The sequence below is a fragment of the Emys orbicularis genome, chromosome 10 (assembly GCF_028017835.1).
Source record: "Emys orbicularis isolate rEmyOrb1 chromosome 10, rEmyOrb1.hap1, whole genome shotgun sequence".
NCBI lineage: Eukaryota > Metazoa > Chordata > Testudines > Emydidae > Emys > Emys orbicularis.
Genome location: NC_088692.1, coordinates 47356383 through 47497529, shown reverse-complemented (window position 1 = coordinate 47497529; position 141147 = coordinate 47356383). Strand labels below are relative to the sequence as shown.

At 51.3% G+C, this 141147-nt stretch overlaps 4 protein-coding genes and 2 non-coding genes across 11 annotated transcripts in view; 1 reads left to right on the top strand and 5 right to left on the bottom strand.

Moving 5' to 3' along the window:
• LOC135884837 (trichohyalin-like) overlaps positions 1 to 2928 on the top strand; it is a 10207-nt gene extending 7279 nt beyond the window's left edge. For both annotated transcript variants that reach the window (XM_065412391.1, XM_065412392.1), the window contains exons 3-4: positions 912 to 1301; positions 2553 to 2928. In XM_065412391.1, coding sequence (XP_065268463.1) covers positions 912 to 1301; positions 2553 to 2717 — 555 coding nt within the window. In that variant the 3' untranslated portion in view covers positions 2718 to 2928. The remainder of the gene's footprint in view (positions 1 to 911; positions 1302 to 2552) is intronic.
• A 23897-nt stretch (positions 2929 to 26825) lies between these two features.
• On the bottom strand, positions 26826 to 35906 carry RPS17 (ribosomal protein S17). Its single transcript, XM_065411809.1, has 5 exons — positions 35818 to 35906; positions 34723 to 34874; positions 32449 to 32554; positions 28288 to 28353; positions 26826 to 26963 (listed from the first exon to the last, which is right to left on the bottom strand). The coding sequence occupies exons 1-5, from the start codon at positions 35818 to 35820 to the stop codon at positions 26883 to 26885; spliced, it is 408 nt and encodes a 135-aa protein (XP_065267881.1). The 5' UTR covers positions 35821 to 35906; the 3' UTR covers positions 26826 to 26882.
• LOC135885214 (small nucleolar RNA SNORA71) lies at positions 31666 to 31800 on the bottom strand. Its single transcript, XR_010561730.1, has one exon. It is a non-coding gene; the product is annotated as a small nucleolar RNA SNORA71 (small nucleolar RNA).
• On the bottom strand, positions 32850 to 32983 carry LOC135885216 (small nucleolar RNA SNORA71). The gene has a single exon (XR_010561731.1). It is a non-coding gene; the product is annotated as a small nucleolar RNA SNORA71 (small nucleolar RNA).
• A 22539-nt stretch (positions 35907 to 58445) lies between the features above and the next one.
• Positions 58446 to 64015, bottom strand: LOC135885060 (sperm axonemal maintenance protein CFAP97D1-like). Its single transcript, XM_065412695.1, has 5 exons — positions 63923 to 64015; positions 61792 to 61872; positions 60770 to 60888; positions 59075 to 59258; positions 58446 to 58508 (listed from the first exon to the last, which is right to left on the bottom strand). The coding sequence occupies exons 1-5, from the start codon at positions 64013 to 64015 to the stop codon at positions 58446 to 58448; spliced, it is 540 nt and encodes a 179-aa protein (XP_065268767.1).
• A 9895-nt stretch (positions 64016 to 73910) lies between these two features.
• CPEB1 (cytoplasmic polyadenylation element binding protein 1) lies at positions 73911 to 137540 on the bottom strand. 5 transcript variants are annotated; one of them, XM_065412012.1, is made up of 12 exons: positions 137369 to 137540; positions 116456 to 116644; positions 97093 to 97111; positions 92787 to 93006; positions 88121 to 88370; positions 87575 to 87688; positions 86795 to 86884; positions 85681 to 85817; positions 83522 to 83720; positions 78922 to 79016; positions 76379 to 76459; positions 73911 to 74021 (listed from the first exon to the last, which is right to left on the bottom strand). In XM_065412012.1, exons 1-12 carry the CDS (start codon positions 137442 to 137444, stop codon positions 73911 to 73913), a joined length of 1581 nt encoding a protein of 526 aa, XP_065268084.1. In that variant the 5' UTR covers positions 137445 to 137540. The 5 variants fall into 5 exon arrangements, with proteins under 5 accessions (XP_065268084.1, XP_065268083.1, XP_065268085.1 ...); XM_065412011.1 differs by lacking the exon at positions 97093 to 97111 and having other exon boundaries at positions 86780 to 86884; positions 92787 to 93013; XM_065412013.1 differs by lacking the exon at positions 97093 to 97111 and having other exon boundaries at positions 92787 to 93013.
• Between the last annotated feature and the right edge of the window lie 3607 nt (positions 137541 to 141147).

Below are 141147 nucleotides of genomic sequence, written 5' to 3'. Positions count from 1 at the left end.
TGTGATCCACTATAACTCCCAGATCCTTTCCAGCAGTACTGCTGCCTAGCCAGTTATTTCCAATTTTGTAGTTGTCAATTTGATTTTTCCTTCCTAAGTGTAGTACTTTCAACTTGTCTTTATTGGATTTCGTCTCGTTGATTTCAGATCAATGCTCCAATTTGTCCAGGTCCTTTTGAATTCTACCCTTTTTCTCCAAAGTGCTTCCGTCCCATGCTACTATGGTGCCTTCCCATAAATTTCATAAGCATAATCTCCACTTTGTTATATTGACTAGTACTGGACCCAGGACAGATTCACCTGAGCGACCCCACTAGACACATCCTCCGCTTTGACAGCGAACCATTGATAACTACGCTTTGAGGGAAGTTTGTCAATCAGTTGTGCACCCACTTTACAGTAATTTCATCTAGACCACATTGCCCCACTTAGAGTACTCAGGGCATAAATAGGTTTTGCCACACGGATGGTTCCTTGCTCATTTGCAGGGTAGGTGTTAGCCAGGCAGGAGCCAGGCTGAAAGGTGGCCAGCCTTTCATGGCATCATACAGGCACCAAATAGCTCTAAGGTAGCAGCATCTACAGGAGTCACAAGGACAAACATTTACAGAGCCCAAGAAACACTCCCTGAACAAAACAAACCACACCCTGGTGTAAATCAATGTCACTCCACTGTGCTGTGCAGATTTCCACCAAAATGTGGGCCCGATTCGCCCAGCCTAGAACCTTGCACAGTCACTTGTGCAAGGTGCATGTGAAGCACAACTATTCTGAGCGGATAGTGTTTTACACCCATTTTGCACAAGTGTACGTGATGATACAAGGTACAGGGCAGTGAGGCACCAGGCCCTGGATATCTGATACATGAGCGAGTTGAAGGAAAGTATAACCCAGGTGGTTTATACATAAAGGTGGAGCTGAAAAAGCTGGAGAACGAGGAGGCAGAGAAGAAGAGACAGCACGAGAAGGAAGAGAAACAAAAACAGCGCGAGGAGGAAGAGAAGAAGAGACAGCACGAGAAGGAAGAGAAACAAAAACAGCGCGAGGAGGAAGAGAAGAAGAGACAGCATGAGATGGAAGAGAGGCAGCGAGAACGCGAGGAGGAAGAGAAGAAGAGAGAGCATGAGGACCGGGAAAGAGAACGACAGCACAAGGAACGCATGCACCAGAGAGAGCTTGAAGACAAGGCCAAAGAAAGAGAGGCCCGGCGCCAGATGCAAGAGAGAGAGTATGAGGAGCAAGAGAAGAAGAGGAAGTACAAGGAGATCATCACACAGCTGCAGAACAAAAACCTGGAATTGGTGAGTAGCAGCCCCAACAGAATTCCATCGTCATCCCTCGTAGCAAATGGGGCTACACAGATTCCTATCTGAGTTTGCCCCCAGGTGTGGGGTCTGGAGACCCTTATAGACTGAGGGGAGTGAAGGGGGCAATATATGTGAGTTAGGTTCACAGGCACGCTCCAATGACACAAAGCAGCCATAACTCTGCTCAGCTGGCCAGCTAAACTGTGTTTAGAGGCACTTTGCGACACCAGAGTGGTATAGCCCAGCTGGGGTGTGTCTGATGGACACGCTATGAAATTACAGCCAAAGAGAGCATGCCAAGTGGAAGGACATCCATTTAAAGAGTGGCCTTTGCAGTTTGGTACCACTGCACAGGCACATTTACCAGCCTGGCTTGGATAACCATTCGGTACCAGCTCCCGCCCTGGATCTGCAGGGCCCCCATGATAAAATATCAGTGGGATGGGCCCTGGGCCAACGCCTCATGGGATAAGGAGAAAAGTGGGAGGGTCTGAGAAGGAGGAATAAGGTGCATCCAGAACCCATGCAAAAATGGCCAAACCATTGTAGACATTTCCTTCCATGTCCTGGACAAAGAGATTAAATAACATTGAACCAAGACCAGATCCCAGCAGGAACCCCACTGGAAACACCTCCTAGGATGATGATTCCTGAGTGACAAGTACTTTCTGAGGTTCCGTTAGCCAGTTTTTAAGCCATTTATTGGGTGCTACAATGTTTTTGTGTAATGCTGATTTTTTAATGAGAATGTCATGCAGTGCTAAGTCAAATGTCCAAAGTCCATGTATACGACTTTGCCTGGGAGCAATGTCAGGCCAGCTGGGCTATAGTTACCCGCATCATCCCATTTACTCGATTAAAATATTGGCAGAACATTAGCTTTTTTCCAGCCCTCCAGATCTTCCTGTGTTCCAAGGTCCAGGTGCTGCTCTAGACTAGGATGGCCACTCTTGGCCAGACTTCCTGGTGATGGGCACAGTAAGAGCCTAGATACGCAGAGGCACAGTAGTGGGGGTGGGGATGAGAGGGAATGATACTTCACAGTATGATGTGCCTCCTCCAAAGTCCTCATTGCACCTTCCAACTCTAGAGGGTGCAAGTGGCCAAACTTACATCCCCTGCTCCCTCTTTGCAGCAAGCACAACCCACCCATAGCCCCAACTCAAATGGCTGCTGCCCTAGCCCTAGTGTCCATCTCAGATCCCCCAGACCAGTCAATGATCTCTCTCTCTCTCTTCCCCACAGCGCATTCTCCGCCTAACTGGTCTCTCATCCAGTAAGAATTCCCCACAGCGCATTCTTTTCCAAGATGCTCTCTCATCCATCACATGCCCCACTATGCCTGATGCTGTTGAGAATGGTGATGACAGCAGTGGCGATGATGACGATGATGACATGGGTTTTCCATAGTGAACTATACACTGTTCTTAACCCTTCTGAATGGAGGGATTCCCAGCTGTGATGCCCAGTGTATTGTCATCTAACCTGCCCAGCACCAAAGACGTAGTCCATTTCTCCTCTCACCTTCCCTTCCCCTTTGCACTAATGGAATGCTTTTCCCACCCAGGGGTTTATTTCTGACTTTTCTGAGTCCTATTTATTGGCAGTGCTAATAAAGACATAAACAACAGAATGTTGTGAGTGCTTCTTATGGGCCCAATCCTGCTCCCCGGACGTCAATGGCACAACTCCAATGTTGGGAGCAGGAACTGGCCTGTTGTGCATATTCTGGCCAGACGTTAGCCCCTCCACACTCAAGACTCATAGCGTTTAAGGCCAGAAGGCCCCGTTAGGGTAACCGAGTCTGGCCTCCCTCATAAGCCAGGCAGAGAATCTCACCCAGTGATTCCTGCATTGAGACGATAGTGTCTGGTTGAGCCCAAGTAGATCTTTTAGAAACACACCTGGTCTTCATTTAGAGCCTGCCAGGATGTCCCTGGTAAGGGGTTCTAATGGCTAACTGCCCTTGTGTTTAAACGTTCGCACCTCACTGCCAGTCTGAATTTGTCTAGCTTCAGATTCCAGACATTGGCTCGTGTTCTGCCTTTGCTAGATCAATGAGCCTTCTCTGAGCAGAAATCTTCTTCTCTAGGTACCTGTAAGGCCATGATCAAGTCACCTCTTTATCGCCTCTTGGAAAATTAAGTAGATTGAGCATATGAAGTCAAAGGCAGCGTTTGCAACTATTGACTCATTCTTTCAAGTCTTTGCTGACCCCTTTCCAATTTTTCTAACCACCTTTTTGAGGTTTGGACACCAGAGTTGACACCAGAGTTGGACACCAGTCTTGGTCTCTCCAATGCTGCATGCAGAGGTCATGCTAACTCCCCACTCCTGGAAGCCATCCATCCTAAGCCCAGTTCTGCCATCTCCTAACCTACAACTTCGCCAAAACTTAACTAATCCAGCTGAGTGTCCACATGCATAAGTGCCCTGCGTCAAGGGAATCAGCGCCTTCCCAAAATTGGGGGGCCGGGAGCCCTCACCCCACTCCTCCTCTTCCCCTGGAGGCCCCACTCCTGGCCAAGCTGGAAGCCAGAGGAGAGCCGAGGAGTCCATCCCACGCCCCCCCCCCCCCCGGGGTGGGCCGAAAGGAGCCCCCTGTCTGTGTCCCTGCTCCCCAGGCTTCCACCCAGGGCAGGTGGAGGGACCCAGGCTCCACACAGCTGCCTGGCTGTGTGGTTATCCCTGATGCTGGCCTGGCTGGGGTGTGGGGGCCTTAGGGGGAGTGGGGTCCGACCGTCCACTTTAAAAAGTGGGAGAGCTATGGACCCCCTAGCCCCCCAGTTCCAGCACCACTTTCCTGCGTCACAGTAATAGGGCTAGCTGTGCCTCTGTCCCCTTCTAGCTTCACTGAGTGCACCCCTCTGGTGCCAGACCTCTGTCACTATCTATGCAGGGAGAGAATCAACTGAGTCTTCCATTCTTAGATCAGCCCCTGGGCTACAGCACCCGGCAGATCACTGTGCTTACCCAGCAGGTCTGCCTGAGTCCAGCCCCTGCGGTTCTTCCCTTCGGGTGTCGCTGAGCAGCGGCGCAGTGAGCAGCCAGCCTGGTGAACCAAAGGCGGGTTTATTTGGACGGTAGGAACAAAGCATGCTGAGAACAAGGCTTGTAAAACAGCCCTCTAAGTCCATGGCTCACCACCCCCAGGGTAGCTGCGGCACGCCTAGCTTCTTCAGACATGCTCAGTGGGTGCCTGTGTCTCTGCTTAGTCTCCTCAAACAACCCCCACCCCCGGAACGAGTACCTTTTAAACCCTACTCCAGGTCTTTGGATCTCGTGTGTCCCGGGGCCTTTTCGGGCCCTGGCCTTGTCGCTCAGCACCATCAAGCCCTGAGCAGTGGCTGTGCTGGAGCCATTCTTTCTGCTTGTTTTTGCCAACAGCCCCTGAGAGCTTTTATCCCCAAAGTAACCCAATTAGCCAGACAGGAACCCCCAGTATCCAGGTCAGGCTGCAGTGTTCTGAACAGCTCCAGCTTGGTCCATACACTACCCCGCAGGCAGGGCCGGATTAACTTTTTGTGGGCCCGGCACCAAACATATTTGTGGGCCCCCCCGGGGAATAATTGTAAAAGGGGCCGGGGGCAAAAGCACAGTGGGGCAGGAGCTAGGGTTGGTCCCTAGAGCAAGAGAGGGGCCAGGGGTAAACTGCAAGCGCAGCAGGGCTGAGAAGGGAGTAAACAGAACTCCCTCCCCCCCCACCCACATAGAGCGGGTACCTACCTGGTTCTAGCCCATTCTCTTCACCTCTCTGCACTGAGCTGCCCTCCTCCCGCAGCAGCAGGACAGGTTCTCTTCCAGCCCTCTGGGGTGGGTGTTGGGAGTGGGAGGAGCGGAGGCTAATGTGGTTACTCCTAAAACCGGACATTTAGTTTCCAGTCAGCACTGCTAACCGGACACTCAGGTCCTGTTTTCTACTGGAGTTTCCAGTCTAAAACTGGATACCTGGCAACAGGGCTGCCAGAAATGCCTGGGGGGGGGGGGGGGGGAGGGGAGGGGTAAGCAAGCATGTTTAAGGGGGGGGGGAGCAAGTGGTGGGTGGGCTAGGGAGTGGAGAGGAGCTAGTGGGCAGGGCCATGTCTGCTGTACTGCCCAGGTAGGTTGGAGACTGGGGATCAGTCGAGACAGTATCCCCAGCCCAAGTGACGTGCCAGCCAGTGGTGGATTTAGAGTTAGTGGGCCCCCCCCGACCCTGTGCTCAGCTTCATTTTTGGGGCTCCTCCTTGGGACCCAGCCAAGGAAAAGAACATTCTCTCTTATCTCCCCCTGCCCCCGTTTTTCATTCTTTTTTTTTCATCCTCCTCCTATAAGTAATAGCAAGTAAATGAAAATAAAGTGAGGTACCTTGATTGTTCTTGAGTCTAACTTATTTTTCCACAGACCACTTGAAAATTGTGGAGGGTCTCAACGGACCACTTAATGATCTGTCCAAATATTGTTTGTACCATTAGCTAACGTAAAGCGCTTTGGATAAGAGCGTTTTATAAAAAAAATGTAAAAAAACGTTGGGGTGCGGGGTCTGACTAGGAGCTAGGGTGAGGGAGGGGGCTCAGGGTTGGGGCAGGAGAGTGGGGTGTGGAGCGCTTACCTGGGGCAGCTCCTGTTTGGTACGAGGGGTGCAGGTGGAAATGTGGGGGGGGGGCAGGAGTCAGGGCAGGGGGCTGTGCGTGTGTGAGGGGGGTGCGGGAGTCAGGGCAGGGGGCTGGGGAGGTGCAGGGGGCTTGGGGCTGTGATGGGGTGCAGGGGTCAGGGCAAGGGGCTGGGTGTGTGTGAGGGGGGCAGGGCAGGGGGCTGGGGTGTGTGAAGGAGTGCAGGGGACAGGGCTGGGATGTGTGGGGGGGTGCAGGGGTCAGGTCAGGGCAGGGGGCTGTGTGTGTGTGTGTGTGTATGTGTGTGTGTGTGTGGTGCAAGGGGCTGGATATGTGGGGGGGCAGGGGGTGTGGGCTGGGGTCACGGGGGTGCTCATGCAGGGGGCCATTCTGGATTGTGATTGGCTGGGATCCTTCCACAGCCAGTTGATTTCCAATAGATGGTTTCTCCAGCTGTGTCCTGGAGTCTGGAATGAGCCCACGGGATCGCGAACTGATCTGGAGCCACAGCTGGGTGCTCACGGCCTCTCCGAGAGGCTGGGGCCTATCAGGGCCACGCCGCGTCGGACGGGAAGGAAACTCCTCAGCGAGGCTGCGAAGGGCCTGGCTCTGGGACTGGCTGGGCCTGGGCCAGGCTGGCTCCTCCTGCTGCAAGGCATGGGGAGAACAGGACGAGCGTTGAGAGCAGCACAAGGCCCTGGAGCTGGGGGCATGGACGCCAGGGTCCCAGCTCACGGGATATGCAGGGACCCAGCCTGGGCCAAGCAGGACACTGCCCAGTTTTAGCTGTGGCCTGCGTGTTAGTGATGCACTCCGGTCACTCAGTGCTCGTGGGACAGGGCAGGGGGCTCTGCTTGCACCCCAGAAGAAGCCAGAACCTCCAGCAACGCCCACTGGGGCATCGAGCCAAACCTGTGACAGGACGAGCAGCCCAGCCCCTGGGGGCGGGTTGGCATCCAGAGCAAGCTGGCCATTGGCCTGAGTCACCTGCAGAGGCCCCCCCGGCTACCTGGGGGCACATTTCAAACTCAGCTCTGGGGGTGCAGTCAGGGCAATGTGCTCGGCTCTTGGCAGTGGTAAGAGGGCCCTGCAGAGTGGTGAGAGGGCACAGTAGGGGGGAGGGACAGCCCCAGGCTCCTCAGGGGGTGGGGGAGAGACAGCATGGTAGCCTGAGACCCCTGAGGCAGGGGACATTGCAGGGGAGGAATGGTGGCTCTGGGCCCCTTGAGGGGTGCCTGGGGGTGCGGTTCTTTCTTTTGCCTACCTCACCTGGCGCTCCTGCAGCAGGTAGCCATTGAGGTCCATCTCCAGTAGCCGCGGGGTGATCACCAGTGGGCTTGGCCGCGCCAAGTCCCGCTCTGGCCAAGCCCCGCTGCCCCCCATTGGTGGGAAGCTCCACAGCTTAGGGGGCCCTGCCTCCCTTGGGGTGTGCAGCCGGAGACCCCGCGTGGCCAGGGGGCTGCTCACTTCCTGCAGTCAGACACAGGCACCTCATTGCTGCTCCAGGGCAGAGAGCTTCCCGCCTCTCCCTTCGCCCCCTGGAGGGGCTGTGGCAGGGGGACCCAGTGAGGAATGACTGGGGCAGAGAAGGCCGGAGGGCAGACAGGGGAGCTGTAGCCTCTTGAGGCTGCCAGTTCCATCCTGTGTGGGCAACAGTGTCCCTCTGGGCTCTGTGTCTCTGCCCCATGCCCGAGACCAAGCCTGGATCTGGGGGAGCAACACTGAACTCCTGCACTTACCCCAGGGACGAATGTCGCCCAGACAGGTCAGTGACAATGCAGGCAGCACCCTCCCCCCAGGGGCAGAGGGACCCCAAACCCTCAATGTGCCCAGGCTGCGCTGGGCCCCCCAGGGTGAGGAGCCTCTCTGGGGTAGCCCACCTGGTAGTCCTAGGCCCTCCAGTCATCACCCAACCTAGTCCTGGGGGGATCGTAGCTGGCCAGGACCCTACCTGTCCCATCAGCGCTGGCACCAGCATCTTGGGAGTGGGTTGGGGCCGAACGTCGCTCCTTCCAGGAGGGGTTAGTGCGGTCGGCCTGGAGCAGAGGGGATAAAGCCCCGAGAAGGCTGTCAGGAGGGGAGGGGGCTGGGGGCTGATCCAGGTGCCCAGACCCACCCACCTCCTAGGGGGCTGCAGTGGGGGGAGGGATCTCAAGGGAGGCTGGAACAAGAGAGGCCCCGGGGGGTTGGTTTGGAAGTGGGAGCTGCCCAGAGGAGGACGGTGGGCGGGACGAGGGCCCACAGCTGCCCCGCTCCCTGCTGCCAGAGCCAACAATGCCAATGGACAGGGGGATCCCTTGGGACAGTCCCTGCCCTGCCCCCCCACCTGGGTGTGAGCGGGCCTTACCGGCCAGGCCACGACAGCACAGGCTGGATCAGGAACAGCCCCGAACGCTCCTCCACGCGCCCCAGCGTCTCGCTGAGCAGCTCTGCCAGCTGCAGCCGCCTCGCCCAGCTGCAGTGCCGCTCGCCCTGCCAGCGCTGGAGCCTCTGCCAGGGACACGGAGGAAACTGAAGTGGGGTCAGTGCAGAGAGCACGGAGTGCCAGTGCCCCAGCCACCCAGCATGCCCCCAGCACATACAGACACACACTGCCAGCACCCCCATGCTCCAAAGGGCCCCCCAGCTCATCCATGCCCTGCTAGCTGCCTCTGGCCACAGACCCACTGATCCACCCACTCAGAGCAAAGTGCCTCTGGGCTCCAGCCAGGGAGCGAAGGGAACGGAGCTGCAGAGCCGTCCCAGCCAGCCCTACCTGCTGCTTCAGCGCTTGGAGTCGCCCCAGCACACTGTGCGCCTTCACGCAGCCACAACTGCCCTGAAGTTGCTCCAAGGTTTCTTCTGCCTCCTTCATGCAGACATGGGCCAGGTAACCCCTCACCAGGCCCTCGAACCTCTGACGGCGAAGCCATCGGAAGCCCCCCATCAGCAGGCTGGCGTCCTGCCGGGAAAGATGACCCCTGAGCAGAGCACCACTGCAGCCAGGCATGGTCCTGTTCTTTCTACACTGGGGCTCCCTGGGACGCCATTACACCCTCCATATTGTCTGCAGTAGACCCCAGTAGTCAGCTCAGAAGCTGGTCTAGGCAGCCCACCCAGGAATCATGGCAGAGCCCGCATGGGCTAACTGTAGCTTGGCCTTCTCCGGATCCGGGTGAGGCACAGGGCTCTCTTATCTCATTTCCTGCTTGAAGGCAGCATGGTTCTAGTGGTCAGAGCACAGGGCAGGGAGTGGAAACTGCCATGGACTCCTGGGGTGGCCTCGCTGTATCTCAGTTTCCCCATCTGTAAAACGTGAATCCTGGGACTCATCTGTCTCCCTGGAGGCATGAGGATTTGGAAGGTATTTGGAGACGCTCTGATGAAAGGGCAAGACACATTCTAGACTGGCCTCTCTGAGCTGATGGGCCCCACTCACTCATCTGCCATTTGGTGCAATGCCATTGACCCAGGGCAGGGAGCTGGGGGGGGAGAGGGGGGGGGAGAGCTGCCTGGAGAGATTATCACGCCCAGATCTGAGCGTGAGCAGTTTGACATTTCTCCTTCCCACCATTTAAATGGTGGGCGTCTCTGCCCACCCCATCTCCCAGATGAAGGGAAAATGCCCCTCCCATTGCCAATGGCTAGAGGCCGTGAGTGAGAGCAGCTCAGTGCCAGTGCAGGAAGCAGAGGAACACCAGGGGAGGTGCCCACTGGTAGCTTCCATTGCCAGCAGGTGATTCCAGCCGTTCCTCCAGGCTTGGCTGGTGTCTCAGAGCAGGCTCACCTACCTGGTACAGGCCCCACGGCACCAGGCCTCTGCATACGCCTTGGTTCAGCACCTGTCTGTTGTGCTGCTCGTCCTGCTGAGTAAACAGGACCCTGGGGGCTCTCCTCTTGGCCCCGGCGCTGCTAGGCTCGGACTTGGGACTCAGCCCCCCTCCTGCGCTCATCAGCTGGCCTTCGGTTAGCTGGACAAGAACGGCAGGAGATGGTTAGCAGTAGCAACCCCCCAGGCCTAGTTCCCCCAGCAGGGTGTGCAGAGCTCCACTGCAGCCAATGGTGAATCACCACACGGGGGCGCGCTTCCCTCCACCAGTGCTGAGCCATGCCCCAGGACATGCACTGGAGTGCCCATCCTGAGCACAAGAGCTGGCCAGTGAGTGACCAACAGGCACTGGGTGTGAGATCAGGGTGCCAGCCATCGCTAGCTGTCTGGCTGCCTCTGTGGCTGGGCACTCAGAGACCTGGGGGTGGATGCTGGCTGTTCATACCCGCACTGCTCACCGCAGCTTGAGAGGCGTCACGCCACCTCGGCTCCCTGCATTGACTCGTGCCAAGGACAGCTCAGCCAGTCCAGGGCCTGTACTGCCCACCCCGGCCTCCCAAGCTCCCTTACCGGGACAGCATGGGAGCTGTGCCCTCCTCCTACAGGGCGCTGGTCCAGAGCCAACGGGCTGAAACGAAGGGGAGAAAGAGCTGGGTAAGCAGCGAGGCACCTGGTCCCACGGAGCACTGGGGAGCTGAACTGTGTGCCTGGCAGCAGGGAGCTCAGGAACTGGGACGATGCCCCCCAACCACTTACCCTGCTCCACCCAGGGCAACACCTTTTCCCAGGGCTGGCGCCGCAGCTCCCCCTTGATCTGATGTCATGTCCTGCGGCTGGAGCAGCATCTTGTCATTATCGCTTATACCTTCAAGCAAGCTGTAAAAAACTGAAAGCCGTGGAAGCTGATCTTGTCTGTTGCTCTCCCTCCGTCCCCAGCACCCCCGACAGAAAAACCCCTTCTGATGCTGGCGCACTGTGCTAGCACTGGTCGCCATGGCAATAACACAGTACAAAGCACATTGTGCTAGGTGCTGTACGGAGTCGGCTGTGTTTCTACAGCCCCAGCGCAATGGGGCCCTAGGTATCACCATACCAGGATCATTAACAACACTAAGTCCCCAGTGTCTAGCTGCTGTGCCATGCCTTGGCAGGCAGTAGAGTTGAGGTCGGGTAGGTCACCCAGGGGAGTGAATCCTAAAGCAAGATGCTTGCATGAGAGAGCCCAGGGCTGAATGTGCAACATCCAAATGCAGGCAGCAGGAGCACCAGGGCAGGGCACCAGGCAGGAGGGATCTCACACCAGTCGGGGCTTTACTGATCAGATGATCATTGCACCCAGCAGGGACCAGACACCCAAGCACCCACGCTGGGAGCTGATGTCAGCCCAGCAGCTCGTGAAGGGGACAGCTCAGGTCTGCAGTGGCTGGAGGTTCCACGGGCACTGGCTGGGGTGCCAATGCGGGCAGTAAAGCTGGAACACCAGCCGGACGTCCCACTTTCCGGGAGTCATAGGACCGAGATACCCCACAATATCGTAGGGCGTCTCTGGATCACTGGCCGTGTATTCGCTGCTTTCACAACCTGGACCTGGCACAACTGCCCAGCTGCTGTACAAATGGGCCCCTCCCACAGGCCTGGGCAGGAGCACCAGGGGGCTGCAGGGAGCAATGCCAGGAGGGTGCCAGCTATTTCAAACCCAGAGGGCTGCTTGGGAGAGCTGGGAGCAATCAGGGCAGCAACGTGACCCAGGAAAGGAACAGAAGTGGCTCAGCTTCACAGTCAGTTGCTCTGGAGACCGCACCCAGCGCTGTAGAGCCCTGGGGCAGCCTTGCCATGCCGGGCTGGGCGTCTCAGGCCCGGTGAGTCCCATACCTAGGGTAGCGTTCCCAAGCAGCGTGTGGATTTCAGCTCCTGCCGCGTCCTCAGGGGCCGCTGGGAGCTCTGTCGTCAGCCCGCCACACGGGCCGTCCAGGAGCCGAGCCAGCACATGGAGCTCTGCAATCCAAGCACTAACGGGTCAGCTGCTCAAGAACGATCATTGCACCTTCCAGCCGAGGGCACCAGCACATGGGTCAGCAGCAGGGACTGAGCCCAGACCCGCTGGATCCAAAACCACAGCCCCTGCTGCCTGAGCTGAAGGGCAGGGCCAGCAGCACCAAGGCCCAGCTGACCCAAATAGTCCGGCCACCAGAGGCAGAGACAGCGAGCTACAGGCGACGGGAGCACCCAAAGTGCGTCCTGTATATGCACCAGCTCAGCCTCGTCACTCCTGGGCCACAGAGTGGGGCAGTGACTTGGCTGGGGTCTACAGGCAGCACATGGCCCAGCCAGGGCTGGAACCCAGGAGTTCCGATTCCTGTTGCCCTGCAGTAACCATGACTCTGCTCTCCCCATTACCACCAATGGATTTACCAATAGCTCGCCCGCTACACTGTCTAGGTAGCCTATAGCTGGCCAGGGCCCTGCCCAGGGCCGGCTCCAGACACCAGCGAAGGAAGCAGGTGCCTGGGGCGGCCCAGAGAAAGGGGCGGCACTCCGTCCGGTATTGGGGCGGTACATCCGGGTCTTCGGCGGCAATTCGGCAGCAGGTTCTTCACTCCGTCTCTTCCTCTTTGGCTGCACTTTGGTGGCAGCTCAATCAGGTTTTTCTTTTTATTCTTTGCCGCTTGGGGCGGCAAAAAAGCTGGAGCTGGCCCTGGCCCTGCCCCAGGCTGGGAGGGTAAATACATCGAATGGGGATGGGGCCAGATAAGGACCAGCTAGTCCCAGGCAGGACTAGCCTGGTGGGGTGGCAGGGCCCCAGGAACAGGCTGCTCCCACTAACTCTAGGGCCTCTGCCCGTGGGATAAGGAGCGCGCTGCCTGCCTGTGCACCCTGGCTTGCTACGGACACGCCGGGGGCTGCTGCTGCCCTTCCCCCCATTCCCGCTGGCTTTACCTTTAGCCATAAGCCCTGCCCGCAAGGTCTCTATGAAGGCCACCACGTGGCTGTCGGCTCCACGGCGTCCTGCTGCAGGCGCTGCGATCGCCCCGCACTGGGACTGGGACAGGGCATCCGGGGAAGCACCTGGGTCAGGTGGAGACAGGGTCACTCCTGGCCATGGAAGGGCAGGGACTGGGGGGGCACCGTTCCGGGCACCAGCGCACAGCGAGGCTCCTCTCTGGGCATACCCACATGAGTGCCTGTGCGGGAGGGGCGAGGGACCCCCAGTGGGCTGGGCACATCCCCTGCCCCCCACGACTGCGTGGCTCTTCACGGTGTCAAGCAGAGGCTGTGATGGCGGGGGCATTGCCTGGGCATGGCAGAGCAAATCCTTGTGCTGTAGACAACACCCCCCACCCTGCCCTGTAAATGCCACCCAGGCACTTGGGGAGCAGGGCCTAGAACCCCCACCCGTCTGCTCCCCAAAGTCAGGCCTCTGCTGTCTGCTGCCTGATCTCAAGGAGGTCGGCTCCCTTCGCTGCTGGCAGTAGCAATCCCTTCACCCCCCCCAGGGGCCTCGCTGCTACAAGACAACATGCCCAGAGACACACAGCATGGGACGCCAAGGGGGCACCACCCACCCTACAATACACGGGCAGAGCTGGCTTCCCAAGGCAAGCCATGGGCAAGATGGGCCCGATCCTGCAGTGTCAGGCAGACCCCCCAGCAACATCAGCTGAGGGCATTGCCCCCCAGCATGCCTGTGCCAGCCTGTCCTTGTCCCTCTCTAGCATCACCCTGCACAGAGCAGGCACATGCTGGTGAAGGCTGTCTGCAATATGTCCCACCCACCTGCTCTGGGGGCGCCCCCCTGCCTGGTGGGCCCTGGGGAAGGAGCGGCTCCTCCAGCAGGGGTGGGAGGCAGAGTCGGCTCTGGGAAACCTCTGCCCTCCAAAGTCAACTGCGATCCAGCTGCAGACATCTGGAAATCAGACCAAGAATCCTCAAAGTCACCGTGGCAGCAGCAGCGCCCACCCCGGGACACCAGAAAGGGCAGTGTTGGCACCAGGCTCCCGCCCACCCCCTCGCCCCATTCAAAATGCTGCTGAAATCCCCTTCCCAGCCTATTGCTCTGTCCCTGTCCCGTCCCCACCCACGCCTCAGCCTGTCAGCCCCATGCTGCTCCTCTGCTCAGCTCGCACCAAGTCACTGCCCTGCCACCTCCACTCCGCCAGACACAGCTGCTGCGCCACTCCCCACCGTGCCTGCGACGTCACCTCACCTGGGGGGCTGGCTCCACTCGCTCAGCCAGCTGCACCTGCTGCACCATCTCCAACGGCTGCACCAGTTGCACCACCACCCCCTGCTGCATTGGCAGGTTCTGCAGCACTGTCTCCACCTGCTGAGCTGTCTCCCATTGCTGCGCTGGCTGCACCATGGCCACCTGCTTCATTGGCTGCCCCCGTTGGGATGTCTCCAGGTGCTGCGCCGTCTCTGCTGGACGCGCCGTCTCCTGTGGCTGCCGTGGCTGCTGCAATAATCTCTGCCTCTCCTAGAGCACAGAACAGACGACCCCACCCCAGCACTCGTGCAAGTCCCAGGCCAGCCCAGCCTGACCTTCCGCACACAGGGCAGGTGCTGATTTTGGCCACGCAGCCCCCCTGGTGAGGGACAAACCTGGCAATGTGTGCCCGCGGGAGCACGCCCGGCTGGGAGGGCTTCCCCAGGCCATGCCCAGCCCTGTCACACACCAGGCATCCAAGCAATGAGCCCCCCCGGACCCATAGCTCCTGAAGAGCCCCATGGAGCTTGGACACTCCCTGATGTTACAGGCAGCAACTCGGGAGCATCTGAAATCTCACCTCTTCCCCGAGGAGATCTTGTGCCCCCTGAACCAGCCCCCATCCCCCACCATGCAAACACCCACCTCCTCCCACTCGGCTGCCATGGTCCTGCAGCACCTCTCCCAGTGCTCGGCGTCCTCACGGCTTTGCAGGTGGGCTGCAGCTAACTCTGCCTCCAGGGCAGCCAGGCGCCGGGCCAGGAGCTGGAAGACACAAGCCTGCACTCAGACTGAGACCCAGCTGCCCAATCCTCAGGAAATCAGGAGCAAGAAGGGAAAGAAAGAGCCATCCTGAGTGGTCCCCGAAGGCCGACCTCCTCTCCCCTCCCCCCGACAGCAGGGCACCCACCTCACATGTAGCCGAGGCCTCTGGAGTCTGCACCGCTCGATTCCCGACTGCAGCGCCCCAGCTGGGGCTCCTCTCACCCCCTGCAGAGACAGGCATGAAATAAAAGTATTTAGGTGCCTAACTCCCATTGGTTTCAATACCTTTGAGTCACCTGGCCTGGGCAGCTGATGCACAGAGGGCATCTCCCTGCAGTGCCAGCACCTCCCAGCCGGGAGCAGCTGTGAAATCACCCGTTTTCCTTCCCCACCATGCGCTCGCCCCGCTGACCCCAGAAGGGGGCACCAGTCCACAGGCTGGGCCAACACAGGCCTGGCGTGCTGGGCTCCCTGGGGACTCTGCCAGCAGGAATGGCACAGGGCAGCAGGAAGGGGAGCCAGGGCATCTCCTGGAGCCCTGTCCCCTCTGCCCTGGGGACATGACCTTGGACTCCTCCAGCCAGAAGAGAGGCTGCCCATCCTGGCCCTGACAAAGCCCAGGGCACGCAGGGCAGGGCTGGGTACACACACACACACCCAGTGAGTCTCTGGTCCTGATCCCTGCACTGATCTCACCACTTCTCTGGTACCATCCCCCAGGCCTTCGCGCATCCTCCCCCGGTCCAGACCGGCTCCCAGATCCTGCCACGCAGCTCGGCAGCCAGGCCCCTGGGGAATGGGGTCCGGGGCAGAAGGCAGCTGCTGTTGGGGTCCCCTGGCATTTCCGGCCCCTCATTCAGGGATCCAGCCCAGAGCTGCCCTTCCAGGGAGTGGGACTCCAGGGGCTGCAACCCCCACCTACCTCCCCTCCCAACAAGGTGAGCTGGGGCTGGGCTGAGCAGCCCTGGGCAGCAGGTACCTGCAGGGTGTGTGGCTGGCTCCCCTTCAGAATCTTCCTCTTCCTTCCCAGTTTCCCTGTGCCCTCCGGCCGGCCCAGCCAGCGCCCCCGGCCCCAGGACAGCTGAGTGTGCTAAGGGGCCACCAACGGGCTGCGGCTGCTCTGAGTGCTGCCCCGGGGTGTCCTGAGCAGGCAGAGAAGGGGGTGGGGAGAGAAGTGGGGAGGGAGGGAGTGAGAGGGAGACAGGCAGGGGGACCAGAGACCTGGATCTGCTTGAACATGGGGGTAAGTAATCACACGGGGGCGGGAGGGGGGGCTGGGAGCAGGGGGTAATACACATGCGGAGGCTGGGAGTGGGGGGAGTAACGCACTGGGGGTGCCGAGCTGATGGGGGGAGGACACTAGAAGCCACGGCCCAAACTCGCGATCCCCTCTACAGCCCACACCGGGGCAGCTCAGCCACCGCACCCAGGGTGGATCCTCAGTTCTGGGGAGAGTCTGCAGTGCGGCCAGGCCGAGGGCATCGAGCATTGCTGGGGGGGGACTCACCTCTGGGTTCGAGAACCCCCCTTCAGGTCGCACCATGGACACTGCCAGCCCTTCCCCGAGCTCCCTTCCTGCTGGTGGCCCCTCCTTGGCAGACCCCGCGCTGGAGGGGAGCAGCCCTCCTGGGCATGCAGCAGGGCTGGACGGGGCGCGGTCGCTGCACTGGGACAGGAGGAGCGGGGTTAGTCCTGGCACTGAGTCCCTCCCCCCCATCCACCAGGCCAGCGTGCAGTGCCGGGGAGTCGCCCTGCTAGCACAGCCGGGCACAGAGCCTATGGGGCCAGCTCCTCTCCTGGGCCAGCTGGGCCCTCACCTGGGTGGCCGCGTCCCTCCGCAGCCACTCCTTCTCCTGCAGGAACCCGTCCAGCTCCGCGATGCACGAGTCCCGGCTCCTCAGCTCGGCTTCCAGGTGGGCCAGCTGAGCCCCACTCTCCTGCTCCAGGCCTTGCAGGCGTCTCTGCACAGGCAGGGAGGGCAGGGCTGGTTAGCAGGGTGCCCAGGCCCAGGGGATGGTGGGGCAGCAGCAGCACCAGGGAGAAGAAGGTCCCTCTCCCCACCCCGGACTTTGGGAGCTGCTACGGGTGGTGGGCCGTGGCAGTGCCAGAAGCCGTCTCTCCATCCCTTCCCCCTGCAGGGCCTAGGCCCAGCTGGGCCGGGCACCCCTCCCTCCTGCCCACCTGGGTGCTCTCCAGCTGGGCTCGGAAGAGCCGGCTCTCCTTCGCCTTCATCTCGCTCAGCTGCTGCAGGTCCTTCAGCTGTCGTTCCTTGGTCTCCACGTCTGGAAGAGACCGACAGCCGCCAGGCGTGAGAGGGTACGTCCGCCAGGCCCTCGGGTGGCAGTGCAGGGCAGTGTCCCCAGGGGACCCCAAGCAGGGACCGCCTGCTGCCAGCAAAGACCCCTGGCTGGGAGTCACCCGGAGCCCCACTGCAGAGGCTGGTGAGCGGGAGGACCAGGACAGCTGCGCGCTGGGACTCACAGAGCATCCTGGGCTCCGATGCTGGCATCACCCGCGTAGTGGCTGGCCTGGCGAATGCTGCTCATGCGCCTGTCAGAGGCCTTGCTGCAGGGCCTGCGTGTGGCCAGGCTGAGGGCCATGGTGCGTGGTGGAGAGCTGCAGCCACAGGATGCAATGCTGGGGAGCCCAGCGCAGGCCAGGCCCTTATACCCATGTCACAGGGGGTGGGACACAACCCCTCACCTGCCTGAGCCTGCAGGAGCCTGTGTTTGATCTGGACCACCTCTTCCTTAGCCTTGTCTACAGCCTTCTCCACTTGCTTCCTGTGGCTCCTGAAGGACAAACCCCGTCTCGCCCGATCATTGCCAGCGCCCCAGGCCAGCCCCCGCCCAGCCCCACCCTGCCCAGCTGCAGTCGGGGGAACCTCCAGGGTAGAGTAACTAGGAACACGCGTGCAGGGCAGAGAGCCTGTTTCAAGGGGGCTCAGCACAGAGCCCAGCTCTTCGGCCTGGCTGTCCTGCCCTGTGCCCAGCCCCGCCTTGGCAGAGGTGTGTCACGTACGCAGCCTGTCTCTGGGACCAGCTGGTTGTTGTGGACAGCACAAATCCTGCACTGTCCCCAGCCCTGCGGCTACAGCCGCTGCTCCTTTTGGGGTCAAACGTAGCCTGCTCCGAAGGGGAGCTGCTCTGTTGTATGGACCCCACTCAGCATGGAGCTGGTCTCCCGTGAGTTGTCTGGGCTAGTTGTTCAGGAGCCTGCTGGCCTCAGCTAACAGGCCTGGGGGTTTAGCTGTTAGATCCAGGAGGCCCAGACTCTGTCCCCCCGACCCGGGACACAGCGTGACATAGGGCGATCTGACCTTTCTACTGTCTCCGATTAGTTTCTCTCTCCCTAGGAAATACAGTTCTGTCAGCCAGACACGGTTGCTGTGTGGGTGGGAGACCCGAGCATGGTGGACTGGCCCCTTTGCCCATCACCCATTTCTGCGGCTGGCCTCAGGGAAATGACCCCAGGACTCTGACAAAAGATCGACAGGGTCCTACTGGTCGTGTTAGGGGTTAAATGGGGCTGGACCCCCAGCTAGACTGATCCCGCATTACGCTGCGTGCATGTGGCCATCACCTAGCCAAGTTGCACAGCGACCATCCCGCTCAGCTGCCGAGGGAAGGTCATCAGTGTAATGAGCCTGGAGGTCTCAGGTCTGCTGCAGTCTGTCTCCTCAACCCACCCCAGGAGCACGGCTGATAGCAGGTGCCAGGAGCAGCACGTGCTAAGGGAGCTCTGCCCGCGCGGGGTCTGGAAGGACATAGCAGCAGGCAGGGATGCTGCAGCAGACACAGCTGCCTGCCCGGCGGGTACCTTTTGGGGCTGTGTGTGGCCAGGGCGCTGGTCACGTAGCTGACAATGTCCTTGTTCAGATCCGCCAGGCGGGACATGGCTGCCTCGGCTGAGCTCAGAGCCGCTGTCACCTGGCGGTAGAGATGGGGAGCCTCTGGCAGGGGCGGAGATGGGAGAGGGGCCTGGGGACAGTGCCCACAAGTGACTGCGGGCTGCCAAGTGCCCTAGGTGAAATGGGCTGGGGGGGGCACAGCCTAGTGCCCACATCCAATGGTCTGCCCCCAGCTGGCACTAACCGGCGGCACGAGGGGAAAAGCCCCTGGAGCCTCCCTCCCCCTTTGACTCGGCTCCTCCTGGTCGGGTCCTGCTTGGTTAATCTCTCCCAGCGCCCCAGGGGCATCCCCATCCCAGAGCAACTGGCCCACAGGAGTCTGGGCTCGTGGGCAGGTCCTAAGCAAACCGGTAGAGTGACACTTCCAACAGCCAATAAAAAGCAGCAGGAATGTGAGTGGGGAGGCAGCTCGCACTGTCAGCAGCCAGCGCGTTACTCATTGACGTGGGGTAGTCTAGCTGGTGGGTGGCTATGTGGGGCTGGACAGGGCGCCCCGTGGGCTCTGGGGTCATGGCACTGCTGTGCCAGTCACTCAGCCCCAGAGATGGCAAAGCAGTTCCAGCCTGCCAGGCATTACCATGCCAGCCACGTCGTCCATGTGCACAGGGAAGTCATCGGGCAGGCTGTGGCTCTCCTCCCCCAGCCCCAGCTCCACGGAGCAGCTGAAGAACTGCAAGGGAGAGAAGCGCGAGTGTGACTTTATTGACATGAACGGTGACTGTATAGATCATTGTTGCAACCAAAGTCCTGTAGTTGCACCAAATCTTGTACAAAGGAGGTCAAGTAAGGTGTCTATGAAAAGGTTATGATTTGCTGGCTATGATTATGCTATCTGTATGCAGGATCATTTTTTTATTTAAAGTTATAAGTATTGGCTCTATGCTGTATTTCAAACTTGTGCTATGCCTCTGGGTGACACCCCAGACAGTTTGGCATCAGCACTGCCTAGCCTGCTTGATGGCCCATTAAGGATCATCAGCTATACAACTGACCCATTCAGAGAAGGCAGATACACCTTATGACTCAGCAAGGCATGCAGGGAGAGAACTCTGAAGCTTTCAAGCCATGTGCTGGGCAGCTTGTGTTTGAAACCAAGGAAGCACAGGCTGCATGGCAAGAGACTATAAAAGGCAGCTGCATCCCCTCCATCTGGTCTTCAATCCTGCTGCTTACCTCTGGAGAAACTTTGCTACAAACTGAAGCTCTGAACCACAGGCGCCAACTTTCCTTGGCGCCGGTGGGTGCTTGCTCCCAGCCCCGCCCCCGCCCCCTCCCTGCCCCTATTGGACCCCTCTCCAAATCCCCGTCCTGGCCCCACCTTTTCCCCGAGCGCGCTGCGTTCCTCCTCCTCCCCCTCCCTCCCACTGTTTGCCGCGCAAAACAGCTGTTTTGCGGCGCAAGTGCTGGGAGGGAGGGAGGGTGGAGAAGCAGGACTCGGCGGTGCTCTTAGGGGAGGAGGAGGAGGCGGAGTGGGGGCGGAGGTGAGCTGGGGCGGGGCGGGGAGCTGCCTGTGGGTGCAAAGCACCCACCAATTTTTCCCCGTGAGTGCTCCAGCCCCGGAGCACCCACGGAGTCGGAGCCTATGCTCTAAACAAAGGACTGAATGACCCATCCCAGCTGTGGATGTACTCCAGAGACTTGATTTGAACCTGCAGTTTATTCCATCATTGCTACAAGCCTGAACCAAGAACTTTGCCATTACTGTATGTAATTGATCCCATTTAACCAATTTTGGCTCTCATCTATATTTCTTTCTTTTTATGAATAAACCTTTAGATTTTAGATTCTAAAGGATTGGCAACAGCATGATTTGTGGGTAAGATCTGACTTGTATATTGACCTGGGTCTGGGCTTGGTCCTTTGGGATCAGGAGAACCTTTTTTCTTTTACTGGGGTATAGGTTTTCATAACCATTCATCCCCATAAGGAGCGGTGCTGGTGGCGATACTGGGAAACTGGAGTGTCTAAGGGAATTGCTTGTATGACTTCTGGTTAGCCAGTGGGGTAAAACCAAAGTCCTCTCTGTTTGGTTGGTTTGGTGTGCAAAGGACCCCCAGCCTTGGGCTGTGACTGTCCTGCTCTAAGCAATTTGTCCTGAATTGATACTCTCAGTAGTGTCCCGCCAAAGGCCACTTTGTTACAGCGTGTCAGAGTCCAGCCTGCATCCCGGGCCAGAGGGGACATCTGCTCGCCAAGGCCCAACGGGGTGAGGTCCCAGCTGTGCCCATTTCAACCTGGAGCCTGCATCTCTGCACAGAAGCATTGCCACGGGTATGGTGTTTGCCTCTGGGTCCCCCAGATTCTCCCCGAACCGCCCCACGCCAAGGACCCCTCTGACCTCCTGCAGCTGGCTCAGGAGGCTGTTGCGCTGCCCACAGGACTCCTGGTACCCCACGATGAAAACAGTCACTTGCTGCTGGTATCTCCTCTTCTTCACAGGGTCCCCCAAGACGGCTGCCAGCTGCTCCTGGGCATCCGGGAGAGAAACTCTGGGCTCACAGAGACCGGAACAGCGTGCCCCTTCCCATGCTCGGGGTGTATGACGAATACAGACCCATGGCTCTCCCCCAAGGCTGTTTGGACCCAGCTGGGCCGGTTCTGCCTCACTCAGCCTTCCAGAACTCGCCCAGCAGGGGCGTTTGCATGTTGGGAGATGCCTCTCCCCACCCTGGCCTGCAGGAGCTGTTTGGAAACGGTGGACAGTTGCATGTGGCCCAGATTCCTCCTTCTGCCCTCTCCCCAGGCTAGACCAGGGTGTGAGCCTTTGGCTTCCCTTGCTTGCCAATGCAAGCCATTAGCAAATGGCTAAGTTCCGTGTAGTGTCCGGCATCGCTGCCGTATGGCATCAGGGCTGCTCAAGCGTGGGAGTGTCACAGACATAACAATCCCTGGTTCTTACAGCACCTCCCATCAGCTGGGCTCAAAGCCCTTTACAGAGGAAGTTGGTGTCATTATGTCCCTTGTACATATGGGGAAACTGAGGCACGGTAAGGAGTTATGACTTGCCCAATGTCACCCAGCAGGCTAGGGCAGAGCCAGGCCTAGAACCCAGGTCTCCTGAGACCCACTGCAGTGCTTTTTCCACTAGGTCACACTGCCTCCCACAGCAACGCTGGGCAAAGAGCTGAAAACCCACCCAAACCAGTGGCTCGGATTCCCCACAATTCACAGGTGTCTCGTTATTCACTAACCCAGGATCCAGCCCAATTCGCACCTCACCAGGGCCTAGCGCTCACAAAACTCCTGCCGGGGCGGGGATTTTCCCAGTTAAACACTTTCACTTGGCTAATCAGGATGCAAAAACAACCCCATGTGACAGAGTCTGCTGCAAATCCCCCCCTGCCCCCAAGGAGTCAGCGAGGTGCCCGAAGAGGGGCTCCGCTGCCAGCACTCAGGGTGCAAGCCAAGGGCCACACAGCCTGGCTCTGCTTCTGTACAGTTGGCACCAGCCACCCTGGCACCCTCTAGCCAGAGCTCCCAGCCCTGGGGTTGCATCACCACCAGCTCTGAGCTGTGCGGTGGGGCCGGGGGGGAGAGGGAGTTTGCTGGGTAGGGTGGAGGGGGGGGACGGGGGACACTGGAGCCCTGTGTGCATGGAGCTGGGCGGGGGTGTGTGTGCACTGGAGCTCTTGTGTGCGTGGAGCTGGGGGCTGGGAGGAGGAGGGGCAGGATTGCGTTCATTCCAGCAGGAGGGCTCCTTAGGGCTGCAATCGGCTTCCAAGCGGATTGGCTACTGCGCTGCCCTTAGGCCCCCCCCACCCTAAAGCCCTTCCCCCCCCATTTCAGCCCTGCCTCCCCTCCCCTGACAGAAACTACCCCACGCAGGGGCAGGGACCTCTCCAGGCAGCAGATCAGCCCCGGCGGCTGTTTCACCCTCTCCCTGTGCGGCGGGAGGGCTGTGGAACAGGCCTGGGGAGAGGCACTGCACCCTGTTGAACATACCACATCCTCCACAATCTCTGTGGCTGCTTGCTGGGCAGACGAGACCTGCTCACTGTGCTCATAGACCTGGATCATCTGATAGGAAGTGAAAGGGTTAATCAGCAAAGGCACTGCCGGGTATGACGCACATGCCACCCCCCACCAGACACGGCCAAGGCCCATTGCTAGAGTTGGGGAGTGTGTCCCAGCTTGATCAGGCAGGGAAACATGCCAGGAAGGTGGCTGCCTGCCCCTCACTTACAGAGACGAGCATAGCCGGTAAGGAGAGCAGGAGCATCTCTGCTGAACTGGGGGGGGGGGGGGGGGGGGGCAGGAGAAGAAAGCAGCAGAGGAGAGGGAAGGGAGCAGAGGGTGATGTGTAGGGAGCAAGGCCTGCATGCCCTTTTTGTCTGCTGTAGAGATGGTGAGGCAGCTTGGCCCTCTCTGAGCTATTGGTTCAGGCTCTCTGCAGACTCAGGCAGACATTCCTGCAGCAGCTTCCTTTCACAACCATGTGGGCAACGAAGTTCTCCCTTTAGAGGCAGTGCCCCCTCCACCCCTGCTATGGCTGGAAGCTGTGCCATGCTCAGGTCAGAGCTCCAGCAGGGAACAGCATGGGATCCCCGTTCGGAGGCAGTTTGCAGCTAGACAGGGATGGATGGATGGATGGAAATGCTGTTTGCTCACATGGTCAATCCGCGCCTGGATCTTTTCCAGCTCTTCCCTGGTTTCCTCCGCCTGCCGCGCTGCTTTGGAGTACATGGTGGCTTGGATCACAGCCGGGGCAGGCCCGGCCCAGCTGTGGAGGCTGCTGTCCCAGCTGGTCTCCATGGCAGCCAGCCTGGGCAGGAGACAGAGGTGATGCAGTGGGAGTCTCTGCCCCCAGCTTACATAATTTGTTTTCTTGGCTTTGGGGTTTCTCTCAGCCCAGCTCCCAGATAATCCACAGATTTTCCTCTTCTCCCCCCTTCCACACGTGGCCCCTTCTATACACACGGCTCAGTCCAGGAGACTGGTTACAGGGCTGGGTCCCTCATTGACCCACCACTAGCAGCTCCTAAGCCTGGGGGTGAGGTGGGGAGTGCTGCGCCGTGTGGCATGCAGAGCACTGGATTTGCTATTTACACCACTCAGAGTCACCCCCTCTCTCGCCCTTCTTGTTAACACAGCATCAAGGGGCAGAGACTGATGTGCTCACAGCCCGGCAGTTCACAACCACTGTAGCTCTGGCCCGTGCTCAGGGGCTGGGAACAGACACACCCTGATCTCGCTTCGGCAGGTTACTGGGGCTGCGGGAGCAACTCGCTCCCACTCCTCACACACCATGGCAGTCACACCACCTCTGGGCGTTTCGTTGCCTCGTCCGGCTGAGAGTGGGAGGAAGGGAGAGTGGCTGGGCCATTCCAGTGACAGACCCCCCAGGATACAGCCTGGGGACTCCCCAGAATACAGCCGGGCTCTGCACAGGTGTTAAGGTATCATTGTGATGATCTAATCTAGCCTCCTGCACAGCACAGGCCAGGGAATCTCACCCAGGGATTCCTGCAGCGAGGCCGTAGCTCCTAGAGAAGCCCATAGTTACTGTGCATTAGATAGCTATGGCCTGTCAGCATAGCCAGTGCCAGAGCATTACAGAACCTCAGACATGCAGTAGCTGGAGAGAAAACATAAGAGGCAACACACTGAGTGAAAAAGTCCTATGCTTGGAAGTCACTCACCTGCCTGGAGCTCCAGCATCGGCTGCTATTGATTGAGTGAGTCGCACCATGGGGATATTTTCCAGCCTGATGCTCACAATGGTTACTATAAACAGGTGTTTAGTAACTGAGTCCCCAGGGGAGAGCGCACACACCCCACAGCTTCTACAGGAGGAAATGAAAAATCACCCACACCCAGGCCTTAGCCTCTGCTACTTACCTGGCCCCATCACCAATGATCAGGTTGGCAGGGATGGAGGTTTTCACCTTGGAATCTAAACCTTCTTTAACTGGAATTTACTTGGCAATACCCTAAACTGACAGCAAAACTCAGCTACCACCAGGCAGCTCTGCGAAGGGGCATGGTTCAGGTTTGGGTAACTGGCCAACAGTTGGGACACTGCTCACTCTATAACTCAGTCTAGCAGAGAATGGTCTGACACCACCCCGTTGGTGGAAGCCGAAGCTAGACAAATTCAGACCGGAAATAAGTGTAAATGTTTAATACTGAGTGGAATTAACCATCGGAACAAATTTACCAGCTGTCACGGTGGATTCTCCATCACTGGCAATTTTTAGATGGAGTGGATTTTTTTTTTTTTAAGTTATGCTCTAGTGCAACCGGCAATTAATTCTGCAAAGGCTTGTGGCCTGTCTTATACAGGTCAGACTAGATGGTGGTAACAGTCCCTTCCAGCTTTGGATCCCATGAATTAGCCAGGTTACTAGTTATGCCTGAGATTACTAGAGACATTACAGATACTGTGTCCTTCGTGCTATTGATCCGTTTTTCCCCCCCTCTGCACGTCCCTTGGACAATGGATCTAGTCCGTTTCCCTTGTCAGATCTCGGGCACTCCTATTTTGCATTTTTAGCATGTCCCCTACCTGAGGAGCTAAGAGCTTTACAGTCACAGTGCTCAGAGCACACCCCTCTGAGGACACCATCTTCATACGCCCACCTCAGGCAGGGGAGGCCCACATTTCAGAAGTGACCCCTGATTGAAGACTTCCATTTTTACTTCTTGACTGTCCAGAGGCAACAGAAGATCCTTCTACAGAGCAGAACATACGACCAGCCAGAGAACCCAGGGCAGCTCATTTCCCCTACTCCTCCCCAGCCCTGAGGACCCCTCTGTGGCCCTGCCACCATGGACACAGTCCTTCTAGCTGGGGCTATTGGAAGGGGACAGATCCTGCAGTGACTGCCCAGGGAAGGTGGTTTACTTGGAATGGAAAGCAGTGCTCACATACTGGTACTCACCAGTTTATTTCAGAGAAATTGACAGCACACACAAAGGGCTGAATCTGGGACTTTTCAAACCCCATACAGCCATGGGCGTGCTGGTACAGCCCAGGCCAGGCAACATCTCGTTAAGAGGGCATCAGGGACAGAAACTCCCAGCAGAATCTCTCCAAGTCACAATAACCCCAGTGATCGCACTTCTGCAGTCTGAAAGCAAGGGTGTAACTGAATAAATTATCACAGAAAGCGCTGTGTTCAGGTAGTGCCACCCTTCCCCTGGGCTCCCCCCTGCCTCGCTGCAAGCTCTTCTGAGACTCACAGAAGGTAGAGACCCCATGCTGCAGGGCTCAGAGCACACACTACCCAGTGTCCCTACCATTTGCTGATCTGCCTTGGTTAACTGGAACTGGGGACGGAGTACTACTCAATGCATGCAGGGTGATACCTCTACACCTGCCCGAGTCTGGGAAAGGTGTGGGTAGAGCTCCCCCTCCACCATGGTGGGTAGGTCAATCAAAGTCCTAAGCATGCCAGCACCAGCACAAGGCACGTCTGGACCTCCCGTGAACACATGGTGGTGCCTCCCACCCGGTAATGCATCAAACAGCATGTGCCTCAGCATGGATGGCACTGCATGACGCGGTACTTGCAGCTCATGTGCTGGGGAGACCGCTGACCTAGAGGAGACAAAGCCCATGGAACCAGAAAGCAACACCAGGACCTAAGGAGCCAGTGTGATGTTGGGGGTCTGCTGGGCTGAGACTCTCACCTCCACCCTGGTGATACAGTAAGGGAGAGCGGGCAAGCTCACAGCCTAACCAGCTGGGCAGGAATTAGGGCTTGTCCACACTGGACAGTTTTACCAGTTACTGGTATGATTAAACCAGTGTATTTATCCGACCTAGATATCCCAGGGTAACTCTCCGGTGCTGGAATATGTGAGTGTTGGGGTAGAACTAGCACAGTTTAAATACACTGTCACTTACACCAATAGACCTCCCCTGTGTAGACAGTCTTCAGGCTACTACTCAGCACGTTCATCCTAGTGACTAACAGTGTTCAGGACCAATTGCTGAGCTTCAGAGGGGGACAGGGCACAGCTACCGTCCTCCCAGGAGCCCAGAACTACTCTGCTAGGCTTGGAGGACAATTCACTGTGTTTATCACCCTCTGGTGGCTAGGTACTGCATCCACAAACACAGCAACTATGGGTGCCCAGCAGAGGAAGATCACTCCCCATACACCAAAAAAGCAATGAAAGCCCCCACCCCTAGCCCACATCACTTTACATGGGCCTCCTGCTCCTGTGACACTCCCTCCCGCAGTAAGGGCCAGTCAAGTGCTCCCCCCAAGAAGACACCCCAGCACTAGCGGAAGAGGGGACAGGTTTGGTTTCCCACATTTATTGGAAAAGTGACAGCGCAGCAATGGATTCAGATAGCTCCTCTTGGTGTTTTGAAGTTCATTCCCACAGTGGGCTGCGTGACCTGCAGGTTGGACAGACTGCCAAAGTCCTGGAAGACATATGGAACAGACCAGGTTACACTCAGCATGCCAGCCTACTCCTTCCTCTCTGCTGGCAGGGATCCCAGATCAAAGCACAGCAGGCTCTGCCCTACCTCTCCCTCCCAACACACAAACGCATCTACCCCGAATCCCAGCGAGAACAGAGGGTGAGTCCTCCAGCCGGTCCATAGACAGGAGGCCGTGCTGCAGAGACAGGGAGGGGGAGTCTGTCACACAACACAGCAGTGAGCCCCAACAGGCTTGCAAGTGCGACACACAGGAGGGTGGGGACTTAGGGACCAGCCTGGCTGAGCATTCACTGGACTGGGGCAGGAGATGCACCCAGTCGTGAAAGTTACACAGTTAACATGCCAGCAGCTGGGCTGGAATCTGGACTTCACAGGCTCACCCATGGTTCAGTTGCTTCTGTAGTGGTTGTGTTCTAATCAGGGGCAGGAGGCCTTGGGCACAGCTCTGGTATCAGAGCACATGTCCCAGTGGTGAAGGGGAGACCCAAAACAAAAACAGGCTTCTAGGCCCTTGTGCAGCTAAGAGCAACTCCGAGTGGGAAGGAGCACTGCATGCAGGAGAGCTCGGGGAAAACCATACCAGACACTGAGTCCTAGAGGCTGGTACAAAAGAGACTGGGGGTGGGCAGGGAAGGAAGAGAATGCGTGTGTCCGTCACCACTAGTGAGTCCATGGCAAAGTCCTCTCCAGGTAGCCTGCCCCTCCCCCTTTCATGCTGCTGGAGCTGGGATTTCTAGCAGGGTTGTGGCCCTTGATCGTGCTCAGGAGCGCTGGCTATTTCATATTTCAATTCAGAAGCCCCAGCCCCACCCTGGTATAACTAATATATCACCCCCACCGGCCCCAGAGCTCTGGACAGAAGTGGGTGAGCACTGTTACCCGCTTTACAGACAGGGACACACAGAGGCTCTCAGGTGCTGACGGGGGGTTTCTGGCTCCCTGAGATGTAGGCGAAGAACTGCCTAGCTGTATCGCAGTTGAAAGCCATGCTAGCAGGGTCAGAATAGTGTTGCTGGCAGGCTTCTAGAAAAGCTTTTCCAGCCACTGTTGGGGGGGGGGGGGATTTTTTTCTGGACAATTCATAATAATTGCACTACAGAGGCCAGTCAGTCCATGGCCCAGGTCTAACAGAGTAACTGTGCTCGAAACCTGCTCATAACAAAGTCCTCCAAACAGCTTGCTAGGAGGCTCTCCCTGGTGCCTGAACAAGGCCTTCAGTCTGCACTGAGCTATGATGGCTAAGAGCTTCCACCTCCAGAAGAGCGAAGGCACAAGCCAATCTCTCTGAAGAGACCACACTCACCAGCAGCTTCAGCATTTCCTTAGTATCTGGGTCAACTTCAATGATCTCCTGGTCAAGGGCAGAGACCTGCAGAGGGAAAAAGAACATGGATGCACTTTGTTAAACATCACACACATACACAGCACTCTGGGAGTCTAGCATTACTCAGACCCCACTCAGAGATGGTCACAAGCTGGAGTGGGTCCCCACAGACAAAGCCTGCGACTCCCCAACCAGTCCAGGGAGTTGGCTGCTCACATGGCGCCGACTCCTTGAGGCCAGTTGCTAAACTCACATCATCGAACAGGAATGAAGGGTTTGAGAAGCCCTGAGCTAAGACAAATGCTTCTCATTCACAAATAGCCACCTCTGCAGGGACAAGCCTCCACCACAGCTCACTGCCCTCACATTCCACTGCTTGGGAAACTCCACTTGCCCCATAAATACTGTGGGGAGAGCTGCAAAGTGCACTAAGAATCCAGCCATACAACACTGTCAGGGAGCAGAGCAGGAGCTCTCAGCATGGACAGTCTCTTCTGCCTTCAGCCATCTTCCCTAAAGCATATGGGACCTTCACAACTCCAGCTGTGTCTAGGATACTGCCCTCAATTCCCATGTGGCAGCAAACCAGCCTCCTGCAGAGAGCCGAGACTGAATTCATCTCTTTATAGCCAATCCACACTGTTCCTTCCCCAGGCCAGTGTAGGCAGCAGGCAGTTACTGCATGACAGGAGGGTGTTTGCCTGCGACACACAACGGAGTCTGGGGCCCTCACACTTGGCTGCACCTACTGACATAACTCTGGACTTCACCTGCCTTGCTTCTATCACCACGCCCTGCCATGGCTCCTGGCAGCCAGCAGTCACCAGAATCACACCACTCAGTTCAGAACCAGTAAATAGCAGAGTAACCAGCCGCAGGCAAAAAGAAAGCTTGAAAATGTATGAAAGGCAGAAGTTAACCTTTTGGTGTCCAGATTTCAAGAATGAGGCCTTTAACACTCTTGCACCCTCAGGATTAATGGCACCCCTACAGGGTGGCTACAGATCTTTTTACCCCCATTCTTAACACTGGTTACATTTAGTGTTTTAGTTCAGAAAGATGCACCCGCTTCAGTCACATTTCTCAAGTGTTACCAGAATCTCATGAGACTGCTGAGCAGTCTCATTTAGAGTACTCCTCTGAGCTGAGAGAAACAAGTGCCACGCTTCATTACCACCGTTGTGACAGCACCACAAACTCAGACTCAACGATAAGCCCAGGCTATATTTGAACCACCTCCACCAGCTATGCTCCTCCCTTCACGGTTTGCCATTTGAAGTCAATGGGACTGATGTGCCTAAGTCACTTGTGGGTGTGATTTTTTCCAAAAGCCCCACGTTCCTAGACATGAATGAGCTCAGTAGCCAATCTTTTGGCCTGCGTGCATAACAGGTATTGGGAAGCTTTTCAGTGTATCAACAGTCCAAATAACTTTTCACTATTAACACTGGAGTGAGTCTGTTTTGAAGTGACAAAGGGGTGGATCACTAACTGCCCTGTTCGGTACACTCCCCCTGAAGCTCCGATACTGGCCGCTGCTGGATACCGGTCCAATGGATACTGGCAGTTATGTTCTTGCATAAGAGAAACATTAAATAAAAATACAATTTCAGCCCCTGATGCTGCAGACACTTATGTACATGTTTGACCTTCCATGAATGGTCCCATTGAGGTCAGTGGGATCATTAGTGAGAGTTAAATTACAAACCAAGGCCTTCATTTTCAATATTTTGTTTTTTGCCTATGGCAGTTTTGTGAAATCCCAATAAGTTACCCCATCAGAAGTGTCACTTCAAAAGAACACCACAGCATGGACGCTTTATAACTAATCACAGTTTAAATTCAATTGGTAATAAATAGTAGAAATTTCCAAGTTAGTTTGACAATTCTGAACCTGATTTAAATCTCTCCCCTCCAGAGCTCACCCACCTTGGATCCGTTGCAAATATCTGCTTACGCTACAAGCTTTACATGTCCTGTTGTAACTGTTTGATCTTGCCCTTGCAGCAGAATCACAGCATATATGAACCTTGGCTATCTCCAAGTTCTAACAGTACCCCTACGGCCTAAGGAAGCAGGAGACGTAGTACAGTGGGCCAAGAAGACTCTCTCTTGCTCCAGAGTTCAAGCATTTATCACTGACTATCCAAAACCCCTAATGCAGGAGTTGGCAGGAATCAGCCAATGATTTGCCATGAGTTCCTGTACATGCTTCTTATTTAAGGGCTCTGAGTAAATAGTTATTTTTCATCTGCCACAAAATGACACTTGCGGGCATTTGTCTGATAAAGGGAGCAAGAGATCTGCCTAGTTTTACTGTAGCTTCTGCAAGAGGTTCTGCCAAAAGGCTATTTTAGAGTTTCTTACAGCAACAGTGACTCACAACCAAACTCCCTTGCCTGCCACAGGAGTACAAAGGAGTTATCTCTCCGCTCAGTGACACTATGGGAAGACAGCTACATCAGGGCTCTCCTCTTTCAGCTGATAACAGCAAGTCCTGCCCTTGAAGCGCAGATAGTAACAGGTCACTAGCTGCATTATTCTAGCAGTCAGACATTTTGTGCAGAGAATCAAAGGAAGGTGGGGGCATGATCTCTCCCCCATCTGCCTACTGCAGGGTACGTACACCTTCCTTTGGGGCTGGCCATTGCCAGAGGCAGGGCACTGGGAGAGATGGGGCTGGGATTCAGTATGGCTATTCCTATGTTCCTAGCGTGCCAAGTTCTCAGAGCTGGCTAGAACTTTTGTGAGAGGGCAGACACCTCCCAGGTAGACCTGAGAGGGATGGGATTGCCAGTGACAGCTGGGGACTGGACTCAATGACCCAGAGGCCACTTCCAGTCCTATGACTGGGACACATGGGTGGTAGCTGTGAGGGAGCCAGCCTAACACACACTATCAGGAGGGAGGCAAGAGCAGGCACAGTCCTCCTGCATTTACATCACGTGTTACCCATGATGTGCTGCCAGCACATCATGGACTGGAGCAGATCAGCAGGGACTCCCCACTTCCAGGGAAAGTGGAGATCTGCAAGCCAGGTATCAAGGAGGGAACAGCCCCAACCCACCCAGTGACATCAAAGCTCCCATTACACTCACTGGCATCACACCTGTTTTTCATAAGACTTCTAGTGACAACTGAACTCTACACTCAGAATCTGCCACAGAACCAAACCTGTGGTCACAAAGGAGTGCCAGCCTTTGGGTGAAGTGCACATTGAAGACAAGTCCTGAAGCTGGCTTGTTGCTGTTTGTCACTTCGTAGTCCATGATGCTGCAAAAATAATTTTGTTGGAAGCCAATTTGAGGTCACCTACCGCACCCACCCCATTGGACTGGAGGTGAGGGCAGGAGGTAGTGTCTGAAAGTTACAGGGTTTGGTAGGGATAGGAATGAGCCCCCCAAACACGGGAAAAAGCTTTCACAAGCTCCTCTCCCTGCACTATCAATGACCAGGTCACAGGCAAGACCAGAGTCACTTTCGAATGCAGGTTCAGGATGAGAGCCCTTTAAACCCCGCTGAGGAGTGGAAGAGGGGGTGGAAGGGGAGAGATGCTAGTTAGGGCATAAGATTTCTGGATGAACCGAACTGAAGCAATGACAAGTGAGCGCCAACTTGCTCTCCCACTGCCTGTCCAAGTGAGAGTTCAGGAAAGCCCTGTCCCATTCTGGACCCTCTACAGATAAGCGCAGGAGTTGTAGGACACTTGAATTTCAATGCGATTCACAACAACATACATCGCAGCTGTCACACTTTACACCAAGGGAGTTATTTCTCCACATTTTACAGATCCGAAAATGGAGGCAGGGATTATTTGCTCCACAACACAAGTCAGCAGTACAGCTGAGATTAGAAAATCAGGAGTTCCTGGCTCCCTATGTCCCTGGGGATTTTTCAGGACAAGTCATCAGTCTGTCAGCCTGGATCCTTCTCAAAGCCCAGCCCTGTGCAGCTAACTCAGGCTATCCGGTCGTGGTCACATTTCTCAGGAAAGGAGAGATCTCATGGTTGCTGGTGTGATAAGCAGAATGGAAGCCCCTTTGTTAGCTGTGCAGAAGCTGGATACCAGCATGTCAGGATAAGCCACTCTGCCTGGCAGAAGAGGCCTGAGATGCACCCAAGTATGGTCAGAAATCTTACCTCAGGGACATAGTTATCCCTCCTCTCTCTCTCCTCTTCCTGCAGTTTAATGGAGATACCTCTGACAGGCCCCCTCTGAATACGCTTCATCAGATGGGTGACATACCTGCAGGGAGAATCCGAAAACTGGTCAATTGGCACCCCATTTTCTTACATATCTCACATTGACAACAGCTTTAACCCACCCATCGGAAGCTCTAGCTTTACATCTCTGCTCTCCGTAATACTGGAAGAGGTGGGTCACTAGAGACCTTGTATCTGTCTCATATTTAAACCCCTACAGCCGCTCATATCTACTCTGCCATTTCACAGCCAGAGACCACATTAACTTGGCAGCAGAAGTTCCCTTCCTCCACCACTCTCAGGAGGTAGGACAGGAAGGCCAAGGAGACCAGCAGCAATGTCTGAAAGTTACAGGGTTTGGTAGGAATGAGGATGAGTCCTCCAAACACGGGAAAAGCTTTCACAAGTTCCTCTCCCTGCACTATCAATGACCAGGTCACAGACAAGACCAGAGTCACTTTCGAATGCAGGTTTCAAAGCAAGTAAGCCGAGCACACAGTCTCTCCTAGTTCAGTGACTGAAGCCTTGGGAGGCTGGTTATAAACAACCCAACTTAGACACCAGAGTATTTCCTTCAAGCTCCAATTCAATGCAGCTGCAAATGCACACACGAGGCTGGCAGAGGCAAGTCAAACAGCAACAGGCCTCCAGGACCCACCTGAATTCAGTATACCTCTCTCCCAGGGGTACGCAAGAGGATAACTGGACACTTCTGACTTTGCCTGCTGGAGAACTGCAGCTCTGTTAATATGCAAGCCTCTCTCTACCTCCCCCCCTAAAGACAGGTGGCACAGGGATCCTGAGCCTTCAGCAATGCAAATGGCCAACACTAATTTCAGCACAAAGTAAAAACTCACCCACTCCCATACTGGATTTGCCCCAAGGAAAACGAATACAGCAAGCTCTGACCAGAAAGGCAGTGAAATAGACGTCATAAGAGATTAAAATGTCAAAGTACATTTTAGCACTTCCAGAACACCAAGTAATTCAAGCTCAGATTCCTCTGAGGTATTTAGGTGGATAACTTCTGTTTAAAATCAATGAGAGAGGCACCTAAATACCTCTGAGGATCTAGGCCTCAGTGTCTAGGGAAGTCTGACCAGCTAACCTGACAGCTGCCTGCTAGAGGAGCCCAGAACAATGGACAAGGGGAGAAAAAGATTTCCATGCAACTCTGTGTATTTGTTAGTTGAGATACACAGAGCCTGAGCCAAGACTCGTTAAAATCTGTTAAAGCAAAACAGTAATGAAACAGCTACACTAAAAAGGACTGACACTCCAAAGTGCTACTAGGGTAGAGAAATAAAGAGATTTTAGTCTATCAGAAACCGAGTTCAAACATAAGGAAGATTCTATCAGCACACTTACATTAAGCAGAGATTGAGTTGTAATTAGTAAGTATAGGTAAGCGTCAATTGCTCCTGCCACGGACAAGTTATCCAGAAGTTAAATGTTTTTAAGATGCTGGGTAAGGACTAAAGAGCATGTGTTACTTAATCTACCAAATAAGGCAGTACTCAATGATGCTTAAACATTCTATAGAAATTGTATTTCTAAAGATATGATTAATCTAGTGATATTACAAACAATTTTCAGATTCCTGCCAGTGTAAAACTTTAAGTTGGCTTAGCCAGGTGGAAACTACCCTTCAAAATTCACAAAAATCTACAAAAACAACGAGGAGTCCGGTGGCACCCCTTAGACTAACGGATTTATTTGGGCATAAGCTTTCATGGGTTAAAAAAACCGAAAACCCCACTTCTTCAGATGCATGGAGTAAAAATTACAGGTGCATATATATATCACATGATATTTATGCCTGTAATTTTCACTCCATGCGCATGAAAGCTTATGCCCAAATAAATCTGTTAGTCTGTAAGGGGTGCCACCAGACTCCTCGTTGTTTTTGTGGATACAGACTAACATGGCTACCCCTCTGATATATAAAAATCTACGCCATCCTAGCTCACTAGGGATTTTTCAGCACTCCAAAAGCCTTAATCCATGGCTCCAGTGTCAGAGGAAGGACTGGGACATTCAGATTCCAGATGCATTTACTGAGATTATCAAAACATACTTAGATTAATACCTTTGCAACAGAATGAGAGTTTCTTCTCACCCCTCAGACTGAGAGCAAAATTCACCACCCCAGAGCTAGGATGTGTCAAGCTAAATCATACAAGAGCACAGCAAGTCCCAGGGCTGCCTTACCCAGCTATCTTATTGCGCAGTTTCTTGCTAGGGATGATGGCAATCTCTTCACACACCCGTTTGTTCGTGTGGAAGTCATTCCCTAGCCGGGTGTAGTACTTTTCAATGATGACCCGGGCAGCCTTTTTCACGGTCTTTGTTCGCACACGCCCCTAGAAGATTTGAAGAAGAACAAATCACCACAGTGTGAAATAGCAAAATCTCCCCATCTGTTTCTGCTTGCAGCTCGAAGTGCTCCTGCTGAGCTCCTAAAGAGCCACTAAGGTGGCATTAACCCCTTACCCTGTAACAGAGGGCAACTTTCCTTCAGGAAACTGAACTCATGAGCCTGACATATGCAGTTCATTACATCCAAGCCTGTAGACAGGAGGCTAACATGACCCTAGCATGCATGGTAAGCCTGGCCTAATAGACACAGATAGCTTCAGATTTCTGTGTAAGTACCTAGAAGACCGACGAACCCCAGGAGCTCTGGCTTCTCTATTCACCCTCAAGCCCCCAAACTTCTTACGCAGGCAGCGATGGTGAGGGGTATTTTTGGAGGCCCTGCCCCCATACCCACACTCTGTACGGGTAAAACTCTCATTTCGGGGAGCCAATACTTCTCCGTAAACTACTGCTCGCAGGGCCCCAGCCCGCGGTGAGACCCAGGGAGACAGACAGGCCTACACCAGGGATCCTCACACCGCAGCGGGCCCGCTCCTAAGTCACTAGGCGCCAACCCCGCGCAGCGCCCCGAGATACCACGGCTCGCTCCTTCCCCCAACCCCTCCGACGGGATCCCAGCAGGGCCCGGGCCCAACATGGGCGAGCGCGGATCCCGCACCCCTGCAGCCGGGCTGGGTGAACCCAAAGCCCCGGGGCCTCCGAGCCGCCCCAGGGAACTGGCCTCCCCAGGATCGCCGAGCACAGGCACCGCCTGTCCCCCGCGTAGCTCCCCAAGCCCGGCCCGCCCGAGGCGCCCCGCCCCACAGGCCTCGTCCCGCTCCCCGGCGGCGGCAGCAGCCCCCCAGCGCGGCCCAGGCCCCGGCAGCCCCGGCCCGGGACGGATGGCGGCGGATTGAGGAGCGGGAACGAGCCGGGCCCGGTACCCACCATATTGGCAGTGGCCTGTGAAGAGGGCAAAGGATGCCGGGAAAAGAGCTATAACGCGGGCGCGGCTAGAAGGGCGCTGTGAGTCCGGGGAGAGCGCGGGCCAGCCGTCCACAGCGCCACCCAGCGGCTAGGTGGATGCACACCAGAGACTGCGGGAGTCCACAGCGCCACGCCGTGGCCAGGAGGCGGAATATCGCCGCCCTAAACCCAGAGTAACGCCTGGGGGTGCTGCAGGCAGAGTTAGGGGCTCTGCCCAGCTGTGAACAGGGTCACCCAGCGCCAGGCGAGCTGGGAACAGGTTTGTAACCATAGTAACTGTCCCTCAGGGAGGGCTGGCAGAGCTGTCCTGCCCCTGCAGCTGGCTATGGCTTGGTGGCACAGCAGCACCAGCACGTCCGCCCCATGGGAACACCAGCGTCCCCCACTCCAGTGTTGTGATTGGAGTTTGTCTTTAAGAACCAGCCCCGTAGTCTCAGCGTTCACTTTAGCCCATTACCGTGCACATGGGCGCAGAGAACAGCTAGAGAACAGGGCCCCTAGCGGGTCACAGGAGCGGGAGGCCCATGAAAAGTGATGTGGGCTAGGGGTGGGGGCTTTCACTGCTGTTTTGGTGTATGGGGAGTGATCATAGTGGGGGAGCACCGCTGCGACCCCTGGAGTGGCGCCGACATATCACGCCATAAAGGGGGCTGCGTGCTCCCCCCACCCTCAGTTCCTTCTTGCCAGACAACTCCGACAGAGGGGAAGGAGGGCGGGACGTGGAATACACCTGAGTAACACATCTCGAAGAACGCAAGTTACAGAACAGGTAACTGTCCTTTCTTCTTCGAGTGATTGCTCATGTGTATTCCACTGTAGGTGACTCCAAGCTATCCCTGATGGAGGCGGGTAGGAGTTTAAGTGTAAAGTTTTAAGGGTTACCCGGGCGGAGCACCGCCCTACCAAGCCCGGTGTCATCCCTTGCTTGGGAGACGATCGCATAGTGCGATGAAAAAGTGTGGACAGAGGACCACGTAGCAGCCCTACAGATGTCCTGAATAGGGACATGAGCCACATAGGCCGCTGACGAGGCCTGGGCTCTCGTCGAATGGGCCTTCACAATAGGAGGCGGGGGAACCACTGCCAGGTCGTAACAGGTGCGAATGCACGAAGTGATCCAGCGGGAGATCCGCTGGGTGGAGACCGGTCGCCCCCCCCATGCGTTCTGCCGAAGCAATAAAAAGCTGGGGGGACTTCCTAAATGGCCTGGTTCTGTCTAAGTAAAAGGCCAGCACTCTGCACATGTCTAACATGTGCAGGCGGCGTTCCTCATTAGAGGAATGGGGCTTAGGACAGAGGATCGGGAGGAAAATATCCTGATCCATGTGGAAAGCCGAGACTACCTTCGGCAAAAAGGCAGGATGAGGGCGGAGCTGAACCTTGTCCTTATGAAAGACCGTATACGGCGGTTCAGAGGTCAGGGCCCTGAGCTCGGAGACCCGGTGGGCTGAGGTGATAGCCACTAAGAACGCCACCTTCCACAACAGGTGGGACCACGAACACGTGGCTAACGGCTCAAAGGGAGGCCCTATGAGGTGGGAGAGTACCAGGTTTAGGTCCCAGAGCGGGACCGGGGGTCTGGCATAAGGGAATGCCCGATCTAACTCTTTCAGAAACCGGGCTGTCATGTGATGTGAAAACACAGGCCCTGCACCGGGGGATGGAAAGCTGAAATGGCTGCCAGGTGCACCCTGATGGAGGAGGGCGCCAGGCCTTATGTCCTAAGGGGCAGGAGGTAATCGAGGACAAGCTGGATAGACGCGGAAGAGGGAGAGGAATCTCTATCCCTCGCCCACATAGAGAACCTATACCACTTAGTCAGGTAGATTCGCCGCATGGAGGGTTTCCTACTTTCCAGCAGGACCTTTTTTACATCCTCAGAACACCTCCCTTCCTCCTTATTTAACCATGAAGCAGCCACGCTGTCAGGTGGAGCGCGGCTAGGTTGGGATGGAGGAGACGACCTTCCTCCTGGGAGAGGAGGTCCGGGCGTAGCGGCAGCCTGCAAGGAGGGGCCGCTAAGAGTTGCAGCAGGGACCCGTACCAATGCTGACGGGCCCAATCCGGGGCTATGAGGATAATCTTCGCCCCGTCTGACTTCACCTTCTGTAGGACCCTGTCTATTAAGGGGAAGGGCGGGAAGGCGTACAACAGGGGCCCCGACCATGGGAGCAGGAACGCATCCGATAGCGCCCCGTCGCCCTCTCCCGCTCTGGAGCAGAATCGAGGACACTGTCAATTCTGGGCAGTGGCGAACAGGTCTACCTGGGAGCACCCCACTGTAGGAAGTTCCACCTGGCCACCTCCTTGTGCAGGGACCACTCGTGCTGTTGGGAGAATACCCTGCTCAGGCGGTCCGTGAGCGTGCTGCTCTTGCTGGGCAGGTAAAAAGCCCGAAGGAGTATATTGTGGGCTATACAGAACTCCCACAGGAGCTGGGCTTCCTGGCATAAGGCCCGGGAACGCGTGCCCCCGTTTGTTGACGTAATACATGGCGGTCGTGTTGTCTGTGAGGACTCTGACCACCCTCCCTTGTATGTGCTGGCGAAATGCCACGCACGCCAGGTGTATGGCCCTGAGCTCCCTGACATTTATGTGCAGGGTTAGTTCCTCTGGTGACCACATACCCTGGGTCCTGAAATCCCCCACGTGGGCTCCCCAGCCCAGGTCCGAGGCGTCCGACACTAGATCTAGTGAGGGAGGGGGCTCTCAGAAGGGAATACCCTGAAGCATGTTGCTCGGGAGGGACCACCATTGGAGGTCTGCCACCGCCTTGGGCAGCACCGTGACCACCTTGTCCAGGCTGTCCCTGGCCTGGGAATACCGGGAGGCCAGCCAGAGTTGAAGGGGCTGCATCCGAAGTCTGGCATGTCTCACCACATAGGTGCAAGCTGCCATGTGGCCCAGGATTTGGAGGCACACCCGTGCCGTGGTTACCGGAAAGGCCGTGACTGAGGCGATGAGAGCTTTGAGCGTCTCAAATCTGTCCCGTGGGAGGGAGGCCATGGCTACCCGGGGATCTAACAGCGCCCCTATAAAGTTTATGTGCTGAACCGGAATTAACGTGGATTTCTCCTCGTTTACCAGTAGGCCTAGAGCCCCGCAGGTGTCTAGCAGGAAGCTCGTCTGCTGCTGCACCAGAGCGCGAGACCAGCCCTTGAGCAGCCAGTCGTTGAGGTAGGGGAAGATCTGCAGCCCTTTCCTCCTGAGGTGGGCTGCCACCATCGCCATACATTTTGTAAATACCCTGGGGGCAGTAGAAAGGCCAAAGGGGAGGACCGTAAATTGGAAGTGGTCCTGACCCACCAGGAAACGGAGGAAGCGCCTGTGACCCTCAAAAATGTGGATGTGAAAGTACGCATCCTGGAGGTCCAGCGCCGTAATCCAATCCCCCTGGTCTAGGGATGGAATAATAGAGGCCAGGGACACTATGCGGAATTTGCAACGCACCAGAAACTGGTTGAGATTCTGCAGGTTGAGGATGGGCCGAAGCCCGCCCTTCGCCTTGGGGATGAGGAAATACCTGGAGTAAAAGCCCCTGCCCTGGTATTCCCGTGGTACCCTTTCCACCGCTCCCAGAGAGAGGAGGCGCTCTACCTCCCGGCCGAGAAGGAGGGCATGCTCCGGGGCCCCGGCCGGCTGCCCGGACGGGGGACAGTTGGGAGGGGTTGAAACAAACTGCAGCCTGTACCCTTGGGAGATGGTGCTGAGGACCCACTGGTCTGATGTTATATGGGACCACTGCAGTTGGAAGTCCGATAAACGGTTTAGAAAAGGTAACTTTATTAACTGGGTGGGGGGTACACTGGCAACAGGCCCGGTGACCCCCCCCAACGAGTCAAAAATGCCGTTTCCCCGGCCGTTTGGCCTTCGAGGCCCCAGGCTGTGGGGCCGAGCGGGATTGGCGTTGGGACCGGCGCCTTTGATCCCTCTGCCGCTTAGGTGGGGGTTCATATCTGCCCCTAGCTAGCGGAGCAGAGGGTTGAGGCCTGGGCTTGTCCTTGGCAGGTGGGATGTACAGGCCTAGCGTCTGCAGGGTGGTGCGGGAGTCCTTCATCCCGTGCAGACGGGTGTCTGTCTGGTCCGCGAAAAGGGCCTTGCCATCAAACGGCAGGTCCTGCATTATGGACTGGGATTCTGACGACAGTCCCGAAAGCGAGAGCCACGACGCCCGTCGCATGGAGACCGCGGAAGCCATTGAATGAGCGGCTGTGTCCGCCGCATCCGAAGCCGCCTGGAGAGCCGTTTTGGCGGCAGTCGCACCCTTCTCAATCAGCGCCCAGAACTCCTTCGCATCCTTGTCAGGAATGAGGGGCTTAAACTTGGGGAGGAATCCCCAGAGATTAAACTCGGCTCAGAAGCGCCTGATGGTTGGCCACTCTGAGCTGGAAACTCGCTGACGAATAAACCTTTTTTCCAAAGGTATCAAGTCTACGAGCGTCTTTGTCCTTTGGCATGGGCACGGGCTGACCATTCCGCTCGCTGTGGTGGACCGACTCTACCACCAGGGAGTCTGGAGCTGGGTGGGTGTAAAGGTACTTGAGACCCCTCGCGGGGACGAAGTGCTTCCTCTCGGCCTTCTTGGAAATAGGGGCAAGAGAGGCCGGGGTCTGCCAAAGGCCCATGGTGATATTGGCGACTCCTTGGTGGAATGGGAGTGCCACACGCCCCGGTACCGAGGAGGCGAGGACATTGAAGAGAGTATCGGAGGGCTCCTCCATCTCCTCGGCCCAGAGCTCGAGGTTGGCTGCCACCCTCCGAAGCAGCTCTTGATGTGCTTTAAAGTCCTCTTGGGAAGAGGGAGGCGGTACCGCAACCGAATCGCCGTGTGCCGAAGAGATGGATGGTGCGGTGCCTTCGGGGCCAACGGCATCGTGGGCTCCACGTCCGGGGTCGGTGCCGGGGTTCGGTGCCCATGGCCTGATCCCGGTGCCGGGGAGGCGACGCGGGTCGGCCCTGAGAGGCTCCCGCCACGGAGCGAGGTCCTGGCTGCGCAGGTGCCTGAGGCCACGGTGCCCACTGGCACCATTGTCCCTGCCAGGGCATGGCCTGGAACTGAGGCGCATCGGGCGGCAGGACTGGTTGTTTTTGCGGCGTGGTGCGGCCCAGGGAGAGACGGCTGCGTACTGAAGCCGAAGTCCTGGAAGAGCGAACGGTGCCGTGGGAATGACTGGAGCGGTCTCTGTTGTGACGGTTCCTACCCCGAGACTTCGACCTGGACGATGTTGACAGGTAGATGTCCGAGGAACTGTCTCTGGACTCCCTGTGGCGCCTGTGGCCACGGTGCCGGGGACTCTCGAGACGTGCTCAGGGCATGGCTTCTGCGATGGCGGGCTTCTGAGTATGAGCGCCGGTGCCGACGGCGTCGAGACCTGTTCTTCTCGGAGCGGCTGGAAGAGGAATGGCGTCGTTTCTTGTCGCCTCCGCGACGGCGTCCAAGAGCGGAGGAGTGGGAACCGCTCGTCGAAGAGTCCGGACGTGGAGTCGACGTGCGTCTTGGGGCTCTGCTCGGCACCTCAACCCGGGATGGTGCCTCGACCTCCAACACCTCCGGGGAGGGCTGATGGGTGCCCAAAGGCGGCTTCCCATGGGACCGGGGGCCCGACTGAGGCGGCGCTCCCGGCATTGGAAGCGCCAAGATGTCACGCGCAGCCTGAGCTGCCTCTGGCATCGAAGGCATGCGTACCTCTGGCGAGGCTCGCGCAGACGGGACTGGACTACTCCGCTCAGCTCGAGTCGGAGGTCTCCGTCCCGATGGGGATCGCGAGCTGCCCAACTCGGGTCTGGCCTCACCCCTGTCCTTCTCTTGGCGCCGCTGAGACTTCCCTTGCTTCTTAGCTGGGGAGTGGTGCCGGGACATCGACGGCACTTCGCTGCGCACCGAGGATGCGGTACCGGGTGCCGATTCAGAACGGTGCACCGGAGGCGCTTCGCCACGTGCCAAAGACGCGGAGCCCGGCGCGGTGTCAGCTTGACGCGCCGGTGCCGGGGCCAATGCTGACTCCATTAAAAGAGCTCGGAGACGGATCTCACGCTCCTTCTTCATCCGGGGCTTAAAGGAGCGGCAGATCTTGCACTTGTCACTAACGTGAGACTCGCCCAGACTGCGAAGACATTGATTGTGTGGATCGCTTCTGGGCACGGAGTTGTGACAAGAGTCGCATGACTTGAAGCCTGGGCCATGGGGCATGCCCCGAGCCAGGCACTCACAAAAGAAAGTTCAGTAAGCGAAGAAATCAGTGAAACTGGCTACCACTAAGCAGGGCCGGCTCTAGGATTTTTGCTGCCCAAGGCAAAAACAATTTTGGCCCCCCCCCCCCCCGTTTTTTAATTACCCCACCCCCGGCCCCGCCTCAACTCCGCCCCTTCCCTGCCTCCTCCCCCCAGGCTCTCAAGCCTAGGAGGGAGGGGGAGAAGCGGCGCCCGCGCCGCGGCCACTCGGAGTCTCCCCCTCCCTCCCAGGTTTGAGAGCCTGGGAGGGGGGGGAAGCAGCGGCGCGCGAAATGGCTGTTTTGCGCGCCGCGGCCGCTCGGGATCTCCCCCTCCCTCCCAGGCTCTCAAACCTGGGAGGGAGGGGGAGACTCCGAGTGGCAGCGGCACGCGAAACGGCTGTTTTGCGCGCCACGGCCGCTCTATATCCCCCCCATCCCTCCCAGGTTTGAGAGCCTGGGAGGGAGGGGGAGACTCCGAGTGGCCGCGGCGCAGGCGCCGTTCCTCCCCCTCCCTTCCAGGCTCTCAATCCTGGGAGGGAGGGGGAGCAGCGGCGCGCGAAATGGCTGTTTTGTGCGCTGCGGCCGCTCGGGATCTCCCCCTCCCTCCCAGGCTCTCAAACCTGGGAGGGAGGGGGAGACTCCGAGTGGCAGCGGCGCGCGAAACGGCTGTTTTACGCGCTGCGGCTGCTCGGGATCTCCCCCTCCCTCCCAGGTTTGAGAGCCTGGGAGAGAGGGGGAGACTCCGAGTGGCCGCGGCGCGGGCGCTGCTTCTCCCCCTCCCTTCCAGGCTCTCAAACCTGGGAGGGAGGGGGAGACCCCAAGTGGCCGCGGCGCGCGAAACAGCTGATTCGCGCGCTGCTGCTCCCCCTCCTTCCCAGGCTTGAGAGCCTCGGAGGGAGGGCGAGTAGCGGCGCGCGAGCGGCAGCAGCAGCGGAGGTGAGCTGGGGCGGCTGGGGCACATTTTTAGGGGCGGCATTCTGGTGATGTCTCACAACAGGCTCGAGGGGCTGTGGCCCACCAGCCAATGAGCCCCCGGTACTCCTGCCTGCGATGGCCCCAGCCGACCTGACCAGTCCTCTTGGTGACAGCACAGCTGCTGTGGTGGTTTGTTGGGCTGAGGCTCCAGCGCCCTGAGGTGCCCCGCTGGCTGGAACGGTCCTTTCCCACCGAGCCGATCGCTGAGGACAAGGTCTCCACAGCTCCCCTGGCCTCTGCGGAGGAGATGGCCCCACATCGCCAGGAGCCCCTCGGTGTGGCAAGGCTGCTCCTCTCGCCATCCTCAGGGGCGCGGTATTCGCCCTCCACCTCTCCTCGTGTCCCGAAGAGGGGAACCCACTGCTCAGAGCTTCCTGCCTCTGTTCCTTGGGCCCTGTCTGGGGAGAGTATGCAGTAAGCCCAGCCCTACCCTGCTCAGCCAGTACAGGCCTGCCATGGGCTTGGGTCTAGGGTTGCCAAGTGTCCGGTTTTCGACAGGAACGCCCGTTTGAAAAGGGACCCTGGCGGCTCTGGTCAGTGCTGCTGACTGGGCCATTAGAAGGCCGGTCGGCGGCACAGCGGGGCTAAGGCAGGCACCCTCTGCCTGCCGTGGCTCCGCGTGGCTCCTGGAAGGAGCAGCATGTTCCCCCTCTGGCTCCTATATGTAGGGGCAGCCAGGGGGCTCCACACGCTGCCCTTTCCCCAAGCTGGGAACCACAGGCAATGGGAGCTGCGGGAGTGGCGCCTGTGGACGGGGCAGCGCGCAGAGCTGCCTGGCCGCGCATCTGCGTAGGAGCTGGAGGGGGAACATGCTGCTTCCGGAAGCTGCTTGAGGTAAGCGCCACCTGAAGGCTGCACCCTGACCAGGGCCGGCCCACAACATTTTGGCACCTGAGGCAGGGAACTCAAATGACGCCCCTATGGCCCCTCGCTTGGGCCAAAACTTTGAAAGGTCTCAATTCTGCCTTCTTCCTATTCTACTCCTCTCATGGTACTGCTCTGCTACTTACCCCAATAAAGGAGAACTAACAACTTAAAATGCCTTGTTCAAAAATTTTAAATAACACTTAATTTTCAAACGCCTGAACAGCAAATGTAACTTTTCTTGTCTGCATAGTAAACACTGGCATTTTTATCTGTTTGAATCATCAAAGTGGTGCTTTCCGTGCCTTCTTGGTTGCAAAGATTTGAACTGCTTCCTGAAGGTCCACAGTCTGGGCCAGCTCATGCTCTATTGAGATGGTTGCAAGGCCGACCAGCCTCTCCTGTGTCATTGTGGAGCATAGATGTGTTTTTATTAACTTCAGCTTGGAGAAGCTGCGTTCTCCACTGGCAACTGTTACAGGAAGTGTTAGAAGTATGCGCAGAGCAACAAAAGCATTTGGAAAGAGGATGGTCATCTTATTTGTGCACATATATTCCAGAACAGCCTTTGGAGTTGATCCTGCTGAAATGTATCTTGAAAGGGCTTTCAGTTCATCACCTAAATCACTTGCATCAATATTGCGCATGTCATCATGTGTCAACACTGTCTCTAGTGCCCTGCATTGCTGGTGTAGGTCTTCTTCAGGTATAGTGAGGAGTTTTGGAATATCATAAAACATCCCAAATATACTGCTGTGTTCCTTGAGCTGCATGAAACGTTCTTCAACTGACTGTATTGCACAATCTAGCACAGGGGTCTCAAACTCAAATGACCCCGAGGGCCGCATAAGGACTAGTGCATTGGCCCGAGGGCCGCATCACTGAAAACCCCCCCCGCTGCCTCTGGCCCCGCCCCCACTCCACCCCTTCCAATTAGGCCCCGCCCCTGCCCCACCTCTTCCCACCCCTTCCCTGCCCCATTCCAATCCCTTCCCTGAAGTCCCCACCCCAACGCTGCCCCCAGGGGGTGCAGAAAGGGTGCAGCGGGGACTGAGGGCAGGGAGTTGAGGTGCAGGAGGTGTGCAGGGTGCTCAGGGCAGGGAGTTGGTGTGTGGGGTACAAGAGGGGTGCGGCAGGGGGTCGGGGTGCAGGGTGCAGCAGGTGGCTCAGGGCAGGGAGTGCAGGAGGGGTGCGGGATGCGGCAGGGGGCTCAGGGCAGGGAGTTGGGGGTTGGGTGCAGGAGAGTGCTCCGGGCTAGGATCAAGGGGTTTGGAGAGTGGGAGGGGGATCAGGACTGGGGCAGGGAGTTTGGGGTGCAGGATGTGGCAGGGGGCTCAGGGCAGGGAGTTGGAGGTGCAGGAGGGGTGCAGGATGTGGCAGGGGGCTCAGGGCAGGGAGTTGGGGTGTGGGATGTGGCAGGGGGCTCAGGGCAGGGAGTTGGGGTGTGGGATGCAGCAGGGGGCTCAGGGCAGGCAGTGGGGGGTGCAGGAGGGGTGTGGGATGTGGCAGGGGGCTCAGGGCAGGGAGTTGGGGGTGCAGGAGGGGTGCGGGATGTGGCGGGGGCTCAGGGCAGGGAGTTGGGGGTGCAGGAGGGGTGCGGGATGTGGCAGGGGGCTCAGAGCGGGGAGTTGGGGGTGCAGGCAGGGTTCAGGGTGTGAGCTCCAGCCTGGTGCCGCTTACCTAGAGCGGCTCCGGGGTGGCAGCGGCGCTCACTGGGGCCAGGGCAGGCTCTCTGCCTGCCTTGGCCCCGGCTCCGTGCTGCTCCGTTCCAGGAAGCACCTGGAACCATGTCCCTGCAGCCCCTGGGGGAGGGGGAGGGGCTCAGGCTTCCCTGCTTGTGCGGCTCTTGCCGCTCTTCTAGGTACCTCCCACGAAGCTCCCATTGGCCGCGGTTCCCTGTTTCCGGCCAATGGGAGCTGTGGGGGCGGTACCTGGCAGGAGGCAATGCCGGAGCCCTCTGCCTCCTTCCCCCTCCCCCCCGCCTGAAGGGGCGTGCTGCCGGCTGCTTCAGAGAGCAGCGCGGCGCTTGCAGCATCAGGAGGCAATCCCATGGGTAGGCAGAGGGGCGGGGGGGGAGGGGGGGCGTGGAGAGCTTGGCGGGCCACACACAAGAGCCCCGCGTGTTTGAGACCCCTGATCTAGCACCTGGTTAAAGAATTCAACTTTGAATTGTTGTTTGGGGTCTCTTTTGGGATTATCCCGTGCCTCTTAATCAAAATGTCTTCTTCTTCGGTGACTCTTGTATTCTTGAATGGGTGGGAAAACAGCTTCACTGTAAAGTTCCTCTGCCAACTTCTGTGCACTCTTCAGAACATTTTGAAATCCCCCACCGGTAAGACTGTAGGTATGACTTTGCTTTGTCCAGTTATTCCATTGCTCCAGATATATCAAGGTCAACACCTTGGATTCTCTTGCTTACAACATTTATTTCAAACAGTATGTCATGCCACAACACTAAGCCACACAGAAATTTGAAGTTATATATGTTTCTGGTGATTCCATTTCCCTCTGCCGCTCTTCTCCCACGAACAGTTACTGTCATAGCATTATCCTCCATAATGGCAACTATGGCATCATCTATCTTCCCAATTTGGAGTTTGATAGGCTTTATCGCCTCCACTCGACTTTCCCATCGTGTGGCACTCAGTGGGTTCAGTGTCAGAGAGGATGTTCCCAGACGTTGCTTCAAAATTTGTCATCGATGAGTTGATGCAGAGAAAAATACATAGATGCTTTGAATTACATTTAAAAATTCAGCAGCCTCACTAGAAGCTGATGCTGCATCACTGACCACCAAGTTCAATGAAGGAGAACTGCATGGGACAAAAAAAGCTCAAGGGTTTAACTCTCGGATCCGTGTCTGCACTCCTCTGTTCTTTCCTCTCATGTTGGCACCATTATCGTAGCCCTGACCTCTCATGTCAGCTATTGCAATTCCCGTATCTTCCAGCTTTTGAAGAAGCACATTTGTCATACCAGCTCCTGTAGTATCATCAATGTCAATAAAGTCTAGAAAATGCTCTCTGACAGTCACCATTGCAGGGACATTTTCACTAGGTTCTGTTGTTGTTACAAAATGCACCATTAAAGTCATTTTTCCGTATGGCTGATGTCAGGTGTGCAGTCCAGAATAACAGAGTAATATCTTGCTGATTTCAGATCTGCCACAATCTTCTGTTTGACTTTTGTTGCCAGTAACTGTATGATCTTATTTTGAATTGTTTTTCCAAGGTAGAGGTGTGTGTACATTTCTTGGGTGGTGACTCTTCTTAGATTCTCCTGGATTACAGCATCAAACTCAGCCATCAGCAGGACAATTTTAAGGAAGTTTCCACTGTTTGGCACATACAGCTGATCTGAAGTGCCACGCAGTGCGAGGTTTTGTGTAGCAAGCATTCTCACAATGGCAATGAGACTTTTCAGAACATTTTGCCAGTAACGAGACTCTGATGCAATCTTCTCTTGATGCTGATCATCTATGGTGGCCTTTAACCTTAGTCTCATCTCAAATTCTTTCTTGCTGCCTTCTCATGGCATGCCAGATTTCTAGCCAGATTTTTCCAGTCCTTTGTTCCTGTAGAACCCAATGTGGCTGGAACATTAGACTGGAAGACTTTGCAACAAAAACAGTATGCAGCATTCTGGGTTTTTGAGTACATAAGCCATGGCCTCTCCACTTTGTCACCATTGGGGATTTCACGCCAGTAATGTGTTGGATGGAAACTTCTATTTTCATTGTCTTTGGAGAACATGAAGTTTTTCACTTGCTGTGGCCCATGCAGTACAAGGAAGTCCCTTGGGCTATTGCTCAAGTGGGTCCACAGTCCTGGATCATCTAGACTTAAGGAACTAAACTCAGCAGCAGCTGTTTCTTGCGCCTCTTCTCTGATCTACACTTTTCTTCAGGAATGTGCTTGGTTACATCCATTTGAGATGGAGCTATGGATGCTGCAGTAGCTGCCAGGTCACCTGCACTCTGACTAACTGGAAGATCAGGCATCTCCTCACCACTCACATCCTCACTGGGGCCGGAAGGCTCACCGTGAACTATGTATCTCAGGAGAGCTCCTTCCTGCTTAGATAGAAAAGCTTCCTTTGCTTTCTTTCTTTTTCTGAATGCTGCCCCAGAGGGGCGTCTTCTTCTTTCACTCATGACTGCTATCCTGTGCCAGCTATAGTGGCTCTCAACACTCAATTGAAGGGGACAAATAAGCAGGCTGATAGCAGGGCCTGAGTGAGGGAAGATATCGGCGTCTTAAGGGCCTAACTGGCTCCTACTACTTCAGTTGACTGCCTGTTCTCCTCAAGTGGGTTCAGGGAAGCTTCAGGAAACAGGAAGTTCCCTGAGAAGCTGGTGTTAATCAGTCCAGGCTCCTGGGGGTGCTAGAGAGGTACATAAGAGGCTCCTCCTCCTCTCTCTCCCTGCAGCGCCTGCTGCTTTCTGTTATTCCCTCTCACCTTTTCTTCTGCCTGCCTCTTATGTCTCTTGTGCCCTCCTTCCTCCAGCACAGCACTCCAGCATCTCTGTGCATTTAGAGCAGAGAGAATACATATGCACCAACAGCAGACACAATTTTCTACACTCTGGGTCCTAGTGGCACCCCTCCACAGTCTGGCACCTGAGGCGGCCGCCTCAGTTCGCCTCATGGTAAGGCCAGCCCTGACCCTGACCCCCTCCTGTGCCCCAACCCCCAGTCCCAGCCCTGATCCTCATCCCAGCCTCTGAATCCCTGGATCCCAGCCCGGAGCACCCTCCTGCACCCCAAACCCCTCATCCCCAGCCCCACCCCAGAGTCTGTACCCCCAGCTGGAGCCCTCAGCCCCCCTGCACTCCATCCCCCCTGCCCCAGCCTGGAGCACCCTTCCACACCCTGAATTGCCCATTTCTGGCCCCACCCCAGAGTCCACACCCAGAGCCCATACCCTCTCCTGCACCCCAACCCTCTGAGCCAGCTTGGTGAAAATGAGCGAGTGCATGAGGGTGGGGAGAGCGAGTGACAGAGGGGGGGGATGGAGTGAGCAAGGGGCAGGGCCTCAGAGAAGGTGTGGGGTAGGGGTGGGGTCTCAGAGGAGGGGCAGGGCAAGGGTGTTTGGTTTTGTGTGAGTAGAAAGTTGGCAACCCTGCTTGGGTCTCCCAGGAATACAGAGAACCTCAGCCAAGGGGGGCCAGGTTCTGCGAATCTCTCCAACTATTCTGGGGGGGTGGGTCTTTGAGCCCCCGCCTTCCTGCCATTCAACCCACAGGGCAAAATCCTGGCTTTGTTGAAGTCAAAGGCACAACTCCCCTGGGCCTCTTTCCCAGGAGATGTAATTAAAAACTAACCATCCTGCCCTTCAAAGCCTGCTACCAGGCAGCACAGCCTACAGCACCCCCTAAGCCGGGCCTAGCACAAGTGATGTGTTTCCCTTACTGGAGCATCTGGACGCCTGATTTCAATCAAGGAAACCTTAGGTTCTGCTGACTAGCTGGGACCCCAGAGATGTGCGAGGACTGCTGTGATCCAGGGGCCTCTCGGTGCCAGAGGGAAGAGGTTATAGGGATGCCCTGGGCCTCAGGGGTGGCCCGTCCATATAGGCGAACTAGGCGGTCGCCTAGGGTGCCAAGTGAAATGGGGCGCCAAATTTGAGGGGGGGAAATCAATTTTTTTTAAAAAATGAAAAAAAAAAATACAAATAAAATAACGAAGATGTCATTATTTCAATTCCTGTGCACGTACGGAGAGAATATGAATTATAATTAATTTCTCTACATTTCTGAGAATTTATTAATATGTCAAATCTTTTATTTACTGCAAAAATAAATAATATTTTAGTGAATTTTTTTTTCAATTTGTGACATAGGGTCAAGATGACCCATTCCACAATTTTGATAAGCAATAACTCAGCCACAATGAAACACATCTGCTGGCGGCAAGAGCTGCAATGCTAGTGACACCTAACTCGAATATACATCAAGGTCGCATAGCTGGAAATTCATGTAGAGCGGAGATATCATAAGTTGATACATGTCAAACGGTCATTTTAACACACATCGCAGGTAGATGGTTAAGAATTGAGCAAATACTGTGGAAAATTGTGTTTCTTGGTGCCAAAGAATAAAGAATAACGTCTTTCGGCATTATAAATCCAAAATGTGAGTATCTTTAAGTGTTATTAAACCTTAGCATTATTATCGGGCTGTATAATTATGAACTTTCCTTTGTTATAACTGGTTCACATGTAATAAATAAGGTCCATAAAAGAAAAGTAACAGCGTTAACGCTTAATAGACTACGAAAGCGATGATGTCACACTCCAAGCAGGTAACCCTGAGGAAGGGGATTACTTTCCAAACAACCAGTGTTGGGTTATAATGTCAAAAAAGGTCATTGTGTTTCCATGTAATCGCTGTAACTAAATGTTTTAATAGGTAAGTGAGTGTATGTTACTAATCATTGAACCTTTAAGCAGTGAAAAGATGTGTTGGGATGGCTGCAATGTGGTTTAAATCGCCAACCATGTGGTGGGTGTGACAGCCATCCTTAACGCTATAATGCTTGCAGTTGGGAGCACAGTACATAACAATATTCAAATGCCCCATGGCAGAAAGAGGAAAAAGAAAATCCTCAGGAGTAAACGAAAGGCTGAGAAGGAAAAGGACCAAGCAAAACAGCAGGGATCCTTCCTAAAATATCTTCTCTTTAATCCAAATAAAGATGGAAGCAGTTCACAGCATCCAGATGAAGGAATTTTACTTGGAGAGGAGGTTAGCTCACATCCGCATGGAAGCAGTTTGGAACATCAAGGTGAAGGTATATTACTTTGAGATGAGGGGTAGCTCATATCCACAAAAAAGCAGTTTGGAAACTCAAGATGATAGAAACTTACTTCTAGATGAAGGCAGCTCACAGCATCAGACTGATATGGAAGTGAAGAAAATTTATTCACCTTCAGAGACACATGCAGAAATTGAAGTAAATGAAGTAGAAGGAAGAAAGGATGAGGAAGTTACAAACAAGTTACAGTATGGGGACCCAGCTTCATGGCCCAGATGTGATGATAGTGTGCGGCAAATTCTCGTGGAACATGGACCCAAACAAGTTCATGAATTTCCCTTCCCTAAGGATGGAAATAAAAGAAACTTCTCTGCTCAGCATTACAAGAGGAAACTCATTAATGGGGAAGAAATTCATCGAAACTGGTTACAATATTCAGTGTTTTGCTTTTGCTGCAAGTTGTTTAGAAATCAAGCAATTGGTACATCACTTACTGAAAATGGTTTGAAGGACTGGAAAACATATCTTCAATTCTCTCTTCACATGAAAGAAGTACAGAACATTTGGAATGTTTTCAAAATTGGAAAGAACTTGAATTACAATTGAAAAAAGGAAAAACTATCGATGAAGAAAATTTATGTGTGATCAAGGAAAAAGAAGAATATTGGCAACGAATACACTGCTCTACAGCCAAAATGCTTCTGAAATAAATGTAGTCAAACTTTACTAATTCTGGGTCACTGAGAACGAAAATGATACTTAAAATTGTTGATTGGCTCTAGTTTTCAAGATATGCTATTGGGTCAGTATATACGACCCTTGACTTGGGAATGGCGGAGGATAAGTGAGTTATAAAGGGAAGGGATCTCAATTTAAACCAGAAATGACTAAAATACATCTTTGACTGGATCTATGAATAAATCTATGATTGGGTTTGGACAGTACTTGCTTTTTAGGCAAAACAATGAATGATGCAATCTGAAGCTGGTATTGCAATTCATATCATGTATGACGCATCATGTTATTCCTAGAAGTCATGGATGATGCAATCATAACGAAGCTTACATCACTATGCTGAACAAATTGCCCTATATCAGCTCTAGAAATCATACAGTGTCGTGCTCTCTTATTTGTCAGTGTTTGATTTTGCAAAGGGACACATTTCTGTTTAGCCAAAGTGAGCAGAGATGCCTCGTACTTGTGTGAACAGTGCAGATAACTTCTGCTATGTTTGTGGTGAAGTGACTTTTGCATCACAAAAGCGCAGTATAACCACTATGGTTAAGAAAGCCTATCACCTTTATTTTGGCTGCAAAATTGGAGATCAGGACAAGAGGTGGGCCCCACACATATGCTGCAACACTTGTGCAACAAATCTTCGCCAGTGGTTGAACAGGAAAAGGAAATCTATGCCTTTTGCAGTGCCAATGATTTGGAGAGTGCCAACAGATCATACCAGCAATTGTTACTTCTGCATGGTGCCTCCAGTTGGAAAAGGTGTGTCAAAGAAGAAAAAGTGGACTGTGCATTATCCAAACATTCCATCAGCTATACGCCCAGTACCCCACGGAGAAGGACTGCCGGTTCCTGATGCACCAGAATCATTCTCACTTGAGTCAGATGAGGAAGAGGAAGAGGATGAAACTTCTGGTCCTGAACCATCAATGTCACAGGACCCATATTTTCTCCCATCCTGCTCCTCTGAACCACACCTCATAACACAAGGTGAACTGAATGATCTTGTCAGGGATTTGGAACTACCCAAGAGTAAGGCAGAGCTATTGGGCTCCAGACTACAGCAGTGGAATCTCCTGGCAGGTGATGTTAGGGTTTCCATGTTCCGTGACCGTCAAAAGGATCTTGTCCCATTCTTCTTCATGGAAGGTGATCTTGTAGCCTGCAACAACATCGATGGTGTGATGGCAGCCCGCAACATCGTTCACGATCCAGATGAGTGGAGACTGTTCATTGATTCATCGAAGACGAGTCTTAAAGCTGTTTTATTGCATAATGGCAATGTTTTGCCATCAATTCCAGTTGGTCATGCAGTCCATATGAAGGAAACCTATGACAACATGAAACAACTTTTGAGGTGCATAAACTATAACCAACATCAGTGGCAGCTTTGTGGCGATTTGAAGGTTGTTGCTCTCTTGCTTGGTCTGCAGACTGGATACACAAAGTACTGCTGTTTTCTCTGCGAATGGGATAGTCGTGCAAGAGATTCCCACTACATCAAGAAAGATTGGCCACTCCGACAGTCATTGGAGCCTGGGAGGAAAAGTGTTCAGCATCCACCATTTGTTGAATCAAGGAAGATTTTGTTACCACCCTTACACATCAAGCTGGGTCTGATGAAGAACTTTGTCAAAGCCATTGACAAAACACAAGCAGCTTTCAAGTACCTCCATGGAAAATTTCCAAGGTTAAGTGAAGCTAAGATAAAGGAAGGTGTCTTTGTTGGTCCTCAGATTCGTGAACTTCTTTGAGATGATGCATTTGACCATGCACTGCATGGCAAGGAAAAGACGGCATGGAAAGCCTTCCAGTTAGTGGCAATAAATTTTCTCGGAAACAAGGCAGACAACTACAGGTTGTTGGTGGAAAACCTCCTCAAGGCATACAAAAGCCTTGGTTGCAACATGTCACTAAAGATACATTTTTTGCACTCTCATCTAGATTTGTTTCCACCGAACTGCGGAGCAGTGAGCGACGAGCACGGCGAGCGATTTCACCAGGACATTGCAACAATGGAGAAACGCTATCAGGGCAAATGGAGCCCATCAATGCTTGCAGACTATTGCTGGACAGTGACAAGAGATGCTCCATTTAATGAATACAAGAGACAAGCCAAGAAGCGCCGAGTAGACACTGAATAGGACTAAATTATGTACATAATAGTTTTTTGCCTTTTGTTTCATAATAAATTTTATTTATATAACCCTTTTGCTGATTTTTAAAGTGTTACATAAACAGGACAGGTGAAATATTATCATGTAAAGCAACCATAAACACATGAAAAGACCTAGGTTTACAATTTATGATTAAAACTCTACTATCTACACAATATACATAGACATAAAATGTAAAAATTTAAATATCTTAGAAACAGTAGCCAATCAGTTGTTTTAATTGTCATATTTGAATTCAGCACATCAAAATACATAATAAATAGCACATTTTATCTCTGAAGCAGACGACTTCTCAAAAATTGTAGACCAGTGATATTAGAGCATCTGATTGCTTTAGTGAGAATTCTCGGTGGGCAAAATTTAGCATTCCGTAGCCGCAGTAGAAATGAAAAATTATACACTCCAGGTAATGGAAACTTTTAAAATTTGTTGAATACCTAGCTTTGTTTGATCCAGTCTTGAAGGAGCATCTACGTAAAATTACTGATCATGAAACACAGGTTCGTTACTTAGGAAAAAATATGCAGAATGAACTGATTCAAATCCTAGCAAATGCCATTAAAAAGAAAATTGTAGAAGCTGACCATTCTGCAAAATACTTTTCAATAATACTGGACTGTACACCAGATGTGAGTCATGTTGAACAAATGACAATGATCATTCTTTTTGTGGATATGGAAAAGTCTGCAGATTAAGATAATGTTGAAGTGCTCATAAAGGAACATTTTTTGGATTTCGTACCACTGAAGGAGATGACTGGAGCATTTATGACTGAAACTATTCTACAAGAGCTTGAAACAATGTCATTATCTGTTGAAAACTTATGTGGCCAAGGCTATGATAATGAGTAATATGAAGGGTAAAGACAGTGGTGTGCAAATGAGAATGATGGAAATCAATCCTAGGGCCTTTTTCGTTCCTTGCAGTGCGCAGTCTCTGAATTTGGTTGTCAATGATGCTGCTAGATGCTGTTTGGAGGCAAGCAGTTTCTTTGACCTGGTGCAATGTGTTTATGTGTTTTTCTCAGGCTCAACACGCCGTTGGGAGATTCTGATTCGCCATGTGAATTCTCTAACTGTGAAACCACTTAGACAAGATGGTAGAGTCGCATTGATGCTTTGAAGCCTCTTCACTATGAACTTGGAAACATTTATGATGCCCTAATTGAAATTTCTGATGATACTACCTTTATTGGATCATCTGGCAATACGGCACATTCAGATGCAGAAGCTCCTGCAAATGGCCTTTCCAAGTTCAAATTTGTGACTTCACTCATTTTGTGGTATAATATCCTTTTTGAGATTAACCTCACTAGTAAGCAGCTTCAGGAAAAGAACTTGAACATACATTCTGTTATTCAAAAACTGCAGCAAACCAAAAATATTCTGGAGGAATTCAGAAGTGATGAAGGGTTCAAAAGTACACTGGTAGATTCTCTCGAGCTTGCTGAAGAAATAGACTTTCCGACAGAATTTGAACCAGAGCCAGTTTGCATTTGGCAAAAGAAACAGCAGTTTTCGTATGAAGGATGAGACACACCCATTCAGAACCCAAAACAAAGGTTCAAAGTGAATTTCTACTGTGCAGTCTTTGATACTGCTGTTCACTCGGTTGATGAAAGATTTCAATAGATGCAGCAGCTAGAGTCAGTATTTGGCTTTCTATATGATATCCACAGCTTGTAAAAGAAAACAGCAAAACAGATAAGAGAATTTTGTATAAAACTAGAGTCGGCATTGACTCATGAAAATTCAAAAGACATTGATGCTACAGATTTGTGTAGTGAGCTTCAGGCTTTTTCAAGACGACTTAAGAAACATTCCACTCCTGAAGAAGTACTGAAGTTTGTTTGTGAAAATAAACTCACAGACAGTTTTCCAAACATTTGTATAGTTCTACGCATTCTTTTAACTTTGCCAGTTTCCGTAGCTAGTGGGGAACGTAGCTTCTCAAAATTAAAATTGATAAAAACATATCTGCGTTCAACAATGGTGCAAGAGAGACTTGTTGGACTTGCCACAATGTTAATAGAGCATGAAATAGCTGGAAAACTGGATCTAAAAGAACTAGTGACTGAATTTTCAAAACTTAAAGCAAGAAAAGTTATGTTTTAAGACCACAGAGTGTTTTTTATTCGGAATGTTTTGTAAATACAGGTTAAAGTTCATTGAAGAGTTTTCTTACTTCTTTCTATATTGGAATTATGTATCTATACTGGGGATCATGTTCTTAACACTGTGACATGGGGCTGGGCACCAGCAAGCGTTCAACAAGTTTCTTGCAGGCAGGAGACACTTCTCTACCTGCCTGGGTGTGTGTAGATTGAGTATGCTGTCTATTTCTCAATGGAGGCTGTAACATTCTGTACCTTGGGGGAGCGCCCTGTAGCCCCCATATTCCCCATTTATATATGACATATAAAGGCATATAAAGCATGCCTTGTAAGGTAGCAGGGGAAAGGTTATGATCTGCTGAAAGTCATTTCTCTATCCATATATGTATATCATTAATGCATATGTAGTGATGAGAAGTGTGTTGTATGGTTGTCACTAAAACATGCTGTAAGTTGGGGAATCAGCCAGATATTAGTCCTCCAGAGACAACAGCAAGGAAAGTAACTAACACCCGGGCGGGGTGTCAAACAACCCATCAACAGCCATTGTCCAGCAAGGGAGCTACAATTCAGTAACTCACCTGCATGAGACCACACCCGGGGAATTGCTCAACCTTGCCTGGAGACTCAGCAATGCCCACCAGACATGCCTGGACTTGTGTTTTCCAAGCACATGGACTGAGGGTATAAAACTGAACATAGGGGGGCCCATGCTTGGCCTTTCTCCTTCACCCACCTACGCTGCAAGCAACAAGGACACCCTGAAGATGCCAACTGAGGGGACTGGCCCAGATTTCAAGGGTGAAATCTGTATACTATGAACTGCAGTATCCAGTGGGGTGAGAAAAACTGCTTAATCTAGATGTTGCCCAGTCTAATAGGGTTGAGAGTTTAGACTGCGTGCTTATACTTATTTCTTTTGGTAACTAACTCTGACTCTTCGCCTATCACTTAATGCCACTTAAAATCTATCTTTTGTAGTCAATAAATTTGTTTTACTGTTTATTTTTACCAGTGAGTTTGCATGAAGTTTGTAGCAAATCTGCTCAGGTTTTGCAAAGCCTGGTGTATATCCACTTTCCATTGATGAACTGGTGAACCAATTAATAAATCTGCACTGCCACCTTGAGCAGTGCAAGATGGTATATTCCTGGGGTACAGTGCTGGGAGCTGGGGGGATTTGGCTCTGGTGCCTTTCTCTGTGTGATTCATGAGTGGCCCTGGGAGCATTCATGTAATCTAGCTGGGTGTGGGGTTCTCCACATGCGGTTGTGCTGAGTAATAACAGCACTTGGAGGAGTTTGCTGCTGGTCACTAGCAAGGCATTGTGAGAGACAGCCCAGGCTGGAGAAAGTTAAGGGGGCACAGAGGCCCCACAGTCCCAGGCTGCACCCCGGGTATCCTGTCAGAGAGGCCTAGCTAGAATCTGAGCAAAAGGCCAATCACGCGACTGCAAAGTCTTCCAGGGGAAAACCGAGCAGCGGGGAGTCACCTTGTTTACAAGTAAAGACAACGGAGAAGTGTAACTGGGGCTGCAGAGGCACCCCAGGGGTCCAAACTGCCAGCTGGCTTGTCTTACGAATGGAGGGGCAGAGCCAGTCTGGCTGTTTGACGTTGGAGAGCCACTTTGGGTTAGCTAACCTTTACGGGTGTCATAAACATACAGCCAAGGATAGCATAAAATCCCTCCTTTACCTGTAAAGGGTTAAGAAGCTCAGATAACCAGGTAGGCACCTGACCAGAAGGACCAATGGGGAAAGAAGATACTTTCAAATTGGGGGGGGGGGGGAGAAGAGACTTTGTTTTGTGCTCTGTGGGCGTTCTCTCGGGAAACAAAGGGAGAGATCAAGCAAGTAATCCAGCTCCTACTGAAATGATACATCTAATATTACAGAAATAGTAAGTAATAGCAAGGAAATGCGTTAGAGTATCTTTTGTTTTAGCTTGTAATTTTTCCCTATGCTAAGAGGGAGGTTTATTCCTGTTTTTTTGTAACTTTAAAGTTTTGCCTAGAGGAAAACCCTCTGTGTTTTAACTCTTATTACCCTGTAAAATTACCTTCCATCCCGATTTTACAGAAGTGTTTCTTTTACTTTTTTCCCCGTATAATAAAAGTTCTGTTTTTAAGAATCTGATTGGGTTTTTAGTGTCCCAAAAACCCAAGGGTCTGGTCTGTGCTCACCTTGGTTACTCTCAAGCCTCCCCAGGAAAGGGGGTGAAGGAGCTTGGGGGGATATTTGGGGAAAACAGGAACTCCAAGTGGTCCTTTTCCTGAATCTTTGTCTAACTCACTTGGTGGTGGCAGCATACTGTCCAAGGACAAGAAAAAATTTGTGCCTTGGGAAAGTTTTTAACCTAAGCTGGTAAAAATAAGTGTAGGGGGTCTTTCATGCGGGTCCCCACATCTGTACCCTAAAGTTCAAAGTGGGGAGGGAACCCTAAATGTGTAACCATTTGGTGCCATTAAATTGACTTGCTTCTTCTCGAATCTCTGCTCTGTTAAATGATCCTCTTTTGTTTTGACTACAAACATATCCTCGTGTTGTGAGCGGGGAACCTGCGGTGTAACTTGCAAGTTGTTGCGCAGTGTTCCTTGGGGGCAGCAGAGCTGTGAATTCTGTCAGCGCCCAGTGGGACAGGGGCTGGGCGCTCTAGGGCACCCGTGGGGCTGGGCTGACACAAAGTGAGGTGTTCTTACAATGAAGGGAATTGACCTTTGGGACAGAGGGTGGGTTCCTCATCACTCGAGATCTCTAAGTCAAGACTGGGTGTCTTTCCAGAGGATCTCCTCGGGGCTCCTGGGGGAGGCTCTCTGGCCTGCCTTATGCAGGAGGCCAGAGTAGGTCACTGTGGGCCTGTCTGATCTGAAATCTATGAATTGCTGCCCCACCTCTCCCCGGCCCCTGCGTTCCCAGGGGCTGCGTTTCCAGCTGAGCACGCGGGGCTCCAGCTGGAGCCAATGGGAGTTGTGGGTGCTCCCCACCTCAGAGGATCCAGCCTATCTGTGCCTGTGCGTCTCTATCCCCACCAGACCCCAGCGGAGCGCATACAACCCAGCTGGGACAGGCAGCCTCGGACCAGGGCTCCCCCCTCTATAGGGCAGGAGAGGGGTGCTGAGATGGGGAACATTGGGAGTGTGGGGATGAGTCAGGGAGGGAAAGTGGGGGGCCAGAGGGGAGCACGGTGGGGGAGGGAAGGGAGTGTGGGCACCACAGAGAGGGAGCAAGTGGGAGGGCAGAGCGGGCGATGTCGGGGGGTGAGCAGCAATGGCTCTAAGGATCTCCCTGCCCTCCCAGCCCAGCAGCGACTCAGCCGTTGCCCGGCCCAGGCTGCCCCTAGGGGCTGGCGCAAGGCAGCAGCGACCCCGCCTCCCTGGCAGCCTGTTACCTGCAGGGCCCGCATGCTGCGGGGGTGGCGGGCGATGCTGTTGCGGATGAGCTCCACCCTCTCCCAGTGGCGCTCCCAGGGCTCCCGGGCGTACTCCGACTGCTGCTGCCTCAGCCGCCCCACGAGCCGCTGGTTCTCCACCCCGATCTGCGCCAGCTCCCGGCGACGCCTCTCACTGCTCAGGCTGGGGGCAGAGAACAAGCGGAGGAGCCGTGGTGCCCTTTTAGCCTCCCCTCCTGGGCCCAGCCCTCTCTGCAGGCTCCTCCACCTTGAGGTCCCGCCCCGACGCTACTGGGCCAGCAGCGGCTCAGCATTCTCCCTGATGCAGGGTTCCCCTGCCCTTGCCCTTTTCTGGGCAGAGACGAGCAGGGGGGAAGACCAATCAATCCACCCAATGCCAGCTGGGACCCATAGGCCCCATTTCCCACCCCCAGTTTCTCCAGGCCCTCCCTCAGCTCCAGGAAGCCCAGCTGGACTTCCCACACGGACTGCCCCAGTGCCGCCCATGCTCCATCATCCTGCTCCTCACCCGGGGGGCCTGTGGGCTAGGGTAAGGCCCTGCACCCCACTCTCCAGCCGTGGCCCATCAGACAGCTGGGAGCCAGGGGGTGGAGTGTGGCCAGTGGGTGGCTCCAGCGGTGGAACTCCCTGCTGCAGGGAATCAGACCAACCCAGAAGTTTCCACCTCTTCACACAACCCTTCCCAAGCAGCCAGGGAAGGAGCCTGGGACAGGGACAGAGGAGGAGGATGTGTGAGGAGAGAAGCAAGGGGTGGATTGGACCTTTCATGGCCGATTCTAGGGCCAATTGTGGTTTTGTATCTGGTGGGTGTTATAAATGCAGTAGAGGCTGGGCAGACAGCAGGACAGGCACTACTGTGGCTGGCCTGAGAAGCACAAAGACATTGAAGGGTCTCCTGTAGGGAATGGCGTGGGGCAGCTGGGGAGAGGGTGGATGGGGCATATGGGGCAGAGCGACGGGATCCCTCTGCATTCAGGACTCGCTGCAGGGATGCCTGAATGTTCTGCCCAGCTTGCTCCTTTCTGCCCCCCTCCAGAGCAGCGATGGGTCTGAGTTACACCAGAGCCTGGCTGTGGATGACAAATCCCCGTAGCGCATGGGGGGGTCCCAGCCTGGGGTCCTGGCTCAGGCCCATCTCTCCCCATGCGCTGCCGCTGGGGAGAGGACTGGAGAACTGTCTGTTGGGCTCACACGGCCCAGGCCCCAGAGAGGCCTGGGGCGGTGGGACTTGCACCCTCCAGCACTTCAGCTGTAGCTTCAGCCGATCTAGTTTTAAGTGTCCCAGCCCACGGGGCTTCCCCGGGCCCTTTGGAGCGTGTCCTCAGGCGCTGAGCTGCTCTTACGGGCTGTCCCCTGCTCTGCCCCAGATTTCCTGGCTGACTCAGGACCCCTGTCGCAGGGACTGAAAGATCCAGATACGTTAGAGCAAGTTAAGGCCCGAGGAGGTGTGGCCCACTATAGGTCTAGTCAGCACCTGCTGTCAGCCCTGGCTCATGGGCCGCTTCCTTGTCCAAACAGACCCAGGGGAGGGGCTGAGATGATGTTACTGGGTGGGGGAACTGGCTGGCTCCTCCCCACTCAGGGGTCCCTTTGTCCCGCGGATCCTGCCCTCCCTCCCCCCCCAGCCGTTCCCAGCTCTCACTGCCAGTCCCATGCCCTGCCAGCGGCACAGACCTGCATACACTGTAGCTATTCCAGTTGTCCACGCGCCCCGTGGACTGCACAATGGCGACCAGCCTGGCCGAGCGAATGCAGTCGTCTCTTTCTCTAACGGCCTGGTGCTCTCTGTCTAGCTGGAGAGGGACAAAATCCAGAGCGTAAAGCCGCCCCCTCCTTGAGGCAACTAACAGATCACGTCATCAATCAGTCACCCCATCAGCTCTGCCCGCTCTCTGCCTCTCTCACAACAAAGCGCTTTACAAACCATCTCAGGACGAGGCTCCAGTGCAATGCAACCAGCTCTGGGGCTTGGGAGGGGAATGGAAGTGGAATAATGTATCAGACTGAACCTGCTGGCAGCCCTTGAGCTGGAATTGCCCAGGCCCCCAGAGCTAACACGGCAGCCTTGGGAAATGTGCCAGGGGATCTTTAATGATCACAAGTGACAGGACCAGCCTGCAGAAGGGCCCTCCAGCAGCACAGCACCCTAACGCCATGCTGGGGCATTGGGTCAGTAGTGACCCCGAGGGAAGAGCACCCCCTGCTGGCTCGCCAATGCCAATGCCCATGTCTGGGTGATTACATCACTCACATGCAAAAGGCAGGAGGAAGGCCATGGCCAACCCCCTGCCAGGTGGTTTATAAAGGCTCTGAGCAGGATGAGCGGTGGGGTGGGGGAGATGAAAGGGAGCTCCCTGTGGCCCCCCCTCCCCCGAGGCCCAGGCCAGGAAATCCCCTGCCAGGGTTGCCATCAGGGGTTTCTGGGGCCAGTACCCAGAGCCCACTGGGGGGGGTCTCCTGTGGTAAGGGCCTGTGTACTTGAAAGGGCCCCATCCTGACATCAGTGGGAGTCTGCCAGTACCAGGCCTTCAGGCTGGGGCCTTCTGTTTGGCCCTACCCTGGCGAGCCCTGGGCTGCAGCAGCAAATCCTTGGGGATGGGTCTTCACCCAACCACCTCCCCCCAGCCTCGCTGGGCTCCCTGGCAATGCCTGCCCGCCAGAGCAGCCAGCCCACATGCTGCCCAGAGGCTGCTCACCTGCATCCTTTTCAGGTTGAGCTGCAGGTGGCTGGGGGGCTGCGGTCCTTGGGTGTCCACGGCTGGGGAAGCCGAATCCACCTGCGGACAGGAGAGTCACAAGGGCTGCAGGGCTGGGTACACAGAGCCGGCTCTAGGAGTGCTGGCAGCTAGAGCCCAGGCTCGCCCCAGCTTTCACAGTGCAGGGCCAGCCCTCACCTCCTGCTGGCCCCACGGCAGCCCTGAGCCGTGCCACCCACTTCTGGCCCGGAGCAACGCCCAGCAGTCAGGAGCCACCCATGGGCCCCTTCGTTGCTTGTGCCCAAAGGGGGCGCCAGCACATCGCACAGTCAGAGCCTCTCTGATTAGCACCTTTCTCGCGGGACTCTCTGCGCTGGATTGCTGACCCCCTTAGCCCCACCCCCGAAACAATGCAGGGATAATTCCCCACCACCACCACCACCTCCCCATCAGTGAGTCGTGGCCACCTAGGGAGCGGGAGCAGGGCTGCCTAGTAGCGGTGGCTCGTTAATGAAGAGTTGAAGCCCTTTGCCCAGTGCCCCAAGGTGGGTGCTGCCAGTCACAGCTCTGCCCCCCAGCTCTGGGAACGGCTCCCCAGCTCCTGCACACAGGCCCCAGCAAATGACATGTTTAAGGCTGCGATTTAGTCATGGAGGTCACGGAATCCATGATTTCCAAAGATCTTCGTGACGTCAGCCAGCGTGGGCTGGGAGCTGCAGGGTCCCCTGCTGTCTGCGGAGGCAGGGAACTGCGAGGTACACCCGCTGCCTCAGGCGGCAGGAGCTTTCTGCAGCTCGTGGTGGCCACCACAGCCGGCAGGGGAAATCCCCGCAGCTTCCGGCCACCACAGATGGCAGGGGGACTCCTGCTGCTCCTGGCCACCCAGGCTGGCGGCAGGGGGAGCCCTAGAGTTCCTGGCAGCTGCTGGTGACAGGGGGAACTCCCACAGCTTCAGGCCCCCGTGGGCATCAGGAGGGAACCCTGCAGCTAAGAGCTGTCAGCTAAGGGGGACCCTGGAGCTGCGAGCCCCCAAGGGTATTTTTAGTAAAAGTCAGGGACAGGTCATGGGCTTCCATGATTTTTTCATTATTGCCTATGACCTGTCCATGACTTTTACTAAAAATATCCATGACTAAATCTTAGCTTTAGACATGATTAATCCTGGGGTGTGGGCCAGCGTCGGCATTGAGGGCTTGCTCCCCCCAGTGCACTGTAGGGCTCCCCCTGCTGGCCCAAGCAGGGATGCACAGCGATCCTGGGGCCAAGCTGCCCTCTGCACTCAGGTCCCTCTCTACTTGTCCCCATCTCACTGTCACCATGAGCAGTGCTGGGTAGGCAGCTCCCATGTTGGATCACTTCCTTGTCCAGCCTCCTTTCCCTGCCCCTTCCTGTGCCCATCCCCAAACTGCTGTTGTTCCTCTTTTCTTCCCGCTGCATTTCCTGCCCTGGAGCAGCTCCCAGTTCCCACCCCCGGGCTCCACTCCCTCCCCTGCCCCACGCCATGTGCTGAAATGATCAGCAGTGTCATTGTTCATGGTACCACTGAAATGTCTCCATTGGCCATTAGAGCTGCCACCCAGAGAGATTACTAATGGTCAGGGTGTCCCCCCTTCTGAGACTCTGCTTCAGGCTCTCTGCAGACTCAGGCAGCCATCCCTGTGGCAGGCACCATCAGAAGGTTTGCTCAGCAGGCTACAGCAGTGCACGAAGCAGGCCGACTGGCTCTAGCAAACCTGACAGCTTTCAATAGAGACCAGCACATGCATGGCTCTGCTCCACACCTCTGCCAGAGCTATTTAACAGCGGCTGGTCAGTGCAATTACAAACCTGGATTAGTGCAAAGCTAGAGCTCGCTGCTTAAGTTCACACAGCAGCTCAGGCGTGTGGACAGGAAAGGCCAAGAACCCAGGTCTTTGGGCTCCAGGCCAGTACCTGCTCCATTGGACCACGCAGCCCCTTGTAGAAATTCCCCCAAAGACCCACTAGATTCCCCATGTCCAGCTACACACACAGAGTAGATTCTCTAGGGCCTGATCACATATCCCTGGCATGCCCCGAACTTCCAGACTACTGGCCAGGGCTCCTTGCTTCTACCTCATTCAGCCCCATCCTACTGCGCCCAGTCCCGTACCTTGCTCCTGTGCTGGCGATAGGCTGCCTTGTCCCATTTCTCCTGCAGGTACCTGCTCGCAGCAGGTAAGATGGGCTGGTAACCTCGGGACATGGGGCTGGGCTACCCAGCTATGGGGCTTGGCTATTAGCAAGCGCAGGAGGCAGGGAGAGCAAAGGAAACACAGCCCAGCTGACGCTGAGGTTCAGGTGACCCAGGTGGAGGCAGGGACTGACTGTTCCCCTGGGTCCTAACCTCCCTTCATGGCTGATCGAGACAGGCCCTGACCAAAGGTTTCTCTTGGGATGGTCAAGTTTCACCTGAGCCCCAGGCTCTGCCTGGTTCCAAGCCCAGGGCGCTGGGTGCAGATACCCCACGTGAGGCTCAGGTTCCCCTAGAGCTTTGCCAACCTGTCTGGAAGGCTGTTGAAAATCTGGACCTAGCAGCAGAGCAGGAGGGTCTTGTCAGAGTCCCCTGGGGCTGGCCACGGGCTCTGGGTCCCACAGGCAGACAGCACCCCATCCACCCACAGGGCACTGCCCTCTGAAGCCAGACATGGCTGGAGAGACGCAGGCCTGAGCTGAAGCCCCCTGCCTGGCTCCTGCTCCCACCTGTGACACACAGGGCTCAAGCAGCTGCTGGTGACCTACATTGGGCCAAGTGGAGCTGGTGGCCTCCTTTGGCACTATGAGCCCTGTTCCCGGCTGCCAGCTGGCGCTCTGTGCTGCCAGAGCTAGTGAGTGTGTACAGACAGCTGGGCACATAGCACCTGAGGTGCTTGGCATGTCCCCCTGCACATTAGCCATGCCTCCCTGCACCCCCGGGACGCTGGGACTAGTCATGTGACAGAGGGGGAAACTGAGGCACAAGGCAGAACCATGAATTGCTCGTAGAGTCACACAGTGAGTCAGTGGCAGAACCAGGAAAAGAACCAGGAGGCCTCCCAGGCCCCTGATCTAACTACTAGATCACACTCTTGCCCAGAGCTGGGATGAGGACCCAGGCGTCCTGCCACCCAGCTGCCACTCTAACCACTAGGTTCACTGTCACACAGATATCTGTAATTAACACGCACCTTTTGTGGCAGCTGATTTTTGTTTCTCTAAAATCCTCACGAAGCTAACCAGACACTGGGAGAGCAGGCCCTGACACGGGGGTTTGACTGGGCATCATTACTGGGGTCACCAGCAGGAGGTGCAGAAAAGCCACTGGTAACTAGAGATGGGCTCAGAGCGAATGCTGCAAAATTGGGGGGAGCTCCCAAACCACGACAGTCCCTGCATCTGTCACAGCTGATTCCCAGTAAGAACCACCTCCTATGCTGAGGCCACCTGGCTTTCTGTGGTTCCTCCTGGGAGCCGGGGCGAGCTGCCTCCCGCTGATCACGTGTCCATTGCCATGGCCGCCTGCAGCTCCTATTTCTCCTCTATTCACTTTCCCGCAGTGCACTTTATAAATTATTCTCCTTCCTTCTGCTGGAAACGTGCTGCAGCCTTAAGAGGAAAGTTTCCTATTAAACCCTCTGCAGATAAACCCCATGGGGATGAAGCCACAATGGAGCATTGGTGACAAACGCAGACTGTGCATTGTGAGACTGCTAACGGCTTCACCAGGGTTTTAGTTACTCACGCCACCTGGGTCTATTCCCAGCTGTGCCACTGACTCTGCGTGACCATGCATGTGTCATTCCCCCGCTCTGTGCCTCTGTCTGTACAAGTAGGGTCATCACAGGGACCTGCCACCCCAGGGTGTGGTGAGGAGCAATTAAACCCGTCTGCAAAATGCTGTCAGATCCTCCCTCAGGGACAGGTAACTGGCTGCTACTGGAGACACTGAGCCAGTTTATTGGAGAAGGGAGCGGCACTGGAGGGGTCTGGCAGAAACTGTCTCGGAAGGAATGTGTCATCTGCCTCCCAAAACACAGAGAGAAACCTTATAAAATAGGGCCATAGGATCCATATATATGGATAATTTTTTTAACAACAATGTACATTCACAGGGTAGGCCCGCTACTCAATGAGATGGGGAAACAATAACAGAAAATGTGGAAATGGCAGAAGTGCTTCAGTTTTCACCAAAAAGGTTAGAACGTCTAACATTGTGAATGCCAGTGAAAATGAGATAGGATCAGACGCTAAAATAGGGAAAGGACAAGTTAAAAATTACTTAAGACAAGTTAGATGCCTTCAAGGCACCAGGCCCTGATGAAATGCATCCTAGACTACTCAAGGCGCTGACTGAGGAGATATCTGAGCCACTAGCGAATATCTTCGAAAAGTCATGGAAGATGGGAAAGATTCCAGAGGACTGGAAAAGGGCAAATATACTGCCCATCTATAAAAAGGGGGATGAGGACAACCTGGGGAATTACAGACCAGTCAGCTTAACTTCTGTACCCAGAAAGATAATGGAGCAAATAATGAAGCAATCAATTTGCAGACACCTAGAAGATAATAAAATGATAAGTAAGCACAGATTTGTCAAGAACAAATTGTGTCAAACCAACCTAATAGCTCTCTTTGACAGGGTAACAAGCCTTGTGGAGGGGGCGGGGGAAGCAGTAAATGTGGTCTATCTTGACTTTAGTAAGACTTTTGATACTGTCTCGCATGACCTCATAAACAAATTAAGGAAATACAACCTAGATGGAGCTACTATAAGGGGGTGCATAACTGGTTGGAAAAACATTCCCAGAGAGTACTGATCAGTGGTTCACGGTCATGCTGGAAGGGCATAACGAGTGGGGTCCCGCAGGGATCAGTTCTGGGTCCAGTTCTGTTCAATATCTTTATCAATGATTTAGATAATGGCACAGAGAGTACACTTATAAAGTTTGTTGACGATACCAAGCTGGGAGGGGTTGCAAGAGCTTTGGAGGATAGGATTAAAATTCAAAATGATCTGGACAAACTGGAGAAATGGTCTGAAGTAAATAGGATGAAATCCAATAAGGACAAATGCAAAGTACTCCACTTAGGAAGGAACAATCAGTTGCACACATTCAAAATGGGAAATGACTGCCTAGGAAGGAATACTCCGGAAAGGGATCTGGGGGTCATAGTGGATCACAAGCTAAATATGAGTCAACAATGTAACACTGACGCAAAAAAAGCAAACATCATTCTGGGATGTATTAGCAGGAGTGTTGTAAGCAAGACACGAGAAGTAATTCTTCCGCTCTACTCTGGACTGATTAGGCCTCAACTGGAGTATTGTGTCCAGTTCTGGGCACCACATTTCAGGAAAGATATGGACAAATTGGAGAAAGTCCAGACAAGAGCAACAAAAATGATTACAGGTCTAGAAAACATGACCTATGAGGGAAGATTGAAAAAACTGGGTTTGTTTAGTCTGGAAAAGAGAAGGGGAGACACAATAACAGTTTTCAAGTACATAAAAGGTTGTTACAAGGAGTAGGGAGAATTTGTTCTAGTTAAGCTCGGAGGATAGGACAAGAAGCAATGAGCTTATTGCAGGAAGGGCGGTTAGATCCTGTAAACCAGGGTTTCTCAACCCATAGGTTGGGACCCAAAATTGGGGTCACCAGAATGTTTCAAGGGGTCACTTGACAGCTCCTGTCCCTCGCTGCTCCAGACACTGCAACCTCTGGGGTCCCAGCACCACTCCGGTTTGGCCCAGCTGGCATGATGACGGGAGTCCAGGTAGGACAAATGTGAGTGACAACTCCGGGTCACAACTCCACTTTCACAAATTTGGTCCAGTCAGGGGGGCAGGGCCAAACCTGAGCTGCGCTGCAACCCTGGAGCAAAGAGCCAAGCCCAGCCAGCCCCACAGCATAGGAGCTGCAGGAGCCACCACAGTGGGGTGAGTGCTGGGCAGGACTTGACCGAAACCACTCCAGAGCCTCCACCCCCAGACTATTTATTGGCTGTAAACATTTGCAAATGGGTCCCAAGCCTAAAAAGGCTGAAAAATACTGATCTAGACAGTAATAGAATTCCAGTTTGTGAGAATTAAATCCAGCAAAGGGGGAAGTGAGAGGGAGGGATCCTGGCTTTTCATTCTAAAATGCTGGTTATCTTGAGGGAGTCACGATTTGGCCAGTCAGAGCTCTTAGTTTGGGTCAGAGCTGAAAGTGACCAGATGTGAGCAGGCCAAGGTGTGCCATGCAGGCAGATGGGCTGCATTGTCAGAGCTAGAGGAGGGCTGTGGGACAGGCACATTCAGGGTAGAGCAGGGGGTGCAAGATTTTTTTTGGGGGGGGGTCAGTTTCAGCTCAGTCAGGGTTAATGACAAAAGCTCCAACTTGTAGCAATGCTTCTCCATGGGCAGATGCAGCCTGCTCCAGGGTAGTACACATTGGTCTCCTCACAGCAGCAGTCCGGAGGCTGATACCAGCAGAGGTCTGGCAGGTGCTAATCTGGGTCAGGCCAGGGCTTGGTCCCACCCAAATCCTTTCCCTGCAGAATAGGTACTGGTGGTTCCAGCAGATGGAGACCAGATCTGCTCTAGGAATTATCTGAGGAAGTTCTTGGGCCTGTGCGATACATCAGGTCAGACTAGATGATCACAGTGGTCCCTGCTCGCCTTGGAATCTATGACCCATGCAGAGGAGGGGTCAGCAGCAGGAATTGATACTCTGGCTCCTGACTGGCTAAGCAGCACTTCTGCAGAAAAGGACCTGGGGATTCCAGTGGATGAGAAACTGGCTATGAGTCAGCAGTGTGCTCTTGTTGCCAAGAAGGCTAATGGCATATTGGACTGTATTAGTAGGAGCATTGCCAGCAGATCGAAGGAAGTGAGTATTCCCCTCTATGCGGCACTGGTGAGGCCACATCTGGAACATTGTGTCCAGTTTTGGGCCCCCCACTACAGAAAGGATGTGGACAAATGGGAGAGAGTCCAGCAGAGGGCACTGAAAATGATTAGTTTCAGAGTAGCAGCCGTGTTAGTCTGTATCCGCAAAAAGAACAGGAGTAGTTGTGGCACCTTAGAGACGAACAAATTTATTAGAGCATAAGAAGTGGGCTGTAGCCCACGAAAGCTAATGCTCTAATAAATTTGTTAGTCTCTAAGGGTATGTCTACACCCAGCCGCTAGTTCGGCGGTTGGGAATCGAAGTTCTGGGTTCGACTTATCGCGTCTTGTCTGGACGCGATAAGTCGAACCAGGAAGTGATCGCCGTCGACTGCAGAACGCCAGCTAGACGAGAGGAGTACCGCGGCGTCGATGGGGGAACCGCGGCGTCGACGGGGGAGCCTGCCTGCCGCGTGTGGACCGAGGTAAGTTCGAACTAAGGTACTTCGAACTTCAGCTACGTTATTCACGTAGCTGAAGTTGCGTACCTTAGTTCGAATTGGGGGGTAAGTGTAGACCAAGCCTAAGGTGCCACAAGTACTCCTGTTCTTTTTGAAAATGATTAGGGGCTGGGGCACATGACTTATGAGAGGCTGAGGGAACTGGGCTTATTTAGTCTGCAGAAAAGAAGAGTGAGGTGGGATTTGATAGCAGCCTTCAACTACCTGAAGGAGGGCTCCAAAGAGGCACTGAAATGGGTTATCTAGGGAAGCGGTGGATTCTCCATCCTAAGAGGTTTTTAAGGCCCAGCTTGACAAATCCCTGGCTAGGATGATTTAGTTGGGGTTGGTCCTGCTTTGAGCAGGGGGTTGGACTAGATGACCTCCTGAGATCTCTTCCAACCCTAATCTTCTATGATTCTATGGTATAGCAGACTGGATACAAACAAGCATGTCAGTTTATATTTACAAATCCAGACTGTCAAACCTAGCATTGAAGACTTAAACAATGGAGTTGTACAGGCCAGGGCACGCTGCCGAGTGGGTAAATGGTGACTAAATGTTTAAGTCTGTATTTGGCATCTGTCTAGCTTGCTTGGTACCATTTATTTTTCCAAGAGTAACTAGTTTTTTTTTTATTATTAAAAAACTGTTCCTCTGAAATTCTTTACCCAATAAGGCTATCAACCAGCTAGCAAGCGAGGTCAATTCTTAGTTTCTTTGAGCATAGCTGTTTCTGCTAGAAAGAGGCCAGGAGAATTTCCAAAAATCATCATTTGGTAATCTGTATGCAAGAGTTACTAACTGATTAGGATATCACACCCAATATAATAGGGGATATGTACATCATATATGGATAAAGTCTCCTCTTCCACTATCTCCTCCAACAATTATCCTCACTTGATCTATGTACCTTGTACTTTCACCAGACAAGTTCTATGGAGTAAGCATTTGAAAAGACCTGAGACAAGGTGGGTGAGATCTTTTATTGGACCAACTAAAAGACTACCTCACCCACCTTGTCCCTCTAATACGCTGGGACAAACAAACACTGCAAACATCACAAGATTTTATGCTATGCAATGAGGGGTTACAGGCCATCTTTCCCAAGAGACAGCACATAGATCCAGGATCGTCTTGTCTACCCCCATCCTTCCTCCATCATGGCGGAGGGACATTTGGCAGAAAATTGTCAGAGACCAATGTTTGCCAAATAAATATTAGTTTGTCAAGTGCCACAAGGACTCCCCATTGTTTTTCCTTTGGGCTGAGCACCCCTCATCCTATCCATCACTCACTGCTGCATTCATGGTTTTAATTGAAATGCAGCTCAGCTGTTCTGGCAGCCACAGCACTGGCCCAGATGAGGTAGCTCATGGGTCATGCTCTAGTCATGAGCAGGGAGCAGATTACTCCATGTAGGTGATGTAGTTAAGGGTCAGTGTGATGTCACACTCCATATGTTTATGGAAATATGCTTATGAGTGTGAATATAATGTAACTGGAATATGCTTTATGCAAAAAGTCTCTTGTAAGGTATCATTACAAAGCTTATGATCTGAGTGTGTTCATCCCATTTGTTTGCATGTATTATTTCTCTGTCTGGAGTTAGGAAAAGATATACACTTGTATTACTGATTTAAACAAGTCAGGTGGAAGCCATTAAGGGTGCTTCAAAATCAATCACCTGTAAATGGATCTGTTTACTTGCAAAACTTCCAGGGTACTGTGCTGGTCAGCCTTGGAAGAATGGAGACTAGGGGTCTCACAGGACACGTGATCCTGTCACACGATACTGGAATCCATTTTAAACCTGGTGCTTTTCTGTTCAGAAGGAGGGGTGGGAAGCCAAAGAGACAAAGGATTCCTGCTGATAGAACAGTTGCTCTGTCTGACACTTAAATGGCTGCACTTAAACCCTCTTTCTTTCCCTGCTTCCACACTGCCTTGGGCCAAAGCTATAAAAGGGGGTGGAACAGAACAGGGGTTGCCAGTCATGAGAAATCCCTGAGTTACCACCTGAGCTGGAACAAGAACTGTACCAAGGGAAAGGACTGGGTCCAGTTTAAGGAGGAGCTAGTCTGAAAGAAGCTTATTGGAACATCTGAGGGTGAGATTTAGTAGTCCGTTTCTTAATGTATTAGGCTTAGACTCGCATGTTGTTTTATTTTGCTTGGTAACTTTGTTCTGTCTGTTATTACTTGAAACCACTTAAATCCTACTTTTTATACTTAATAAAATCACTATTATCCCAGAGTAAGTGATTAATACCTGGGAGAGCAATCAGCTGTGCATCTCTATCAGTGATATAGAGGGCAGACAATTTATGAGTTTACCCTGTATAAGCTTTTTAGAGTAAAACTGATTTGGGGTTTGGATCTCATTGGGAGCTGGATGTCTGGGTGCTGGAGACAGGAGCACTTGCTGAGCTGTTTTCAGTTAAGTCTGCAGCTTTGGGGGTGTGGTTCAGACCCTGGGTCTGTGTTGCAGCAGACTAGCGTGTCTGGCTCAACAAGGTAGGGTTCTGGAGTCCCAAGCTGGCAAAGAAAACTGGCTCAGAGGTAGTTGCAGCACATCAGGTGACAGTCCCAAGAGGGTTTCTGTGACTGAACCCATCACAGTCAGACCCTGCTAGAATTGGTGAAGGGAAGCATGGCTGGCCTAGCAGCCTTGTGACTTACAATGAACTGCCACAGAGGAAAGCCAGCTTCAGAGCCCAGCTAGTCAGCTGGCCCTGTGGGGAGGAGTGCAGAGTGAATGCCTACCCATATCCTTCCCCAACTGTTCTGGGACCCACTTGTAGATTCAGGAGTCTGTTTCGTGTAAGGACAGGAAAGAGCAGTGATCAAAGCTCCTAAGGCCTGGTCTGCACTCAGAACAGTAAAGGATCTGCTGATTGGGTTGTGTGGGGGAAAAAAACACTCAGGCTACATCCTCACAAAAGCACTGCAGCGCAGAGTGCTGTAGTGTAAATGCTTGCTACCACAACCGAAGGGGTTTTTCCCATCACTGTAATACAGTTGTGCTTTGAAGAGGCGGTAGCTAGGTCAACAGAAGAATTTTTATCCACCTACCAGCGTCTACACTGGTGGTTAGTCAGCTCAACTACTTCTCTCAGTATGTGCAATTCTCACACCATGGGAGACAGCGCTTGGTCGACAAGCCCTAGGTCGACAAGCCCTAGGTCTAGGCTAGACTATTATGCTGTTGTACTAGTATAAGGCACTGTATAGCAGTATAGCTTAGTTAGCTTTGCTGAACCAGAATAGCTTATTCTGGTAGAAGCACCTACACCAGTAACAACCCAGTGTCGGTTTTTTCCTACTACTTTAGTGCAGACAAGGCCTTAGTTCCTGTGCACACAACTGCTGTTCAACAGGGAGGTGGTTTCCCCAGTGCTCTCCCATGCAGCTCCTTCCACCTCCCTGCACATCCCCATTAAAGAGACACAGACTAAGAACTGCTGCAACGTGTTTATTATGTGCCAAAAACTACACCACAGCTTACTCCACGCATCTGTAGGAGAGTGCAGTCTTGCCTGCATATACTACAATGAGGTAGAGACTTCACACACAGCTTCACAAAAACCCCACAAAGAGCAGCTGGGATATGCAACATCAGCTCAGCAGGAAAAAGGGAAAAAAAATATGACACTGGTTCTTTGGCACACAGCTTCCAATAGAGGGGAAAGTAAAAAATAAATTATAAAGTTCTCAAATCCCAGCAGCATTTCAGTTGACTGCACTGTTGCTTTTTACATTTCTTAAACAAAGGGAAAGGTACTTGTCCCCTCTAAGAGAAAGGGCTCCTATGAACCTTTGTCTGCCCACCATGACGCAGCCCTTTTAGCTCAGTTACAAAAGAAAATTAAGTCCTGTGACTGTGATTAAAAACCTCTATCAACCCCCCTTAAGTGCAACTTAAAAAAGTGCAACAAACTATTTAAAACTATATACAGCAGCTCAGAGATTGTTTATCCGGTCCAGTTTCAAATCCAAAAATCCTGTCGTCCTTTTGTTGCAAACCCCTTGATTCACAACTGTGAAACTTGTCTTCTAACCAGCAGCCCCAGACACAAATTGCAATAATGTTAAAAGCTGCCAGGAAAGAAAAATTCTTGTTTCAAACGACTTAAAAACCGTTTTAAGAGTGTAAAAAGGAACTGGTAAAAACCCTCGAGCGTAAAATATGAAATATGATTTGGTTTAAATGAAGAGCAAAGTCTCCTTTGTTGTTACAGTAAAAAACGCCAGCTGAACATTCAGTTTATGCCGTTCAGATGGGGGTTAAATGAATGGAAAGGCACTGTATGGCAACTGCAAAAAAATGGAGCCAATGAGACCTGCATTATTACCATCAGTATTGCAAGGAATGTAAAAAAGCGCCTTTAATAAATAAAAAACCTAGGTGAAGGCATCTGCATAGACACCTTCTCAAAACATGGCCCTTTTTGCTTCTTGTCAGCAAACGAGGAACCAAAGTCTGGGAACTGCAGAATCGTTTGAGGGGCCCTCCCCCCTCAAAAAAACCCCCAAACAAAACCCGACAAAATTCACTGTGCATTAGTGCAGAAACAAATAAAGACCAGCAAGTGCAAACGTGAATGTAAGATTTCCCCATTAGTCCTCAGGAAGCGCGTTCCCAGTCTGGGTCTGGCACTGGCAGGCACGCTCGTGCTCTCTCCACTTGGCAGGTTAACAAAAGAACTTTCTCCTGTAACTGCAGCAGCTCCTGGTGCATCTGCTGCCTCTCTAGCTGGAGTCTCTGTTCTTCTGGTTGCGCATCAGCGGGCGGTGGTGACGCAGGACCTCCATGGAATGTTGCCAGTGCCAGCAGGAGCGACAGAAGTACTTGAAGCAGACCTACGGGGAGAAATAGGCAGGGATTACTGAAGGGGTTGACAGGTACTGAAGGTTACTGGGGGTGGGGGGGGAAGACTGCTGCAAGCAGCTGAGTCTCTCTTGAAAGGAGGAGAGACTGGTTTATGGGATAAGCCATCTTGCCTCTAGAGACCAGTTAATTGGAGCATGCCAGGAGTGATCCAGCATCCGCACTCATCTCTTTGGTGAGAATAGATGAGACCTTTGCTCCTGAAGGAATTCAGTCTCTGCTCAATCCATGCTCTGAGTTTCAGTGGGGTCACAACGAGAGGGAACATTGTGATGCTGCCTCAGTAGGTGTGTAGTGAGGGGACATCAGTCTCCAGGGTCATTACGCTAGCCCCTTGCATTGGTAGTATTTAAACGAGGGTTTAAAAGCAGGTGTCTCAAACTCAGTTTACCTTTGGGCCAGTGCCAGTCCTCAAATCCTCCCAGTGGGCCAATAATGTCACTCATGCTGCCCAGAACCCACCTCCCCAAAACTCCACCCCCCACCTGCCTAAGGCTCTGGGAGGAAGTTTAGGTGGGGGAGGGTTCTGGGGTGCAGGCTCTGGGAGGGAGTTTGGGGTGTGTGTGTGTGCAGCACTTACCTGGGGCTCCAAGGTAGGGTGGGCAGGGGGGCCTGTGGGCACAGCTGCCCCCAGCACTGCCTCTGCAGCTTCCCATTGGCCGCAGAGGCAAAGCCCTGCCCCGGGCCGCAGGGAGGGGCCAGCAGATACGTGGAGCAAGCAGGCAGACACCGCTCAGCTCCACTGTGCTGCTGGGCCCCCAGGCCATTTTAAATTGCCTGGGGAGTGCCTGGGGGTGGCAGGTGGGGCCAAGAGAGACCCGGTCCCAAAACTGCTGGAGCCCCGCAGGCCACGAGTTTGAGTCCCCTGGTTTAAAGTGAAGACTTGTTTTAAAAAAAGCCAGAGTCTTCTCCCTGGTCAGAAAACCTTTTACATCCCAGAGTTGTATTACTTTGAGAGGGGGCTACAGTTAAAGTAACTGCTGAATTCAGCTTTCCTGAGTAGTTAGTTTTATTCCCTAATGAAATCTGTCCTTTCAATAAAAGGAGATAAAGAGTTTGGAATAGAGAAGCTCATCTGAGTGCACTCCTTAATTCTGGGGTGTAAAGCACCTCCAAGTGCCCAGGTGCCTACATCCATGGACTGCAGCTTGCAGCACAGGCCATGCCTATTTCATAGTGGTACAGTAGGTGTTAGTGACCACATGTTCGCATTCACAGCCAGGTGTTGCGCAAGGCTTGTAGATCAGTGTTTCTAGACTCTGGTTCCCTCTCCTAGCAAGCTCAAGGCAGCTTGATCCCCATTCTACCACACGCGAGTTGTTCCTTCCAGGGGAGTACTAGCATCCCAGGCAAACAGTGGAGTTAACCATGTTTTTGCATCAACCTTACAAATTTGTCACCACTCAGTTTAGGTTAGCAGCGGCACCTGGCTGCTGGATCCCCCCAGATGAAGGGTCCAGAAGCCCTTCCCTGGCTGAGCTTGTTTCAATCTGGAAACATTTCAGTCTGTGCAAGTATGAAAGGGTCTTGAGACACCGAACACAACAGAGTGAGCCCTGCATTAAGGCTCCTCTGTTCTCACCCTGCTTCTTGCCTCCAGACCCCACTTCAATACAGATACGGTTTTAGCCCTCACATGCAGGTAGCTTGCATCTGTTTCTAGCCCTGGTGGCTTCCATATCAGACCTCAAATACACCACTGACTTCGCTCAGCAGGCCATTTTATCTGGCTCAGAGCCAGATGCAGCAGGCTGTAGGGCTCCAGTCTGCAGTCCCTGGTTACCTGCAGACCAGACACTCCCAAGACTTGGTGTTAAGTGGGCATGATCATACTGTGCAATCATCCTAGTTATTGCCTCCACCCAAGGCTTGCTCTTCTGAAGCAACACTGGCCCTGCCACGGCCAGTAAACTCATTCCTCATTCTGCATGAAAAAATCACAAGAGATGGCATCTTGCCTACCCCAATGTGCTGTACCAAGGGGCTGTCCTGCCCCTAAGTGCATATTCATCCCCATCCCTGAGCCCTGGCTAGTGTCCTTATAGCTATGCAGGCTGGGAAGGCATCTGGATCCCTCAGGGGGGTTATCTGAGGCACCTGACCAGGAGTGAGAGATAACAAGCATCCCCAGTGCCAATGCACATTCTGTGGCAGACCTCTAAACACCAAGCATGGTAGCACCCTCTGTGCACCCCTTTGTCACTGTATTGCCCAGGAGCTGTGCGGGCAGACCCCGGTCTACTCAAGGACATGCTGCATGTGAAGTTCCTGCTCCTGAATTGAGCACAGCTAGCTGGTAAGGTATGATCCCCAGTGAAGGTAGAGTTACCTGGTCTCTGCAGAAGAAGGGACCTGGCTGGGCACTGCAGACTTGACACATGGAATCTTCTAGATATGGGTCAATCTGAACCTGCACAAGAGCAAGGAGAGTCAATCAGGCTGAAGTCAGGACACTGGGCAGGTCAGGAGCAGCACTGCTCTGGCTGCAGCTCACACCTGGCTGGACCTGTGGTGGTGCAGCAGCAGCTCTGCAGTGAGGGTGACTGTTTAGGTAATGCTGTGCTTGGGGGAGGTTATGTGCACTGTGGGACAGTGTGATTGGCAGGGCTCCAGTTCTCAGCACTATTTCCAGACAGGCTCAGACCAGGGGTGGTGAGAGCTTGTCCTCAGCAAACAGGCCATCTAAGTTGGGCTCCAGGGACCCCAGGGTGATCAAAGAAATAACGGTCACTTGTCCAGAAGCCCATCCAGGCTGGACTGGGGGAGCTGTTCCCTGTTGGACTGACTGGGGCAGACAATCCAGGAGCAGCAGCTCCCCTACAGAGTACCTACAGAGCTGCAGCAGGGGGCTGGAGTCGCTCTTCCCTGGGCAGAGTTAAAGGGCCCAAACCACCCTGCACTGATGGCCCCAGGGACAAACTGAAGAAGTCTCAAGCACAGCTCAGCACCTGGCAAGGTCTTGACCTTCAGAGAGGCCAGTAACAATCAGACTCAGGCAACACAGCCAAGGCCCATCCTGTAACAAGCTGGGGGTGGGATTCCCAGACTGCTGTGTGGAGAGTCCCAGAAACCCCATTTACAGGGGGCAAAGCCTCCATCTTCCTCTGCAACCCTTGCCCAAGTCAGTGGGCCTGTCCTGAGAGGTCAAGGAAGATCTGGCTAGTGCCCACTGCACTCAGCGCCCATGTACCAGGCCGCCCCTGAGAGCGGATATGTCCTACTCCAATGCTTTCAGACCACAGCAGCTTGGCTGTTGCTGCCCAATTGTCTCTGGAGATGTTCAGTCCCCAGGCCATGGGCAGTGGCTGCTCTAGTGCAGGGTGCATGGACATGATGGATACTAGGTGCCTGCAGAGGGGGGAATCTGCCTAATCACCCAGCTCTCAGATTCACTACTCACCCCAGGGACGGGGGGAGTGGCCAGATGAGCCTTGAGGGTACATGCCATGCTGCAGCAGTGTGGATGGCACTGGAGGATAGGCTGTGCTCCCCTCCCAACACAGCTCCTCTAAGAGGGGGCAGGAGGCCCCAAGCAGGTGCCCTGGGCACACCATCAGAGGCACCTCTGGAAGCAGGGCAGACTGCAGCTGTTTGAGTGGGAAACCTCTTGGGCCACCACTGGCTCATCTGCCCCAGTGAGGCCTGGAGCCGCTGCCCATCAGTCCCAGCTGCAGGGTCCCCTCCCCACACCAGGCAGCTTTTGCTTGTCCCTGGGCCAGAGCTCTCGGCACAGGCATGGGCTGAGCAGCACTACTGCCTAACAGGAGGCAGGGTGACAGCCTGAGGGAGTGGGCAGGTCTGTGAGCTGTAGGGAGTGGGGAAAGACTGTCTAGTGCCCCACCTGCCAAACTCACCCAGCTCCTTGAGACAGTTACCAGCACCCACCCATAGCAGGGCAGCTGGCACAGTCCCGCTTCCCCCATGCTGGTTGAGTGAGCAACCTGAGTCCCTGCAGTTAGAGCCAGCCCCACAGTAGTTTTTCCCACTTGAGAGGGACTCCCAGGGATGGATACAGGTACAGCATTTCTGGTATTTGCTCTCTGGCCTCATGGTTATTTGCTCTCTCGCTAGCACTCCTGAAGGGGCTTCTCTGAAGCAGCACTGACTGAGCATTTCCAGGAGCATAGCCTCTCAGACATCTCCCCCCAGTATTCCTGGCACTGGCAGACGTACTGGTCTCACCCGCCTCCAACTGGAACTCTCAGGGCTGGTCATTAGGCAGGGTAACCCTGACCTAACCTCAGCCACTTAGTGAGACAGCCCAGGGCTTGTACTGGAGCTGGACTACTGACCAACGCCTCCAGAGTTGTGCTGGAGCGCAGACACTGCCAGCCACAAGGAGCCCTTCAGGAGCGGAGCCTGACAGCAGAGGGCCTAGTGTCAGTGTTCCCAGCATGCTTAGGGTGTGGACTGACCCCCTGATGATGGTGCAGTCACAGCTACATCCTGTAGCTTAAAAGCAACTCATTCTCAGGACCCCAAAGCCCAGCTTGACTACTAGGTGAGCAAGCTGCCACGTGAGACAGGAACAGAGATCTGGAGGCAGGCCTGAGCGCTGCTTGTCCTTTCCACCCCCATCACCCGCTTGTGACAGGCAACAGCAACCCCTGGGAGGATCCCAGCCAGGCCTCTGGACAGATGACTGTTATAGGGGATGAGTCCAAGGAACAGACTGGACTGACTACAGCATGTTGCTGGCAGTGTCCCGGTTTGGTTTCCTCTGCAAACAGAGGGCCTGAGGCTGGGCCATAGGAAGCCAGCAGACTAATGGTATTCAGACAGAGCACCCAGAGGTAGAGCCTGGTGCCATTTGCCACACCAGGCCGGGTGCCAGGCAGCCCTAGCAGAGCCTCTCCTACTGACCCCACTTACCTTTTTAGTGAACTTGGTGGTTTTGATCTCCACGAATGCAGCGCTGACTGCCTTCAGGTAACTGCGCTGGTTGTTAAAGGTAACACGGCCAGATCCTGAAACGAGCCAGACCATTAGTGCAACACCAAGAGGAAACTATGCAGAGGCTGGGAGAGAACCTGCAGGGTGAGCTGCCACCAAGCCAGAACCACCCCAAGAACTGAACTGCAGCATCTCCAGGCTCGCTCTTTCAGGCCCAAGGAAAAGCCACTATGGCAGCAGGCCTAATTCTCCTAGTATGAGGCAATCAGCGCATGTTCCATCAGAAGAATATCAAGGCTTTGTGGCTATGCCTCCCCCTTTCCCAAACTCGTGGGAAACACACGGAAGCACAGCATAGGCGTTCAATGTGGTTTATGGTAAAGTCCGTTCCAGTGTTGGTTCTGCAGGGATGATACACTGGGTACACTACCTGCTTGGGGGCAGAAGTAGACCAGTCACTGGCAGTCAGGAGACCCTGCCTCCTGGAGTTCCTTCCAGTTGAGACAGCTTCTGCAGCCACAATCATTCATGTCTATTTTCCTAAACTAGGTGCGTTATCAAACCCTTCCAAGCCCATGCATGGTTATCAGTAAATGTCAGTCAACGATTTCACTGTACGCACAAACCGAGGAAATAATGTTTCCAATGATAACTACGATTTACAGACAGGCACAACAAGGAACAGTTTGAGAAGGAGTTTGATTTAAGAGTATTTACATTATATGTTTTGACAAGTGATGTTGACAATGCTAAAGATTTAACTTTTTGAATCTCAGCATCTGTTAATTGTTTGACCCCTCCATATCCCACAATTGTGATAATTTAAAATTGGTAAATGCCCATCACTATTCTATCAATTAGGGAAAAAATAAAAATCAAGTCCTGCCAAGCCTAACTGTACTCCGAGAAAGAATTTCTACTGCAAAGTAGTGACAAACCTAAATACTTGAACGTCAAGTTTCCATCTATGCTGGATGATCCATTTGTCTCCAGAGTGGGTCAGATCCATGAAGAAAGTTCAGACATACATGGATATATTTCCCCAGTCTTTGAGCTCAGATCCACGGATCCATTACAATGGGATTTTCATAGTGTGCCTCCAGGGTAGGAAGCAGGATGATCCAAAACAAGGGGTTTTTCCTATGCAAGTCTCCATGGATGCACTAAGGCAAGGAGCAGTGTTCTGCCAAAAGAAAGTACATGGTGTTGGTGAAAAGTGGATGACCAACAAGCAGAACTTGGTGAACTTATGTACTGATGGCTATGTGGCTGTTTAGCAGATATCCATAGCAAAGTCTCATGCATTTAGATGAGTTGTCCAAGCAAAATGGTAAAGCCCTGTGGGCCATGGCCATACAAGATCAGAAGTCCCAGTAGGCACACCACACGGACTAGCCTTTTGTTTGTGACACCAACTTGTTTTTCATGGTGGGAATCGTCATCTTCCATTCATGTTCTCTGAGAGGAGTGCTTGTACTTGCAGGCCTGAGATGAGGATGAATCTTGTAACGGAATTCCCTTGGTACCATGTTTGTCCTGAATCCAAGATACAGTGGGATGGTTCCTGGAGTGTTTGCTTCAGCTTTCCTCCATACAGAATCCTGATCAGAAACTCTGTTCGTGACCAGCGAAGTGAATTTCCTTCTTCCCTAAAGCCAATGTTACTGCCACTATGATGCTGGGGAGAGTCCCTGGGAGCACATGCACAATCAAATGGTAGTGATCAAAGTTAAGAAAAGGTGGCTTCCATTTGTTTGCAAAACATAAGTTGTCAGATGATGGTAAAATGGGAATGCTCTGAAGACAAGCTTCCATTAGGAACTTAGAGGTTTCAGATAGGGTCCTGTTCTACTTCTCTCTGATGTAGAGAGGCTCGGAACAGCATTGAGAGTGGGTTGTAATGCTCTGATCTGAAGTCTACAATAGCTGATTTCATTCATGTTGCAATGTTTCCATGGGTTGCTGAGACTGGGGCTGGGACAAAGCTGGCTCGGAAATTCTTGCCCAGTCCCAGTGAGTGCCTCCTCTGGACAGTGAGCACAGACCTCATTTGATCAAAGCTATATGTAGGCTTTTTGCGATCAAAGAACCTGGCACTTGTTCTAGCTAACACTTGCAAATAGGTATTTTCTCCTGTTGTACTTCACAGATAGCTTCAGCTTGCCATGTGACCTGAATTCCTCTATGCATCTGGCAGGAGTCTGGATTGGAAATTGCCTTTTCTGATTACTCTGAATAGCCTCAGTTTTCTATAACACTTCCCATTGTATCACTAAGATAGAGTTCCCAGCTGTCTGAGCCTCTGATCAAAGGACCAAAGCCCAATATACCAGCATGAAACCGATTTGAAACCCACTTTTGCCATAGACACCCCCTTGGGCCATGTGATTTATAGGTTGTGAGGGGCCATACACCCATGGTAGCACTGCTTGTGAGAGCATGCAGGAGCCCAGAAGGGGGCAGATGACAGCTCACAGTTCTTTATTCTTGTTAGCCTGTTGCTGCTTGACAACTCCCATGCTGGAAGGAAGGGCCAGTAAAGCAAGGAGGCAACTTTCAGGTATGAGTCCATGAAAATAGGTACAGGTCTCTGGTGGTGATCCCAGGAAAAGCTGACTGGTGCATACTGAGAATCCTTCAGTCTCTACAGAAAGCAACCTGAGGGTGGAAGAAATGGTGGGCCTAGCAGCCCTTTACTGCCTGCTGGTTCCTCCACATCCAAGCTGCTACTCATCACCCGATTGCCATTTGCTGTGGTAGGAGGTAGAGGCTGTGGTGAGGCATGGCAACCTGAAACGGAAGTTGGAGAAAGCCAGGACTCTAGGGCACTGTGCCCCACACTGGCAGCTGGGAATGGCAGGAAATCCCTGTCCCAATCCTGCAGTCTGGGAAGGTGTGTGAGGACTGAAAGCTTTCTCCTCCAGCGCAGCTGCAGACTCCAGGCATAGTTCACAATACTCAGTACACTCTTGCTCGACAGTCAGCGCTATTTTCCTACTTGATTCTCAAACTCTGGTTCAGGCTACTGGCCCTTCTCCCCATGGGAAGAATTCCCTGTGTCCCTGCACACCTAGCACAAGCAGCAGGTCCACACCAGGTCTTTTCTGCATTAATCTGCCCTGCTGCATTCCGTGAAGGTGGGAATCCAGCCCTGGTTTGATCACACATTTCCCCTTTGGGAGTTTGTCCCCATAATCCAGCTTCACCGGGGAACAAGACTGGGCTTGGTTTGCTCCAAAAAACACTTCCCATAGCTAGTGATCTCAGAGGCTGGAGGCTTAGTCTCCCCTCCCCCACACAGGCCAGCCGTGGCATCAAGGAAAGGCTCCGCAGAAGCTCAACACCTCTATGCACAGGATCCACAGAGGGCTGTTTCCCCATGGAGGTCTCAGTCAGATGCGAGCAGGGATCGAGGGGGGCTGTCTGAGGGGGAGGGAGCTGGGTGTGAAGGCCCCTTACTGCACTGGCAGCATCAGGTGCTCTCCAGCCATGATCTGCAGGGAAGAGGGAGTGTCTGAGCTCTGCAGTCAGAGGTGCAGATACCGGTGTGAGTGATAGGATTCAGGTGCCATCTTCCACCTGCCATGCTGCCCTTCTGGCATCACTCCCCTCCCGGAGGTGGAGCCCTGGAGTTAGTTCTATTCCAACCCTGCCTCCTTTTCTACCCAGGGCAGGGGAGCGTACTGCAGCCTAGCCACAGAGCTGTCAGAGCTCCCCAGCAATAGGGGGAGCAGAAGACAGACTTCCTTTGGCCTCAGGTTCTCAGCCAGCCTTGCTCCCTGAGTCTGACATAGCACCAGCCGCTGCCAGCATCTTCGCAGCGAGAGCAGAGCTGAAGGGACCATCTCCCAAAGGGCAGACGTAGCCCCAGGACTCAGCTGGGAACAGGCAGTGAAACCAGCTGTTGGAATGTCTGGAACTGCAGCAGGGAGGACAGCGGGAGGCAGAAAGCCAGAGGGAATATCAGGAGATGGGGCATTCTGACAGCTAGCCAGGACTGGTTCTGCCCCCAGAAGCCTACAGTGCCCATTGTAATAGCGCTGTGGACCTCAGCCCAAAGAAATGCCTTTTCAGGGGATATAGGCCCTTGGGGCTAATAGCACAATTCATTCCAGTCAGCCCTAAGCAGCATCAAGCAAGTGCTGCTTGGAGAATGACTCATGCACTGTGGTGGAAGAGCCGAGATTAGTCCCAGGAAACAGAGGAGGAGTGCAGTAAGAGTGCTGTGGCACCCTCCCTCCCAGGGAAGAGGGATGGACACTGCTTAGAACAGCCCTTTTGGTAAGGGCCGCAGGCCTGTCAAGGGTCCCAGCAGCTTTCCTAGCTGCACACCTGACTCTGTGGGAACTGAGCTGCACTCAGTCATTCATACACTGCCGGGACTCTGCCCTGGGAAGCCAGATAGCCTTTTTCCACCTTCTTCCCTTCCCCTGCACACTCCAGCCACTGGGGCAAGGGGGCTCCTTGTTTGCAGAGTGGCTGGTCTACTCTCTGCCCCTTGGAGTGGACAAGGCCCTGCCAGAAGTGTCAAGGGGATGTTTACATGCAGCCCTAGGAGATGCAGGGCTCTGACACTTACCAATAGGATACTTGTGCTTGTCCGTGTCAATACCAGCATAGACCACCCCTCCAAACAGGTCATTCATGATGGCTGCTAGGGCCTCTGCGTTCAACATCCCATGCAGGGCCCCCACGAAGACCGTCTTACTGGGATCAAGCCGCTGAGATGGGCTTCGCACGAAGTTGCTGTCTGCCAGGACCCAGGGGATCACCTGCACCTGGAACCGCCCATGAGCAGGTAAGTCACCTGTGAGTTAGAGCCTGGCAAGCTAAAACCTGGGGCTACCCAATACTAATCTCAATGGGTTACTGAGTCCATTGAAGACAGACTCTGGCCCCTCAGGAGCCTAATCACTCTGGCCTCATAGCAGGGCCCTCCCCACCCATTGCCTGCTGCCTTTGGAGTCCAGAGTTCTCTGCACCATGTGGTCTTGCCCATTATCACAAGCTACAGTGCTCTGCTCGCCCCACTCTGCACAGCACCATCCTGGGGGAGTGCTGAAAGACTGCCCCACCAAGAGGTAACAGACCCTACATCTCTGCTGGGTTTTCCATTTCCCCCAGTGCTAGCTAACTGGGCTCCCCCACCTGTCCTGAGCCAGCACAGCTACTGGCGGGCAAGAGGTACTATTCCAGCAGGAAATGTTTCTGCCCCTTGAGCAGCCAGTTCCATTAGTGCCTCGATCTCAATTGGCATGGCTGCAGCCACCACACGCCAGCACCACACACCACAGGAGCAGTCCCATCAGTTGGAGCGGTGCCCCATCACCAAACTGCAGTGCTAGGCTGGAATCAAAAGCACAAGTCCCTTGGGGCAGGCAGCCAGGGACCAGCCAGGCAAGATTGATTTTACCTACTGTCTGTACCTATATTCACTGCCCAGTCACATCGCCCTGCAGAGACCTATTGTTGGAACAGCTCAATGCAACATCCCACCTACTGTCAATTTCTACAGGAGCTTCCATCTGCAAGACAGCTGATAGAAGGCTCAGAGCTAAATCACCAAGCCTGAAGGTGCTACCAGTGGCCAGACAACAGAAGAGCTGTCTGGAGCACAGTGCTGTTGTTCCTGTGCAGATAAGAGCGGAATCTCAATTCCGTAACCATGCAAACTTGTACAGCTGCTGGCCAGACTGCACCTGCCCTGGGGTCAGAGGGGGCTTCTGTCTCAGGAATTCCAATCTGGCACCTTTCACCAGCCCCCAGATCGAGACAGGCAGTCTAGACTACATCTGGGACCAAGCACATCCACAGTTGTAATAGCAATATGCATTATGCATGAAGGCCATTCGTTCTGCAACCATCAAGCCTGCCTGCTGCAAGAGCCAGGGAGCCAAGCCCCTCTCCCCACAGAGCAGTGTAAAAATAACCCTGGCTCTCTGAGGTGGTAAGTGGTTCTCATTCTATACATGCTGAAACAGAAGATCAGCTGCTGGCATGGGGCCAGAGTCTATGGCAAATCCAGAATCAGAGTCCAAGAGGTCCCTGCTCAATCCACCAGCCCACAAGTGAGGGTTCCCAACCTCCATGAGTGTCACAGGAGCAGGATATAGCAGGGAAATCCTAGGAGCTGCCAGCCTTTGGCTAAAGGCTAAGCAGCTCTGCTCTTCTTTGCTGCTACTTCTCACCTTTCCTCCCCATCCTCTATGCCCACACTGCCTCTGCTGCAGGAAAGCACTGCGGAAAGGTAGCCAGGAGCCAGCTGCCTGCCTGACCCTTGCTGCTCCATGCTCAGCCAGCTCCGTGTCTAAGCAGTGCTTCCCTGGAGCAGGATAGCCACCCCACACCCCAGCGCCCCCCACAGACCTCACCCAGCTGCCCCACCCAGCCATGGCTTCTTGCTGTGGAGCATGAGGCTCATGGGACTGAGGGTGGGGGTTGAGTGGAGAGCATTTGAGGACCTTTTCTATAGGCCATGCTGCCGCTCTGCGTTAACATCCAGATTAGCAGGTGAGGGCAGGAGGCTGGCAGACTGCCCATCAGCCAATATTCTCTGCAGAGAGGCTGTTCTCCGAAGGCTTCCTCGCCAAGGAGTTATGGATTTCAGCCTCCTAGCAGGGCAGTTCCATGGACACTGCTGCACCATAAGCAGCCACCGACACTGGTTCTAGACACATCAAGCACAAGCTCTGCAATGTCTTGTTTTAGTTGAGCTGGAGGGCTAGCAAGTCCACTGACCTCCTTACAGCGCATCCTGCGGCTGGACATCTTGAAGTAGTACTCGCTCAGGCCATCAGGGCTCAGCAGGTCTTGGGAGCAAGCCTGCAGCAGGGCCCGCACAGACTTCTCTGACTCAAACACCAGGTAGACGTACCCTGGGGGGTGCAGTGGGAAGAGTGCTGAGTTAGAACAGCAGCGCTTGCAAGAAGGGATCACCCCCATCCCAGCACAAGCCTTTTTAAATGCCCCCCAGCCACCCCATTTGAACTGCATCCACTTTAGTCTTCCTCTGCATGGAATGAGATCAAAGGAACAGCTAGCACTCAGCTCTGTGCTTCATCCTTCCACCTGTACCATCACTCTATATGTTCAATGGAATTAGTTTCAACACCTCCCTGTCAGCTAGGTAGTTGGGATTGGCACAGAATGATGGTATCAGTGTCACGAGTGACGGGTGTAACTATTCTGGCCAGAACATGCTCCCAACAGACCAGCATCCTTGGCTTCACTGCTATGATGCATCAATCCAGGGCTCTAAATTCACTGAGGACAGCACAGAAGTGTTTCATTAAGTGCTAGTGCTTGGATCCCAAGACTACTTAATACACTGAGCAAGGTCATTGGGCACCTAACCAAACCGTTCATGATTAACAGTTACCCATTAGTCTGGTTAGTTTGATTCTGCTCTTGGGCAGACAGTCCAAGGGGACAGAATTCAGCTTGCTGTAGATTAACTGTAACATTGCTCATAACGAGTAGCCATGTACTGTATTTAACTGCCTGGTGTGTGCCAGTGTGGGATGCTTACACAGTAATGGTGACTGGCAATCCAGTCCCACGTCAGAGTTCTGCAGCACCAGCTTAGCTCTGGGCAGGAGTTCCCCCATGTGCTTTCCAGACAGACAGTCTATATATGCATTGCCTTGCTCTGGACAGGTTAGCAGAAATTTAGTAAGAGAAAAGAAACCGTGCTACCCTTGTGCAGAACAATGTGAGAGCGGAGTGTTTACCCTACAGTGCTCTGTCCCATCTAGTCACCAGCATGCAGCCGTGCCATCCCAGCATCAGTGCTGTAACATAGCATGGGAAAAAAGTAGGCCTACCATGTCTCTATTACCTTTAGGCATATTACCTTTGGGAGGGCAGCGAGGGTGTTTGCCATCCTTACCAGGCCACTCCACACTCAGTGAGCCAAACACACGGAAAGTGTTGATCAGTCCAGCTGCACAAAGAAAGTTGCATTCAGAGGCAGCAGGAGAGCCCACCCTGGAGGTGCAAGGACTGTGATCCCTGGAGCCATCCCTTCCCCAGGGGCGAATGCCTGTGTGCATGACTAACCCTCCTCTAAGAGGAGAGACTGAATGGAGCTGTGCTATGGCCAAGGCAGCAGAGTTTGGTGCTCAACCAGGGCCCCCAACAAGCACTAGGTTTTTAGGCAGAGAGCAGCGACTTCAGTGAGTCACATGCTCAGAATTAAGTGTTTGAGTACTGTGCTGAGAGGAAACACTGGGCTAACCCCCAGCTGCTCGATGTCTTTAGAGCTCTTTGCTAGACATTTTTCTGGGGGCATGGGGGGGGAGGGGGGAGATAGTGAGCTTTTAAGACCCACCCCACACCAGCCCTGGCAGTTTTGGGGGAAGGTATTTCTCAGACTCCTTTGGAGACATCCAGTTGTTGCCAGCTGCCAAGTTGTGTACAGAAAGCCCTCTGTATTTAGCCTAGCCCTGTCGGGTTAAACACCCTGGGTGCATGGAGACTACCTGTCCTAGTGTGGAGCAAGCTGGCAGCTGTGGGAAAGGGGTGTAGAGAAGCTTTCCTCAGTATCGAGGCCCTTCCCGACACACTCTAGTGACAGCTTCAGGACTGGCTCTTGTAGAGGTCTGCAGCCCGAGGAGTGCAGGAGGCCACTTACCTTCCGTGATATCCCATGGAACACCTCCCAGAAAGACTTTGCAGGAATAGACTGGGTTCTTGTAGTTTCGGGGAGGGAGCTGCCCGCTCCAGGTGCAGGTTGCCTCGTTCACAGCTTAAAACAGATGCAAAAGTAGCTTTATAGGACCGTTTGGAGCCATTTCAATCTATGAATAACTTTCTGCCTAGCTCCCTGGTCTCAGGAGGCTGCCACACTCAAACAAGGATACAGCTTCTAGTCAAGAGTAGGCACACTTGTCCATTCAAGGCTACTTTCCTGCCAGCCTACCAGACCCAGAACTGCTAAGAACAGTATTCTCACATCCCAGAACCACTCCCTGCATCGAGGCCAGTCTCCTCCTTCCCCCAAAAGCGAGGGTCAGCAATTAGGGGACTTTATGGAGCACACTACCAACTTGGACTAAGGTCCTTGGGGCCAGGACCATCTTCCGGCTGTCTGTGCAGCTCCTAGAACAGTGGGGCTGTGGTCTGAGACTGGGCCCATAGTAATGTAAAATAAGCGATGAGACCCCGAGCCCTGACTTACCTGCTGCTTGCCTATGAAGCCTGGCCTCTCTTTCAATGCTGAAAGGGTCCTCTGGTGAGTCCAGCAGGTCCCAGGACGGCCACACAGATGCCCCAGGCCACCTTTTAGACGCACTGGCTGGGGAGGAAGTTACTGCAGCCAATGCAGCTTGATCTTGATCCAGTCGTGACCCCACACCCATCTTTAAAGGGTCCCTTGACACACCGCTGAGGGGCAGGAAGGGCAGAGGTGGGGAAATCCGAAGGCTTGACTGCAAGAAACAAAATGCTCAGTAATTCCCAGTCCAAAGGGACGCCCATGACAGCCTGAACTGCTACAGGGCAGCCAGCAGCCCTCCTACTTGACTAGAGGAGCAGGTGTTCCTGCCCAATTATGCAAGCCAGAAGGCAGGGTCCTTGTGGATTTATGTCGATTGAAAAGTAATCGCATGGTTAAGTCACTAGTCTGGGATGCTCCCCGTTTAATCTGGGGCTGTGTTCCATCTGCAGGAGGCAGATTCCTCCTCCTGCCTTAGGGCTGTCTTGTCATTGATACGGAGTCAGGGACCTGTGTGCACAGCACATTGCATGCTGGAGCCTGGCCTCCATCGTGACCTCTATGTGCTACCACAATGCAACACAGGAAGTGGGCAGGCACTCAAGGCTGCGATGTTTGGATAGCTGAGTCTTACAGCTGCTGACAGCAGTGGAGGGGAGAACCGCTAGCATGCAAATCTGTGCCCTGCCTGCCATGTGGCAAAGCTACTTGAAGGTGGCCAGCATGTTTGGTCCATAAATCTGCAGTTCACCATCAAGTAGGAAATCTGCTAAGTCATGATTCCACTGGGGTGGGAGAGAGACCTGGTGTAGCATTAACACTCTGGCTGCTGTGTGGCCATTTCAACAGGCACATCTGCACTAAGAATGCAGACACTGGAAATGCTGCCCACTGAGGGGATGAGGAGTTCCCTCCTGGTACCCACATGGGGCAAGCCCCTGGCTGCCCTAGTACTAGTCTGTCAGGCATGGGGCAGGTTCCTACACAGCATCTACCACTGATCAGTGCAAGGTGGTCACTGACACTTAAGCTGGCTGCAGAGGGACAAGTATTTGGGCCACAGGGAGCCAAATGATGGCCAGACTGGCAGAGTGCAATCCAGAGTCCTACTGACATTAGACTGCCTTTCAGTACTCTTCAGCTGGGCAAGCTATGCCAGCTCCTCTTCAGCTGGGCAAGCATGGGTTCCAGACATCGCTTCTACACAGCAGGGTACTGTGTGAGGCAGGTGACCGGCCTGCAGCTAGCACCTGGTGTGCAAGATTACAGAGGTGTTGCTCTGATCCATCCCCTTCCTTCCCGAGTACCTAGAGCTCTATGGAAGAAGGTCCCAGAGAAGTCCATTTCAGACTCCAATGCTGCGGTGAAGCTGTACTTTGATCTAGGAGATGGAGCTCTAACATACCAGCTAGAGTAGAACGCTTTCAGGCAAAGCACGCTGGGCATGGGGATTATCAGTACACTCAGGCTAGAAGTAATGCTCTGGATGCTGCATGTCTTGCCCATAAGGAGTCAAAGTTCACTCCAAATGGAAGAGGGTTGAACACTGAAATGCTCTCCTCTCAGATTAATTCCCTACTGGTCCCAGGCCAGGTCACTTGTAGAGATCTAGGTCAGTATTTACGGCCAGCAGATCTTCTAGTCTGATCTCCTGTGTCTCACAGGCCATCGATGCCACCTAGCACCCGCATACTGAATCCAGTGAGAAGTTGGTCTAATAGAAGATTAGATCTCCCACCTTGTCTCTAAAATTAGCAAGTAGTATTACAGCTCATGGGAAGTTGGACTGTGATGTGCCAAAGGCAGAGAATAGGAGGGACAGAGGTGCACCAGTGCCCCTGCAATGGCAGGGAAATGATTAAATGAGATACCCGGATCATCCTGGCAAGTGAACCCCAACCACACACTGCAGGGGAAGGTGAAAACCCCCGAGATCACTGCCATCCTGACCTGGTGGAAATTCCTTCCCCACCCCTCATGGTCATCAGTTAGCACCTGAGCATGTGAGTAAAGCCTTCCAAGGATTAAAGGCCATCTGAACAGACTATCTGGAGTCCAGGGAGAGCCTGACCTTCTGAAGTACCTACTGTTGCTGGATTTTGCACCATTTCCCTTTGTGGCTCAGGGGAGAAAGTCTTGGGCAGGTACATAGTAGCTTGCAGGTCTCCTTTGGGTTTGGCTACAGGGATGCTCTGAACACCCAGTCTGAAAAACCCAAAGCAGCTTAGGCTAAACAGAGGCTGCAAGGAAGTGCTGCTCACAGGGATCTCCAGCGACACCTCAGAAGAGGACGGGAAACTCGTATGACATACTATTCAGGCTAGTGGAGCAGTAGACTGCTTGCGGCAGAAAAAGTGGGTATGTGGAGAAGAGGTCTGAAAAGTGAGGAGGGCGAGAACTGCAAATTGCAAACCAGAGCAGAGGCATTGCATGGTGCTGACAGGATTGGAGGAATTTGTATACCAAACCCAAAGTTAATGAGTCTCAAAAGAGCTGCTCAGAATCATTTAAGTGATTCTCCCAGGACAAATGGGTTTAGTATCTAACAGACTAGAATTTGAAGACCTCTAGCCATCTCTGGTCTGCTAATCTAGAATCCAAAGCACACAGCTGTGAACCAAGTGCATTAGGAGAACACTGTATAGCTGGCTGCATGTTGTGGATAGTAAGTACGTGGGCCCTGACCACCAGATGAGGAAGCAGCAGTTAGCTTTGAGCAACATGCACAAAACATACAATTAGGAGATCCATAGAACTGATGTTTTTGCCAATCGCTTCCTTCTGCAAAGTTTGTTTAGTGTCACAGTCCTGTGAGATTGTCACCAAGAGAGCAGGTGGCATGAAGATCCAACATTTGGTTGTGGCATCTGAGTGCCCAGCATGGGGTGGGAGAGAGACTTTCCCACAAATCCTGTTAACACACTAGGAAAGACTTTCCATTTTAAGCCCTGCAAGTCAAGTGTATGAGTGTGATAAAAGAATAAGCAGAGACTTGTAATTTGAAAGCTACCCTTACAGAACATGAGAAGCAAGACTGTTTCCTTTACTTTCCCCAGTGACAACTAGACTGAGCCCTCTGGAGTAGGGCCAGAGCCTTGTCTACACCAGCCTTTTTTGGAAAGAATCTCCCCTGGTTGCCAGCACCAATTCATCGGTGGTGGCAGTGGCAGACCGACTGCGCGAAAGTGAGAAATGTCTGAAGGTGGCTAGTTTAAGTTGCTTGATAACTACAACCCAGACTAATTTTGTTGTCCCTTCTGAAAATTAAAGAGGTCTTTCCCAAGTTACTAGCACTCCACATTAGTGAAAGTTAAAGAATCAATTTTGCTTTTTGCATTTCCCTCAGCTTGGTGAGGCTATCAGTTTTACTTTCAGTGCTGCAGTGTTTGAGTTGCAAATCCTTCCTCCAAGACTGCTACAAAAGAAACTAGCCAGCCAGCCATGCCACAGGCAATAACCTATATCCTAAAATACTTTTACTGCTCTAACATGCCAAATACTTATTTCCCCTTCCTTTAACTAGTTAATAACTCTGGGGGCAGGGGCAATTTGTTTGGAAAGCACATGGCAAGTACTATCAAAAGAAATCCTCTGCAGTTAAATTTTAGAAACCCGTTTCCCTCTGAACTAGTGAAAAACATGGGGAAGTGTTATCAGCCTTCAGTTTTAAAGCCTTGTTTAATGCAGTTTAAGATTTGGGCCAGTGTCCTTTAAATCTGACAACTTTGAGAACACTTCTGAAGGGTATTTGTAACAGGCACAACACTAAGTGACAGGTAAAAGACATACCTGACTACTCTGTTTGCTTTCAACAATTGATGGCATCCTCCCACCCCCATGTCAATTCACTGCCCCCTCCTCCTTTAGGCCATTCACTCTAGCTCAGGGCTTCTAACAAAAATTACTTCACAACCCCAGGACGGGGGCCAAAGCTGAAGCTCAAGAGGCTTCTGCCCCAGGCAGGAGGCCTGCAACCTGAGTCCGGACACCCACGGCTGAAGCCCTCGGGCTTCGACTTCCGCCCTGTCTAATGCGGCTTGGGCTTCAGCCCTGGGCCCCAGCAAGTCTAAGCCAGCCCTGGTGACCCCATTCAAAGGGGGTCCCGACCCACAGTTTGAGAACTGCTGCTCTAGCTGTTTGAGCCTTACCAAAGAAGCTTCTTTAAACATGAGAAATGACTGAAGTCATCTCAATTAGCATGGGGATTGTAGGGCAAGTGTTTGTCCTGGAACTTTTATAGAGAGTGACTGAATTTGAAGTCTAAGTACTCTGATGAGTAATGCCATAAAAAAAGATCTCAGTAGTAAATTACCCCTTTAGTGTCCATTGTTTAAGGAAAAATTGGCACAATGGTCTGCTCCCCTCACCCTGGGAGGGTGGTGCTGGGTAAGCCAGTCTATCTTCCAAATCCTGGCTGAAGGCAGATCCAGAAGGGAAGCAACTCCTTTAGTTTCAGGGTAGGAGCTATTGAGAGAACAATGGAGCAATGAATTCCTTTTTACTGTCTCAGGATAGAGTCACGGTGTTCTGCAGCACAATGCTGTTCACCTAAGGTGCCAGGAGTTGAGTGTTTGACCTAAGAGGGCAATGCAAAGATTTGTGAGGTTAGGAAAAACAAGAACCATCTTACGATTAAGTCTGAGAGATGATCAGATCCAGAGCTGAATCCACTGGTATCGGAGTCCGAAGGGCTGCTGGAGCGGGAATCCAGGAGCGCGCGACTGTCCAGGCGGGAGCTCCTCAGAGTCTGCGTGGGAAACTTCTCTCCCAAGTCCGAGCCAATTGGGTCCAGAGGCAGGAAGCCCAGAGGGGGCTTTCCCAAAACGTTCCCCAGAGGGCTACTGAGCATGCTGAGAACTAGAACAGAGAAAATCCCCTCATTAGCATATTGGACCCATTTCCCCACCCACACTCCCGAAAGGCTCTGATATCAGGCAGCATCGAGGAGGCTTGGTCTGGCGGGGAGGTTTGTTGGACAGAAGTTAGACACGTGCTATCTCCTTTGGCCAGGCTGTGTCTGGAAGCTAGCGGGCTCCTGAAAAAACTGCTGGACCACTCTGAAACACAGATGCAACAGCATCATGGTTAACGTGCAGAGTCAGCAATGCCAGCCTGGGTGGCCAGATGGATGTTTAACACTATCTGCCTCATTAGCTGCCGTCCCAGCTGAGGGAGAGCAGAGGAATTGAGAGCCAAGGCCCCATTAGCACTGGTTGCAAAAGCAGAGTTCTGCTCCCAGTTTGGCTCACCTGGTCTCAGACATGTTGCACAAGTGCATGCTGGCAAAGTCTGGGCAGCTATTCCTTAGGGTCTCAGCAAGGAATCAAGTGCTTGTAAGGCGCACACACCACCCTAATGCCATGTGGGGCAATGCATTATGGGACACCCTATTGCACAGAGCTGGAAGGAACAAGGACTGGTTACAACAGGTATATAGGAGTGGCCATGAACACTGGAAGTGGTACCCTGAACTGGTTACAGCTAGACATGTACATGTAGCTGCCATGGCTACCAACACTACCAGAGCGTGCTGATGAACACGTCAACAGGCCCGTGCCCAGAAGCCAGCCCATAGACTCAAGTGCACATCACCTTCTGATGTTGTCAGGGAATCTCCCATCACCTTTGTGTTTCCATCTCTGGAGAGGCAAGACACTCCTGACATCACTCCTCCCACAGCAGCATGTGGGCTGCAGAGTATTCCCTCCCAGTGCCGTTTCAGACTGCACCGCTGCTATCCAATGCCAAGCCTTACCAGAGCATCTCCTGTCAGCAGCCTGCTGAAACTGCTGTCAGCACCTGGTCCAGAACTCCACGTGGGTTTAAGTCTTGGACATGTACCCCTCCCACCCGAATAGAGGAGACTTCCCTCACGCAAGCACGTGATCAAACGCTGACAGTTACCACCCAGGCCAGGCTCTGCAGGGCCCTGACTTGTGCAGGGGGACAGTTCTGCAGAAGGCTCAATCGATTTAGAAGAGCATTTATAGCTAGTCTAAAGTCTGCTGTGGCTTCAAAGCCGATGCCTAGTTAGCCTGAGGAGGAGCTGGTTTTCAGAAAGGCAGCCTTCATGAGAGCTCAACATTGGTCAAGTGGCCATCACCCCACCCCTTCCTTACGCCAGGACTAGGACCTAGAGGTGTTACAGAAATCATTAGCCAATGTGTTCGATAGTTCTAGGGCAGACCAGTCTCGTTTTTCCTATACTAGAGTCTGAAAACATTGGTGAACATATTCCAGCACCTACCTTTAAATCCCTGTCAAGCCAAGGCCAGAGGCACCTCCTTACAAGTAGGAAATGCAGAATTTATGTACATGTCAGCACCACGCAGTGCCTACTTGCAGCTTAAAAGGTGAACGGCAAGAGACTGCTAGAAGTTAGCTGATGGAGGCATTAAGGCTATTTAAGACAAACCTTAGTGGCATGCTGGAGTGTTCCAATGTTTACTCATCCTCCCCCACCAAGCACTGAGAAATCTGGGCTGTACCATCACCAACAGTAAGCACCATGCAGAGGTTTAGAGTAGGATTCCTTCCACCTGTGTCCACAGCACATGGATGATCCCTATGGCAGTGGTTTTCAACCTTTCCAGACTTCTGTACCCCTTCCAGGATCAGCTTGAGCCCCATTGCCTGGGGTTGAAGCATGTAACTTACCTTCATGGGGCCACCTGTGGCGTGGGGCCCCAAGCAACTGCCCTGCTTGCCATACCTGCACTAGCAATCACCCTTAACCCTTCCCCACCTTTCGAGGCTCAACCCCCAGGTTGAGAAACTGATCTAGAGAAGTTGATGTACCCCCTGGAAGACACCTGCGTACCCAGAGTTACCAACCTCTGTCCTATGGCACAGGAACCTTCCAGTCTGCAGCTCTGGTTCCTCAGGACACTGGAGGCCAGGTATTGCACAGCCCTAGCTTAACTTTCCCCTTTTAGAGTATAAGCAAGAGAGTGTCAGTTTTTGCTACTCTGTTAATTCCCCTTCAATTCCCAATCTGCCCTTATGCTACAGCCTTGTCTGCCAGAACTTTCCTCCACTGCAAACACGAGCTCAGCTCTAGCTGGGGGAACAGCAGGAGTGCTAGCACAGACCAGGTGCCTGCCACCAGCCTGAGCAGACCCATGAAGCCTTCTCTGTACTAGTGCTGACTGTTGCTACCGCTGGTGGAGCTGCACTGGCAGATCAAGCATTAAGGAAAAGCTAGCATCAACAGTTTAGGGGATGAGGGGAGACTGGGTCTCTTTCCAGAGTATAGGTTTGTTGTATGGATTGGGAGACATTCTGTCCAAGCTAGAGTAAGCATGGTTTCAGGATTCTCTGAAGTCACGTGGCATGTTTGAAAGCAATACAGCTAGTGTATTGTTCAAGGAAGACAGCTGAATTTGTTAGAGTCTAAAAAAACTGATTAGTCATTGATCATTACAAGCTCTGATGCATAGCAGGCTGGTCCTGCCACACAAGCCTCAGAGCTGCCAAATGCATCACTGCTGACCTCTCCTTGAGAAAAAAAATAGGGAGAAAGTTTTGCTACTTGTGGGCCATATGTAAATCCCACAGCCAGCATTATGCCACCTGAACACAGCTGTACCAACACACTAGCAGCTGCCTACATCCAGTGTTCTGAGTTAACGAGCCATCTCTGCAGTTAGAGAACCACAGTGACTGAGTTAAACCAAAGTTCAGGTTAACAGCTCTAGGATATGTGGAAGCTTGGCAGAGCAGTAGATCCTAGTTACTTGCCTCATTTGTTTGTGGACTGCCCAATTATCTCTGCAGTTGGACTGGGCTTACCTAACTGGGGAGCAGTTATAGGCAGATTAAGTTGGTGCCTAGCTACATTAGCAGGTTAGCAAGGTCTGTATAGTGATGCTGAGTGGCTGGAGCCATGCTAATTTCCAAGTGGGGTTGAGAATATTTTCCTTCAAGACAGTGTTAATTAACTAAGTGGAAGCCTTTGAGTTAAAAGCAGAGGGCCCAATCCTACAATGCTCATAATGAGTTTGCTCGACCAAGGTCAGTGGGACTTGCTAAGCACTAAACCAGCAGTGTTTGAAGGATGTTTGCAGGCCCTAGATCAGGGGTCAGCAACCTTTCAGAAGTGGTGTGCCGAGTCTTCATTTATTCACTCTAATTTAAGGTTTTGCGTGCCAGTAATACATTAATATTTTTAGAAGGTCTCTTTCTATAAGTCTATAATATATATCTAAACTATTGTTGTATGTCAAGTAAATAAGGTTTTTAAAATGTTTAAGAAGCTTCATTTAAAATTAAAATGCAGAGCCCCCCAGACCAGTGGCCAGGACCCGGGCAGTGTGAGTGCTGCTGAAAATCAGCTCGCGTGCCGCCTTCGGCACGCGTGCCATAGGTTGCCTACCCCTGCCCTAGATTTTAAGCCATTTGTGTTGACTGTATGAAGCTATTCAGTCTAAAGATTTCCTGTTTGCTCTCTCTGAGCAGTACTCCAGAGTTCCCGGCTCTGTGGGTGGGAGCCCATAACAGAGACCCTCACTCTGGGGACTCCCAAGCTTGCTTATGATGCAACCTGCACTGTACTTGAGACCTCAATGAAGTTAACCCTGGTGGCCTACCCAGCTGCCAGCCTGGCTCTGTGGTTCCAGGTTTGATGGGGCTTAGTGTTTCCAGAGACTGACTCTACCCCATGATTCAGAACTCCAGGGGATCCAGGGAAAGCCCTTGACACTCTGCTACATCACAAACAATGGAAGCTCTACAGCAGTAACCCCCACAGCAGACCTGCAGTGCCCTTGGGAAGGGTGATTGGATCAAAATGAGTCATTTTAAAACTGGGTCAAAGCCAGGATCTTGCCCATTTTATGAGTTTCTGTATGAACTTAGGCCTTGACAGCCATCCCATTTGCCTTCAAAGGCAAGCTGCGAAGGAGTGCTGCTTCCTGGCACCCATGCTCTCCCTCCACCTAAATACATTCTCCCTAGCTAGCGGTGAGGAACACATTTGGGTGGGAGACTGCCTCTGAGAACAGCTGAGGCAGACAAGCAGGGGAGGAGAGACACTGCCAGCTGCTTAGGTAGGAGCTCTAGCATTTGGTCACCATCTCAAGCTTACAATGACCAGTTTGCATTTGTTGCAGAGACCCTTCAAAGGCAGCCTAGGAAACATTAACTGTTCACATGAGAGACTAGATCTTGTTTCACAAGCAGCTCACATCTCAGACATTATTCCCAACTTGGAAAAAGAAGACCCATGTGCCGAACCTCCAGGAGAGGAGGCTCTCACAGGAAGTAGGTGTGCCTCCAGCACACAAGACAGCTTTCAATGGATGAAGGACACACCAAGCCAAAAGTTCTCCTAGTGAAGTTATTCATCTGGAAAACTGACATCCTCTCAGTCACTGACCAAGTAGGAAGAGCCACATTAGTATCCATCATTAGGAATGCAGAATAAAATTCTGCCAAGTCTGACTTTGCTCCCTTCCCCCATTAATTGAGTACTTTAGTTCCTCTGAAAGCTCTCAGTAGCCAAGGATATATGTCAAAGGCTGGCCTTCCAATGTCAGAAGAGCACATCTTGTCTACCATTTCCTTCAGACTACAGACAGCTGAAGAATTAACAGGACTGTAGAAGCCGTGTAATGTAACTTTTTTTGAGGGGGGGGAAAGCAATTTCTAATTTAAAGTAATTTAGAACTAAGTGGTCTAACAACCACTTGAGAAATCTTGGAAGAGGAGGTCTGTGAGAAAGATTTATCCCTGACTGAAGTGTCAGGGTGATGAGGAAGCTCCCCATTTATAGATCCTACAGTAAACGAGGGAGGAACCAATGTGCTGATATTTCAAGCTTGTAGAAGACTTCTGGAACAGTTCTCAGGCCTTCACTCAGCATATAGCAGCGAGAGAGGCACAAGCCAGTTCTCCTTGATAGAGGAGCAAGAGAAGCAGCTTTCAAACTTACAGCTGTAGCCAGAGTCACGCCTGCAATTTCAGAACATACAGAAGTTAAGTTAGCGTGAGACAAGACAAGGTCTGAGATTTAGGAGTTTTATGGAGCAGCCCTTCTGCATGAGCCGGCGAGACACTCCTCCAGTCTGCCTGTATTCAGCAGCAGTCAGTTTCATGGAACAGAGTGATGCTCTAGAACCAGCTTCCTCTGCCTCAAACTTTTCCTGGTGGCCTCATGCCCAGACATGGTTCACTGCAGGAGGTTATCCTTTACGTCATCATGGGAACCTTAGCAGATACTGCACATCTCTCAAACAGACAAGCCATGCTAAGGCATCACACCCAGGCTAGTGCCCCTGAATAGTGGAGAACACAGCTTTGCTGGTAGAGACTGCTTGTGTAATGGAAGGAGCCAGAACTGTGGACACAAAGGGTGGCTATCAAAATGAATTCTCCTTAGCTCTAGTCCACATTGGGGATGTGACCCAAATTTAGATGTTGGTGACCAACACTGCAAACGATAAAACAGGTACAGTTGATTTGCACCTGGGTTCAAGCGTTTGCACTGCTGCAGTAACTGCAGATTATAGCTGTTTACCCTGTCTACACTATTTCAGCTACACCAGCAGCCGCCTGCCGATGGCTGGAGTTCCCCTGTAGACATAGAAAAGCAGTTGGAAGGCTATTTCAGCTTTCATTTAAGTCTGAAGCATGAGATTTTCAAATTTTGCTTGGCACATCTAAGTTCATAAGGGAAGGAAGATGGCCTGCTACTTCAGGCTAACCCGCCACCACCCTTTCACTATAGGATTTGTTGGTGTTACCAAGCCTGTCTAGGAAGAGCAATGGCACAATTGGAGGATGGGACACTGAGCTGATCCTTGTGTAAGCTCAGGAAAGGCATTTGGAATTGATACATAGCCACCTTACTACTGAAGTCAAAATACACACGAGACTTCACTTCCAAGAACTGAACCTGCTTCTATTTCCTCAAAGAGACTGCTCGAGACAGACTCTGGAGACACTGAAGAAAAAAGGGATCATCCATGGTTAATTTGGGGAAATACTGGTGATGAGAAACTTGCTTTTCCAAACTATGCTTTAGAGGAGTCTTTTTAAAGCTTAGTCACGTGTACTAATTTATGGGGAAAAAAAAACATCTGTCCAGCAAAGGAACCGACTCATCTGATCACAGGAATCAGCAACTTTCCACTGTAGTTGTATAGAAGACCCCAGTAAAAATTATATTCAGAAAAGAAATTGCATCTCTAGTGCAGAACTAAGGACTCAAGTTTGGGTGACCCAAAAGCTTCTGCTCCCTTTAATGCTCTCTCCAGCCCCCAAAGATCATTGGACTCAGCTTTACAGTGACTAGTTAGTGTTGGCCAGGGGGTGTACCACCCACACTTCATAATGTGCCTCCTTAGAAGTTGAGGCACATACAACTCATGGATTAATGCGTTTCACATGCATACCCAGGGAAAGAAGAGACGCCTGGAACTTCTTGGACAGGGAGCAGATTCAGAACCTCAGTGGGCTACATTCAGATATGAGGCATGCGAGTGACCAGGTAGACCTGTTGCTGGTAGTGTGCATGCACTCTATGCCTGGCTGTGGTACTAAGTGTGCAGACACTTGTTTTGAGAGTCAGGCTCTGAATGCATTTTTGCTCCTTTCTGGAAGAGGCTTCCTTCAGCTATGCAGGGAACTACTGTTTGCAGGAGCTATTGGGGCTTGCACTTACAAGTCCGCAAAGCCCAGACATTTGAACAATATCTGTTTGCTGGCCAACAACTTGCACCAAGATTAGATATAAAAGGACATTCTAGTCTCCTGATAGAGGGACAGAGACCCTGGAACAAGAGTACTTTGTGCACAGAGAAGAGTGCCAAAGCCTCCCCATCCCCCACCAAGACCAATAGCCAGTGAAGTCAGGATCTCTTACAGCTCCTTGCTCAGTTCAGCAAGGAGACAGCTGACCCAGTGGTGCCCCTCAAGAACTAGAAGTGGAAAGGTAAAGAGGTCACCTGTTTCTATGAGAACTGGGAAAACTTCCCAATTCCAAGTGTCCCAGGCACGCTGAAAGGAACAAGAGGCACCACTGAGATTTGCCATGCCCATTTAGAACTACAGCAGTGACAGAACCCAGAGTGGGCCTGACGGCAGTGCTGTGTCTCCACAGACGTTTGAGCACAGCAAGCCACCATGTATGATGAAGACAAGCCAGCCGTGCTAACTGTGCTCTACTCAGAACAGGGGTGGTAAGGAATCAGTTTACCAAGTGAGATGGACATAGAAGATGGCTCATACAAAGGTGCGACATTGCTGCCAGACATGGAGACTAGCGTCCATGCGGTCTCAGAACTATGCTTGCTGCTCCCTGGAATTGCACTGCAATGGTCCAGGAATGTACAGAACTGATGCAAGGGAAGCCAAGTGTCAGTGGCATGTTTTGGGGAGGGCAGAGAAAGACAGAAGCAATGTGTCTGGGGGACCTGGATATTGGACAGTGCAGTTTCTTAGTTGTGGGATCAAGCTTGCAGAGAAAGAGCCAGATGTCCTGAATAGCCTACTCCAGTTCCAGAGAAAGCTCGCCCACCGTTTTCACCACTCGGCCAGGTGAGAGCAGCTTGTATATTTATAGTCAGCCACAAAATAGTGACAGGAAGCACCCCTCAAGATCTTTAGAGAAGTGGCATGAGGAAAGTGTCTGCAAGACAAATGGCATCCAATCGTTGCCATAATCCCAGCCTCAGAAGGGGTATCAAGCTAGCATCACCAAGTCTGCTCCACAAAGTAGAACCAGATGCAGGGATGGGAACTCACTCTGGCAACCTAGCAAACAGCACCAGGACACCTACAATTCTGTCTCCTATCTTCCTGCAGAAGACAAAATTTTAAGAATGTTTGAGCATTGATGTAACTGTACGAATACTGTTAGCACATAAATTAGCAGCCTTTCTGGGGCTGTGGAATGCTCCAGCTCCCTGCAGGGAGCAGATTACTTTCCACAGCTATGGCAAGCTCACTCCCAATTATTTCAGTGGTGAAGCACCTGGATTTAAACACTGGTTTTACTTATTATGCAAAGTTCTCTGGTAACAGCCAGCCATACACACCTGTCCACGTAGCCTGACATTTTAGACTGTCTCGACACAGGTTGAGTTTTGCACCATGCTGAGCACACAGTTAAGCATTTTGAGAGTGAGAAGGTGCCCTCGATTTGTAGATAGTTACCTGAGAATTGTTTTGGAGCCTCTGCTTTGCTTTCTTCCCTGCTAATAGGACCAGCCTTAACATCTGAATGGGTGTTAATCCTAAAACCTAATGCCAGTTAGCTTTTTTTATTGTAAAACACTAACGAACATCCAACAGCGTGGATGTTATTTTTGAAATGAGGCACTAAGATGTCAGGTGGTCATCTGCATGCTTGCTCAGAACAGGAGGAGGAAGTATGGAAGGATCATGAGCCAATAGTTACAGAACAAGTCAGGACTCCTGGGTTCTATTCCTGGCTCTAGCACCAATTCAGACATCATGGTGAGTCACTTTACCTGAGTGCCTCCGCTCCCCATTTTACAAGCAGGAATTGCATTCTTGCATCAGATGTTAATAGGCTGACCTCAGTGTTGGGAAGCACTGACCCTTGTATGGACAGCACGCAAGGAGTTCAAGAGAAGAGTCCCAAGCGGGTGAGGTGCGAGAGGCAGGCCTGAATACTTGGCTCAAGTCATGCTTTGACCAAGAGGCTGTCTAGAAACTTGCCAGGATGTTGTGGGTAGGGACGGAAGGGATGGTCAGGGTTCAAGACTAGCCAGAATGGAGTTTATGGAAATAAGCAAGATTTGCAAGCTTCTGCTAAAAGTTCAGATGTCTTCAGGCCTAGTGTACGCACAAGTAGGTAACTCGAGACTACATGCACAATTGCATGCTTATTTTTAGAGAGCGGGACAAAAATGCAGCATGGCATGGTGTCCACTGTGCATTGCATCAGTTCCAGCAGCCAAGATTTAAAAGCAAAACTGTCAGGTCAAATTTGATACATTTGCTGTTTGGCAAAGCCCAGGAACACACATTTCTATATATAAGTATCAATTAGACGCTCCTCACAAGTGTCTGCTGCAATGCTTAGGGTGCAAACTAGAGACTGATAATATATGCAAGAACAGGGGAAGCAGTCTCATTTCCACTATCCAGTTATATATGCAGCCTAGATGAATGCCTAGTTATGAGATCACCATTAGATTAAAAATTCTCTATAGTGCAGGACAAGTCTGAAAACATGGGTTTGCTTGGCCATGCACCTTTAAGCTTGACACATGACTGCAAGAAAAAGCAACTTAAATGCATCTAAAACAGGCATCTAAATTTAAACAGGCTTGTAAGATATTGCCAGACTGGTTGAAGTCCATTTGCAACTGATCTGAGCCTGACATCAGCTCTAGTTCCCCTGACAAAGCAAACAAGCTTCCACTGCAAAAGGAATGCGCTCAAGGTTAAGATCCCAGCCCTCTTCCTTCCACTTAGAATCCTGCCCCAAGCACATGTATTTTAACCCAGGAGTCAGATTCTGATACTAAATGATAAATGGCCGACCACCTCCAGCCCTGCAGTGACTTGTCTGCCACACTGATTCAGGGTATTCTCCACTCAACTTCACTTTCCATTCCACCCTTTTCTATTCATACTCCATGGAGGAGAGCATTTTAGCAGGAGGGAGGCTGTGCAGTCCTGTGGCTCTCTAAAAGGATAACTCTGCTGGCTGCACCTGAGAATTGCCTCTCCAGAACTGGCAGCAGCTCAGCCATCACATCTCCTGTGAGTCAGCTGTTTTGTCACTTACAGGTCCAGCCACACTAGGAAGACAAAGGAGTCCGGGGACTCAGTTACACATCAAAACAAGGAGTTTTTACCCATGAAAGCTTATGCCCAAATAAATCTGTTAGTCTTTAACGTGCCACCAGACTCCTTGTTGTTTTTGTGGATACAGACTAACACTGCTACCCCCTGATACAGTTACATCAAGATATGCAATGCAGAGGAGACCAAGTGTGTTCTAACACACACCCCTAATCAAGCTCAAGTCCACTAATGTGGGCTGAGTGATACATGCCACCAATCCTGTCACTTGGTTAGCTGGTACCTGCCCTTAATAGGTCTCCACACCAGACATAGGGAGCCCCAAAAGCATTCGTGGCTGCTCCCAGCATCTCAGCTCAGTTCTGAAAGTGCTTTTGTCACAGCAGAGACCCAGGAAGACTATGCCCCTTCCCCATTGACTCTGCATTGGGGAGGCTCAGGAATACCCGCTACAGCCTCCCTAGAGGAAATTCCCTTCCATTTGTCCCTTGTTCTGTGCAGAGACCCATTCACTCCCAGATATTTGGGGACAGACTTGAGAAATCTCATGCAGGTATACCCTGACTGCAACCCTTTCGGAGCCTCCCCCTTGTGCAGAGCATGCAATGAATCCCTTTGCAACAGTGTTGTAAAGACAAGCGTGGATCCTGGTCCATCTGATCCTGGGCAGTCAGGTGGGCAGTCTGTAAAAGGAGCCAACTACGGGGGATTAGTCTGTCTGAACAGACCAGCTATAGTTGCTCTTCTGCTGGCAGTGCATGTGCGTCATTCCCCACCAATTGGCTTTAGCCCTACTGGTACAGCTGTGACCATCATTCTGCAGCATCATGCAATATATGGCCTAGTTATGCCAAACGAACAGCAGGCTATTATGGCCAGGTGCAATGCAGCATAATGCCGAAGAGCTGAAGTTTGTTTGCTGCAGCAAACAATCTGAACCCACCAACAATCCTATTTAAATCATGGATAGTGGAAGAAGCACATGTCATAGCGCCCATCCCTGTTTGGGGATACCAGAAGCCACAGATCACTGCTGTAACAGACTGGTCTGCTACAGACCAACAGAAATCTTTTAATGGTTCTCAATGAAGGCCTGAGAGGCCAGGTACAGGGCTTCCTCCACAGGTTTACCATGTTATAGTGACCAGCTTGCACATATAGACTTACCTCTGCTTGCTTCAGTCACCAGGGCTAGTGCACCAAGATTGGATGGTTTTCCACCAAGATCTGTGCAAAGAATTTCCCTGAAATAATTCCCGGCCTGCACTGTACAGTCCAGGCTATATGATCAGTGGGCCCTTCTGGCTCTGGAATCTATGGAAGTGTGCATTCCACCTCTTGTGAGCCGGAGACAAGCGTGCAGCAGTGTGGTCCCACTAGGTGTCAGGACTGGGAGTAACACTGTCCAAGTGGAAGGGAGTTTGGATGAGGCCATGCAAGATTTCAGCCCCAGTCCAATGAGTGTTTGAGAAGCTGAGCTCCATGCCATGCTGCCACCCTCAGTACTGGCAATACAGAGCAGACAGATTAGGGAGCCTGATCTGTAAGCGTTAGCAGGCCAGGGCTGTTCAGAGCTACCGGAGCAAGCTCAGAATGCAGAGGTTCTCCTCCACCAGATTACAGGCTAGTTCAACTTTGAGACGCCATGAAGCCTGCCAGTCAATCTACACCCTATAAAGTTGCACCAATAGCAGAACTTGGCTATGTCACTGCCCCCAAAAATCACAAAGTACCTCAGGTTCTGCGATCAACAGGTGCATTCACAATGGACTACTACTTGCACACCTATGCAGCTACAATGGCAAATCACTGGCATACATCAGGACAAGGGACTGTGCAAGCATTCATACTATCATCATGCCTAACCATGCTCTGAGCAGGGTGAGGCAGCGATAAAGTTCTCTACCCTAGTAGATGAGCCATTACCATCTCCAAATGGCACTGCACTGGTACAGACCAATGGCAGGGTCAGCACTAACAGCGGCTACATCTTACCAGGATGGCTTTAAGACACCAATGCAGCAGAGACCGTATAGAGAAAGAAGCTCTTGAAGGAGGGTTTTCTGTGCTACGTGCTTTCACAAACTTACCTATTTGTGCAAAATCAGAGACTAAATGACATCTCACCTGAACTGGAACCCAACCAGCAGATCTGATATCACTGGTATGTTCACTCAAGCACCTATGTATTTTGCTGCAATAGGTTTCCTGTTATCAGGGCCGGCTCCAGGGTTTTTGCCACCGCAAGCGGTGGGGAAAAAAAAAAAGCCGCTATCGCGATCAGCAGCAGTTCCACCGCGCCACTTTCTTCTTCGGCGGCAGGTCCTTCCCTCTGAGAGGAGACAGGGACTCTCCGCCAAATTTCCGCCGAAGAGCCCAACGTGCCGCCCCTTCCCCTTGGCCGCCCCAAGCACCTGCTTGCTCAGCTGGTGCCGGCCCTGCCTGTTACATCAATGCAAGTCAGTCAAATTACTGGTCTCAAAAGAGGAGGGGGTTAAGATTGCAGGTTTTAGGCATGCAGGACTGAATTCAGTTTCCATTGGAAGAAGGCACTGACAAAGCCACCATCAACAGTTTTAGCATGTGTATGCATGTTAGACATGATTTGGTTCTGTTAAGAATCCAAGATGGCATCACGAGCACAGTTGGCAGCTACTGGACACTAGTCTAAACTTGCTGTTTGACAGTCAGAACTGAATTTGAGCAGCCCTGTAACTGGACAGCCAAACATGTTCAAGGAATTGTTTAATGCCTCATTAGATATTTGTGCTTACAATGTTTTAGAACAGCGCTAATGTAGGTATTACTGGTGGGATGGGGCAAGTGCTTGTGCAAGGCTGTTTACAGAAGTGCAGCTGCAGCACAGAACCCCATAGCGAGAGGGAAGATGTGGATTCCAACATTCTCAGGACTAATGGTCCTTCCTTTCAGCACTACTACAGTGTTGGTCCCTGTCCATGCAGCAAAGCCACTACATGGGGCTCACTCTCACTGCAGCAGTGTAAGCAAGCCCAGGTTAATAGAGATGTGTTGCATCAGTGCTAAGTCTGCACCAGTGTAATTGCACCTATGTAGACATGGCCTCCATCTAGAACTTGAAGGAGGTAGCTGCTGGGCTAAAAGGGTGGGGGGGGGAAGGCAGTTAAGACCACCTGCAGCAAGCATTGAAAAATTAAGACTTCGGTCAAGATCTGTATGAACTAAGCACCAACAAGAGGACAAAAATTTGTTCCTCCTTGTTCATGGTGGGTAAAGATTTCCTTATTTTTTCCCCAGGGTTACTGGCATGATCTCAGATGTATCCCTTTCACTAAAACCCAGAGAAGGGCTCATTTAGGATACTATGGTGATAGTACTGGAGAACCTTGACAAGCTAGACCTCTTTCAGAATCCAGATAAACCTAGAGAGCTTATTCTAGCCTGTAAAAACAGCAAAGAGTCCCGTGGCACCTTATAGACTAACAGACGTATTGGACCATGAGCTTTCATGGGTGAATGCCCACTTCGTCGGATGCAAGCATCGGCATCCGATGAAGTGGGTATTCACCCACGAAGGCTCATGCTCCAATACGTCTGTTAGTCTATAAGGTGCCACGGGACTCTTTGCTGCTTTTACAGATCCAGACCAACACGGCTACCCCTCTGATACTATTCTAGCCCGGTGTCAACACAGAACTTCATCTGCCAAATGCATGGTAATACACATCAAAAGAGTTCCCCATCCACTGCTACACATTGCTTATTTCAGAGTCAGCTGTACTTACTTGGGAAAGGCCTGGGGGACACTGCCAACAGTTTGATTAAACTTAAGGTGCAGTAGCTGTCAAGAAAGCAAATGTAGAGAGATGCATAACAAGTGGGATGGAGAATACCAGAAATAATATGCCATTGTATCCGCTGGTGGTAGGTCCTTGCTTTGGATACAGAGTTCAACTTTTGCAACCCATATCTCAAGACATAGCAGACAAAGACTTTGATATCCCAAAAATTTCTCTGCTTACCCAGATTCCATTCCTACCAATGAGTTTTGTCTTGGCTTTGCAATTGAATAATGACAAGGCAGGAGGCTTAGCTCCTCCAGGAAGACCAACAGTTGCTTCTTAAACTAGAAGACCATGTGTTTCTAACAGCATTAAGTGGTCAACAGTGGTCACTGGACTGATCTTACGCATTCAGTTACTGGATGGTCCAGGAAGGTGAGCTTGAACACTTGACAGGATCAGGAATCCAACTTCTGGATCCCTGCTAGCCATCCCTGCTATTGGGATTAACACCCTCCCACAGGTGTTTATGGCAGTTTGCTTTAGTGGATTTCCAGAGCAACACAACATGCAGTACCTTCCTACCAGAGGCTGGGTCTGCCAACACCTGTATATCTAGGCTTCAATTCAGGAAACATCCCTATTAAAAAGAGCATGTAAGCACCTGCTTCAGCGCTTTTCTGCACTGGGGCTGTAGCTGGAAGGGTCTGACAATTGTACAAGTTGAAGACCAATCTGCTGCTTTGCAGATCTCTTCTGATGCAAAAGGTTTTAGTCCAGGAAGTCATGACCTGGTGATAAGCTTCTATTTTATTTATTTATTTATTTTCTTAAATTCAGACTAACAGCTATGGGAGTCTGCATGTTCCAGGGTTGAAGAGGTTTGGGTTTTTTGCAGGAAGGAGAACCCTGAACTCTGTGGAACAGCAGTAGCTTTTAGAACCAAGGCTGGGTAGAAAGGCAGCTCTACCTGCTCACTATGGAAGGTCCTGTTCTGAGATACCATAGTCAGCATCCCCAGCTAACACACCACATGTGGAAGTGACAGCCACCAGAAAGGCCCCATAAGCAGACTGCTGTGCCACTACTGTTGAGATGCAAAGATGGGACTGGAACTCACTCCCTCAAGGGTTGTGCTGCTGAGCCAGTAGCAGAGAGCTGAAGTCTCTTCCCCAAGCTACTGGTGTAAGACAGTATTGGCTGCTCCTAGGCACACAAGATGGATACCTAAAGCTGGCAACAAGGGGAACACTAACTGCCTTTTTGGCAGGCTTGTCTGCTCCCTCTGGCTCTGGGGGAAGGGAGACTGCTGTATGTCCTGGAACAAGTTCCCCCAAAACCCAGATCAGCAGAGATTGCCACCGTGGGGAGCACTGAACCTCCAGGGATGCACTTAATGTGATATCTGTTACTTAAGCCCCTTCTTAAGGAGCAAGAATTTTCCTACATTGTGTCTACACACTGCCACCTATTGCTGTGGTATCTGAGTGTCTTCCAGATAGTCAAGAGCTAGAATCACAGGACTGGAAGGGACCTTGAGAGGTCATAGTCCAGTCCTTGGAACCTCTCCCAATCAGATTTTATCCTGTAAAGGGTAGGGTTTGATTTTTTCTGGATCCACTGATTTTTAAGACAAGTTACTTTTGTTGGTTGGGCGGGCAGCAGGGGAGAAAGCCAGCTCTTAGCAGGACGGAGATTGGAGATTCTTTTTATTGAAGACGACTGACTTTAGATCACGATGGTCCCTTCTGACCTAGTCTGACCACCTGCACATCACAGGTCACAGAACCTCACCCACAGACTCCTGTGACAGACCCCTAATCTCTGGCTGAGTTACTGAAGTCCTCAAATCATGGTTTAAATTAAGGCTGTTGATTAATTGCAGTTAACTCATATGCCTAACTCAAACTAAATTGTGATTTTAATCAATTGCAGTTTTAATCACTTAATAGAATATCAATTGAAAATGTAGAAAAACATCCAAAATATTTAATAAGTTTCATCTATTGTATTCTGTATTGTAATTGAAATCAGTGTATTTTTATTTCAAATATTTGCACTATAAAAATAGTATTTTTCAAGTCACCTCATACAAGTATTGTAATGCAATCTATAATGAAAGTGCAACTTACAAATGTAGAATTATGTACAAAAAACTGCATTAAAAATAAAACAATGTAAAACTTCAGAGACTGCGAGTCCACTCAGTCCTACTTCTCGTTCAGCCAATTGTTCAGACAAAAGTTTGTTTAAATTTACAGGAGATAACGCTGCCCTCTTCTTATTTACAAAGTCACCAGAAAATGAGAACAGGCATTTGCATGGCACTATTGTAGCCAGCATTGCAAGGTATTTATGTGCCGTATACACTAAACATTTGTATGCCCCATCATGTTTTGCCCACCATTCCAGAGGACATGCTTCCATGTTGATGATGCTCGTTAAAATGTATTAAATTAAATTTGCGACTGAACTCCTTGTGGGAAAATTGTACATCCCCTGCTCTGTTTTACCTGCATTCTGCCATATATTTCATGTTATAGCAGTCTCTGATGATAACCCAGCACATGTTCGTTTTAAGAACACTTTTGCTGCAGATCTGACAAAACACAAAGGTACTAATGTGAGATTTCTAAAGATAGCTACAGCACTCGACGCAAGGTTTAAGAATCTGAAGTGCCTTCCGAAGTCTGAAAGGGATGAGGTGTGGAGCATACTTTCAGAATTCTTAAAAGAGCAACACTGATGCAGAAACTACAGAACCTGAACCACCAGAAAAGAAAGTCAACCTTCTGCTGGTGGCATCTGACTCATGATGATGAAAGTGAACATATGCCGGTCCACACTGCTTTTGGATGGTTATCGAGCAGAACCAGTCATCAGCATGGATGCATGGCCCCTGGGATGGTGGTTGAAGCATGAAGGGACATGAATCTTTAGCGCATCTGCCACGTAAATATCTTGCAACGCTGGCTACAACAGTGCCATGCAAATGCCTGTGCTCATTTTCTGGTGACATTGTAAATAAGAAGTTGCAGCATTATCTCCTGTAAATGTAAACAAACTTTGGTCTGAGCAATTGGCTGAACGAGAAGTAGGACTGAGTGGACTAGCAGGCTCTGAAGTTTTACATGGTTTTATTTTTGAATGCAGTTTTTTGTACTTAATTCTACATTTGTAAGTTGCACTTTCATGATAAAGAGACTGCACTACAGTACTTGTATTGGGTGAATTGAAAACTATTATTTTTTTTTACAGTGCAAATACTTGTAATCAAAAAACCATAGAAGATTAGGATTGGAAGAGACCTCAGGAGGTCATCTAGTCCAACCCCCTGCTCAAAGGAGGACCAACACCAACTAAATCGTCCCACCAAAATATAAAGTGAGCACTATACACTTTGTATTCTGTGTTGTAAATGAAATAATGTATTTGAAAATTTAGAACACATTCAAAAATATTTAAATAAATGGTATTCTATTGTTTACAGTGCAATTAATCACAATTTTTTTAATTGCTTGACAGCCCTAGTTTAAATACTTCAAGTTACACAGAATTCACCATTTACACTAGTTTAAACCTGCAAGTGACCCATGCCCCATGCTGCAGAGGAAGGCAAAAAAACCCCAGGGTCTCTGCCAATCTGACTGGATGGAAAGTTCTTTTCTGACCCCCTATATGGCAATCAGTTAGACCCTGAGCATGTGGGCAAGACCCACCAGGCAGACACCCGAGTAAGAATTCCCTGTAGCGACCCAGAGCCCTCCCCAACTAGTGTTCCATCTCCAGCTAAGTCTGACTGGCAGAGACCCAGTCAACTGCAGCACAGGGGGAAGCCCAGTTGTGGGAGTGGCAAACCCTGATGGGAGAGAAGACGTGTCTAGAGACTGGGAATGAGTCAGAGCCATCGAAGGGCTTCCGGAAGGGGACATATTAATGGAACAGGCCCAGTTTCTTCTCTGAAGAGACAGGACAGTGTATATAAGCAAGCATTCGGGAAGGTAGTAGGGCACTCCTCTTTACCAGGGGACAACTAAGGAAACAAAGCAATGTCTGAAACGGATAAAAGGAAACTATGAATAGTCAAACTATGGAACGCACTGCCACAAGAGGCCAAGAGTTTATTTTAATCCTGCTAATCAGCTATATGGATAACATCTAGTTATATAAACTAGACTAAAAGAAGACAGACCCTAAGATACAGGGCATAAGCAACCACTGCTAACAGCGTTTAAGAATGTTTCTCCATGGACTAGTCACTCTTTGTCCATCTGGAGTCAGATGTACTTTTTAGAGCTAGAGAGCAAATACTGGGATAGATGGGTCATTGGTCTGATCCAGTATGGTAATACTGGCATTTATACTCATGCCAGGTACTCAGTTAACAGCATACAGGCTTCATACCATCCAGTGAGAGCAGAGAGACTGAGCACATGTTAAACCTCCCATCAGAGGCTTGCAGCCCAACTGGGATCCCACAGGACCTGCTGCCATAATAGCAGGAGAGGGTAAAATGTACTTTGTTATGGTCAGGATTGCGTGGAGGAATAAATAAAAACCAGACTGCAGTAATTTGTGGGAAACAGTCTCAGTTTTTCAAACAGAATTTCAACAAGTATTAAAACCTTTATTTTTCTTAAATTTAGGACAGGGATGGAGATTTGATGTTTATTATGACAGGAGTTAAATATTTTTACATGGTTTAAGCAAGATTTATTTTATTCTTTTAGTGGTAAAAATTGTATCTGAATTCCATTATATATTAGCCAACTGTGGTTCTTTTAAGTAGTGGGGGGAGCTGTCTCTTGCATGATCTAAGGTTTTTGTGGGTGGAAGCAGGATTTAAAAAGTAGTCCCTTGCAGGGCTCTACCTCACATCTCCTTGTGTGCTACTGTCATCTATTATGCAGGCATACAAACTAAACCAGCACTTTAGGCTCCTTCCTCCACAGTCCCTTTACCTCCCCCAAGGAGAAACAAGTGCCCTGGATGCTATGAACACTGCATATTTATGGTTATTAAATTGGGAAGGGAATACTGCATTACAGGAGATGCTTAGCTGGAAGCATCCAAGGCCAGCATTTATTTCCATGAGAACAGGTTTCTGGGACTTGAGTCAATATTCCTAGTCTGACAGACAGTTTTAGTGGCAGCAGTGGGGTTAGTGTTCTTCTCCTGCCACAAGACAGCAATTAAATCCTATAGCCAATAGATGCAGCAATTCTGGACTGCGGCAGCCGCTACCTCTAGTAGAGGCTCTCCCCAGGCAAGACAGCAGCTTCAGGAGCGGAGGGTGCTCCTTGGCAGAGGGGCAAAGTTTCTTCCACCCTCTCAAAGGCGGATTGTCTCCTCTACAATGTAGTAGAGTCAGCAGGAAAATGCACTGCAAGCCCCATGTCCTGGGCCTGAGCAGCTTCCCAGCCCCTGGGGAGGCATGAAGCAGCAGTCTGACTGCAAGAGAAAACTCCTTGGTGTTGCAAAACAAAAGCAGCATTTTTGCCTAGTCTGCTGTGTCTGGCATAATGGGGCCCTGACCCAGACTGGGTCCCTGTACACAACTGCAATATAAAGCGTATCTGTGCATCAGTTCCACAGGAGGCACAAGGTGACACCTGTATAGTTTCCCTATTGCCAGATATTCCTTTTCAGGAAAAGGTACAGCCAGCACCTGGCAGGGGCTGTATGCAGATTTAGGGAAGTCCTATAGATTAGAGCGCCCGAATTCCAGCTCATCAATGCTCAAGCACTGGCACTGCAGGAAACCAAATCAGCAATCATAATTTTAGACTGATAACTTTTTGCACTTCCACCCTCCTGGCCAGCTCCTTGTGGATTTATACAGCTGAGTCACTGCTAGAACTGTCCCAACTGCTGTTTGCTGGAAGCACCTGCCCCTCCCAGCCAGGCTCTAGAGACAGACAACCCAATGCTGAGCCCAGTGCCTCTGCAGTCAGGATTTCCTGATTCTGATCACCCCTGGCTCAGTGCTGAAATGCCAGCTGCAGCACCGAGTGACTGAGGCAGCCAGCTGGGAATCAATACCTGCATCACTGTAGTGCCAGAGATTACTGACAGGCACTAGACTGGCGTTCACATGCTGCTTTCTGCCTTTGCTACACAAGGCATGGCCAGGCAATACCAGCTGACCATACCTGCTGGCCCCTCTGAAAACTTGAAGGTCTCAAGCGGGGAAACACCCCCCACGCCCACCCGTCACACAAACAGAAGAGAAGCCATTTCACATGGCACTTCCCAAAGTGTTCCAGACCCAGTCTGAATCCCTCCCACAAAGCTTTTCATGGCAACTCCCTGGTCCTAGGGAGGGAGGGAGGGATGGACGAGACTCTGCAGATGTGGAGGTGCAGACAAACAATGGAACAGCTGCACACCAATGCCAGCATTTCACTTCTTGAGCCAAGCATATGCCATACCCACAGCAAGGCAAGCCATGGTCGCCCATTCAAGTGCCACTTCTCCTGCCTTTCCATTTAGTCTCCCATTTCCCTCTGCCCTGCTTCGTGCAGGATGCACAGCAGTTAGACTGAGAACGTAGCCAGCACATTCCGCAGGGGTGGAGAGACTATGGTGACTGCAATGGCACTGCCAACAAATGGCTCTGGGTATATGAACGTGGGTCCTGTAGACCATGCCATCTACACATGGGGGAAAGTGCAAGTTTGACCCATGTGGGTCAATCTATGCACTGTCAAAACAAACTCCCTTCCCCTAGATTACAGGGGTAGAAGCCCCACAATGGATAGTGATTGGGTGGCAGGAGGAATGCAAGCCTTAATTCTGTGTGCTCAGCCTCAAACAGGGTATTTCACCTCTGCAAGATGCTTAACCCTTGCATTCAGGAGGCCTGTACTCCTGAGTATTTTAGTATCACAAGTATTTAGTTCTTCACTGCCATCTGTTCCACTGAGCTTCGCGAGCTATTAATGAGGAACTCAAATATATGTGATGCACTAGAGCTGTGGGTAGTTCAGTACCCCATTTGTGAAGGATACATTCTACAGACACCAAAATAATTAAGTGATCAGGAAGGTCACTGGAGTACCCCAGACTAGTTTCCAGTTGAATTTTCTATTGATTCAGAGGCTATTTTGCTCTGCACAATCTGAATTCATATGAAGTCCCTAGTGGAGGTGTGATCTGTGTTGCATAAATATCCAGTTTTTTAAATTTGCTGCTTCCTCAACATGCAATTCACAGTTTTAAGCCTTCCACAGATCAATGTACCATTTCATCCCACTGAATAGCAGAGAGCTGCCATACAAGTATCAGTAGCTAGTGAGAATGGAGGCTGTGTCAAAACGGCCAGGCAGGATGTTGGATGAGAAGGAACATCTGAGACTGCTACAGCGGATCATGTGGGGCCCAGAGCAGCAGCAAGAGGCAGTCACACAAAACTGCTTTGCATTGCCATTGTGCATTATGTCTTATACACATTATGGCTGTAACAATGCTAGAAAGTACTCAGACCTGGATGTTGCTGGCTTGGTTACAACTGCAGGGGTGCCAAGAGCCATTTAACAAACTGTAAACCCTGTATCTGATAGAAACCACTTCAATCCAAGGGGTGTAGCAGCACCCTCAGTTCCAGCACATATGTAAAACTGTGCTGTTCACAGGGCCTTAGTTAAGCTTCCATAATCCAGATTCAGTACCCAGTCGCCTATCAGACACTTCCCAAAATGTTGTATGCTATTAATTATTCAAGGCTGCTGCTCCTTTCAGCTCCGATTAAGAACTCCCATTTCTCCCACCACCATTTTGGAGGACTGTTTGAGTGATGGAAAGTCAGCCAACAGCTCCCTATTCCCAGCTTCACTGGCAAGGGCAAGACAGACAAGACATTAGCAAAGGTAGGAAAAGATCAGGCACAACTGCTGCCTGGGAAGAACGGTCCCTTGTTTGGTGCGACATGGAGCATTTACAGGGTCACCAGGGGAAGCCAGCTGGATTTTTTGGATCGCACAGGAGGGCAGGAATCCAAGCTTATTGGAGTGCCAATGGCTCCTAGGAAGACCCCTCAACAGGAAGTTCTTTCCAGGGGTCTGTGCATAAGCCTGTTTAATACTCATTGCTCCCTCCCTACGTGGCTACATTGCTTCTGCAACAGTCACCTGACAAGTCCCACGCCCAGCCATGGGAGGAAGCTGCATGAGGCCTGCTCGGGGTACCATGCAGACCAGTTTTGCAGTATCTGAAGTGACATTCGGTGCTGCCCCTGGCAGATTGTGACCCACTGCTACAACCAAGTGACAGGCATTAGTCAGTGGGAAGGGAGACATGCTCCCACAAATTGGGAGCTTTGGCATGAAGCTTGCCAGCAGAGCAGCCGGCAACACTTCACATCACTGCTACCTTCCCTGAGCAGGGTCACTTCCACTCCAGAACCACCCCAGAATGGCCACCCCCATGAAGAGCGAGAGAAGACACTGCAACCCACAGTCCTATCAGTACCTGCGATGTGCCTGTGGCCTTCTATGTCACCCCCATCAATGCACAAAGATGCACTAGCCTTTTAACAAAGCAGCAGGTTGCTTCTATAAAAAGGAGGAGTTTCTGTAGCAACCAGGCTGAACTTGTGCAAACTCTGCTGAAGCAGGAAATATTTCCATGGACTGATACTTCAGTGAATGTAACACCATCTGTGAGATTGTTCTTTCCAGATCTTTATTAGAAGGACCTGAAAGATGAGTGCACATCCCCCTCTTGCACCCTACCCAACCACACCACAAGGATGCCACTAAATCCTGGTCTAGAAAACTGAGCGGTACAGCATTGCTCTTCACTTCAGTTTCTATAGAGAAAACCAGCGCTCAGATCTAGAGCACTCCATACTGCTGGTGCTCTGAGCTAGATCCAGCTGAAAGCCAGGGTGAACAGCGTTTGGAAGGGGGAAGGGCAAAACAATAAGCCAATACTTTGCTGCCATGCCTTCACTCTGCTAGTGGGGGAGAGACTTTTTTAACTCTTGCAGACCAAGTGCCATTCCCCAGAACATGATTTGTTTTAGTTTGAGAATGGAGAGAAAGTCCTGCCGAGCCCTTTTACAGAGCTGGGAACCTTCTGGTTGAGTTTGGTACTTGGAGCTCAGTCTGCACCCCCACCACACCCCATATGCAGAGTGTAGGCAGCAGACCCTGAGAGTGCAACACCCTAAGCTTGTGTGCTACAGCAGCATTTGCTGCCAGGCAGGGGGTCCCTCTGCAAGCATGCAGCCCCCTCCCTGTAGAGAGGGACAGCTTTCTGCCAGCACACCCTATTTTGCCCAGGTAGCAATTTGCTAGTAGATTTATCTGGAGTGGAGCAAGTTTAACGCCACTTCCACACTGCAGTGGAGTTCTCAGTGTAGGCGTTTAGCTCAATCTTCAAATATACCCTAACATACTTGGAAGGAAGGTATGAGCAGATTTTTTAATAAAGCCTCCTGCCCATCAGCACATTAAGCCATCCCCAGACATCACAGGATCAGGAGAAGCCTGGGTATTTGTAAGTTATGTTTCCTGTTTCACCAGCCAAGACTGGAGTAGTTGCAGAACAGTCCGAACCAAAACCTCCCCTTATTCTGTCCCCCGAACTCATCACCCCATTACACTCAGAGCATTTATAAGGTTAAGAGAAATCCCTCAACCAACCAGTCACAACCTGCTCCTGTAACAGCCACTTTTCTGGGCAATAGCTTCACTTAAAAAAAAAAGAAAGCAAATAATCAACAACTGTTGCTGTGTGTAATCAGAGAGCAACTCACCAGACTGCGTGCTGGTCTGTGCTGCAGTATCGGAGTCCTGGGTGCTCCATGGTCTGTCCCACCCAGTCAGATTGAGAGACTGCAGGCCAAGGCACAGGTCGTTTGTGTCCGGGAGGCCACGGGGAGACTCTTGCGCAGAGCTGGGGAAAAGCATCCTGCTTGCCACTGCTCCTTCAGAGTCCTGGAAGTCTGCTCAGGTGGAACAAACACAAGCTGAAGAGTTCAGGGATTTTTAGGAGGAGTTTCCCAAAGCTTCAAGCCAGACCCTGCCCTATGATGAAGCCACTGAGACTAACAACTGCACCCCAAAGGGGAAGACTGCCATATGTCCAGGAACCAGCCCCCTCCCTCCTCTGCCCCCCCCCCTCCACCTTCCTATCCCGTCTGCATTACTGACTGGGCCAGCATGTGATCAGGCTGCTGATGCTTACTGTGCTGACAGTGACGTCACTCAGGCATGCAATATAACCGCATCATTTATTACAAAATAAAGGTAGAGGATAGATTCCCCTGGAAGACGAGACAGCATGCAGAAAGGAAAAGGCACAGCTACAGTAAATCAAGACAGGCAGACAGCACAAATAAGCCGTGAGCTACAGCACAGTGGAAAAGAGGCTCGAGACAGCAATCCTCAGCAGCAGCGACAGCTTAGACCCACTAGTTTAGTGCTATCCAGCTCTCCTGTCCCTGCCCTTCCCCCTCCACCCACAAACCCAAAAACACTTTAGTCCTGGACAGGCTCCAGCTGCTGGCTCCAGCCCCGATTCAGCCACCCAACGCAAAGCTTCACAATTCTGCTAGCATAATCTATTTGCTTCAACTTGGCCACTGAGCCTCCCTGACTCTGCATTGTTTACTATTCAATAATATGGATAACCTTCAAAAAAATCCTCAGCACTAGGAAGATAAGTGCATTATATTGCAGGCCAGTCTGAGCCTGCATGTCACACTGGGAAAGAAACTTGGCCAGGAAGAGCAGAATTCCCAATTCACATTTAGACAGGAATTTTCATGGCTCACTGACCTATCCTTCCCCACCCGGGGGGGGGGGGGGAAGGAAGGAGGAGGAGAAGAAAAGGGTGTCACAAGCCACAGCTATTAAAGAGGGTGGATTCCGGCCTTAGTTTAGTTGTCTGTGCCAGCAGGCTAGAGAAATGCAGGCAGTTGGTGTGAGAATGCCAGTTTGATGCAGGATCTGGGGGCTGATTAAGCCACAAGATGCTCAGCTACCTTACCCAAAATCTGAGTCACTCAGGGCATTTGTAAGCCAGCTCCCAAGCAGAATGACAGTAGTCTCCTCCACACTGCTTCCAAACCCCTCCCATTGCATGCCAGCCAATGAACACCCCACCCACTTCCTCTTCAGCAGGGTGCTGCAGTGACTCCTGCTTGCCACATTTGTCACGTGTAATTACGGCCACCCCAGGCATCACCACCAGTCTGGTACTCAGCCCTGTGACCTCCCTTCCAGCCCCACAGCAGAATCCCAAGTGATTTACTGGTCTACATGCCTAGCACAGCTCCAGAAGCTGACACCAGTCATCAAATACCCTAAGGTAGAACCAGGTTTATGCTACAGTAGATGATGGGCCCTACCTAAGCCTCACAGGGATTTGGGAACCCCAAAGTTTCCCATCACATACAGTATCTGACAATCACTGGGAAGTCTGGGGCCTGCAGGTAAGAAATAATACAACATGGTAATGCTGCAGCCACACCTGCTGACAGCCAGCACTCTGTCCCCACTGCCCTCGTGACCAAGGTCTACAAACACTGTACACTTTTTAAAACAGATTGTCAGACAAGTACAGCCTCTAGTGTGGACACAATGGTGTAAAGGTGCGTATTACAGGCAGGGCTAGTAGTCCTGCCTATAATGGGATGTTTGGGGCAACCTCAATGAGGCCATTTTCAGTTACATGTAACCTTGCCAAATGGTAACCATTTGGGCTGAAGTTTCCTGTGCCACGTGTCAGCCTCCACTGACATTTCCCCGAAGATCAGCCTAAGCATTCAGCTGTTTCCAAGAGTGAGGCTAGGGAAAAAAAGCTGTTTTTCCCATGGTAAAGTTCTGGAGATCTTTCTTTGAAATGCTCTAGCCTCCCCATGCTTTGGAGCAGGAACCTGGAATTTGGCAAAAGGCACATCCCTGACCCAAAGGCTGCTGTTACCGCCATCCATCTGTAGATCCACCCATATGACAGGCCTCTGAAAACTCTAGTTTGCACACGCTGAGAAGAGACTTCAGGGGATTTGATTTGGTTTAACAAGATTCCATCCTGCACATGCTCCAGCCTCATAGAGCACATGCCACTGGCCATGGGGTGAAGCGGGGCTCTCCCTGTAATAGCTGTTCTGGGCCAGGGCAGGGCTGGCCACTGAAACAGAGCCTGGAGTCCCTCTGCCCCCAGCTGACATCGAGGCAGTCATTTCAAGGCAGGGGGAACCGAGATCAGATGGGGGAGACTGGGACAAGGAGCCAGGGGAACAGATTAGATGAGAAAACTGAGGGAGACTAGGAGTTAGTGGGGACGGGAACGTGGGTGGGGGGCAGGGACTGGGAAAGAGGTAGGGCAAGTGGAGGGACTGGGAACTGGCTGGGCAAGGAGACTAGGAGTGGGTTAGTTTGGAGCAGTGAGACTAAAACTTACTGGGCAAGCAGGCTGGGATTGGAAGCCTGATAACACTGCTCTACAGCCAAAATGCTTCTGAAATAAAATGTAGTCAAACTTTACTAATTCTGGGTTACTGAATGAAAATGATGCTTAAAACTGTTGATTGGCTCTAGTTTTCAAGATATGTTATTGGGTCAGTATATACGAGCTTGACTTGGGAATGGCGGAGGATAAGTGAGTTATAAAGGGAAGGGATCTCAATTTAAACCAGAAATGACTAAAATACATCTTTGACTGGATCTATGAATAAATCTATGACTGGGTTTGGACAGTACTTGCTTTTTAGGCAAAACAATGAATGATGCAATCTGAAGCTGGTATTGCGTCATACATTATATGAATTGCATCATGTTATTCCTAGAAGTCATGGATGATGCAATCATAACGAAGCTTACTTCACTCTGCTGAACAAATTGCCCTATATCAGCTCTAGAAATCATACAGTGTCGTGCTCTTATTTGTCAGTGTTTGATTTTGCCAAGGGACACATTTCTGTTTAGCCAAAGTGAGCAGAGATGCCTCATACTTGTGTGAACAGTGCAGATAACTTCTGCTATGTTTGTGATGAAGTGACTTTTGCATCACAAAAGTGCAGTATAACCACTATGGTTAAGAAAGCCTATCACCTTTATTTTGGCTGCAAAATTGGAGATCAGGACAAGAGGCGGGCCCCACAAATATGCTGCAACACTTGTGCAACAAATCTTCGTCAGTGGTTGAACAGGAAAAGGAAATCTATGCCTTTTGCAGTGCCAATGATTTGGAGAGAGCCAACAGATCATACCAGCAATTGTTACTTCTGCATGGTGCCTCCAGTTGGGAAAGGTGTGTCAAAGAAGAAAAAGTGGACTGTGCATTATCCAAACATTCCATCAGCTATATGCCCAGTACCCCACGGAGAAGGACTGCCGGTTCCTGATGCACCAGAATCATTCTCACTTGAGTCAGATGAGGAAGAGGAAGAGGATGAAACTTCTGGTCCTGAACCATCAATGTCACAGGACCCACATTTTCTCCCATCCTGCTCCTCTGAACCACACCTCATAACACAAGGTGAACTGAATGACCTTGACAGGGATTTGGAACTACCCAAGAGTAAGGCAGAGCTGTTGGGCTCCAGACTACAGCAGTGGAATCTCCTAGCAGGTGATGTTAGGGTTTCCATGTTCCGTGACCGTCAAAAGGATCTTGTCCCATTCTTCATCATGGAAGGTGATCTTGTATCCTGCAACAACATCGATGGTGTGATGGCAACCCTCAACATCATTCACGATCGAGATGAGTGGAGACTGTTCATTGATTCATCGAAGACGAGTCTTAAAGCTGTTTTACTGCATAATGGCAATGTTTTGCCATCAATTCCAGTTGAAGGAAACCTATGACAACATGAAACAACTTTTGAGGTGCATAGACTATGACCAACATCAGTGGCAGCTTTGTGGCGATTTGAAGGTTGTTGCTCTCTTCCTTGGTCTGCAGACTGGATACACAAAGTACTGCTGTTTTCTCTGCGAATGGGATAGTTGTGCAAGAGATTCCCCACTACATCAAGAAAGATTGGCCACTCCGACAGTCACTGGAGCCTGGGAGGAAAAGTGTTCAGCATCCACCACTTGTTGAATGAAGGAAGATTTTGTTACCACCCTTACACATCAAGCTGGGTCTGATGAAGAACTTTGTCAAGGCCATTGACAAAACACAAGCAGCTTTCAAGTACCTCCGTGGAAAATTTCCAAGATTAAGTGAAGCTAAGATAAAGGAAGGTGTCTTTGTTGGTCCTCAGATTTGTGAACTTCTTCGAGATGATGCATTTGACCATGCACTGTGTGGCAAGGAAAAGACGGCATGGAAAGCCTTCCAGTTGGTAATACATTTTCTTGGAAACAAGGCAGACAACTACAGGTTGTTGGTGGAAAACCTCCTCAAGGCATACAAAAGCCTTGGTTGCAACATGTCACTAGAGATACATTTTTTGCACTCTCATCTAGATTTTTTCCCACCGAACTGCGGAGCAGTGAGCGACGAGCACGGCGAGCGATTTCACCAGGACATTGCAACAATGGAGAAACGCTATCAGGGCAAATGGAGCCCATCAATGCTTGCAGACTATTGCTGGACAGTGACAAGAGATGCTCCATTTAATGAATACAAGAGACAAGCCAAGAAGCGCCGAGTAGACACTGAATAGGACTAAACTATGTACATAGTTTTTTGCCTCTTGTTTCATAATAAATTTTATTTATATAACCCTTTTGCTGATTTTTAAAGTGTTACATAAACAGGACAGGTGAAATATCATGTAAAGCAACCATAAAAACACATGAAAAGACCTAGGTTTACAATTTATGATTAAAACTCTATCTACACAATATACATAGACATAAAAGGTAAAAACTTAAATATCTTAGAAACAGTAGCCAGTTGTTTTAATTGTCATATTTGAATTCAGCACATCAAAATACATAATAAATAGCACATTTTATCTCTGAAGCAGACTTCTCAAAAATTGTAGACCAGTGTAAGTGGAGACTAAGTGGGAAGAATAGGGCTGGGACTAAGCTGGGGTGGGGAAAGAACTCGTACAGGTAAAAGGGGTATGGGGCACAAAGGGGTCAAATGGAGGGAATAGGCCAAAAAATTTTTTTTTTTTCCAGGACCTGGAATGGAACTGAAATTCCCAAGTCTCACCATTCCTCTGCTGCCAGCAAATATCTTGCAAGGTGACCCTTCCACCTCTAGTGCTGCTCCATGCAGAGGATGGCACTACTGCGGTCAGTTACTCTGTTCCCTCAACTGGCAGAGGTCAGTACATGGATCCAAAAGCTCTGACCCAGCTTGGGACCCATAGGGTGTCAAGATGTCAATTTGTTTTTTTAAACAATGAACTGAATAAAGTCCAGGTGGTTACATGTAAAAGCTATCTTGAGAACACTGCCAAGTCAAGCAGTCAAGAGTTCAAAAATGCCAGAATTCAGGTGCAGCCTTAATTCAGCCCCCTTGCATGTATGTATTACAACAGTCTCATCACATTAACAGACCATTTTCCACAGGACCCTGCCTTATTCACTGCATGGAATGCAGCTGCTGTAGGGACAAGTCAGAGCTGTTCGTGAAGGAGCCTGTAGGATCCCTGCCTCATTAGTAGAGGAAGTTGGAAGGTGAGTAATGAGTGAGGCAGGCGATTGCAGAAAGAGAAAGGAGGGTGTGATGGGGCATGCATGCCCCCACTGGGACTGCAGGGGTTAACCCCTCACTGTGGGCTGAGAAAGCCATGCCCCCACGGCCCTACTGGGCATGCTCAAAGTGCAACACCAGTATAAGAGGGAGCAGCCTGGCTCAGTCTTGGTGGACCACCATAGGGGAAGGTGGTGTGCTGCTGGCCCTGCTGAAGGGCCACAGGCACTCCACGATGCAGAGGCCAGCCAGCTGACAGCAACCCTCAACTCCCAGGTGCTAGACACGACTGAGGGAGAAGGAACACAGGGAACTAGGAAGCCACGAGATGCAGAGAAGTGGATAGGAAGTAACCCCGCGAGTCTTTGTGGGGAGTTGGACAACTGGAGGCTAGCTCGGTGCGATTCAGCCAGATCCCTGCCGAGCTGGTGGCAGGCAACACCACCACTGACAGGACTCTGGTTTGGGACCCAGTGGAGAGGGAGGGCCCAGGTCCCCCTATCTTGGCTGCCACCCCCCCCAGCTGGTGGCCCATCTTGACAGTGATGGACTCTGGCCACTAGGCCTGAGCCTGGGCCCACAGTTGTGCCTGCACACCCCTGACCTGTGACAGAGGGTCTCATGGTTATGGCAGTTAAATGCTCTTGAGGAATTCAATTCTATCCCTGCCTCTTCCACAGAATTTTTATGTGAAGCTGGGCACATCACTTAAAACTTCACAGGGGGTCACTAAGTGTTCCTCATTTTCTGGGTGCCCAATTTAAAACCTTTGGTTTGATTTACATGTGTGCTGACCACTCTTGGCTGCAAATGAATTCAAATTGGAGCTGTGCTGTGAACACAATGAAGTGCTATATAATGCTGAGGATTCTGAAACAAAATCAGGTTGTAGGAGTTTCAAATTGGGCACCCCAAATTAGTAGGTACATCTGACCTTAACTTGGGCAATAGGGATCCCACCACTCCCTCAACTCACAGGAATGTTTGTGTAGAGATGAGAACCACAGAAGAGCCCATGAGGAAATAATTCTGTCTTTAGAGCAGGGTTTGACTAGCACGCAGTATGAGGCCTAGGATTACACTGAACAGTGAACACAAAATATTACATAGCTACTCATTCACTAAGCACTAGCCATTCTAGGCACTGACTGAAATGTGACCTGGGGGGGGGGGGGGGGGGGAAAGAATAGTATGTGATTGTGCTGAAGACTATCATGAGGCATATGCACAAGGGGACTGAGCTGAAGTTGCAGAGGCAACCTGGCATTTCCTAACTTTTGAGTGGTTGTCTTTGCAACCTGCATGTTCGTCTCATGTAGTTTTTCCATGCAATATTGGTACAACTTATTCCCCTTCCTGCATGGGAGTAAGCTACACCAAAGAAATACTTTTATGTTCTACCTATATCTGCGTTAGGGTGTGGAATTACTTTAGTTCTAGTAGTATAGTTGGAGGGGCAACTTGTTTCAGATGACACCTGACAGACCTTTTTTAATACAGCATCATAAGATTTTAGACACTTTGTTCAGGCAATTCAGTTTGTTCCCACAGCAACTATAACTCAGCCCTCATGATTATAGAGCATTCCTACGTATGCCGTTTATGGGAGTGCCATAGCCCAAGTCTGTGGGAATCATCTTTCCACTGATTACTTGTGCTTTAAAACCACCAGTCACTAACTTGTCCTGACCTCCAAGCTTAATAGAAGGAAAAAGGGTGCTATGCATTAGAGCAGTGCTCAACCTTTCCAGACTACTGTACCCCTTTTAGTAGTCTGATTTCTCTTGCATGCCCCCAAGTTTCACCTCACTTAAACTACTTACTTACAAAAAAAATCAGACAAATACAGAAGTGTCACAGCACACTATTACTGAAAAAGGCTTACTTTCTCATTTACCATACTTCTATTCCACTTGATTTTATGATTATATTGTACTTACATTTCAGTATCTAGTACATAGAGCAGTATAAACAAGTCACTGTATGAAATTTTAGTTTGTACTGACTTTGCTGGTGCTTTTTATGTAGCCTATTGTAAAACTAGGCAAATATCTAGAGGAGCTGATGTACCCACTGGAAGACCTCTGCATACCCCAGGCTGAGAGCCACTGCATTGGAGAGCATATTCAAGTCACTCTGCACACTCTGGGACAGTATAGTGTGAACTAAACACCCTATAGACCACAAGACATTTTCAGCAGAAAGGCTGCCAGTAATTAACACTTCCAATGGCATCTTAAGGTGACCTACAGAGGAAGCAAGGAGGACATGAACTCATTCCTATAATGAGAGAGGCCTGAAACACTCCAACTTTAAATTTATTTTTAAGCCTGGCAATTCAGGTCATCTACAGCTTTACTCCATCCATTCATTATGGATGAATGGACAATTAGTATGACAAGCAAGCTTTACTTTTAAGAGGGTTCCAGCTTTTCAAAAGATGGGTACAGGTCATGCAGGAAGATGCTAGATAATACAATTTCCAGAATCTGCTTGAGAACACGACCTCCCTAGCTCTCCAGTATTCATCCTTCTAGTAAGATTTAGGTGATTAAGACCTAATGTAGAAAAGGCCTTTTTTGCACCGTTAAGTTGTATAAATCCATCTCTACCTGCACCCACCAGTCAAACAGATCAGTTAGACAAACTCCAACTGCTGCCTTCACACTCAACTTATCAAATCAGAGTCTAGTCTAGCGAAGCGCACTCCTGCATCCCTGCCAAGTTCCAGCTTTCAACCCAAGTGACCCCATAAAGCACACAAGTCAAGCGAACATTCAAATCCAGAGGTACAGGATGTAGATAGGCATCTTTAGCTAACCCTCCATTAGAAGGCCCCTCATTTCACAGAAGATAAGTTTCAGGTTCTTTGTAAGACCCTGTGGTTTAGATCCATGTTGGTCCCTAGATGCCACATTGCAATGCTCAACACCCTGCCACCTAGCAAAATCCACAGCCTCAAGTTTGGCTTTAGGCTCCCTAGACACTGCGTGAGAGCACTGGCACCTAAGAATGGAGCTCCCAGAAGCCAGCAAGCTGAGTGGGGAGCAACCAAAGCTAGCCAATAGGAAATGGGGGTGGTGTAACCCCACCCTTCAAAGGAAATCAGGTGCCTTCAGTTTTGGGCCACTGTAGCGCTTCACTGTAGGCAGGACCTATGTTGCCAGGAGGGATTCTTCTGCTGACACAGGTAATCCATCTTCCCGATTTTCTAGTGATGACCAGGCCTAGGACTGGATCTCTCCCTCTGCTCGGATTCAGCCATGCATTCTACTAGAGAAAATAAGTCAGACCCAGGTCCAAGCCCCTGCTCCCCATCAGGCTAAGGAGGAAAGTGAACCAGGCCTCACATCCTGGGTGAGTGCTCTAGCCACTGGGTTAAGTAGTATCAGAGCCACCTCCTCAGATGGCAGTGTTTTGTGGAGAGGCATGAGGCAGCAGCCGTGCTTGCAGGAGACCCACACCCAGTTCACGGCTAAGTACCAGGGCTAAGGGGCTGTGTGCACGCCCAGCAGCAGTTTAAATGCCATGGGACTAAGTACCTGCAAGGTTAGATAGCAGCTGGGCAGGGTTTAGAGGATCTGAATTTTGGACCCAGGCACCTAAATCCCTTTGTGACTAGCTCTGAGTGTACATTTATCTACTTCATGGTTGGTTTGTAGGCCACTGAATGAGAATTCACTTGCTAAAGGGTTTCTGCCCATAATGAAACTGAACTAGGAGTTAAGGCTGTTAGTGTCTAAGATCTTTGAGAATTCACATTTAGCACACTAAGAGCTTGTCTACACAATTAGTTTGTGGCAAGCTGCGGTGTGAATCCATCCTGCACTAGCCTGCCACTGTATGGACCCTGCTGACACATTAACAGTTCAGAGAACAGGAGTACTTGCGGCACCTTAGAGACTAACATTTATTTGAGCATACGTTTTCGTGGGCTACTGCCCACTTCATCAGATGCATAGAATGGAATATATAGTAAGAAGATATATACATATACAGAGAACATGAAAAGGTGGGAGTTGCCATACCAACTTTAAGAGGCTAATTAAGATAAGCAGGAGGAAAAAAACTTTTGTAGTGATAATCAAGATGGCCCATTCCAGACAGTTGACAAGAAGGTGTGAGGATACTTAACATGGGGAAATAGATTAAATGTGTAATGACCCAGCCACTCCCAGTCTCTATTCAAGCCCAAGATAATGGTTCTAGTTTGCAAATTAATTCTAGTTCAGCAGTTTCTCGTTGGAGTCTGTTTTTGAAGCTTTTCTGTTGCAAAATTGCCACCTTTAAGTCTGTTACTAAGGCCTTGGCTACACTTGCGAGTTACAGCACAATAAAACCCATGTACAGCACAGCATCTCACTTCCCATCCACACTAGCAGGGCACGTACAGCGCTGTATCTCCACGGCTACAGCGCTGCTGGCACTCCACCTCCCCAAGAGGAATAACGAGTATTGCGCTGCCGCTGCTGCGCTGCGGCGCCAGTGTGGCCGCCCAATGCGCTCTGATTGGCCTCCAGAAGTATTCGGCAGTATCCCACAATGCCTGTTCTAGCCACTCTGGTCATCAGTTCGAACTCTACTGCCCTGGCCTCAAGTAACCAACCGTCAGACCCGCCCTTTATATTCCTTGAGAATTTTAAAAATCCCCTTCCTGTTTGCTCAGCCAGGCGTGGAGTGCTATCAGCAAATCTTTCCAGGTGACCATGCCTCCACACGCCAAGCGAGCCCCGGTATGGAGCAATGGCAAGTTGCTGGACCTCAGTGTTTCGGGGGAGGAAGCTGTCCAGTCCCAGTTGCGCTCCAGCCGTAGGAATTACGACACCTTCGGGCAGATATCAAGGGCCATGATGGAAAGGGGCCATGACCGGGACGCACTGCAGTGCAGGATTAAAGTGAAGGAGCTGCAGAATGCCTACCGCAAAGCCCGCGAGGCAAATGGCCGCTCGGGTCCTCCCCCCGCGACCTGCCAATTCTACAAAGAGCTGGACGCGATACTTGGGGGTGACCCCACCTCCACTCCGAGCACCACCATGGACACTTCAGAGCAGGGGGAGGAGGAAAGCAGGAGTGAGGGTGCTGGGGCGGAGGGAGACACCCCGGAATCCCTGGAGGCATGCAGCCAGGAGCTCTTCGAGCCAGGAGGAAGGTAGCCAGTCACAGCGGCCGGTACTTGCTGGAGGACAAGAAGAACAGGTTCCCGGTAAGCGGCTTTTTTTTTTTCCGGGAAGGAATTTTTTTGGTGCAGGCTTTTTGGGAGAGGAGGGTTAGGGCTGCATGCATGCCTAGATGTGGAATAGCACATTGATGTGGTCTATCACATCGTGGTAATTGGCCTCGGTAAGCTCTTCGAAAGTCTCATCCAGAACATGGGCAATGCGCTTGCGCAGGTTTCTTGGGAGAGCCACCATGGTCCTTGTCCCAGTCAGGCTAACATGTCCGCCCACTGTGCCGCGAGGGGCGGGAGGGACCATTGCTGCACACAGGCAAGCTGCATATGGGCCAGGGCGGAAGCCACATTGCATTAGAAGACCCTCCCTTGCTTCCCAGGTCACTCAGCAGCGAGATCTTCCAGGATGAACTCCTGTGGAAAATGTTGGGACAGTGTTCAGTGTAGGTTTCCCCCTGCAGCTGTTGGCTCTCCCCAAGGCACAGAAACCCAGAGGGCAGTACAGCCCTGAAACAATCAGCCCCCCTTACTCACCATTTTGGGGCTCCCATGGGTTATGTGCGCTCTTTGGGACAGGAAAATTATGCTATTGTGTAGACTGTGTGCCCTCCTTAAGTGTGGGGGAATCATTACTCTGTCTGGTATAATGAATGCTGCCTCTGTTAAGTGTTGCATTTTGTCTTTACAGATGCAACCTTGAGATCTCAGCCGTCCGTGTTATCACCGGCTGAGAGACTGCAAAAACTCCGGAAGAGACTGCGAAAAAGCAAAGACGACATGCTGCATCAATCTCTTAAAGAGAATCAAACAGTGCAGGAGTGGAGGGAGAGCGAAAGCAGGATCCACCAGGAAAACGCAGCACACCGGCGGTGAAGCACGGAGCACCGGCAGCAAAGCACAGATCGTCTAATAAGCATCATGGAGTGCCAAGCGGACTATCCAGGTGCTCGTAGCCATGCAGGCGGAGCACTACCGCGCCTGGCCCCCCCACAGCCCTTGTCCCAAAATTCTTTCCCTTGTGCCCCCATGTCACCTCCAACCCACTTTCCCCAACATCTGGGTTCTTACTGCCACCAGCTGCCTCCAACACCTGTATCTTCACCACCCAGCCCTGAAAACTACGACCCTTACTACCCTCTGCACTCAACCCCCATCACCATGCAGTATAGCCATCCTGAAATGCAGCACTCATTGCACAGCACTCCAGACAGGACATATACAAATCTGTGATTGTATCATTCCCCACCCCCTTGCCATTTCTGATTCCCAAACAGTTCTCTTTTCAATAAATTGATTTTTTGGCTTTGAAAACAGTCTATTATTGCATAAAGTAAAAGATACCTTAGCCCAAGAAACAGCCACTGCAAGTCAGCTTAGCAAACACCGATTCCTACTAACATTGGAACCACTGCACTTCACTCCTGTGCAGGGCACCAGACATTACTGCTGGTTTTCAGCCTCAAATTGCTCCCTCAAGGCATCCCTAATCCTTGCAGCCCCGTGCTGGGCCCCTGTAATAGCCCTGCTCTCTGGCTGTGCAAATTCAGCCTCCAGGTGTTGAAACTCAGGGGTCCATGCCTGACTGAATCTGTTACCCTTCCCTTCACAAATATTATGGAGGGTACAGCATGCGGATAACACCACTGGGATGCTGTTTTCAGCCAAGTCCAGCTTCCCATACAGAGATCGCCCGCGGCCCTTTAAACGGCCAAAAGCACACTCCAGTCATTCGGGACTGGCTCAGCCTGTAGTTGAACTGTTCCTTGCTGCTGTCAAGGCTCCCTGTGTAGGGTTTCATGAGCCACGGCATTAACGGGTAAGCGGGGTCTCCAAGGATCACAGTGGGCATTTTGACTTTCTACTGTGATCCTCCGCTCTGGGAAAAAAGTCCCGGCCTGCAGCTTCCTGAACAGGCCAGTGTTTCAAAAGATACATGCACCATGCACCTTTCCGGGCCAGCCTGCATTAATGTCAATAAAACGCCCACGGTGATCCACAATACCCCTTCTGATTAACGTACTCTGATGCTAGGTAGGGTGGTGCCAGAATAGGAATATGCGTCCCATCTATCGCCCCTCCACAGTTAGGGAAACCAATTTGTGCAAAGCCATCCACAATGTCCTACACATTACCTGGAGTCACGGTTCTTCTGAGCAGGATGCAATTAATGACCCTGCAAACTTGCATCAACCACAATTCCAACAGTCGACTTTCCCACTCCAAACTGGTTAGGGACCAATCGGTAGCTGTCTGGAGTTGCAAGCTTCCAGATTGCAATAGCCACCCGCTTCTCTGTCAGGGCAGCTCTCAATCTCGTGTCCTTGCGCCGCAGGGTGGGGGCGAGCTCCTCAGAGTCCCATGAAAGGGGCTTTTCTCATCTGAAAGTTCTGCAGCCACTGCTAGTCATCCCAGACTTGTATGACGATGTGATCCCACCACTCAGTGCTTGTTTCCCGAGCCCAAAAGCGGCATTCCACGGTGCTGAGCATGTCCGTGAATGCCACAAGCAATTTTGTGTTGTATGCGACTCGATATCGTCGGAGCCCGAAATGCTGAGAATGCTGACGAGTCTCGTGAGCACGTCACGTTTGGCAGTCGAGCTATTCCTTAAGATCCAACGATATCGAGTCATCCATTTCCCGCAGACTGAAACGGAACACAGACCCGGCTGCACAGAAACAGTTGAAAGATGGTGCCAAATGTGGACGGAAACACAGGGATTGCTGGGATGTGAAGCGATGCATCACGGGGCGTTGGGACAGGACCCAGAGTGTCCCGCACCCCCTGCCCCCTTCCCACAACCCATGGCGCCAGAATGGGAAGAGGTGCTTTGTGGGATAGCTGCCCATAATGCATCACTCCCAATGCCGCTGCAAGTGCCGCAAATGTGGCTATGACAGTGCGCTGGTGGCTGTTAGTGTGGACCGACTGCAGCGCTTTCCCTACTCAGCTGTACGAAGACAGGTTTAACTCAGTGCTGTACAGCTGCAAGTGTAGCCATACCCTGAGTGACCAGAGAGGTTGAACTGCTCTCCTACTGGTTTTTGAACGTTGTGATTCCTAATGTCAGATGTGTGTCCATTTATTCTTTTGTGTAGACACTGTCCAGTTTGGCCAATGTACATGGCTGAGGGGCATTGCTGGCACATAGCACATTGGTAGATGTGCAGGTGAACGAGCCCCTGATGGCATGGCTGATGTGATTAGGTACTATGATGGTGTCCCTTGAATAGATAGGTGGACAGAGTTGGCATTGGGCTTTGTTGCAAGGATAGGTTCCTGGGTTAGTGTTTTTGTTGTGTGGTTGCTGGTGAGTATTTGCTTCAGGTTGGGGGGGGGGCTGTCTGTAAGCGAGGACTGGTCTGTCTCCCAAGATCTACGAGACAGAGGGATTGTCTTTCAGGATAGGTTGTAGATCTTGATGCGCTGGAGAGATTTTAGTTGGGGGCTGAAGGTGACTGCTAGTGCCACAATAGCTTAGACTCAAAAAAATTATTTGAGCATAACGTGCCACAAGTACTCCTGTTCTTTTTGCAGATACAGAATAACATGGCTGCTATTCAAACCATTAACAGTTCATTAACTCACTTTAAATCAAATCCTCACTGAAATGGGACTAAGTCAAAGCACAACAACAAACTCAGCAGGGTCCTCATGGACAGTCTGTAGCAGGCTAGTGGGGGTGGATTTGCACCCCAGTTTGCCATGAACTGTAGACAAGCCCTTAGTTTAAGAGCATGGAGATCTGTATTGTTTGTAGCTAGTGGGTCTTTCTGCAGCCAGGGACCAGGCAAGAAACCCTAAAGCAGGGGTGGCCAACCTGAGCCTAAGGAGCCAGAATTTACTAGTGTACATTGCCAAAGAGCCACAGTAGTAAGTCAGCAGCCCCTGATCAGCCCACCCCCTGCTCCCAGCACCTTGGCCAATCAGCACCTCCCCATCAGTTTTGTGGCATGCAGGAAGCTCTGGGGAAAGAGGGGGAGGAGCAAAGGCACAGCCAGCTCAGGGGAGGGGGTGGGAAGGGGTGGAGTGGGAGCAGGGCCTGTGGCAGAGCCAGGGGTTGAGCCGTGAGCACCCCCTGGCACATTGGAAAGTTGGCGCTTGTAACTCTAGCCCCAGAGTCGGTGCCTATACAAGGAGCTGCATATTAACTTCTGAAGAGCGACATGTGGCTCCAGAGCCACAGGTTGGCCACACCTGCTCTAAAACCTTTCAGTTAAGTGTTGCTTTTCCCATATTCTGAGGGTATGTCTACACAGCAAAAAACCCACAGCTGGCCAGTGCGGCTCCAGCTGTGGGGCTGCTTCATTGCTTGTAGATGTCCAGGCTTGGGCTGGAGCCCCAGCTCTGGGACCCATTGGGGTAGGACAGTCCCTGGGCCTGGAAGTCTACACAGCAATGAAATAGGCTTGGGCTGCAGGGCTGAGTCGGCTGGCACAGGGCAGCCATGGGGTTCTTTACTGAGTAGACATACTCTGAATAGTGCCAAAACTTGACATTTAATGGTATATTAACTGCTTCAGAGCCAGTGGGGGAATTTACTTGTTTGTGATTAACTGAAAACTTTGAAAGGCCAATGATTAATGACAATTTCAAGAACCACAGAGGAGAAAAGCATTCTTTGACCCTGGCTCTGCAGCAGGAGGAAGTGGGAGTCAGACTCCACAGGACATACTTGCCTAGATCGTATGCAAATCCATTTCACCGAGAGCTAGAACTCCCTACTACAGCAGCCGTCAGGAAGCCACTGCCGGAGAAACTAAAGTCTGCATCAGTCAGAGGAGCCATTCCAGCTAACACTGCTGCAGCTGAGCACTGCACAATGCAAACATACTAGAAGGCTAACATTACCAGCTCAGCTGGTGGAGATGGGGCTATCATCTCCGTGCCTGCCTATACCTGGGGGTGTGATTTTTAAATTGCACCAACATGTTACACATTAATTGGTCACTGTAGAACCAGGTGGTGCACACTGCAGGTAATACATTAAGGTTCTCTAGTGTGCTTTAATGCGCACCAACAGCATCCACACAGATCAATATGCAACACGTTAACTTACTTTAGAAGTTACTCCCTATGCTGTAGACAAGCCTTAAGACAATTACTAGACTACCCAGAGTTGAGGGGGCATTGGCTTCCAATCACTGATGAGTCAGATTTGATTGAGACCCAAATTTACTGAGTTGCTGGAAACAGCTACTGGAGTCCATACAGAAAGTCGCCCTTTAATGTCAGACATCTGAGATGCTATGCATTTCCTAACATGCAAAGTGTAACAATTCTCAGCTTTCCTGAGGTTAGCCCAGTCCCAGGTAAGTCACAAGTTATCTTCAACTGTTGATTCTTACCTGTGCCTGAACTAGGATATCCATGTTATACCCTGCAGAACTATGGTGAAGGCTTCAAGATAGTTCTGTATTTTGGGGCACTGCTTCCGACACCAACATGCTGGAGAAGTATTCAAGAGCCCAAATTCAAAGGTGCAAGTGAAGAAATCCAAGCCACCTGGCAGTTTAGTTGAATATTTCCCCCGTAGTTGCAGACTGAACGAGGTGGGGAATGGTACGAGTTGTGATGATGCTAGTTGGTGATCTGTGGTGTTTTTAAAAAGCTTCTAACTTTTGTGACTGAGAAGAACCTTAAAATGAAAGCTTGGATCCTGCAGAATGACCCTTATGGGCTGGATCAACAATTCTTGTGGGGCAGCCATCTGACACTGCTGCCTTAAGGACTAGCGCTATGCCCCATTACAAATTCCAAACCCTCAGAACTGGGGTTTAAATTTGAGATAATGGGAAGTGTACTTTCTTCTCTCCCAAAACAAGAGTTGCTTAAGGCATTCTCCTTATGCTCAGGGGGAATGGTCTTCTGGGTTAGTGTCAAACCCACATCTCCTGAATTCCAGTCAAATTCCTGGCTCTGCCTTTGACAAGTCACTTCATCTCTGTGCCTCAACCCCCCCCCCCCCCCATCTGTAGAGTGAGGATAAATACTTCAGCTGAGATTAAGGATTGGAGCAGTTTAGACTTCGTCCCTGCTCCAAAGAGCTTGTCTCCTAGCACACAGGTCCCCCCCATGCCATTGTCTTTCCAAAAATGCCACCTTTGAGACTAAGCACAGGCTGCAGACTAAAAGGCAAATGTTCAGGAGTGTTAGCCTCTAACACAGAGCTTGCAAGTATATCAGTCAGGTTCTACAGGTTCTAGAGCAGGTGTTGCCAGCAACCAATATAATGCTATATTGGATGTCTGTGTAACCTGGTTTGTTAGTGACTAAAACTGAGCTTTGTGCAACTTCTGGAGCAATTCATTCATTAAACCTATGAAACAGTAGTTACTAGGGACAACCCCAAAAAACTCAGCTGTTTGTGGTTAATCTTAACCAGTGTTAAGACAAAGAAAACAGTGACCCTTTTAAAAGGCTGACTTACTGGTAGGCTTAGTATGGAGCATTCAGCCCCACTGGTATTAGTATTTCCTCCATGTGAAACTTAGAGAGTCCAAATGCCTCTCCAGCCATATAAACTACACCAGTCAATTGAAAGCTTGAAGCTTTATCTGCAGAAGGACCACCAAGCTTAGATATAGTGTTCCCTTTCCTGTGTCTGCACATCTTTCCACCCTTGAAGTGAAGGGTCTTTACATGCATTTGTGCACTTCCTCAATAGCACTAGACAACTATTTAAGTATTTGTTAAAAGGGCACAAGCCTCCACAATCTTTATTCTACATGGAGTGTAATCCTTTTATGCATGCTGAAAGGGGCATCTTATCCTGGATTTTGTTTGAGCTGGGAAAGTCAATGGAGATTGGCAACAGAGACAAATTAAAGCATGAATGATTCCCCTACTGGGTTAAGTCTTTTTCCTAGCTTTTTTCCAGGTGTTTAAGTTACAGTTTTTAACCTATTAAAGCTACATTAACTCTTACAGTTGCAGTTAGGCTCTCAAGTACTGCCTTTCCTCACTTGAGAATGCATGCAGAACCATAATGCTGCCCTTTATTCATGTGAATTATGATATAGCATTTAGTTATACAACTACACTATAGGATTTTCTACAGCCAGATACATGTAGCATCTTCTAGTGCTATATACCAGAGGGAACTCAGGAATCTTTCCAATACAAGGGGTCTAACTCTCCACTGCCCTGCACAGTGGGTACACAACGCTACCAAATCCAAACAGTGGTATTTTGCAGTCACTTTGCACTAGTGTCAAACACATGGTGATAGGGAATCAGGCCTAAGGTGCATGGTGAGTGAGGAACAGTTCCTCCAGGATCCTGACTTGTTCAGTCCTTAAGAGTTTGGACAAAGCAGCTATGACAACATTCTACAAGAAACTAAGTGATCTTGATCCTACTGCTTCTGCACAGGGGTAGAATTAGAATCACATGGACAACATGAGCTTTGGCATTCTTGACTAGTGATTAATTGTACTATGTTAATGTAGTTATCTTTTCTAGCTTAAGGAAGAAGTACCATGAACTGGTACTGATTAGACCCCACCTAATGCCCTGTCCCCATGCAAGTGTGCACTCACTGATACAGGACTCTGCATTTTCCAAAATATGGAAACTCCTGGTTCACTGTAAGTGTTCTAATATAAGCTAGATAAGGCAGGGCTCCTTCAGGAAAAGCATCTTCCCCTTTGCCAAGAGAAGAGATGTAACTGAAGCTGCCAATGCTTGTGAAGTGGCCACACCATCCATAAACTGACTTAGGTGGCTGATGATGATAGCTTGGTCTTGTGGCCCTCTGCCCAAGCAGTGTAAATCACATGGCCCGTGCTGACTCAAGCCCTTTTACCAGGAGCTCAGCTAAGTGATATGGCTACAAGATCATGGCACTAGACTGCCACTGCACCATGACTACCATTTACTGCAGTTCAGAGTCTGCAGCATGTCCCTCTTTGGCTCAGGATGGGTAGCTGCTGGAGGAAGAACCCTAACCCTTGGTTGGGCATGTCAGTAGTTTAGGTTAAACTTTAGGTTGCTTAAAAAGAGACTGACCCAACACTAACAGACACTTATAATTTTATGCCACTAGAGGCAGCTTGGATTTAAGTATTGTCCTGCAGTGCTCTGTAACCCAAACCATGCAGCTTTGTGCTGATGCATGAAAGCCACATGGTGAAAGTGACTGAAAAGCAAAGCAAGCCTACTTTCATTGTTCAAGCTGAGCAAAAGTGTAAGGAGTGCACAAAGTGGTGAAAAGTACACCACACAATTGTAGTTTACAGCTCAACTGATGGTGAAATGCCTAAAACAATGTTTTATGTGCAACTTTAGAAACATCTCAAAATACAGTAGTGCTGCAAATGAGATGGGAATGAGGTTTTGGACCCACCATATCCCAGATGGCCTCCTGCATTCATGCAGCAGAAACCTTAAGAAGCTTCACTCTATAAATCTGGCTTCTTGGTGACACTGATTAGTCATTATGTTTTTAATTAAATATTAGTTTTTATCCACACACCAGTCTTGCAGTGTTTTTATCCTCTGTACTTAAGCAAACTGCACCCCTTATTTCAAGGAACAAGGATTTTAGCCTCCTGTTGCAGAGAATGAGATCTGATATTGACAACTTACTCTGGTCTCAGCGGGTTGTAGAGAGACCCCTTAAATATTTTTATTTTCTCATTCAGCCACTTTGGAAAGAGAAGCCAGCGAAGACCACAGCATACTGTGGTAGACAGGGAACAATATTGCATACATATTGTAATTACATAGTGCTTGGAATGGTAGTCTCTTCAGTCACATGAAATTTCAGATATTTTAAGTCCAGTGTATCGATCAAGGCAAACTTATGCCAAAGTCCCATAGTTTTCCCTTATATGTGTCATCATGAAGACTCTCCACAAGGATAACCTGGAACTCAAACAGGGCCGAGTAACAGACATGCCCATTAAACGAAAGCTGCCCAGTTAGTTTCCTAGCTTATACCATGCTATGGCAGCAGTGCTCCACACTGCCCAGGGAGTAGGATACATCCATAACCATACCCACTGTTCCTGAAATAGAACACTTGGATCCACTGGCTGAAAGGACCCAGGAGAGGTTTACTAGCAGCAGGCTGGATGAACAGACATCCACTCCTCTTTGGGGCTTGCAAGCATAAGCTGAGTCTTCACTAGGAGCATTTTCCTAGTATAGCTATATTGACAAAATTTTAGTAAAGACCAGGCCTAAGGCCAGATCTACACTACAGACCTATACCGGTATAACTACATCGCTCAGGGGTGTGAAGAATCCATACCCCTGAGCTATGTAGTTACAATGACCTAACCCCCAAGTAGATAGTGCTATGTTGACAGGCGAGTGTCTCCTGTCGACACAGCTACCACCTCTTGGGGAGATGGATTAACTATGCCAATGGGAGAAGCTCTGTCAGGGTAGTAGTGTCATCACTGAAGTGTTGCAGCGGTGCAGCTGCACTGCTGTACACAAAGATGAGCCCTAAGAAAGTGTTTAAACATCAAAGTAGGACACCGAATCCAAAATAAGTCTTGCACCAAGCAGATTAGCACCACTGCAAGGGGTGACAGACAGTTGCGTTGTTTCAGTGCAAGTTTGTGTGCAAGCCAGAATTAAGACCCTGACCAGACCAGGAAAAGAGACTTGACCCTTTTTGATATTTCTATGGTAGAAACAGAAAGAAGCTGCTGAAAGAGACTCAGGCTCTTATGCATCACAGGGCTGCGCGCGCACACAGATCTGCAGTGGTTTCCGTGACAAGTCATCTTTACACTCCCCACTTGTTAGTACTCTTAAGAGAGACATTAAGAAATACCAAGCAAGACTGGTTTGCATATTATATCCAGCTATGGAATCCCTGTATTGCAGCCATCTGACATTGCTCCCTGTGCTCTTATGAGCACTAGCCAACCAAGTCACCTGGCAAGAGGTCACGTCTTCCTTTTGTGATGGGTGTCGTGCAGACTCCACTGAAATCCAGAGAGTTATCCAGCATGGCATTTATTCTGCGGAAGATATCTGCATTGCTGCAAGTAGAGAGAGCAGGTGCATCGGGGCTATCCCAGCAGTCTTTGGTGGTCCTCCCAATATCTTCTTTCTAGGCAGAAAGATAAAAGTGTTAATATCTTGCCAGCTAACATCTGATTTACATGGCCTACTTTGACCAAGGTATGATTTTTACAGCCATAGTCTGGTTTTACATTCAATACTTGGGTTACTTTTACCTTTAGGCCTCTACACTTACAGCTAGTCTGCACTGGCAACACTAAAGCGCTGCCGTGGCAGTGCTTTAACGTGCCTTGTATGGTCGTGGCGCAGCACTGGGAGAGGTCTCCCAGCTCTAAAAAACCCACCTCCACAAGGGGCATAGCTCCCAGCACTGGGGCACTGTTTCTCGCTCAGGCGTGTAAAGTGCCAGGTAAAGTTACAGCACTGTTAATTGCCAGGGAAGACAAGCCCTTAAAGCCACATCTCAGTACAGTTCCTTTGTGTCAGAGGAAGAGGGTCAAGAGCATGGGTGAGCAAGCTTTTGTTAGTATAAAGGATGACTAGTGAAATCAGAACACCCCTCCTCAAGTCTTACCCTGTTCTGTAAAAGACAGAACCTAGTCAAGCAGTGTCTCGCCTGGGGCTGCACAAGTCAGCAGCATAACTGGGATTTGGGACTCTGTTCCTGTCTACCAGTCCTATGATCAGATCACAATAGCTACTGAGAACCCTTTCAGCACTGGATGTGCAAAAGGCCACCTAGCTCTGGTTTGACAAGGCCCTGGGGAATTTGGCATATCCAAAGCACAGGTACATTTGAGCCAATACATGATTTCCAAACACACCAGCTTGAACACAGGTGCCCTTCCGTAGTTTGCCTGCACTGCATAGTCTGGGGGTGGGGGTTGCCCGTAGGTGGATTTTAAGTTATGGGAAGTAGCACTTTCATCATTGCTTTGATCGTTAACTATCACCACCTTGTTTGTGTGCAGTCTGACCCAAAAGTCTAGATGGTACCTGTATAAACACTTGTTTCTTCTGAAGAGACTGTGTACAAGCACCTGTAGCTGCTGGACACTCCCACTTGCTAGAGGCACAGGAAAAGAAACCTGGACATTTTGGGGTGCAGCAAAGCTCACATGCCTTGTCTGTAGTGGTTCCCCCAGGGCTAGCCATGCCCCACTAACAGATTAACCACAACCATGCTTGCCCACATTAACAGCAAATTCCTGTTAATGCACTGTTAGAAAATGCTAACCGTGATTGAGTCAGACTCTGCCCAAGCCTCCCCCTAGATGCTAGGGAAGGAGAACCTCACTTGATTTTCACTATTCGGTATGGAGCTCAGGACACAGCAATTCCAGGTACTATGGCCCAACTCAGCTATCATAGCAGTGGGGTGAGTGAGAAAGTCACACCCTCTTTCAAAAAAGTTGGTGACACCTGCTTTTGAGAGGTAACCATGAAGTCTACAGGAATGATTTCACTTAGAGGCGGGGAAGGGACGAAGGAGCACTTGTAATCCTGGCAGACCAGGTGCTAGCTCCTGCTAAGGTCCCCATGTCTCAGCTGAATACTGAAATACAGAGATGGAACCAGTCTGGCTCACCTCTTAAAATAGGTACTAGAATTATATGAATGTGTTTAGACTTTATGGAATGTTTGTGAGATGCTGCATATATTAATTTCATTTATAACATTGTATTGTAAGGTAATGTTTGAACATTTGCATTGTAAGCCTCTAACTGTAAATCAGACAGGCATTAACTAGCATGAAATGCTGGTCTCCTACAAAAAAAGGCATTATCCCATGCCCAACAAGGAAGGTCCATTGACAGACAGATGAGAGTGGAATATTAGAGGTCTCTCACACAGGAGTCTTGCAAGTGAATTCCTCCCATTGACTAAGTTTGCAGCTCAAAGCCAGAGGGAGGAAAGGAACAAAACCCCTCATCAAGGAGGAACTATACCATTATTGCTTGACTCTTGGGGCAAGGTTTTCTAGGCATAAGCAAGAGAATGCCAGTGATGAGCCTGAGGTTCACCAGTGGTCCACGAGCTCCATTCCGGTGGTCCGTGGATAGTTCTTTCTAAGGTGCACACCTGGGTGGCCACACAAGAGAATGAAGGGCCACCCACCTAATTAGTGGAGCCATGCAGGTGTGGCTCCACTAATTAGGTGCCTGGACCCTGGAGAAGATACACATGTAAGGTGAGGTGGTGGCCTTGGGGGGGGAATGGCAGTAGGGGGCAGTGGGGTGAGAAGAGGGGGTGGGGGGAATTGGGATGTGCAGGGCTGCAGCGGTCCGAGAAAGAGGTGACTTTCCCCAGCTGCAGCTGCCAGGGAGAGATGGTTCTCCTTCCCAGCCTCAGCTCGGGGGCTGTTGTGGCCGGGGTGGGGGGGGAGGAGGAGGAAAGAGAAAAAGAGAGAACGAACACATCATTGCATTAGAAAGGTAAGACTAAGGATATTAAAATATGAGTGGTGTGTTATTTGTAGAACAAAAAAGTTTGAGAACCACTGTTTGAAGCAACTTGTTTTCTTTTCCTATTTAATAAACCTGTAGATAGCCAATCCTATAACAAACTACAAGTTTAGTCTATGGTGTGAGATCCAAGGTTCAACTGACCTGGGGTAAGTGACTGGTCCTTTAGGACTGGGAGTAACCTGAATATTGCTGTGATTCATGGTGTAAGGGACCATTAAAGAGATAGCTCCACCCAGGTGGAGAGACAGATTGGAGTACCCAAGGGGACTGAGACTCCATGTTAAGACTAATCGCACCTGAGGAGTTGATGCCTTTTAAGTGGTTGGTGAAATGTACGTACAGAACTTGCAGTCAATTTGGTGCTTGCACGCTGGTTCTTAAGTCTGCCCTGAGGTTGATACTCATGCTCTTTAGCCACTGCAGAGCAACGTGACAGCACTGTTTGCTAGTCCCCTGCCCATCACTCCAGTCAGCAGCTATTAACTGGAATGACAGCCAAAGTAAGCTGAGCATTAGCCTGACTTTAGGGAGGAAAAGCATAACTAAGTCTTGGGCTTTCCCTGTCCTCCCAGAAGCCCTGCCTCATGGTGACCCTCTAGAAGGAAGGGGTCACTAGAGAGCAGTGTACTCCTTGTCACCATTCAGAAGTGTTAGGACTACATTCTCAAGCCCCTGGTGACCCAGGAGCAAGGTGCCATGCTTGATCCGTGCTGTGCTACTCTGGTTGGGGGCATCTGCCCCAGGCATCCAACTGAGGTGCCAATGCAGCCATGAGCTGTGCTCCTGTGGGTGTGTCTGGATAAGTTCCATGCACAGGCACACAAAAGCTATCACTGATGGAGTCTTGCAGTGAAGCTTTAAAATGGAGGCAGGAAGATACAATTCCTGCAGTCCTGACCCCTGGAATGGCAAAGGAGTCATTTTCACTATGAAACACTGGATTCCACAGCCTTTAACAAGCTGGCTACAACAAAGCCGGATTCCTAGCATGAAAACAGAACTAATGCATCAACTGCAGCAAAGCTGGCACAGGCCAGGCTGTTGCAGCTACCAGCCATAAAATCTGCTCCCATGAAACAGAAGGAAAACAGGGAAGCATTCAGCTCTGTTTTTAAGATGGAACATGTGCTTGGTCAATACATATTGACTTAGAATTATGCAAACGGTAGATTTCTCTTCAGGAATCTTGGACACAGCCATATATTTTTATATAAAAAATAA

What these genes read in the sequence shown, in the direction of transcription:
- LOC135885060 (XM_065412695.1), bottom strand. Translation starts at nt 64,015, where the DNA reads ATGTCCCGAGGTTACCAGCCCATCTTACCTGCTGCGAGCAGGTACCTG. An exon ending in ATCGCCAGCACAGGAGCAAG is followed by an intron (nt 61,873 to 63,922) that starts GTACGGGACTGG and finishes TCCTGTCCGCAG; the next exon opens with GTGGATTCGGCTTCCCCAGC. An exon ending in GCAGCATGCGGGCCCTGCAG is followed by an intron (nt 58,509 to 59,074) that starts GTAACAGGCTGC and finishes CTCCTGCATAAG; the next exon opens with GCAGGCCAGAGAGCCTCCCC.
- CPEB1 (XM_065412014.1), bottom strand. Translation starts at nt 137,444, where the DNA reads ATGCTGGATAACTCTCTGGATTTCAGTGGAGTCTGCACGACACCCATC. An exon ending in AAGACGTGACCTCTTGCCAG is followed by an intron (nt 116,648 to 137,368) that starts GTGACTTGGTTG and finishes GTTCCACCTGAG; the next exon opens with CAGACTTCCAGGACTCTGAA. An exon ending in TCCATGGGATATCACGGAAG is followed by an intron (nt 86,885 to 87,574) that starts GTAAGTGGCCTC and finishes TTCTTTGTGCAG; the next exon opens with CTGGACTGATCAACACTTTC.
- RPS17 (XM_065411809.1), bottom strand. An exon ending in CTGCGCAATAAGATAGCTGG is followed by an intron (nt 32,555 to 34,722) that starts GTAAGGCAGCCC and finishes TTCTCCCTGCAG; the next exon opens with GTATGTCACCCATCTGATGA. An exon ending in AGGAAATGCTGAAGCTGCTG is followed by an intron (nt 26,964 to 28,287) that starts GTGAGTGTGGTC and finishes TATGTCTTCCAG; the next exon opens with GACTTTGGCAGTCTGTCCAA.